Below are 128,255 nucleotides of genomic sequence, written 5' to 3' on the forward strand. Positions count from 1 at the left end.
TTGAAGTCCCTGACTCCAGTAATGCTCTGTAACTTTGAGATTTTGTGAATTGGTTCCTACGGGAAGTTAGTGGCGGATGAAGCTGCATTTCCTCTCATTTGGTGGAGGCTTATGCACCACTGAGCATCTTTCATTATGATGATTGAGGTGCCAGCTTGTAATGTGGGATACACCTCTCCTCAGTACATCTGTGGTACAGTGCAACTTATTTTTTAACTGAATTGAGTCAGAGAAGACAGTATGGTCCATCCTCAGCAGATCATGAATGTCTCTATAAACATGTCATGGCAATCTGTAAAGCCATGCTGGCAGCACTGCTAAGAATAAAGGACTACTACTTATAAACTTTCAAGGATTTTCAACTTTAATGCTCTTCAGTAATCATTGCAGTGCTATCATTTGAAAATAGTTGCACCCCGACAGCTCTGTCAGGGGACCCTTGAGGTCAAACCTCCTGGTTTATCAGGAGAGACATCTATGAGGACTTGTTCAACCTCTCCCAAGTTGTCGTTCTTTACCCTCAAACCAGTCCATCTTCATGTCTAACCCCAGTGGCCAAATGTACTGGCAAACACAACTCCACCACAGGCTGCAAAGACACGGTTTTATCTCTGAGGCAGCCTGGCAGGAGAGTGCACAGCCCACAGTTTGCCTTGAGGCATTCCTTGGGCTTGTCTTCCCAGTAAGATAAATGATGAAGGGGTTGTCTTCCTTCCCTACATGGTAAGTTTGATTTAAAGGGGAAACAGAGACAAGCCAAGATACCCTCCCCTGCTGCTTCTGTTATTGATTGAAGACAAGCAAAGGGAATGAATTGGCTAGCTATCCACTGGTGTGTCATCAAGGGCCAGACATAAAGCTTACGATTGGAATCTTCTCTTTCTCCCAACACCTGAGGCATCCGGCATACTAAAGACCTCTCATGTCCCAATGAAAACCATAACGTTATTCTGTGCAAGCTTGCATCCATTTTTCATTTACCTGAATCCAGGCAGAGTCGTTACCTCACAAAGACAGTTCAGACCAGAGCTCTCTAGTCCTTTATCCCTGACCTCAATGTCACCACACTAAATATCACTTTTCATGAGCCAGTTCCCCACAGAGCTCCTCATTTCTTTTTAAATCCACAGCTGAAAAACAAAGGCTGGTGGAATTGGATATTAATTGTGTTCCATCAGAGTTGATTACTAGAGCGGTGTGCACATAGTTGTTTGTGGGCTTGCTCATTGAGTGTGTGTTTGTGAGTGCATGTCTGTTGTGCATGTGTGGACACCGCGTGGGCTGGTGAATCACAAATCTATTTTGGTGTTAGAGAGAATCAGTACTGAGCATATAATTACAGTCATCTCTGTCAGACAGGAAGCCTGATGGAGACTGGGACATGATGGGTCCTGCGGGTTGATTGAAACACACTCATGAAAAAAAAATACAAGAGCACTGAGTAATAGCCTGCATTTATACACTGTATACAAACATATAAGGACCCTGGGAGTGCAAACTAATTTCAAGACTGTTTTCTGGAAACCCAGTGGTTTAGCTAAAGTGAAAATTAAACAAGATGCTTTGTTTGTCCTTTTAGCTATGTCCTCCAAGGAACTACATCACACCTCATCACATGATAAACTGCAAGATAAGTCTCTCCTACCTGTTAAAAGTGTGTTTTGCCCAATTGGATAAAAAATGTCATGCCCAATATTACTCATTACTCATCAGTACACTTCCTCATCGAAGAATATGGCTTTTTCAATACTCACCTTTTTGATCACCTTTTCTAGATTACTCACTTGATTTCTACCCCCGCCTATAGGCAAGGCAAGGCAAGGCAAGTTTATTTGTATACCACATTTCAACAACAAGGCAATTAAAAGTGCTTCACATAAAACCATTAAAAGTATCAAAACATAAGGCAAAAGAAAAGGACATTTTAAAACAATTAAGCACATTGATTGAAACATTAAAAACAGTCATTAAAACATTAAACAAGCTTAAAAAATAGAATAAAAGTTGCAGTGCAGTTTAAGAAATAAAATACAGTAATAAAATGCAGAAATGCAGGAAATTGATCAACATCCTTGAATCTGGTTCAATTAAAGGCAGCAGCAAACAGAAAAGTCTTCAATCTTGATTTGAAATGTATTTTGGCCCTAAACCATTCAGTGCTTTATAAACCAACAGCAGGATTTTAAAATCAATTCTTTGTTGGACAGGAACCCAGTGTAAAGACCTCAGAACTGGAGTGATGTGATCCACTTTCTTGGTCTTAGTGACGACTCGAGCTGCAGCGTTCTGAATCAGCTGCAGCTGTCTGATTGACTTTTTACAGAGACCTGTAAACACACCATTACAATAGTCGAGCCTACTGAAGATGAATGCATGGACAAGTTTTTCCAAATCCTGTTGAGACATAAATCCTTTAATCCTTGATATATTCTTCAGCTTATAGTTGGCTGATTTTGTAATTGTCTTAATATGGCTGTTCAGATTGAGGTCTGAATCCATGACCACACACAGATTTCTGGCTCAGTTTGTGGTTTTTAACATCAGTGATTGAAGCTGAGCGCTGACTTTCAATTGTTTTTCTTTGGCCCCAAAAACAATTACTTCTGTTTTGTCTTTGTTTAATTGAAGAAAATTTTGGCACATCCAGTTGTTGATTTGTTCAATGCATTTACCTAACCCTTGTATGGGATTATAGTCCCGTGGCGATATAGTTATATAGATTTGTGTGTCGTCTGCATAATTATGATAACACACTTTGTTTCTTTCCATAATCTGAGCCAGTGGAAGCATGTAGATATTCAACAGAAGAGGCCCCAGAATTGAACCTTGGGGAACACCACATGTCATTTTAGTCTGCTCTGATGTGTAATTAGCAACAGACACAAAGTATTCTCTGTCCTTCAAGTAGGATACAAACCAGTTTAGTGCTGTGCCAGAGAGTGCCACCCAGATTTGTTTGTCTGTCTAGTAGTATGTCTTGGTTCGACCGTGTCGAATGCAGCACTGAGATCCAGTAATACTAAGACTGAAATTCTGCCACTGTCTGTGTTTAAGCGGATGTCGTTGAAAACCTTAACAAGAGCAGTTTCAGTACTGTGGTGCTGTCGAAAGCCTGACTGGAAGACATTAAAACAGTTATTTACGGCCAAGAAGTTGTTCAGCTGTTGAAAAAACGCTTTTCAATTATTTTACTTAAAAATGGGAGGTTTGATATTGGCCTATAATTTTTCATTGTTGCGGAGTCTAAATTTGCCTTTTTTAGGAGTGGTTTCATAATCTTATAGGAGGTTATGTTTCTGGTGGGGTTTATCTGTTTGTCAACAGGATTAAAGGAAAGCCACTGACCCAATTTTAATGAAACTTGGTGGAAAGGTGCAGCATCGGTCAGGGAAGAACCCATTAAATGTTGGAGCAGATCCAAATTACAGTGCAGCTCCACGAGTTATCCTTTCACTTTTGTTAACATAGGGCATTTGACCACAACATCATACATCTTAAGATCCAGTAGACAGCAGGAAAGTTCAGTAGAGACAAAACATACACTATCCTAGAAATATGATGACATCATGTAACAGTGCATATTCATGGCCACAAGTAACGCTCTGTGATTTAAATATACTCACTCAAATTGAATACAGCAAGCAGTGGTCATGGAGTACACAGGCACAGTGGTTTCATAGAGGAGAACCAGAGTGAGTACATTTGTAATATGACTCGAATTGTACTTGTAAATACAGTGGGTACGGAAAGTATTCAGACCCCTTTAAATTTTTCACTCTTTGTTTCATTGCAGCCATTTGCTAAAATCAAAAAAGTTCATTTTATTTCTCATTAATGTACACTCAGCACCCCATCTTGACAGAAAAAAACAGAAATGTAGAAATTTGTGCAAATTTATTAAATAAGAAAAACTGAAATATCACATGGTCATAAGTATTCAGACCCTTTGCTCAGTATTGAGTAGAAGCACCCTTTTGAGCTAGTACAGCCATGAGTCTTCTTGGGAATGATGCAACAAGCTTTTCACACCTGGATTTGGGGATCCTCTGCCATTCTTCCTTGCAGATCCTCTCCAGTTCCGTCAGGTTGGATGGTGAACGTTGGTGGACAGCCATTTTCAGGTCTCTCCAGAGATGCTCAATTGGGTTTAGGTCAGGGCTCTGGCTGGGCCAGTCAAGAATGGTCACAGAGTTGTTCCGAAGCCACTCCTTTGTTATTTTAGCTGTGTGCTTAGGGTCATTGTCTTGTTGGAAGGTGAACCTTCGGCCCAGTCTGAGGTCCAGAGCACTCTGGAAGAGGTTTTCTTCCAGGATATCTCTGTACTTGGCCGCATTCATCTTTCCTTCAATTGCAACCGGTTGTCCTGTCCCTGCAGCTGAAAAACATCCCCATAGCATGATGCTGCCACCACGTTTCACTGTTGGGATTGTATTGGGCAGGTGATGAGCAGTGCCTGGTTTTCTCCACACATACCGCTTAGAATTAACGCCAAAAAGTTCAATCTTGGTCTCATCAGACCAGAGAATCTTATTTCTCATAGTCTGGGAGTCCTTCATGTGTTTTTTGGCAAACTCTATGCGGGCTTTCATATGTCTTGCACTGAGGAGAGGCTTCAGTTCCTTCGACCTCATGATTCTCATTTGCTCTGACATGCACTGTGAGCTGTAAGGTCTTATATAGACAGGTGTGTGCCTTTCCTAATCAAGTCCAATCAGTTTAATTAAACACAGCTGGACTCCAATGAAGGAGTAGAACCATCTCAAGGAGGATCAGAAGAAATGGACAGCATGTGAGTTAAATATGAGTGTCACAGCAAAGGGTCTGAATACTTATGACCATGTGATATTTCAGTTTTTCTTTTTTAATAAATTTGCACAAATTTCTACATTTCTGTTTTTTTCTGTCAAGATGGGGTGCTGAGTGTACATTAATGAGAAATAAAATGAACTTTTTTGATTTTAGCAAATGGCTGCAATGAAACAAAGAGTGAAAAATTTAAAGGGGTCTGAATACTTTCCGTACCCACTGTATATGATCATTATAAACAAGGCTTTTCTATCTTAAACTACAGTGTGGGTATGGAAACGTAACCAACTGTACTCTTGCTCAAATGGAGGCGTGAATTGTCAGCAATAAACTCCATCAGTTTTATTGAGTTAAAAAAAAAAAGAAGTAAAATTTGCACTTCACAAGAGCCATGTTTAATTCTGATCTTCTATCCCCTGCTTTTAAGTTAACTTGAGTGTCATATATCTTACACCAGCACAGACAATGCTAAAAAAAAATGAAATAGAAAAGTGTCCGGGGAGGGTCAAATAGTAACCCCGGTGTCTATGCCGTAATTAACTTAATTTGTTCCGCATTTGTGATCCCATCATAAAAATACAGTGAATGTTGTGCTGCAACTAAACATACAACAAAGCATAACAACCACCTTAAGCATCACTGTAGAAACAAAAGCAGCAGATATGTAAAAAATAAGCAGTGTCTAAATTATTTGTATTGTTTTTTCCAAGTCCGAAACAAGTCACGTTTTCAAAGCACTTTGTATTTTGTAAATAATGTAGATGATAATAAAATGTTTTCTCTTTTTCACTAATATATGTTAAGATTGAGAAATAGCTTCGAGATGTGAGGCTTCTGCTACGCTCATATATTTTGACATCTTTCAAATAGTTTTCAAAATATATACAGACATATACAGGGGTTGTGATGGCAGATCATAGAAGCGTGGACTATTAGCCCTGGCAGAGGCCTGTGCTCTCCAGTGCTCTTCGAGTTCACCTTGAAAACCTTACATCTAAATGTCAGTGCTCTTTAGAGGGGGAGAAGCCTCCTGTAAACCCAGGACCAGGCAGAGTGTGATACATAATGTATAGTTTCAGCTCTAAATCTGATTCTTTATTACTGGTTTCCCTGAACATCGGACACATAGAAGACTTGAGGCATTTATCTTTTTTTAAATTCTAGCTATAGTGGTAGAAATTTAGTGTTTTGTGTGGTGTTACATTATTTAAGTTCGTCATAAACAAGGAGTTGTTGTGTCTTGGGGTTTTGGTGGCTGACATTGCAATATTCCTGGTCCACATTGGATAGGGAGCATTTCTGCTCTCTTCCTATATTTTCTATCATCTCACTATTGTTGTGAAATTGCCCAAAATACAATTAACCTCAATATCTATAAAACTTCAAAAGTTCAAAATATTCTGTACATACACATCGATAATACTTTTTAAAGCGCATGAGAGCAGAGGTCATAGTGCCCACGTCTTACAGGGTATGAAATTGACTTAGACAGTCTTAATAGATTCTCCTCTTGATCTTCTTTTTACTGCTCAGACTTACATTCAGCTCAGCGCTGTGGGCATCAGGGATCCTCACTAGATGTTTTATTCAGTACAAATCTTGTTCATTTACCAATGTGCTTTGTGCCAAGTAGACAACGTTGTCTCCTGTCTTCAGCTGTGAAATTAAAACTGTGGAAAAAAATAACCCCGGAGAGTTTCGCAGACGTGCTGTGAGGGGAAACATGTGGGTGACCTTATGTCTACATGTACAGCTGTGTGCAGTGACGCATGAGCAAAAGGGCATGTTTGTGTCTGTGCGCGATTAAATGTTTCATGCATGATTCTTGCCTGTAATTATAGCGAGTATGGTGGCACTGTGCGTTCGCATGTTTTGAAGAAGCCTCTTGTTGCCGATATATTGCATGACTGTACATGTTTAAGTAGGCTGATTGAACACAGTGTGTGTGATTAGTTGTATATAGTCATACTGACCTTCATTACGGGGCCACACAGAGAAGGCAGGCAGGGGGTCAAACATACTCTACTGGGCGTTGGTGGGGGGGGAGGTAGACTTTATTAGCGCTTAGTGCAGAGCCCCAGGGGGAGCCAGCTTCAATTACTGCACACAGCTTGCCTCCCAAGCCATCAGCCTAAATGCACACCACTAAGCAGCCGAAACCACATCTGGAGGAGACATCTCTCTCTTACTGAGACAACCAGAAATCAAATAGACTTCAGCTGAGAGGAAGAAGATTCAGTCATGTGTGATTTCTTCCAAGGGTTGCAACCAGGGTAACCATACATTTTGTTTCTGGGGAAAAGTGGGATATGCACACCGAAATGTCAACATGAAAACTGTTGTCTCTCATCACTGTGTTTTCCTCTGTCTGTATCCTGTTCTCCGCTCTCTTCCTCCTCTCTCCTTGTCAGTTACGCTCTTCAGGATGTGAGTGTCAGCTTGCAGATTACCGTAGCCTGTGAACGGGCTAATTTCCCGTTTCCATGGTCACAGAAAAAGCTGTCATTCTCAGTACGTCAGATGTTATAAAAGCAAACCATCTATTGGAGCACTCAAACGTACACTATCCATGGCTTGATGTGTAAACATACACACAGAAAAACCCGACGCACACACCTTCAGCTCATCTCAGATCAAATGACGCTTATGTTAATAAAAATGAAATGTTAAAAGTATCTTTTTATAAGTTATTTTTTAATTGATTCCTGCTCCTGATGTGTGTATATGTTATTGTTATCTTCAAAGGCATGCATAAACATTTAAAGCACAAAAAAGAGACAACATTAGATCAGTGTTGAATGAATGTTGCCCATGTTTTTGTATTATCTATAGCCCATCTATAGTCCATAATCCCCAAAACTCTTAAAATATTAATCTGATTCTAATAAGGAGGATACAAATATCCACCCACCCATGTCTGAATCCTTTGGGCTTCTCAGTTTAAAAAAAAAATCAGGGCAAGAAACAAAAACATTGAGTAGAGCCGGCAGTGACTGCAAACATTTTTCCACGGCTCCAGCAGAGAAAGAAACAAAGAGATAAGGACAGAAGGACACAGAACAAAGGAGGGAGAAAATAACTTCTCCTTGCTTACTTTGTACCCCTGGGAAAGTAGTATTTCTTATCTGATTTAGTTCTCACTGGCTACCTAACTGCAGCTTAATGACAGTCACAGTTGAGGCACTAACAGCTTGAGTCTCCGCACGTAGAGACTAATGACATTACTCCTTGAGGGGAAACAGCTTTTGAAATCAGCAGATCATATTTCCTTTTGTCTTTTTGTTGAATTCAATGTTCCCTCACTGCACTGAGGGCAGACTGATGTTTATGTGTTGAGGGCCAAGTCCGGCAGTCTCTGTGCCAATAATGTGTTCTCTGTTCAGAAGCGGCTCACACAGGCTGACCTTTCAGTAATCCATAAACATCTCAGACACAAACACACACACACAGGCACACACAAGCACACGCTCACATGCACAAAGTTATCCCAATCCCCTTTTGCTCACATGGCACTAAAGACAATCGGATTAACGTTTGGACTGGAAGGACTTTTTCCTTTACAGCTTACAGCACCTGAGAGTCCTGTAACAGTGTCATCCTCAATAACAGCACAGTGACAAATAGATGAACCCATGTCCAGAGAGGAAGAAAAATATCTCCCTTCTCCTCCAGAAAGCATTTTCCACCTGATTAAGTCGGAATATCTACCTCAATGTGAGCAGAACGGTAAAAATCTGCTCCTCAAAGAGCTGCAGGAGAGCAGTAACCGAACAGCACAAGATGTTCTGTCTCGACACATACGGAGGCCACCGTCCCACCAAATCTCTCTCTCTCAATGGCCGAAATACATGATGTTGTAATGAAGCAGAAGCAGGACTTCGGACAGGAGCGGTGTCTGTTTGCAGCATTTGGTTCCGGTTCAGTACCAAGCAGTCTCTTTCCCAAGTGACCTTTTGCTTGATTGCCTGAATTGACAAGTTTGTGAAAAGGTTTCGCTCTCTTGCTGACAGATCCTGGAGATATAGCTGACACTGATGCACACCAGAAAGCAGAACGAAGGCATCAAGAGGATGAGTGTGAAAATAGAGGAATGTGGTTTGTTTATACTTAACAGTGTTTGGTTTCACGCTGTCTCGTCATTTTAGTGTTATGACAACTCAGACAGCATAAAGCAAGTTATAGCAGGTAATTAGGAAGGGCAAAAGGCTCTCTGTGTGGTCTGTCCCATCAAATCCAAAGAACCACAAAGCTCAGACTCAGCACATTGATTGCGTTTGATCTAAACACAGCATGTCCCATAACAATCTTTCCTTTTTTTTTCTTCCTTTCTTCTCACTTCATCACTCGTGGTGTGAGCGTGACTCTAACTAGTGTCAGAGTTTACTTTCTCTGGCACCTCCTGCAATCTGGCCTCTCCCGCAGTGGTGATATAGACATCAGCGAATGACAGCGTGTGAACAGCCTCTCATGGATTTTGAGGGATTGCACATCAACAATGGGCAGCCACGCAACACAGGACGTCTAATCAGCCCAGTTTCACTCGGTTTGTTTTCTCAGAAGCACTCCGAAGAGCAGTTTGAGCAGCAAGAATGCCGAGGAGGGCATTTGAGGACTTTCTCTTCCCAGGCTGTTAGTGCTGTGATTCACAGGCAGCAGTTTCCAACCTCCGAGCTGCAAACCAACATAATTAATACTTGAGTAGACCTGGTTGTCTGTTCTTTTCTTCTCTCTGTTCACTCCTCTCTTTACACTCTCATAATAGTTCAGCGCCTACAGGCTTTCATTTGGGCTGGTTCCGCTCAATCTCCAGAGTTGTGAGGAACGTTGATGAAAAAATTTCAACTGCGTGTTTAATGAAATAGTTCAACATATTTGGAAAACATGCCTTTTCACTCTCTTGCTGACAGTTACATGAGAATATCAATAGCAATTTCATGTCTGTGTGCTAAACATGAAGCTATAGCCAGCAGCTAAGCATAAATGCTGAAAACACGGGGAAACAGCTTTGCCCGACTCTTCCCAAAGGTCACAAAATCCACCTGCTATTACCTCTTAAGTTCATTAATTAGCATTTTACATCCTGTTTGTTTAAACTGAACAAAAATGTAAGAGTAAATATGACAAGTCGTTGTTTAACAGTTGGACTAATGCTGTGTTGAAATGGAACTCGTGAGCTTGTGGTTACAACATAGGAAGATGTGCTCACCATAAGCTACGGCGATTAAGTGGTTAAAGTCATGAGAACACCAATATAAAGCAACGGTTACATGGATGGTGTCTAGAAGCCAGTGGCAAAAAAATAAACAATCTAGCAGGCGGGTAACTTTTACAAGAAATGCAACGACAAAATTACAGAGGGAGATGAGGCCATTGGAACATCAACATTTTCCTCGAATGCATTTTTAAGGTATGAAGCAAAAGTCTACATGTCTAAAATCATATTAGCTTAACATTCAACAAAAATTTGACTTCTGTAGCTTCCGCCATTTCTGTAAACGTCAGCAAACATGTCACAACTAAAGATTTTGACTTCCAACGTCGTGAATACCACAAGAGGGGGGGGTCGTACATATGGAACTACTAAGGACTTCTTAAGGACTACTCTCCTGACACGGTAAACGCAACCCCATCTGAAGACCACTTAGCATATTTCTTGGCTGGACACAGTGACTCACTGTACTTATTTCCTTGCTGTTGCCAAGAAGTCAATAAAAAGTCTGAGCTATACAATGTTAGTCAGAATCAGATGTGTAGATTGTATTACCTCTGGACAGAGCCAAGTTGGCTATTTCCCTCTATTGTTCATGTGCACCTAAGCTAACCAACTGCTGGCTGTAGTCTTAACAGACAGACATGAAAGTGGTATCAATCTTCTCTTTGCAGGAACGGTAATAAGTGCATTTCCAAAATATTCTATTGTAAACCGCAACTGATTAGTCCATGTGACCTCAGCAGGTTAACAAGGTCCATGTCACATGGCTCCTTTATTTCTCCATCAATCTTTCCTCCTACAGCCTACCCTCTGTTTTGATTTACATTCGAAACAGCTTGACCCCATTCTCAATCATTATTTATGCCCATTTGCTGCTATTCCGAGACTGTCACAGCATCACACTCTTTCTCCTCTGCTCCGAGTCCTGTTTTGTTGCAAACACAGCCATCGGCCTTTGCTCCCCTCCGTTTTCCTTCGCAATCTCATTTTCCCTCTCCTTCTGCTGGAACAGTTTGATTTGAATGCAGAAGTGCAGCTTTCTCAGTCTCACTCTAGCTGCAGGCTGTCTGCTAGATCAAGGCCTTTTGCTTTTTCATCTTTAGACAGTGAGAAGAAGAGGAATCTCCCGAGTTCCTTGACTGAATAGCAGTGCCCGGCCTTTTTGGCTTTACCCAGAACATCATCAAACGGACAGCGAGAGGGAGGAAAGGAACAAGGGAGATTGAAGAGCAGTAGACACAGCTGAGATCAAGGCCCCGACGGAGGCCATCACTCCCACTCACTCCATGCTGATGATTCACAGAAAGGGTATCTGTTGGTCGGCTTACCCTCAGCTGCACATTTCTATCAAACAGGCAGAGACGGTACACAGAGAGAATCTCACCTCCTGCTCCTGCATTCAAATGTGAGGTTTGCTGTGTGACTACGCACTGCAGCATGGAAAAAAAAAAAAAAAAAAAACATCTCCACTTACATAATTTACAGCAGACTGTAAACTGGACTCTCACTCTGTTTGTAGTCATCAAAACAGACGCATGCAAATATGGAGTACTGGGCCCTCTCTGTTCATCTTGGCTGGGGGTATAATGACCAGTGCAGGCAACATGTGCAGAAAGTTAAAACCCTTAGAAAGCTAAAAAAAAAAAAAACTCCTAGACTGCACTGGGGCAACAGACTCATGGTCTATTTTTTTCTGCAGTGTTAATGCTGTTGTTGCACTTTACTATGTGCCCCGTAATGTTTCCAAACCTCCATTACTGTTCCACAAAATATACACACAATAGATAGAATATATTAGTAGTAAATGTTGGACCAACAGTAATGTTTGTGAACGTTAGCTATATTTTAGTAGATCCCTGAGGAGGCCATATGAGAAATGTACTTGTGGTTTACAAATGTGTAAACTACAATAGTTTCTAATAGTCTTCATAAAATGTGGTCTTCAAATGTCAAATACCAGCCATAGTGTCCTGACTAAATGCCATGTTTTCTGTTCTATTGGCTAGTCTGTGGATTTAGTCTTTTTGCTCAGAGCATCCCAAATTACACTTGTTTTATTGTGCAATGTATTATAAATATGCAGTTTGGGTTTGCAAAAAAATAAACTGGAGGATTTTCTTCTTTGTTTTATGAGTTTGGGGTCCAAAATAGTCAGCCTTGCTTTTTACAAAATGAAATATGAGATTCAATTCCTTCCTTAAGAATATTTGAATACAGTATGTTAATTATACCCAAGTTTGGTGGTTCAACTTAGAAAGTTTTGGCCAGGAACCAGGTAACTGTTCATAAGCCTCCACCTTTACAGCTTTGGTTTTAAGGTCCTGTTGCTATGACAACAGTTTCAGAAATTGTCAGAGCCAGCTTTAAAGAATTCACTTGTCCAGTGAAATTATCATGTCATCTCACTCCTTCACATACAAAAAAAAAGGCCCATGTTTTACATTTTAATTTGCAGCTTTTTTCTGACTTAAATATGTACAGAAGGCCTAAACACACAAACTATTTGCAGTCTACTCACCTAAAAATGGATCACCTTACCCGACCCACGTCTCCTTAATCCGCCTGCCTTAGTTAAGTGTATTGCAGAAGGAAAACGGCTCATCCTTTCTCATCTTATTTATTCATTACAACACTCAGTTATGACTTTAAGCTATGTTTTCAAATTCATATTTGCTCATATTTGAGTTCACTGAAACAATCCACCCCGCACGGACGCAGGCAGAAACACAACTCGTACAAGCTGTAAACATACATTCAGCATTGTCTTCGCTGCAGAGCATTTAGAGAGGGAAGAACGTTGCTGCGGTGATGTTGTACTGAGCCTTCGGTGGAGTTCAACACATCTTTCATTTGTCAAGAGTCACCACCCATAGAGGTCAAAGGAATTTTTCAGAGTAAGCAGCACGCTGAGTTTTTTGAGCCCCAGAAACTGATTGAACTTGTTGGCGTCTGCTAAGCTGAACGATGGCCCTGAAAAACAGAAGGGTATAGACCATTAACTCCAAATGTACAGAAGAGAGAGGGACGGCTTTGAAGAACAGTACCCATTCTGGATAATACCGATCTGAGCTAGAGGGCTGTGTCCATCTAGTGTTCGGACATGGTAATTGAAACAGCATCAACATGAGAGAGCATGAACTATATTAACAGGGTGTATGCGACAGGAACAGAGTGTGGTTTCCTGAGCTGAAAGTATGTATTGCTGCGAGTACATGTGTGACTCAGTTCTGCACCTCAGTATGACTATATTCTTACATTATTTCCTTACAGATGTGCAGCAATGTGCCGATTATGTGCGACACCGAGACCTTTTGTCAAGTCAAAACAGAAAAGAAACAAATCAAAAGGGAAATAACAAATAATGGATGTAAAAAAAAAAAAAGAAAATCTTTCTGGTTTTAACCATTTTATTTGGCATAATTTAAAATCATCTCACTGTTAGTTCATTTATACAAATATGCTTTTGTTATTTATAAAACAATTACAAACAGATTTCTACAAATCAAGTTCCCAGTGTAAAAGCGTAGTACCACGCACACGGTAGCATACAGCTCCAGGACACAGACACAGAGAGCCTACAGGTGTGTGTTCCACTTGAACAGCATTATCTGAGTGAAATCGGGACATGGCAAAAAAAAAAAAAAAAAATGAAATGAAATGAAATGAAAAAAAAAACAAGCTCACCACAGATGACAGTTTTACACATTGTGCACTTACATTCAACCTTCCACACACCGATCTGAGACATTTTCACACATCTTTTGGTAGATCTCAAACCGCTCCACTGTTGTCACACGTCTCGCTCGTACTGTGCTTTAGTTATTCTAGACTTTACACAGGCCACGATCGAGGTTGACTTATGTACCCCGCTCGAGAGCGTAAATGAAAATAACTGTTGTAGAAAGGGCTGCTATTATTGCTGGCAGCTGTAGGCACAAATGAGCAACCAGTCATTACAAAAAGTATTCCTTAAAATGTATAAAAACCTTCAAATGTGATGAGGCACGTTCCTGCAACGCAGCTCTCGCTAACCGCATGTGCACGTTGTGCTTGTGCTTTGCCCTCGTTGCACCATGCAATGCAGGGATGTAAACCACAGTCGGTTAAGAGCTGTGGGCCGCGAGTGCTTCGCTTTACGAACGCACGCAGACTCGCCGCGCAAGATGTCAGTCTAGCACCTGTGTCTAACAAAAACAAAGAAATGGTGCAGGAAGAGTGTATTTACTGGCAGGAACTGAGGCAGAAAGCTTCTGAAAGATCACAAAAATAAAAACTTTTGTTTTGTGAGTTGGTTGGACCTGTGCTTTAAATGTCTTGTGGCACTTGCAGCACTATAATGAGAACCTTTGGGTTTGACAAAGGAGCTCTGCGTTGGTCTTTGGTTTAGATAAGGCACCTGACCAAATGAAAGGCTCCGTCCATATTGAAGATAAATTGCTGTTCCAAGTTAACAAGGCAGCTGTGACACCGCTTACTCCAAGATGAAATGATATTCACCTAACCAAGACAGTATAAGATAAGAAGTATATAGCCTAGCGTAAGCCAGTTAAAACATATTCTGGTATTACATGCTATACTGAATCAATTATGCAGTGGTCATTGTCTGCTGACCTTAAATGTAAGACAATAATGTAATTAACAAGGGAGGCATTATGGAGTTGTGGTTTATCAAATCTGAGTATTAACTACAGCACATGTACATCTTACTGATCAAATAAACATAAGCTATTACAAAAAAATATATTCCAACTTTGGCCATAACCGCACTTGTAGGTTAAAAACATTAGGAAAAAAAAAAAAAAAAAAGTCATTTACAGAGTAAATTCACCATGATTAGACAAAATAGTCTCTTTGACCCCAACCTGTCAAAAAGGAATTCTTAGGCATGTTTTTAATGGCACTCGGTGTGAGCCTCAAGAGTTAAGACACGGACAGAGGAGAGCTGTGCTACAATCTGACTTCCTGGCTGAGTCGGCTCCAGAAATCCTGTATCACTGGGGGTCCATTTGGCAAATGCCTGATGACACCTGCTCCTCTATTGCTGAAGAGGGGAAATGGTAGGCTACTTTTAATAGGTCAGTCTTATCTTCGAAGGCCTATTGGCTCTTCCATGCGGGGAAGTGAGAGAGCAGTGTAGGAGGCTGGAAGGGAAGCCTGCCAGACAGCTCTAACATGCCAGCCTGAGCACAAGGGGAATTGCAACTAGAGAATTTAACCTTTAATCTGTGCATTTGGTTAAGAGGTACTGGCATTTGTCCAGGAGTCATCACACCTCGTGTGGACCTAAGCTGCTTGAAATTAAAACGTGTTCACCTTCTACTCGGCTGTTCATTACATCTATATAGGCAAGTCGAAGCATCTCGATGGTAACGTTGCTTGACACTCATGAGATGCAACCTAGGTGAGAATATGAGGTAGTCATTCGTTCTCCACCTGAACAAAGGCAGATCTCTTCTCTCCAGTCAAACAGGGTAGCTTGGTTGGTTGGTTTGGATGTTATTATGGCTTGTGGCAACCATGATCAGCATTTTATAAGGCAAAGCAGAGAAGCTATAAATCTAGAACAGACGTAAAATTGAAAATGTGTAAATATCAAAAGTTAAAATGTAAGAAAAATAGAGGAGATAAGGTCTGTTGCCCTCATTCAGGCATAGTCACTTTGGTGATGATGGCAAAACAGTGAGATCCTCCAGGAGATGAATAAGGAAGAGAGGAGTAACAGAGCAGCTGAAAACTGCCAGCGGTGGTACGAGGACAGTCAGACGGCAACCTTTGTTCCCCAAGCCTTCCTTTGCATCTGTGGCTCTCCATCATCCCTCTCCACAGTCCAAATCTGGGAACAATTTATTACAACAGCACACACTTCTTGGGACTCTTTTTCATAACTGGATACAACACCGCCCTCACGGCTTCAGCGAAAACCTCCCTGACGCCGTCCTGCAGCAGCGCAGAACACTCCATGTATTTAACAGCCCCGATCTGCTTGGCCAGGGCGTTGCCCTGCTGCTGGGTGGTTGGAGCCAGGCCCTGCTCCTTTAGCTTCTTCACCGTTTCCGCGTCACCCCTCAGGTCTCTCTTGGTGCCCACCAGCAGGATGGGCACGTTGGGGCAGTGGTGGGACACCTCGGGGTGCCACTTGTGCCTGACGTTGGCGTGGGATGAGGGGCTGCCGATGGAAAAACATATGATGAAGACGTTGGTCTGGGGGTAGGAGAGGGTGCGCAGGCGGTCGTACTCCTCCTGGCCCGCCGTGTCCCACAAGTTGAGGCTGACGGTGCGGCCGTCCACGCTCATCTGAGCGCTGTAGTTGTCGAACACCGTGGGGATGTACTCTTCGGGGAAGGCGTTGGTGGTGTAGGAGATGAGTAGGCAGGTTTTGCCGACTGCCCCGTCACCCACCACCACACACTTAATGGTCTGCATCCTGCCAACGACCACTGGGGCTGCAGCACCTGACAACAAGACGACGACAGACAAACAAACAAACAAACAAACAAAAAAAGAAAACAAACAAAACAAAACAAACAAACAAACAAAAAACACCTGGGTAACTACCGATTCCAAACATTTCCTGTAATGTAAAAGCATTTCCTCGCCGGTGATGTAAGAAACACGGTGATTAAAGTGTAAATGACCGGTGGCCCCGCCGGCCCGGGACACCACGACCGCAGCTTTAAACCGCAACACAGCTTTTCACCCATTTTAGCCGACGAGCTAACCGCCGCCGACATTTAGCTCGTCATTAACCGTGACATACCAGGTGTGCTACGCGTCCCGCCGCTCGCTGGAAAAAGTCGTCCTTTGAACGAGGGACAACGCCCGAATCAAAAGCGAGACGCCGCCGCAGCTCGTTTTTTTGTGTTTTGTTTTTCTTTTGGGGGGGGGGGGTCGCGTTAATGTTTCTCGTTGTTCCCCGATGACACAAGGCGTTCCCCGCCGCTGACTAGCATCGAGCTAAGGAACTAGCGGACTTGGGTAGCTAATGAGCTAGCTCGTTAGCAAACAAGCTGAAAATGTATTTTTGCAAAACACTTGTTTAAAAAAAAAAAAGAAGAAGAAGAAAAAAAAAAAAAAAAAAAAAAAGTGCGTTTTCTGGTCGGATAACAACCAAGTTACTCGCGGGAAAAAAAAACAAAAAAAAAACAACAACTCTCCCAAGTCCGACACCTGCCTGAGACGTGATAACTCGCTCGAGCAGTGAACTTCTCAGGATCGTGTGACTTACCGCCACTTGGCTCTCGAGCTCCTTCTGCCTGGTATCGTCAATCACAGCCGCATCCGGGGAGCCGCTGATGACGTCACACTCGACGTTACGGAAAAGCAATGCAACCTGGGAGTTGTAGTTTCGTTTTGTTTTTGTTTTTTGGTTGTTGTTTTTTTTTTTTTTTTTTTTTTTTTTTTTTACAGTCGTCACAGTGCGGCGCGCGCGACGGTAGATGGCGTTGTTGGTCTTTTCTGTTTTTCTCAGACTTTCCGTGATGAGCTGTGTTGAAAACCATCGACAGCCTGTGATTATAAACGATCTAACGTCAAGCACGAACAACTTAAAGCGAATAGCGTTTTTATTAGAACCTCAATTTCCAAGGGATTTTATTATTATTATTATTATTTATTTTTACTGCACTACTAAAGGCCTCGCTATTTGACAGCTACAATAACTTGATGCTTTCCAGATCGATATTTTATGAAATATGCAATGTAACAGATTAGACTACCCAACAATATTTTGAGTTCAACCACATTTAACTGCTGCTTACGTATACATGTCAATTAATCAGTGCTAATATTTTAATATTGCATCATGAATGGGACCATTTTGCATTATTTTGATTCAATTTCCTCCACCAAAATCTGAAGTAGCCTATAGCTGGAAAATCTACTGACAAAATAAAGTAGTCGCACAGAAGGATATTGTTTTGTGTTATTTTGGAAGTATTGATACATTAATGTAAACAGTGTTTTGATGTTGGTCGCAGCAAAGCTGTTAACATTAATTGTGTGACAATAGGGAACTTCTTGGAACACTGTTGGTTAGTTGTAACAATGCTTCATATTTCCTGAGATATTCACATGTTTTCAATTGATCATTTAAATGTGTAATTCACAACTGTTCAACAAATATTCAGTAAAAAGTATAATACATGATATTGAAATCAGTACTTTAATATTAGTGTAAAATGTCAGATTTATTAATGGAGTTTGGCATGATATTTCCCCTGCAACCGACAGCATTTATTTCAAATTTCATTTTTCCATGAATTTTAGCCCCTGAACATGTAACCTGTCAGTCAGAAGTGGTCGATGGTGAGAAACCCTTTGATATGAAATATAAATGATTGACTTCCAATGTAACACTTTATATCCAATCACTCAATTCAAATCCAGTAGGCTGGTCCTGCATTTAAAGTTGACAAACTCTCTACTTTGACTTGCTCCATCCTGCCATTAAATATCTGTGTGTTATAGTGTGTGCATAGTACATACTGCCACACAAAAAGGCCATAAACACTCCTGCCCCCCGTCTCTTGGGCCGCATCCTGTCTTTAGTCTTAAAACTCATATATCACTTATTCATCTTCAAACAAGTAATTATTCTCACTCGCTCAGTGGTTTCAGATCAATGGAGAATACACGAAGCAAGCTTAAAGAGGGTTTGCTTTAGACTACTCCGTCCAGCACCCCTGGAGACCTGTTGATGATGTCACCTCTATGCACTGAGGCAGGTTAAAAGGCCAGCGCTGACCAACAACCGGACACTCAACAACACAAAGAGGCACCAGTTTAATGCGTTTCCCAAGAGGTTCTGGCGTCACTGCAGCCTATAAAAGGGAGAATTCCCACTGGGACCCTACACCCACAGTCACCCTCTACCCCAACCCTTGCACCCCACTATTCTGCCAGGAGATTCCCTGGGACGTCTGTAGCATTTCCATGACAACAGCCACTGATGGGATAGGGGGTGACTGTGTCAAGAGATGCAGAAAGACGGAGTTCAGACGACAAGGAGGGAAAAATGAGGGTGACTGGTGTGGAAAAATGGAGAACCTGAAAGTGAAAGCTCTCCAAGCGAGCGCTCGCCTGAATGCAGACCTGAAGGAACTCATATCGGTAACTTTTAACCTGACCGATGAGCAAGTTTCTCAGAGACTGATGACACCACTATTCACGTCACGGTCTTTATTCATCTTCTCTTATTTACAAATCCACACAATACAGTGAATAACAACCAATGCTATTCAATAAAGTTATAGAATCTTTTGATATAAAATAAAAAATGACAAAAATTACAGTAACCATCTCCTCACAGCCTCTTTGTCAGTTTGTAAAGTGCATCAGAATGATGAAGCCTCTTAACAAGAGGATGAACAGATCAATATTGTACCAAGTTCAGTTGGGACTGTGAAACTGCCAAGTTTGAGGACACAATAATCACTTCGCAGAGGGGTCACAGTATTCACTGTATTTGGACAAGTTCCTAAACTGAAATTAGAAAAGGAAAAACTGCTATTCTAGAGAGACTGAAACAGTTTTCCAAATTACAATTCTTTCAAAGCAATGAGTAGGCACAGAGTAGTGTTCAAATTGGTAGCATTTTACTAACGTGAATTAAGTGTTAAGCTGCTCTACATATGAATAGTTACTGGAGGATGCGTCTTCTTTTGCTGTCCTACTGCCTGCAAAGGACACACATGGGTGTAAAAAGAGGTAGATTGTAGAGGATACACTATTCTGCTAATGGGTCAAACACAGGAGATAAAGTATTCCTGATGGTCCCAGTGCAGCTTCCTCTTACACATGTAGAACCTAAACACTCAGACCTACATATACATTTTATAAAGTTTGATTTGAGATGAAGTACAGTTGAGCTGAAGATGCTTCATGCTCTTCACATATACCCATACGGTATTACACTGAAATCAATAAAGACATGAGAAGTTTCAGAAAACTACTCAGTTCAGGCACTTATTGACTTCAATCACTTCCACAGAGGCTGAGCTGCAGCAGCTCGAGGCATTTTGGGTCCAGGTATCCGTGAAGCTGTTGGGATTTTAGAGCTAGCAGTCGAGGTGCTTGTGCTTGTTGTCTTGGCAGTTTTGTTTCGGGCAGCTGATATGACAGCCGTGCGGATGGTCTTGGCTGCGGCAGAGGATGGGCTGCGGGCGGTGCTGGGCTGGGAGGGAACCCGAGTCTCGGAGTTCGGGGCGAATCGTTTGGACACACGGAGAGGAGCTCCTCTGATGAAGGCGGGCTGGGTGCTGCCAGAGACCTTCTCTGGTACGGATCTGTCTGAAGTCCTGCGGGTCAGCATGGGCTTTCCTGGAGCCTGTGCCTGACTGCCAGCTCCCTCCCGTGTGCTGTTACTCCGTTTAACCTCTGCCTGCACAACAGTTGGCCGAGTTACAGGAGACAAGCGCATTGATGTGCTGCGAGGAGTAGACAGCCGGGTAGGGGTGGGTGGGTTTGTTTGGGTTGGGGCTCCATTTGAAGGCTCAGTTTTAGAGCGCACCCTGGGAATGCCTGTGTTATTGGAAGGACCTGCACGTGACCCAAGTCCCCTCTTGGCCCCTATCCCACTGCGCACAGGGATCTTCATGGCTCGAGTCTCCTCCTTTAATGTTGGAGACCCCGGAGTGGTCCTCTCTTGAAGGTCGACCCCCCTCTCTTTCCTCCACTTGGAGCAGAGGCTCGGTGCGGGCCGTGGGAGTGGGGAGGTTGGGGGTGACAAGGCATCATAGGATCGGAGGCCCTTCACCAGAGTGTGGCACTCCAGTGTTTCACCCACATGGGAGTAGGACCTCCCGATCTCCCTCTCAGCACTTGGCAGGTCAGACACCTCCTCTGGCTGTGGCTGGCTGAACTCTGGTAGACTGGAGGGCATCCAGTTCTCCCCCACAGGTGCGGACACCAACTCCGTGTCTGTCTGTTCTCGTGAATCTGCATCAGGCAAAGGCATCGCAGCACTCGTTTTAATACAAGGCACATCTCTCATCTGTAATTGCGACTGGACGTCATCTGAAACATTTACAGACGATCGTGATTTGGTGTCAGATCTCGGGTACTTCAACAGCCCAGCCTTCGTGTCTCTATGAGAAAGTACCCCACTTGTATGAACAGACTGCTGTACGGCCTCATTGACACAAGAGCCATCGAATTTACTCTGAAGAGGAGAATTACTGTCTGTGACTGGTAAGCCAAACCTATGTCCATAAGAAGAAGCCTGGCTTTTAACACACTGAGCCGGTGTGCTTGTATTCATAGCAGCAGAGTTTGTACTGGAACTGTTCATCAAAGCCATGTGTACATGAGTAAAATCTGCTTCTTTTTCAAGTCCTGTTGCCTTCGGTCGGCCTTGCAGCATGTAGGAAATGCTCCCAGGCCTGTGTTGCTTCACCGTGAAGCCACTTCCATGTCGAGGGGGACTAAATGTTGCAATGTGTGAGCTTTGAACTGCTTCCATGCTCAGGTTTGCTGCTGGGCTGTGTTGAGCTCTGCTCCCTCTGCCCAGAACAGGTTCTTGGTCAGTGGGCGAACATGTGCCATCAGTCTCTGGGGAGCTGCAAAGTGCAGCAGTGGTTTCATGGTCAGAGGAGCTGTTTGAGTGATAACTGGTTGACGTTGGGCTGCTCCCCAGCTCGGGGAAGGTTTTGAGCACGGATGTGTTGTGGAGATGCATGTCACCGTGGAGGTGGTGGGTGTATCTGCGGAATTCAGAGCTTCTCAGACTACGACGACTCCAGGTGCAGCTCAAATTCTTCTCCAGAAGTTTCTCTAGTTCATCTTGGTTTTCCTGGCTTTGAGGCTCTCTGGCCAGGCTCAGGCTAAGGTCCAGCCCCGTGCACACAGCCAGAGAGCGGCGTTTTTCTCCAATCTCACGTTGACGTTCCAGACGCTTCTGCTCCTTCAGTTCCCGGTCAGAATTTTCCTATAAAAAAAGATAAGAGATAGGGTAACTGGTCGCTTTTAGCAATCTTTAGTGCAGAGTTCAATTTATGTGTCTAATTTCTGTAACGATACAATTTTTGGTCGTCAGTGTTGTACCTGGACAGCTTTTTGGAAACGGTGGCAAAACATATTGAAGACCTTGCAAGCCTCCTCTAGTTTAAAAGTGCTGTCATCTTCACAGAAGAACTCCACCAGAGCCTGACTCGACATCCTCATACCCTCAACCTCATCATCTGCCTCCTTCAGACGCTCCTCAGCCACCTGCACACAGATGGAAAAAAAATATCTTTTAAAACTATTTCTCTGCATCTATTCTTGAACATGTTTATTACCTTTCATTAGAACATGCTATGTTGTGAATTTGAGATTAAATTGTAGGTTGAAGACTGAGTACATTTAAAACAATATGTTGTATACCTCCAGAAAAAGCTGTGTATGCTGCTGAATCTCCGCCTCAGTCTGTATATTTGCCTTCAGGTTCACCACTCTACTTTTTAACTTGGATAAGTCATCCAGCACAGACTCCTCACACAACCTGCAGAGGAGGAAAGGACATATAAAATCACTTTTATAATAAGAACTTTACAGAACCAGTTGTGTAATCTGAATAATTCACATAATCAAAAATAGCGAATAAATGAATGCACATGATCCAGAGTGTCAGGGAATTGTTTTTGTAAGTTGGGTTCCTGGAAGGTTTCAGTGATGTGGGTGCAGTTTGGGAATTCTCATGAGGTTAGCACTTTGCTTTGATAGAGAATCAAAGAAAATAACTTTCCACTCACTAACTGCTGCAAAACTCTGCTCAAATACTGGCTTGGAGTATCAATATTGTCATAACCCACTTTCATTTAGACTATTGCTGACTGCTGGGTGCGTTGGTCTGATACAGAAATGCAACAGATTTATGTTTGTTTTAGTAGACTGTTGATATTATTAAGCAGGGTTTGTGTATTCCTCCAAGACTCAATCAATGAAGGACCTGATAGGATCCGAATTTTGGGAAGAGACTGACCTGGAGGCGGAGCCAATGTGGCCTAGTTGGCTGGGAAATGACAGTAAACTCTGGTCCTTTTTCACAGCTTCCTGTGGAGACAAACACAAATGATTATCCAGCTATTGTTTCCCAAGAAGCATCACATCGTTTGCTAATGGTGACAAAATCATACGCTCTGTGGAGCCGTCTGGTTCGAGGGTCTTCTTCGGCCACTGTTCTTTTCTTTGTGGTCTGAAACTATGTTATTCTTGCAAAAATTGTGCTGATAGTAATTTCCCCAAATGTTTTTAGTCAGCAATATGAGCCCCTTTTGACTTTGGAGGTCCAGCTTTTCCAAAAATACTTTCACATATAACACACAAACTTTTTCATAAAGAGCATTGTTCTGATTTAAAAAAAAAAAAAAAAAAAAAAAAAGGAACTGGCCTTATCAGACCTTACTTCTCTTAATGAGGTTTGTCTATGTAAAAAAAACCAACATATAATTTCTTTCTCATCTTACCATAGCAACGAAATGCAGCAAATTCATGGCCGGCTTGTTGGCTTTGGTGTCAGCCAGCTTGAGTAGGGATGAAATACGAAAACCAGCAGCGTTCCCCGCATATCCTCCCTGAGAAGCCACGCCCAAGGTCAGAATAACATGTACATATATACACACACACACACACACACACACACACACACCCACACACACACACACACACACACACCATGTGACAACTTCAAACAAACAGTGATTCAAAACCCAGGTGCACATCCAGTGAACACACACCCAGACCACTAGAGCGACCGGTGCATTGTACACGGATAAAAAGAACCGATTCTTCTTTCTCAGGCTGAAGAAAAGAGGAAAATAAATAAATAAAGAAGCACTCACAGCATTCATATAGTTCCCAGCTTTCAGCACCAAGCGGAGGATGGAGTGTAATTCTGGACAGCTCAGCAGTTCTGGGAGAGTAAAAGACAGAGATTCAGTATTGTGCCTCAAGGTTGAAATAATGAGTATGAATGTGTATGCAGCTAACATCAAGGCCATGAAATGAATCAGCAACTTTGTTCTGAAGAAGTGATACTCAAACTAAAAAACCTCTTAAACAAAAAATATGACTGATAGCAGCTAAATCAGTAAGTTATTTGAATGCTAAATACTTTATCTCATTGGCATTCTGACTCTAAACATCCCCACATTAGATTGAATACAAGCATTTAAAGAGGTGCATCACAGTTCACAATCTTTATAGCAGTGGAATACACAACTCCCCGCTGTTACTTTACCTCTGGCCGCCTCCCTCAGGCATCTGGCTGCCACACACAGAGAGGTCACAGCAGGGTCAAACTCTTGTTGCAGGATCATGGCATCCAGACGCAGCCGAAAACTAGTGAAGGAGGAAAGAGGGGGACATAATGATCAATGGACATGTTTGAGTGATGACGGAGACAATAAAAGACACTCCAGATCAGTCATCAGTTAAACAAACAGGCCATCTCAAAGTGAGGTATGGAAGAGAGGAGTTTTAAAGCTAAACACAAAAAAAATCTGTTGGGATATTTGGTCATTGGTAATTTTGGCTATGTACCTGGGGACTTCCACCAACAGCAGCATGAAAAGATCGGGCTCCCCAAGCCAGCTACGCTCCCCACTAAACCTCCTCAGGCGAGACTCCTGAGAGAGAAGAGATTTGGAGTGAAATCTGAAAAGCAGCTTTTTACAATAAAATAAAAAAGTCAGGAATACTAAAACCAACATGGTGTTAGGAGTCAATTCCAATATCTTTCAGCGTAGTCCTTCTCTGGAAACAGACCACATCAGATGACATGGTGTAATGGCAAACTTTTGATCATTCTAACCAGAGCCAGATGACGAGTAAGAGAAGCAAGAGGGGGAGGAGAGGAAGGAGCTTGTCACTGTTGTGTTTGTTTGCCAGAAAAGGCCCTTTACCTCCTCATTGTCAGGCAGCAATTTGCAGAGCTCTGCGAGCTTCTCTGCTCCGTAACGGTCTCCTGCACCCTGCCTGATATCCTCCACTATCTCCTTTGCAGGCCTGCGGAAAAACAACAACAAACACATGTTGAGTATGACATCATTTCATAAGCAATGGTTGTTTCAGCCTTAGAAAGAGTAGGACACCCTCAGACAACCCATGTTGTGCCCATTAACATCCCGTGTTTTCACTCAATTATGAGGCAAATCCTGTTCTTATCCGTCTCGGGGAGGGAGAGGGGATCAACGCCACACTGGCGATATAAAGTGGCAAATCCACCGAGCACATAAAAGACAGACATGCACAGAAGACGTCTTGGAGGGGGGCTTCTCAAACAAATTCTCCTCATTCACCGCTTAGCATTTACATTCATATCTTATCATTTGACACCAACGGTTAAAAGGTCACCTATGAGGACATTTTAAAGTAGCCTGAGAATATAAACTATTCTGAAGAACTCCCTTTCAAAACGGAAACACTTTTTGTTAATTGCTTCAACAAAATCTATTGAAAACAGCATGCAGACTGAAACAGCCTATGAATAACACAACATGAAATGATATTGAAGAGACTACTCAGACACAAATAATGCAAATCTGGATTTTGTTTAAACTACACCCACATTTGAATAAAAGCTGTGTCTCCCTCCAGAACAGAGGGCCAATAATCTCCCAACCAGACAAATGTTTGTGTACAGAGGAGACTCTTTTCACATAAAGGCTTCCCTTACAAGTCTTGACAAATCTAGTTTAGAAAAGAAACGCTCAGCTCAGAGGCTCATTGAGGCATGACAATATCCCAACTCAGCACTTTTCTCCAACCTCAGTAGTTCTACAAACAAATGCTGTGTGATTTTCAACATAAGACATTTAACTCGAATGTTTCGGTATGTAAATGTGGTTAAATGATTATAAAACAGGCCTATTCATTACAAAAAAATGCAGCTGTGTTTGAGCCACCCAAAAGAGGCTTTTCGGGATGCATGAATATGACAAGCCACCGGTGGGGTCTCTCTCTGCAGGGGGTAGCTTTAAGATTAGACACTCTTTAAGGGCATCAGCAGGTGTCAACTCTGACTCCTCAGGCCATACCAGGCCATACCAGGCCACTCACCACCCTCCTCCTCCAAGACCCTGCCCAGCTGCTCAGGGTGCACCCTCCCCTGCAGTACACCCTCTCCCCTCCCAGACACCAGCCGTCCCCTCTGCTGTTGAGAGTTCACACTTCTGACAGGGACACCCGTCCACCTCTGACATATGGCTGCACTCTTCAAGTGAAGTACTGTTCCCCTGGGCACAGTTGGGACACATTTGAGTTTCCTGCTCATAAAACTACTTTCAGTTTTGACTGATAATGTAAATGCAGACAAAAAGGGCTGACGCTCCTAAAGTGTGCCAGATCGTTAGGAATACGGCTGCAACTTTTGATTATTTTCTCCCAATTACTTTTTAAATTAATCATTTGGACTATGAAATGTAAACAAATTGTGAAATCATGCTCAGAAGTCAATGTAATGTCTTTGTCCCATCAACAGCCCAAAACCAAAAGACAATCAATTTACATTGATTTAAAAAAATAAACTATCAAATCTTCACCTTTGATGAGCTGTAAACTGTGAATGTTTGGCGTAATCACAAATGAAACAAATCATTAATAATCAGAACAGTTTACATTGAACTTTCTGTTCTTTAACTCACTGATTAATCATTTCACTGGTCTTTAACCTCCCTAAATTCACTCACACTGCTCCGCTCCTCCGCTCCTTTCACTGGTTACCAGTAGCTGCCCGCATCTGTTTTAAAACATTGGTACTTGCGTACCGTGCTGCGAACAGATCGGGTCCAGTGTACATCCAGGACATGGTCCAACCTTACACCCCAGCCCGTTCACTCCGCTCTGCATCCAGCAATCGGCTTGTTGCTCCCTCGCTGCGAGCTAAACACTCTACAAAATCACGACTGTTTGCTGTCCTGGCTCCTAAATGGTGGAATGAGCTCCCCAACGACATCAGGACAGCGGAAACTCTGTACATCTTCCACCGCAAACTAAAAACACACCTCTTTCGACTTTACCTTGAATAGGTAGCACTTTAGTAGCGCTTAAAATGGCACTTACTTACAGCACTTTGTAGTTTGGCTTTGTTGAAGAAAATTTTACTTTCTTGATTCTTGTTGTTCTGAATTTGTACCCTCATGGTTGAAATGCACTTATTGTAAGTCGCTTTGGATAAAAGCATCAGCTAAATGAAATGTAATGTAATTTCAACTAAATGAGGTAATAAAAGTCTTACATTTTGAATTGGCGTAGAAATATTCCTATGTTCATACTGCGTTTGGAGTCGAATAGGGAGATCTGCAAAGAAGCAAAGAACACATGTAAGGGCAAGAAAAGAGAAAGAAAAGCTTCTCTGCCATGACCTGTAATGAGCTGACCTCTTCCGAGCTATCCTGGGGGGATTTGGAGGGCAGCAGCGCAGACCGCCGTCTCAGGGTGCTGCTCCTGTCCCGTGGCTTATTGTCCTTCTGACTGAACAGTTCATCCAGAGAATGGAGGTCTATGGGGAACTCGTCCTCGCCCGGGGCCGCCCCGCTCCACACACTCTTCCTCCCCTCTACCTTCTCTTTGGGGATACGTTCCCAGTTCAGCTTCCTCAGCCGGCTGCGGCAAGCGCTGTCTGCCCGGGAGAAAGGCGAAGAGGAAGAGGAGAAGGATGCAGGTGGAGGTGGTGGGGGAGGAGGAGGGGGCGGTGGTGGAGGTGCCATGGATTGCGGTGGAGGGGCGGCCAGCACCAGACGTGACTCCATGGCTGTCACTTCCACAGCGTCAGGGGGAGCGGCGGGACGGGCAGGCTGTGTTCCATGAAAGGCACGAGATTCCTTGATGGCCACAGTCAGGTTGATGTGCATAGAGGCTGCCTGGTCATCGGAGGGAGAAGCGACAGCGGGGGAACTGGCTCTGCTCCGTCAGCCAGTGATGTCTTCTCCAGATTCCAGTGAGCTCTAATTCAAAGGTCAATGGATAATTCCAGTCTAGGAAACAAAACAACAACAAAATTCTCATTTCAGACATGATTGAGCACAGACAGAGACAGGATATTTGGAGCAGCAATCTGTCAGCTTCAACTGAGGCTGATGACCTCAGTGGGCTGCTCTGACACCTGGCCCCACTTCTCCTTTCATTAGCATGACTTCAGCACATTGACTGATCTAACAAGCAGTTGGAGCTAAACATCTAACCTCTCGTTCAACTTTCAGTGGAAGTTCAAGGCGTTTTTGGGAAGGTACTAGTTGGACAAGATGAGCTCGCTCCTTCTTTGGGCTGTTTGAACAGCTTGTCCCATCCTGTTCAGTTTCACCTCACTGCATGCAGGCACACCTCCACCATGCCTTTTCCCTTCTAATTACAAAATATGGAGACACCACAGGGGAGGGAAGACGCACATCTAACTGCAAAGCCGAGAAATAAAGGGTCTGCAGCTTCACAGATCACGACTTTAAATATTCCTATGAGAGGTTAACATCTGAAAGCGGGTTGGACACACTTGCACCAGCAAGTATGAAGCAGGTTTAGTAATTCGTTTGGAAATGACTCAGAGGTTTGTGTCGTCTGGTTCAAGGAAAGCTCTTTAATCACAACACGGCTTCGCAATGGGCCAAAACACACCCTCTCGCCCTGTCTCGCCTTCTCTACATGAATCATGACATTAAGGGGAGCTTTGCAGGGATGCGCTTGATTGCCAACCTGTTCCACGGAGTGCCGCATGAGCGCGCTGCAAAAACCGCAGCCGGTGATCTTGGCCTCCATCATTTAATGATATCTGTATCTTAACAAGCGAAAGTATAATTTCACAAATCTGGTTGCTTAAGAGTTTTTGCAGTGAGGGGAAATTTACAGGAAAACCGAGTCATTAACAAATAAAACGCAGAATAACTTCAAATGAGATTTTTTTAAGTTTATGTTGACATTTGGTTTTAAAAGTTAAACAGGTTCTCATTGTTCATCCCTGTAAATTTGAGCTAAAACTATAGTTAAAAAAAAAAAAAAAGATACCTTAATTTAAGGTTGACAAAACATTGTTTTCGTGTCTGATTCAAGTTATTTTACTTACCTGCCGCTGCGGCCACACGCCTCCAGTGAGGTAAACACCAACAAGAGCGACAGGTTTATTCTCACAGAAAACTTCCATAAATGTACGTCGCCGCTTTGTGTTTGCTTCCCTTCTTTATCCCGGTGACTGCTGCCGCTCCACTCGCTGCAATCTCTCGTCTTCCTCAACTTGCAGGGAAACTTCCACACAGATCAACGCGAGCGCGCAGGCGCGCGCCCCCACGCTGATATGCCTTTATTGTATCCTCCCAGTTTTCCCATGGGCGGATTTAGGGTTTTCAGGTGGGAGGACACTCGATGTTTTCGCTCAACTTTAATCCACTTCAAGATTTTAAAGATGTTATGATGGGGCTGAAGTCTTGGAATATTTACCGTGTTGAAAAAGATTCAATCAAACTGTTAAAATCCTCAATAAAATCAAAAGCCCAAAACTTGAAACTCCTACATCTAGTGGTTTTCCAACAATGTTTGCAAAGTCCAGATAAGATTGTACATGAAAGCCTGTATACTGTCAGGAGCTGTGCAGACAACTAAGTCTCTATTTCAGGCTAATCATCATAGTGGGCAGGACTCTGATCTGTGATTGGTGAAGAAGGCCTTGATCATGCTTAGAGGAGTATGCTATTGAGAACCTGAGAGAGGCAGCAGATGGCTATCAGACATGGGAAATGATGTCTGCATCTCCTCCCTGAACCAAGACCTAAGCAGAGGTGAAAGCGAAGAGGCCAGAAGTCCCACTAGGGTGCTGAAATGGCCCAGGTGCCGCGATGTAGACCTATAACACCGACCTTTCATCTCAGGTGCTGGAGCACTCCTGGCCCATGTCACCTGGTGCTCCCGGGTCCGGCTCAGGTAGCCCCTCTCACAGGCCACGCTGACAGGCAGTCATCATCACTTCTGTGGTTGCAGTAATTAGGAGGTTATGACCCCAGAGATCTAGCTATTGTTGTGCCTGAGCCGCAGGGCATGTTATAGTGTGCCTTGCCAGAATAAACCTCTCTCAGGAAACTTCACTTTCTATTCAGTCACTCACTTCTCAGAGTACAGTGCCCTTCTCAGAATACAAGGAAATGCCACTGTTGAGAGACGGCAGCTTTATAGTCCAAAAAGGGCCCGAACTACCCTGCACAATCCCACATATTATGCCAGCATTCATGCAACACAGACATTGTGACAGTGATTAATGAATAGTAAGGAGTTAACTTGGCATCCCTCACATGTTTCACCAAGATAGTTAAATTGCAAGGAGACAAAACAGTGTGTGATGTGCACAGGCCCACTCCCAGTTGGTCTCCTTTGCATAACAGTGAGCTTCAGAGCCTGTGCTTCACTTGACCCATTCTTTAGTGAATGAATGTGCATGAGGGTGCTCATGTGTAACAGTTGTGTGTGTGAGCCATGCAGTGCGAGGGGGAATTTATGCATTCAAGTTAAACTGCATTGCATGAGAAATAAGTGTTTTCCTTGATCAGAATAATGTCCCAAACTTGTTTGATCATAAGTGTGACATTTCTCTGATGTCTTACCAAAACCTGCCACTTTTTTTTCTTTCTAAACAATGTAAAGCTCAACACATGAGATCCAGTGCCAACTACCCTGCAGCTCAGCCCTTAGTTTAGCAGGGTAGTTAAAGCCATGCAGCAAGTGTTAGCCCTTCACCATCTCTCCTTCTTAATCTCTCTTTGAAGTCCCTGAAATGTTACGCAAAGGTGAAGGCCAGTCGCTGCCTCCTCCCCTTACGTATAAACATAATGTATTGTACGTAACCCTAAATCACAATGGGTGCCTCCACAAAAAAATGTGTTTTAAACAGTACTTTTGTTATGGTGATCAAATTCTATAGTGACCTCTGGTGCAATTGTTTTTTCACACTGCAGAAATGAATCCGGATGTAAGGAAATCAATACAATAGATTTTTTGCCCAGATGCCCCATTTTTATAGCGCGTAAAAGTGGCTGTAAAACTATTCCATGTGAAACTATTGATATCACTGTATGGGGCCTTCGTGTTATTCTGCATCTGAGTCTGCTCTGCCTCCTGGGTCTTGGCCATTTTCATGATGGAGTAAATAGGTCACTGTGACTGCGGCTCTGCGGGAGTATTAAACACATGCATAAACGGAGTGTGTGTATGTGTGTGTGAGAAAAGTGCGCAGGCATACACACATGCACCTGGGTCTGATTCCTGACTGGGACAGTAGGTCTGGTGGAGGTACTCTTAATGAAACCCAGCTTCCTCAGATCTGTCTTGGTTTCCAAGCTGCACTCAAATCACGCGCAGCTATCCACAACGGCCTGACAAGGATCTCTGGCTTTGATCAGGCCGCCTGATAAGAAGAGACAGCAAGACACGGTCAACACAGACACATTCTCTCATACAAACACACATATGCACTGAAATTAACTCATGCATGACTGCCTCATACATGAGAACTGAGTATCCCACATAGGGCTGCTGCACATGGTAACTATAAGGGTTCACAGACAGGCCATTAGACGATGATACAAACATTATGGAGACAGAAAGAAGAGAGGCCTGGGAGTCAAACTAGAGGAGAAAAGAAAACACTAAAGAGCAATCTGTGGAAGCTTTCACTTTTGGAAATTTTCATATTTAACCATCTTTTTGTTTTTTATCTCTTCATTTTGTATTTTTTTTAAGCTTCCTGTACGTTGAATGTTAAAGAATTTCCAATGTGTGCTTTTGCGACTAACTCTGCATTTAGTCGACTGAGAGAGTAGAAAAACGCTGCGCCTCACTTTGTTTTCATAGACCGGGCACAGCTGATGCTTTGCTCTGTTTACCAAGCTGTCTGGGGGGTGTGGTCGACTCTGTTTTTTATCTCTTCATTTTGTATTTTTTTTAAGCTTCCTGTACGTTGAATGTTAAAGAATTTCCAATGTGTGCTTTTGCGACTAACTCTCCTCATTTAGTCGACTGAGAGAGTAGAAAAACGCTGCGCCTCACTTTGTTTTCATAGACCGGGCACAGCTGATGCTTTGCTCTGTTTACCAAGCTGTCTGCTGTCACAGCATTTTTAGAATTAGGTGCATGTGTACTCGTGTGTATCTGTTGTGTTGTGATAGAGTTAAATTCCTCAGGATGGACAGAGAGAAGGCTTGTGGATGTGCTTGTGGTCAGTTGGCCTTGCATATTTTGTACGTGTGTGTTTAAATTAAACTCAGCAGGGTGGAAGGGAGACTGAGGTGCTTGTGGTCAGTTGTCCTTGGGGGTGTGGTCGACTCTGTTAGTCTTTGCACATCTGGCCACTAGAGCCACTTCCGACTCCAATTAGGATTTCCTGAGACTCAATAAAGGGGATTATTGGCCTGCAAAAACACTGGGGCAGACTCTCCCGTCCTCTGTTGCCTTCCTGCTCCAGCTGCTACGGTCATTACACTAGTAAGAACTACAGTCGCACTCCACTAGAAGTTTACAATGGCACAGTGACAGCGACATAGACAAATCAGTCCTTTTCTTCCCCTTCTTTTTTTCCCTATCTCTGTCTCTTTTTTTGTGAGATGTAAGACACTTATAATTGATCCCTGGTTTAGAGTCTCCTCATATGTAAAATGAATCAAATGAAGGAATGTCAGCGAAGGAATGGAAACTAAATTTTCCCTAACTGGTTGATGAGAGACCACAAAAGTCTATACAACAAGCTGTGGTTGGGCAAAAAGCCCTGGAGCAGAGCGCAGGGGAGCTGGGCTGCAGTGATAGGGGTCCCGAGCGGCTGCTTGTGTGGCAAGAGTGATCACACAGTTAATATTCAAAGGGCTGAGTCTGTCGTAAAGAAGCTACTAAATAGAGGTTGACAAAGCACGTCGTTCAAACAAAGGCTTCTCCCTAAGTAGGCTGTGTATATAGCACGGAGAGTGGAGGACGGATGGGCTTTGCTGGGGTGGTCATGTATGGAGTCCATAGTGAGTTATTAAAGCAGGGCCTCCTGCTCCTCATCCCCCACCATTACCGTTAACTCCAAACCCAACCACACATGACGCTCTGGCTTTAATTAATATTTTAATTTTGGCACAACACTCAAGATTTTGTTAAATGAAAGGACCAAATTAATTTAATTTTGTTGTTTGAACTCACATCATTAAGTGTGAACTGCATAATGCAATTTTATTATTTTCTGTTTTGCATAAAAACATTCAGATAAACTGCATTGTTTCCATTTGAGTATTTATTGTAACTTCTACGTGCTTCATGTTGAGTAAAGCCTTGCAAATTCCTTCCTACATCACCACACACACACACACACTGACCATGCACGTAAACACACACACACAGACAGCTACTTCAACCATCTAAACTGAATTATTCCCCCCTGCTTCTCTGTGCCAACCAGTGATGTCACCCACAGAGAGACAGTGGGGCTGTTGGCTCAGTGCCTGAGGGCAGCCATGCTGGAGGAGAGGAGAGGAGAGGAGAGGAGAGGAGAGGAGAGGAGAGGAGAGGAGAGGAGGGGAGGGGAGGGGAGGGGAGGTGAGAGAGGAGAGGAGAGGAGAGGAGAGGAGAGGAGAGGAGAGGAGAGGAGAGAGGAGAGGAGAGGAGAGGAGAGGAGAGGAGAGGAGAGGAGAGGAGAGGAGAGGAGAGGAGAGGAGGAAGTTAAGAGAAGATTAGCAGTTGAGAGGTTAGCAAAGTCGGTAAATGCGGGGGACCCCCAGAGTTTTGGCTGGCCCTTGTGTTGGGGCTGCAGGGATTAACCAGCCTGCTCTGCTGCTGAACCTACAGAACTCAGCCTCCTACTTTCTGCTCCTACGCCATCTCCGATAGACATTCAACCAACACAGTTAAGGCTGAAAAGAAAACATGGAGAAGCTACGAGGGCCAGGTTCCGAGGGGACTCCCTCAGGGATTAACCTAGCTGCTACTTTCTTCCCATCATTTCCACTGGCATTTTCCAGGCCTGTGCTGAAGCCTATTCATCCTCACTAAATTGTTGCATAACAATGAATTCTGCCTTCTCCTGCAGCACTGGGGCTGTTGGTAAAACAAGGCACCCTTGGGCCCCAGGACCCCTGAGCCAAGACCCAGTTTCTTGTGTTGTGGGGGAACCTTTGGAGGCTGGAGCTGTTGTGTGTGACTGGACATTTGGGGCACACGTCATAATGGACGGAGGAATTGATGAGTGGCATGTAAATTGTGTTTTCGGAAATTCACGTGTTTTCTTATCAGTTGAGAAGACTGATATCACTCTGATATTTTCCTGGCTGCTTGTACTTTGCAGAAATGGGTTTGTTTAGGGTGGCTGGCCTCCCTAAGAGACATGTTGAGGAGTTCAGACATTCAGAGGAAGCTTATAGGGCCACTGCTCCTTTGTGTTGAAAAGAGCTAGTTGAGGTCATCCAGGCATCCTGATCAGGGTGATTCTGGGTGCCTTCTTCTGGAGATGTTCCTGACACGTCCAACTGGTAGGAGACACCAGTGGAAGAAAGTGGATGAATAGACAATATCTTTGCATTCAATTTGAGAATATAACAGTTGGTTCATTGAGTTTAGCATGAAGATGGGAAACAGACTAGGAAATAGCGCAGGCGTATTTACTGCACAAAATGAACAAATGAGATGTACCGTATTAGTGAGATTTAAAGGTGATTGGGCGCAGACTTTGTTACCTTTGGAAGGAGGTTTGCTGTTTCCCCTGTTTCCAGACTTCCAAACATTTATCCACTGTTGGAAGACAGTAAGGTAGCTATTCAGAATACACACATTAGTGGTGTCAACCTTTCCATTAAATTCTCAGCAAAAATTTGTTCAATGTATACTTGTCAAGATGTCTAATTATTCCTTCAAGTACAACTGTATATCTGAGAGTATAAAGTTGTCTCAGAAGGCCTCGTCTCATGGTTATTTTAAGCATGACAAAAAACTGCCTTCGTTACTTTCAATAGGAAGTTAATGTCACTTTCAAAATAACAAGATGATCTCAAAGTCACAAATGTGGAGGAACAGAAGAAAAGAGAAATGACTTAATGTGGGTCAGATGAATGGGAAGACAGCATGGGGTTCATTCGACTCTGTGGAAATCACGTGCAAAGGCTCTCTCCCTTCCTTCCTCTCTCCCCGACACATGGAGATCTGGCATGTTTGGCAGGGGGAGAAAAGAGAGGGAACAAAGGGATGAGTGACCAATGCAGGGTTGCGATGGCCAGCTGAGTTATTTGGTCAAAACCCAGTAAAATGGAAGGACAGACTGTTGCTAGGCTGTGCTGTGAGAAAGAGAGAGCACTCTGGCTGAGCTCATTGAAAAGAACCAGGCCTCTGTTTACTCACCACAGATATAGCACTTTAGAAGCACCGTGATTACCACCAATTAGTATTATTACCTCCTATCATTCTCTTTGAGCCTACATTAACCACTCAACCTGTAGAAGGGGATCTAAAGGACTTACCAAGAGGGTGGGAGGAAGCCTAAATAATAGTGAGTGAAGGATGGAGAAACCTACTATTCCGTGAATAAAATACATGACATCTTCACTGAGAATTTGCTTAGTTATATAACTCACATTGTTATGGCTCACTCATATCCACATGTTTGTGCACACTGTACTTGACTTTCCTGCTTTAGAAAATGGGAAAGTAGTTCAGATAGACATGTTCAATCAAAGGTCTAATCAGGGTGTCACCATAATGGTGTCTATCCTTGACAACCAAAGCATTACACACCAAAACACACAAAACCTAGAACAAAACACACCCCTATTTATCACTCACACACTTCTGACTGCAGTAGATTATAAATGTAAATGGTCACAACCTGAAGATGCAGATGGCTCAAGGGTGAGGACGACATAAATAATTGTGTTTGTATTTATAGTTAAGTGGTTTTTTTTGTTGTTTTTTTTTACAGTTATTCTGAATACCAAAACTAGACCATTCCCCCCCCCTTTTGTCCAATAGTGGAATATAGAGGCCTATGTTATCACACTATAGCTTATTCCTCTGATATAGTCACCAAAAAATAGACTAAAAACTTGTGTTTCTTTTCTCTAAACTATGTGTCCAGCTGAAGTAATTAGTGTTACATTTGCAACTTATTTTTTAAAGATTTACATCCTCAGACAGAGCAAATGGGCTGAGAACCACAGAAAAGCAGGCAAAATTGTAAGTGTTTGAAGAGATAGCTTACAAAAAGTTTAATCTTCCTATGCAACTGATTGAAAAAAGGAACAATAAAGAACATCAGCAGTCCTTTGAATGTTTATACCCAAGGTTTTATTGGGGGAAAAGGAGAAAAGTATTGCAGTCAATTGATGTGGTGCCTTGCCCCCCCCCCCAAAAAAACAAAAAAAACAAAAAACAAAACAGGTATGAGAGAAAAATCTGTTTCTAGCTGTAAACTACTACTGTGTAGACACAATAGAAGGGATTGCCCAACCCACGGAAAGTTATAAAAACAGATCTATGTATTCCTGTTTAATCCTCATGTGTACACCACAGCAGCCTCTGGCTCTGTGTTGTGAAAATCCAGGATGGGCTCTGAAGAAAACATACTCATAGGATTATCTTGGGTTGGCCCTAAACAGAAACCAGAGAGAGAGAGAGAGAGAGAACAACATATAAGAGAGGAGAGAGACACACAGAGGCGGATAAAGCAAAACAGAGAGAAAAAACAAACCCATCAAAACATGTGTGTTGAATCCCTAGAGGCCAATGTCTTGTTTGAAGAGCCCTGAGGTTAAGGTCAAAGGTCACAGGTTAGGCTTAAAGGTTATCAGCAACTGTTTGGGGTTAACTACAATTGTTTGAGTAGATGAGCACTTCCATGGTTAAACTGATTAACCCAGCGAAGGTATTCACGGGCCCGGTGAAGCCAGTAGACTAAAACACACAGCACACACACAGTTTTGAGCACTATACTGTAATTTGGCAGACTAACTGGGGATTGTAGCCCTGCTCGTTGTGGGTGTGGTTGAGTTTGGAGCCGGGGTGTGAGAGGAAGTCAGTGGGGAGCAGAGGTGTTGAACCCTGTCATCCTGTTGTTACTGGTCACACCTGTCTGTTGCTCTAAGAGAGCGTAAAGTATTAACAGGAGGTGCTGTGTTTGTATATTGTGAAATTTAACAGAAAGGAGCCAGTTAATTATACATTAACCAAAATAGAACATGGATATAACTCATTTCTGACTGGCTCAAGGGCTCTACAGAGTGCACACAGCACACAGATGCAATAATCCCCTCTTTAATAACGTACACAAACACACTCTTAGGTGAATAATAATGGCAGGACTCTTGTTTGTCGCCACCCTCATTCTGCTGGGGGATGCACTGGAGGGCATTCTTAATGGTCTTCCAACTGTGACCTGAGCAAAAGGTATGGAGGAGGAGGGTGTGTGTCTGTGTGTGTGTGTGTGTGTGTGTGTGTCTGTGTGTGTGTGTGTGTGTGTGTCTGTCTGTGTGTGTGTGTGTGTGGAGGGGGGGGGGGGCAAAATGTTAGAAACAGCTAGATTCTTCTCACTGGCATGTCAGACACAGAATGTTTTATTCATTCATTAGTTTATGGTCAATGCTGAAAACTGTTTTTTTTTTTTTCATGTATTTAATGAATTTGACTATGTTCGTTCACCGTACTTTTACCCTCACTAACACTTGTTGGTAAATAGCATTTATCAGAACTGCAGTCACAACACGTCACAGACCCTTACAGCAAATCTGTCCATGTAAAACATCCCTCTCAGCTTCGCCTTGGCATCCTCATTGTTTTAGTTCTTGTTGCACAGGAGACCCCACAGTGAATTCTGTGTATTTCAGGCTGACCTCAGTCATCTCCAGTGACCCACAGAGGAGTCGCATACGAGACATGGCAGTCGTAATGCTCGACTCTCACTGGTGCTGTGATCAAGCACAAACAGAGCATGCCTGATTACTTCCATAGGACACAGTGACAATGTGGGCATCAAAATAGAGAAGGGTGCCACTATGTGGCACATCAGAGCTCTTAGGGTCCAGGGGTACAGATCTGGGCATAGAGCGGCTCTTTCATATGTAGGCCCTTTGAACAATGACTGACATGGAAATTCCTTTGAAGTGCTGTTTGGTGAGCCCTAAAATCTAAAGCTGGTTTAACATGTTGAAATGAATCCTTTGTATTCCTATTCAGTGATCACATACTGTTTGCTCACAGATCTCAAATATAGACAAACATGGAGGGCATCCCCCCAGCCTTGTCTGAATTTTACTGACCAAAGTAAGCTGTATAGAGGAGAGGCTTACGCGAGGAACTGAGATGATATGTTTGAGTTTCAACGTTAATTCTTAGCCAATTTCCCACCAGGTGCTTGATATGGGTGTAAAATCATAGAAGGGTACAGATTGTGCAGCCACTATACTCCAGAGGATGTAATAACATAGTGCTCCCTTAAAAATAGCAAATAAGCTGAGGGTGCTTATTACAGCTGACAGCAGCGATCAAATCTACTGTGCAGAGCAGTGTGTTGCTCTGTCAGAGTAGATTTTGAATAAATCAACATGACCAATGTTGGTGTGACCATCTGTTAGACATTTTTAATCTCAGCATATAAAAGACTACTCACGTATTGCTTTGTTTGTTTTGTGAGAGGGTAGAAATCAGACAAATAGCAATGTCCGACCTACACATCTATCACTTATACATAACCATTCATCCTGTAGTCCGTGTTCCTCTCCCATATCCCCAGGTGCACCGGGCTTGTCTTCGCCAAGAAATGCAAATTATCAGCTCGTTGGTTTCGGCATTGTTTAGCGCAAAAAGGGGTTTTCTCCAAACTAAGGCCATGTCAAAAAACGGGCCTGCACACACTGCACATACGTAAAGCCTGCATGTCTGAAATTCTGGTTACGTCACTACATAATTTTTTTCTCCCTACTTTAACAAAATTAATGAGGCCCATAAAAATTTCTTTTACAACTGACCAAACTGATCAATGATCAATAGTCAAACAAGTGAATAATAACAGTCAGACATAGCTATGAAAATATTTGAAATTACAAGCTTTACTTTTTTCTTAATGGCTGCTCAGAAAGGCCACCATTACAACCGGTCTGTCCCCTTCAATCTTTACTCCAGCACCTTATCTCTTCATCTATATGCCCCATGTGCCCATCTCACACTGTTAGGGTTCTGAATTAGTAAATAGTTCTCAGCTCCCCAGTCCCAGTGGCCTGATCACTCTGTTAATTTTTACATCCAGAGTCAGTCAACCAGACAGTAGCAAACGTGACAGCAGCCACGGCCTCCATTGTCCTTAAGCTCAGTGTTTCTCTGTTTTGTTTTGGCCTGAAAATTGCCACACTTCAAAGTGACTAAGCATTTTGGGTTGAAATTTATTACCAGCCCTTTCCATGATGTTGTTGATATGTTCTCATTTTGAGTTTCTGGAATAGCCAACATCCTTCAGACTTAATATGGTTGTGTTTTTCTCTAATTTTCAGTAGAAAAATAATGGTCCTTATCTGGAACAAACATGCTCACTTGTGGTTGAGTAAGTGCTTAAATCTGAGCCAATAACTATTACTTAATGTACATGCACTTCCCCCCTTGGGGCTTTTCCGCTCTCTTTTAAATCTGGGCCTTCAGCCTCTCCCAACACCCCGTAGGATCCAACAACAACATGAGGGCAGACCCATGTATATTAGCCTGTGCACTGCTGCCTGCATCTCACATTTTGGATTCAAATAGGTAAATAGGATGTGAGCCTGTGGCATTAGCCAAAATCTTAGCTCCCATTAAAATTCTCCTCCTGTGCCAACACCCTGATGGGCTCTAATATTATTATTAAAGATTTTGAGGTTATTATATATTTTTACCTTGAAGAAAATACAAATTAAAAAAGGAAAAGCTGCTGAGTTATCGAGCTTGCTTGTAAACTTATTGATTGCATACTTGTCTTGATCTAATTAAACACTCATACACACATCTTTGTTCTTTTGTAAAGTGTCCATTGCTTCATTCAGATTGTCCACTCGTCCACTATGCACTGTACAATTGGTTAATCCGAACACAGCCCATGTTTGTTTAATAATGAAATGTCTCTGACGCAAGAAAACATCAGGGTACAAAGTCATTTTAACTTGAATGGTGGTTAAAAACTTGGCGTCTGCAACTTGGTGGCTGTGGTGTCAAAGGTCACCACCCTATCCATTCCCTTAAAGACTCTTGTTTCTCCATCAGCAACCCCTGACCTTTAACTCCCCCGTTTTCCCCTGGTTGGACCCTCCTTCCAGGGGCTGTCTCCTGGGATGGACTCAAAGTTATAGGGAAAGGTTAAAAATCACTGAATACTACAGAGGGAGGAGACATTTTAGTACAACACCTGTAATGTTACGGGGGGAATTTTACCATACAGTGCAAAATAAGAGAGTCCATGACCTCAGAGCCACTTCCTCAGTGTTTTCACTTTTCATTCATACAGTCAGCAAGACACAAGTTCCCGTGATTCCTGCAATTGTTTTGTGTGAGATAACACAGGAAAAGGACAGGATGTAATCCTCTGAATCTGAACAGCTTGCTGATAAATCAAAAATAAATATCTTTGACTTTGTGCTAAACTACCTCCATTCAGTGGATATTACGGTGATAAAAGCTTGACAATTAACTTTGTTGACCTTAAACATACAGTGCTATTTGATACATACAGTACCCTCTCTCTTGGTGGTCTTTAAGCTTAACAGCGAGAGCTGTCTCCCTGCTGAGTAACATTACTCTTTAAATCTAGGACTAGTACAGGAATATTACAGATTTTTTTTTAAGTTTACTCACATGCTGTTAATAAGAAAATATAAGCAAATAACTTGCTGTTGTGAATGACTACTACATGCTTTCAAAGGACTTTGGTTTGTTGTGTAATATATGATTTGATTTATTTAATAATAACTGGCTGCAGAACAGGGTGTGATCAGTGCAAATTTTCCATGCCAAAATTGAGTGTTTATTTGTTTGAACCACAGAAGCCCAGTCCCACACAGATGTCTAGTTTTACTTTAATTATCCCGTCCGCTTAGTTTCTTATCTACAGTTAAAAACCCGGCCATCACTCTGTAGATTCAGTTTAAAACTCTACTTGTCATTTTTGCTGTGACATGACATTTCACAAGAGGTCAGTGCGTCTACCACAATGGTCAGCTCTGTACTTTGTCATTATGGTCTCCCTGTTTATGTGCGAGCATGTGTGTGTGTGGTGTGCACAAGTGTGAGATTGTCTGCTACATATGTTTTATTACACCCTGTTCCAAGGGTAGTGGAAGCAGCGGTCGACAGGCTGCAGTTACGCCTTTTCCTCCAGGCTCCTTCCCTGTTCCTTCCACAGCCGCTGTGGTCCAACCCTTTTCCGACCTCAGATACAGACACACTGGGAAATGTACACATGATTGCACATCTACTCTGGCACATGCATAAAGTAGAACAATTACCTTTACTACAGCTAAAAAAAAAAAACACCTGTGATCTCTTTAAGATCCAAGATGGCCTTTGGAAAGACCCAACCCTGAGCAATGTTAGGTTACAGTGACAATATTTACAAAACCCTGTCAAAAATGGATCCTTCCAACACATTCAAATCAAGTGTGTATTGTATCTTGAAATGAGTCCTGGCTTCTGCAATGTTTCTACAACTGTGTGTGTCATATAAACAGGATATCTTGAGACGAAAAGCACACGGTGGGAAAAAAATACAGCCTGGCAAGAATTGGAGGTCCTGCAACAACTGCGCGGACAAATAATTGTACAATCACTGTATGAGAGGAACTCCTGAATCAGAGAAAATATACAGATCCAAACATGAAGACGCCTCCAGACTAAACTGCTTTACCTACAACTATGACTGGAAGCTGTGACTGGTGATGATGAAGGTGATATGAAACACCTCACAGAAAACCGACTCTGAGCTACTACTGCTTATTATTATTATGAAGCTTATCTTCTCAAAGTTGGTCCAATCCTTTATTGTGGCATAGTGTGCAGTTACATAACCTGGAACAGCATCAATAAGACAGAGAGGGAAAAGTTCTCACACACAGAGGAAGACCATAATAAGTTGGGCATGACGTGTAAACTGTCAACGTATAATGCAAACAGGTGCAATAAGCACAGTTCAAACACATGGGCTTCCTCATAAGCCGCTTATGTAAAGTCAGTGATTGGAGACCTTTGGTTTTAGGGTGAACAGTGGTGTATTGTGCCCTGCGAGGCTGATTTCTACTCTCTGGTGGTGACCCTCTTTCCGGACAAAGTGTTCCCCCCACCATGGCTGACTCACAAGGTACGGCCTATTACACAACCGGTGGGAGGAGAGGGGAGTGGGGTCAGTGATGGATGATCCATTTTTCTGGATAAAAGGTTTCACAAAGTGAATGACTTCTGCGTGAGAATGGGACACAACACAAGTCCTATTTGCTCAAGGCTGGCCACAAGTCAATTATGCTGTAACTGTCACGGGCGAGGAAAGCCATTTGAACGATGTTGAGGAACCGAGAAAGAAACAAAAGAGGCAGTAACTGCCAGGTGAATGTCTAGCACCGTTAATCTAAAGAAAGAGGACCCACCATATAGACAGATTGTTGTTTTATTTGGTGGATTAATTTCGGTTTGTCCTCCAACTTGTATCACTATGTTTATCATGCATGTGCAGTGGGTAATTATAAGGTTAACATCCATCATTTTTAGGATCTAGGTTTCCACCTTTATTTGATCTTATACAAACAAAGGGATAGGCCACAACAAGTGCTCTGTTTTCAGTGGAAAAGAGGAGAGAAGTCAAGAAGTAGAAGAGAGTATGTTCGCAGCTTTATGTGGTGGAGATGCCTGATTGGTCGTTTGCCAACCTGATTTTAAATTAAAAGAAACAATAAAACATTTAAAGGGTATAAAATAAACAGTGGATCTAAAAGAGGAGTCAGTAACGCTGCAAAACAAACTAAAGAAATGTAGATAAGTGGCTCACAAATTATATTTATGAGTGAAAGTGTATAAAACAGTAAAAGTAATAAAAGACAAGTGATCTAAAGATGCTGGTGATTGTCTCCAACTGTCTGATCTAACGCTGCACACTGGATCATAAATGGTAGAAGCAATAACAACATCAGACAACCAACTGTACAACACAACAGCATATACACACACACACACACACACACACACACACACACACACACACACACACACACACACACACACACACGGGAGAGCCTCTTTGGATAGTCCAGCAACCCAGCTAGCCAGGGGGAGTCACCTCTAATCCTTCCCCACCCCAGACATCCCGTCTCTGGGATTGCACGCCACTCAGTGCCCCCTCAGGTCGATCTAAATTAGATCTGGCAAAGCCGGGATCAGTGGAGTATTCCAACTGAAGAGACATTTTCATGGGAGCTTTAGTCTAAACCCTGGGAGAAGTCACATCTTCTCCATTAAAACATGCTGCAGCATGAAGTATATCCAGTGACATTCGTAGAAAATTGTTAGAGAACAAGTTTTGTGTTCGACTAACATTCACTCTCTCTCCTCACACAGGGGGAGAGAAATGAGGATCTATACAAGCATGTTAGGCCAGAGGTGGGTGCTGTTGTTAGGGGTAGAGATTCCCAGAGGGCGAATAAAAGCAAGGATCAGAGTTGAGGAGGGTGTCAGTCGGCCGGTGTTATTGATAGGAGACACTGACAGCTGCTGTCATGAGAAGAGTCACCGGGTCCTTCACACTGTCACTCTCCTCCTCACAGACAGAGCAGGAAGAAGAAAAGCAGGGGAAGAGGAGCAGGCGGGGGGAAATGAGAGGGGTCAGGGAGTCAGAGGGACAACAGGTGATGAATGCAGAGATTTAAAGGAGGCACCAGGCAGGTCCTGACACCTTCACTGCAAACACTAGCCCCAACCTGTCCTGTTCCTGCTCTCCGACAAGGAGATGGACACAGAAACAGATTGAGTTAAAGTTACCATCTAAATAAAAGTACATCTTAGTGTTGTTTTCTATGAAGATGATCAGCGATTTGATTTTTCTTTTCTTTTTGCACTTAACCAACTTCAAATCCACTAAACTGGGAGAGATTAGAGTGAAAGTAATCTCAAACAAAGTCTATTTGTAGTTTTCCACTTGTGTTGACCTAAAACCACACAAGAGTTGAGAATTAAACATGACTTGAAACAATAAAAAATAGAAAAAAATTGACAGCAGTGCATTTTTGTGCATACTTGTTTTGTTCAGACAACTTCCAACCACAAAATGTGTGGCTATAAAACATCAGAGTGCACCTGAAAATGTCTTAAATAAAGGCCAGAAGCATGAATCAAACTGCCAGTACCTGATGATTAACCTGGCTGGCATCTAGAAGTCCAATATCTGCCTTCTCGTCTTTTTTAAGTGTTATCCACAAAGTGCACTTATTGTCAGCACATTTCAATCATTTGAAAACTCAACTCTGACAAAACAGGCACTGTAAAACCTTGAAACACAATGAGCCGCTTTAAAGTAAAGTGATTGAACTTTATCGCACTGTGTTACTGTGTCAGTCACAGCCGGTATACCGTCTTGTGCAACAACAGCAAAGTTGCTCTTGAAGAAATGCCTTTGTTCTCTTTCTTTTTTCTTTCTGTCTTACAGAGGAAGCTAATAGTGATAAATATGTCTGTTGCCGCAGGCCATCTGGCAAAGCGATAAAGTATTAGACTCATGCTGAAATCATGGTCTACTTTGCTGTTGATTTAATCTGGACTTTATTCTCCTTTGCTGTTTTGAAGCAGTGGTAAAAGTGTAGCCATTACTGCATTATGTGTGAAGACAGCTTACAAATTCAGGAGTGTCGTCTTCTGGCTTTTTCTTCACCTGCAAGTTGTGATCACAGGCAAATCTAGCAGCTGGACGATTGGTTATAAATTATTGCAGGACATTTATTGCATGGATGCAATTCTATGAGGTGCAGTTGGTTCAGTTATCATCATCAATCTGTTCCTGTCATGTCAGCATCATAAGTGAAATTCAACGTATTCATGAACGTCCACTACTTGGCAATTTAAACAGATGCTTGGGTCTAATGCTATCCAGAAAAAAAAATGAATACTCCTATTTTAGCATCCCTGCTAGGCTAGAGCATCAAAGCTGAAGACCTCTGGAAAACAACAATAACACTGCCATAAAATCAAGAGGACTCATCAATCAGACAGCCTGAAACTGTAGCTGGGTTCTGAGAGTAGGAGAACATTCGCCTATTACAGTAAAATATGTTTGTCTGCGCCCATGCACTGCAAAGACATGAACAGCATTTTAGCTATGTGTCCCTGAATGCAGCCAACATGTTAAAGTTAGGAACAAACAACTCCCTCTGTATCCCAACGCAACCCCATTGAAGTATCTAAGAAATCATTCCTAAGCTTTGCAAATAATGTGGGTCATCAGCTTGCAGCGGATCTTATCCTGAAATAAATGGGCTGAAATAATGTATGCCACTCATAGCAGAATATCCTGACCCAGAAATTACACTGCACAACAAATACCAAATAACTCCAGGCTTTGCTGAGATTTTAATAGCGGCTACTCTAAAGTGACCTGTGAATGAATAAACCTTTTGCTCTCAAGTGCTTCCTAAAATAGCTTGTGTGAAAGCAGGGTTTGTTGAACAAAACTGTCACTGACCCTTCGGGCAGGAGAAGATGGGTTCACCCGAATTGCACAAACATAAAGCATGTTAGATGCAATTGCCATAGACACACGGTGCCCATGACATCATCCTGTGCACAAGTGACTGTTAAGCAGTGTGAAGAGTGAGAGCAAAGGAGGGGAACGTGTGCAAGAGTACACAAACCCAGCACCCTATGCATGCTTTGAGCACACAGAGCAAAACCAACACGGGCAATGATGTCAGCTGCTTTCCCATAGCGGGGCGCTGGGAAAAACTGGGGTGCAGCACGCAGCAGCCCCCTTTTCAACATCTTCGAGGCAGAATGGCACGTTAATTAATCTCACTGAATGGGCCACATCCTCGAAAGTGAAGTTCAATGAGAGATACTATGCATAAGAATTTTGATTTCAAATTATTTTTATTCTAAGGCTTGCTATCAAGCTTTGATATTGATTGCTTAAAGTTTGTAGTAGCAAAAAAAAAGAAGAAAAAAAAAAGCCATAGGATCCCATTGTAAACCACAGATCTACAGATAGGAAAATAAGGTTTGCAGAGTTTGCAGAAATAACTACATCTGACTCAAATTTATGTTCAAAGCCACTTTGCAAGGCTCCAGAAATATTTCTTTAAATTGGGTTTACAAGATTGCCCTCTGTTGGTGATCATGAATCCTGCATTTGCACCAAAACCGTTACAGCACTTGCAGAGCTGAATTGTCTGACTATCTATCATAAGCTATTCTACAGATCTCATACAAACATTTTGATAACAGATGAACAAAATTGTTGTTCAAAGGTAGGGTTCAAAGGTTAGATATGTACTTTTGTCAGTATTGACTTATTGAATCAGCCTAAATTAAAGAACATTTGGAAAAAATAAAAAAATAAAGATTAAAATCCTCTGTCACCACCACAGGAATAGTATTTGTTACACCAAAAAACAACCAAACTGCATTGCGTAACGTGGTCTCCAAAGCAATGCCCTTGTTCTATTTATTAAAACGTTTGACTTAATATTGCTCGTCTTGCAATGTGTGTTGTCTTTTTAGTTCCCGGATTTTTACTATAAAGTCAGGCTGCATTTCTGCATCCTGCGTGGCCCTGCTCCTGTCAAAAATGTAAGGTCAAATAAGGTGTAAATGTGTGCTTTCATGTGTGCAGTTACGTGTGTTCCTGTGTTTAGAGATGACATATGCCATGACAAGTTCGTGAGCTACATATAGCCTTACCTTCCCCCAACATATTATTTTTCATCTGTTGCCTTACAGACTGCAGACTTTTGCATGGCAGGCACATGTATGTGAACCAATGCTGCAGTCAGCAAAAAAAAAAAAAAATCATTTCGTGAATTTTTGAAGCGCTTCTGCTGTTTTTTTTTTTTTCCCACTTTGTGTCCCTGCGCCATGTGTTCTTCCGCGCAGTATCGCTCGTAATCGGTTTATTATTAATTTATTAAATTAGTAACGCATGGCCAGGGGGGGGAGGAGGGGAAAGGTGCCTCAAGGCACACATTCAATGAATTATTTTTTTTTCCCCACCAAATGTGACATTTATTCCGGGCTGACACAGATTTCCTCGTAATGGCGATACCGGATCTACTTTCTGTCAAAAAAAAAAAAAAAAAAAAACGAGTTCCACCCATTTCGCCATTTTATGTTCCAGAGCTGCTTTTGTTGTGAAGAGAAAGACAAGCCGGCTCTTAAACCAGCAGCATCGTGAGTTAGTGGGGGAAACAGGCGTTATAACGGGGGTTAGTTGATTAAATACAAGCCTGCTCGATACTATTAGTAGTTTTTTGTTTAATTTATCGCTGTACGACGTAGCGGGGGTCGTAGATTAGGTTAGCGGACGTTAGCTCGCCAGGCAACGTGTTTGCTGGCCGCCGACGACAAAGACGACTCGCACGCTGCACGTTTTCTTTTTCTTTTTTTTTCTCCTCTGAAACGGTGACCTGCCAAGGAGACACATTGACGACCACCGCGCCAGACACGAAGACCGAGGAGATGGCGAGCTCAGTGGGAAACGTGGCTGACAGCACAGGTTAGCTGCTTTTGTTCACGTTCAGCGGGCACACCTAGCACGACCGAGCTAGCATCTAGCGAGTGACTCTTTATTAATATCAGGAAGAAAAAAACAACAACAACACCGCATGCTTTTTTTTTTTTAAATAGTCTGCAATGTGATGAACAAGTGTGTTAACGTGACTATAATCTGCGGAACAGTTGTGTGTAAACAAGTCATCTTTGGACACATTTGTCTGAAGCCGTTGTGACGCTAGCTGAGTTAGCAAAACATGTTGCTACGAGCAGCCCTCAAGATGTCGATTTAATTTGTTCCGCGATTCCAGAAAAAAAAGGTTCCCTCGATCAAAAAAATATCATAAACCCCCCCCCCCCCTTTTTTTTTTTTTAATTTTTAATAATAATAATAATTCTGATTTGAAGTACCCACGCGTCGTGGGCACAGACACAGCGAGGCCTCCTGCAGCATCTCACTGGTGAAAGTGGCCCTGCAGACATCACAATGTGGCGCAGATGGTTAATGTCTGCTTTTTGGTACCCTGACAAATTCACCCCGAAGGTCATCTGTGAATTGCGGGTTTTCACTTGACTTGTTAAATCCGTGCATTATATTATATTATATTATATTATATTATATTATAATGGCGGTTCGAGTAATTCAATCTGTCCGTCGCTCGCTCGCTCGCAAGCACGATGACGTAATCGTCACGGATGGATGAACCTGATCTCCTGCAATCTTTGTGGAGGATCATTTGGCGTCTCCCAAAACCATCGCGCCTCCTCCCAACCTGCCGTGCAGGTGTAACCCCATGTACGATGTGCTTGTGGCTTCACGTTGTCTGTGCCACACCCAGAGACTCACCTCAACATTTACATTTTTTTTTTTTTTTAATGACGGGAATTTGAATGGTGGCGATACTACAGCTCTTTATTTATAACTCCCGATTTTGGCTACATTAACAGTGTGTGGTTTTGAAATGTGGCTTGACAGTTGACCGTCAAGCTCTTGCTTCCCATTTTAAAATGTCAAATCCAGAGTTTTGCCAGAACTTGTGCATTTCTGCCACCTCCCGTTTTTTTGTTTTTTTTTCATCATTTCTCCAAATGTTGCATTGGTGTTTTGCTACTTTATGGTTGGTAAGTAGGGGTGACAATAGTCAGAGGCCCCACCATACAATATCGTCACAATACGCAAGTCATGGCACAGTGTTATTGCAATTATGCAAATTGTATCCCCAAAGAAAACCCTAAATTTGATTTATAAAATAATAATTTTATATAATGATATAGCCATACAAAATTGTGTCAATATATTACGCTGTTTAAGTTTTTTCCATCTTTATTGGAATCCCTTTTTTGACTTAAGTAAAATAGAATCTCAGTAAATCTTGTTGACAAAAAACATTATGAACTATATTCAAGAATTCACTGCAACTCTGTAATTTCTAAACATTTCTCCACTTGATCCCAGTGATCCCTTGATTTTTGCCCATTGTCTTGTTTTTTGTTGAGTTCAAATTGTCATTATTTGCATCATCTCTTTATTTTCTGTTTTCATTTGTCAGATTTAATTTCTTCCATCACCTCTAACATGTTGTTTCCCCCTCCTTGGGTTGTGTTGGTGCTCCAGAACCAACAAAACGTATGCTTTCCTTCCAAGGGTTGGCTGAGTTGGCGCACCGGGAATATCAGTCAGGGGATTTTGAAGCAGCTGAGCGCCACTGCATGCAACTGTGGAGGCAGGAGCCTGATAACACAGGCGTGCTATTGCTCCTGTCCTCAATCCACTTCCAGTGCCGAAGACTTGACAGGTGAGGTGTGGGGTGGGGGGGCTCGATGCACATGGAGCATGTGATGTGGAAGTAGCAGAGAATAATGGGTCTTCTGGCTTTGAGTGCACACATCTGGTCAGAGCTGTGTTCTGGATTTCCTGTTGCTTGGTTTAATGTGGTTTCCTGCTGGTGATTCTAACACTGTTCTGGTGGTGGTGTAGTCTTGCTTTGCAGGTGCCATGGGAAAGGTTTTGGGTCTTGCAAGTGACAGGTTTAAGCCGCATGGTCTTGTTTACAGTTTTTAATTTCTGAAATGGGCCCAATTGTATTATTTACCAACTAATCTACAATTGACATGTAAAAAAACTTGTGTGAAAATCAAATCCAGACATGGAGCATATTCTGTGTAGCTTTAACAGGTTCAGTTGGAGTCTTCTGCCAACGTGATATTTAGTTTGCATTACAGACATTTAACCAATGGACTTACTTGGTTTGGAAGTCTTTGGGGTGTGTGATGTATGTGTGTGATGGGTGTGTGTGTGTGTGTGTGTGTGTGTGTGTGTGTGTGTGTGTGTGTGTGTGTGTGTGTTCAACATTTTTAGAATCTTTATCTTTGTGTGCTGTTTCTATATTTAACCATACACCTTAAAATAAGTTTCTTCCTTGCACCCTGCTGTTGTCTCTACACAACACATCAGTCCATCTGAGCCATCCCCTCCCTTCCAGAGTCTAACTATATTGTTCCCATTTTGGCCTTACAGGTCTGCTCACTTCAGTACATTGGCCATCAAACAGAACCCGATGCTGGCTGAGGCCTACTCCAACCTGGGGAATGTTTACAAGGAGCGTGGGCAGCTGCAGGAGGCCATCGAGCATTATCGGCATGCTCTACGACTGAAGCCAGATTTTATCGATGGGTACATCAACCTGGCAGCAGCACTGGTGGCAGCAGGAGACATGGAAGGAGCGGTTCAGGCTTACGTGTCTGCTTTACAGTATAACCCTGTAAGTAAAATGGCATATGTTAAAACTCTGCTTATATGGTCAAATATACACTGATCAGCAGCTAATTGCAGTTGTAAAATATCTATATATTTTCTCTCTCTCCCTCTCTCTAAACAGGATCTTTATTGTGTGCGTAGTGACTTGGGCAATTTGCTTAAAGCCCTTGGGCGTTTGGAAGAGGCTAAGGTATGTTACAGCAGGCTGGCGTTTACATAGAGGTGTTGTTTATGTTTTGTTTTTTTTCCTTGTCCATAAATTTTTGTTTTTAAGTGTCATTCACTAAGGCGATAGATGCTTTTCCTTTTCCCCCCTTTGACATTTTTAAAATACATTGAGTCCCTTGCATTCAAACCTTTCGGCCAAGTGGAGGACAGAAAATCTCCTCCTTTCTCAGTTACAGTAAGCTTATCACAACTTGGCAAAACCCTTTTGCAAGAATTGGACTAGAATGAGTCAACACTCGTATAAGCCAATCAGGTTTCCTGTATTTTGTTTTTTAAATTCTTCAGAAAATACATACTTTTTGTTCATTACTTTTTAGACAGCTCTATGCATTTAGTTTTTTTTGTATATACACATTACATTTGCCACTACCCTGTATCACTTTATGTCCTTTGCTTTACACCGACCTTTTATCAGAGGTCAGCCCCTCCCCTTTCAGGAAGAAAGGCTGGAGTTTTTAAATTCACACCGCGGATCAAACCTCGGCCCATGCATGTTCATATAGTTGACTTTGGAGGGAAAATGCTGGCTCGGTCTTTGAAGAAAACATGAACTGATGAGAAGCTAGTCAACCTTTGAAGTGCAAAAGATAAGATGGTTTCTAACCTAACCGCTATACTCCTTTATTGTTTACCAATTGCCCAAAGACAAGCTTTTCATTACATTTTGCTGTCAGTTGCAGTGGCTGCCAGTGTGGGATTTTCCCCACATGTTACACTTGAATTTATCAGTTAAAACTTGTGTCCATGTTACAGGGGGCTGCCTGGGTTGGGTCAAATCTGGAGATCTGGAGATATGGAGTTGTTCCGCTGGTTACAGGCCATCTTATTTCGTGCTAGAGGGGGGTAAAGGAGTGGGGAGGAGCATCAGGGAGTCACAAGCTCCCCTGCTCTGTCGCTCCACCCTCCGCGCGCTTGCTGAGGATTGGTGGAGTGTGCGCGCTCAGAGCTGTCTTCCTGACCCTTCAGATTCATCCAGTCAGTGCTAAAGCACTCTTCGAGAGTGCTTCTCATGCACACACGCATCAGTTTATGTGACTATGGGTAATAATGGATAATTCAGATTCTATCCAGCTGGTTATCTGTCTTGATAGCCACTGCTTTTGAATAGTCTGTTTAACTGTGGGTTTAGGAAAGCTCAAGCTTAAGTGCCTCAAAATGGTCCAAGTGGCGTCAGGCAGACAGCTCATTATCTGTACTCCACCACCTGCGTCAGATGCTGGGTTAGAAAGACAGAAGCGCGCAGCAAAAGCGATGACCTCTTTATTTCAGATCTGTGGAGGCCTGTAGATACAAATGATAAACCACAGACTTCTCTCCCTACCCATTGGCCAGGATTCACGAAAGCAGGCAAGGATAAAGAAATCAAAGTTTGAGAAACTTTGCTAAAAGAATTTTGAAAAAGAAATGATTCTTACTTCCCTTTTCCTTCAAATATGTTATATTTTTCCCAAAGTCATGGGATCAGTTCATTTGGGCAAGATCAAGCCAGTAACTGCCCTCCTGTAGTTTAATATGAAAACTGAATTGAAGGACAACTGGAAGCCTGACTATATTTCACTGATAAACTGAACATATCAAAGCCTTTCTTCCCTCCCAGTTACCCTGAAAACATTCCTTTTTGTTTTCTTTGAAATGAAACATTCATTGCATGAGTGAAAACTATCAGTAGTATTATAGTTTTTATTTTAATTGTGATTTGGAAGAACGTGTTTTATTTCCATATAAAAAAAAAAAAAAAAAAAAAAAAAAAAAAAAGAAACAAATGTATTGTTTGAAAACTTTTACTAACGATCTTGTTTTCTGATTTTGTCTCTTTTGGTTTTTCCACAACTGAAATTGTTATTTAGAAGGTTTCAGGTGGGTGACACTATTCCTGCGTAGGTGCCTGGCGGAAAGGAACACTAGGGCAGCCTCAGTCCTCTCCTCTTCTTCCAGCCAGCTGCGACCACCACTCTGACAAAGTCCAAAAATATGGTAACGGGTTTGTAAATGCCAACAAAAGAAAAACCACCTCACTTCATGCTTGAGCTCCTCTGTCTTGTGGCTCCCTTTGAGGAGCAAAAGAGAATAAGTTTTAACAAAACAGATTACCGTAAGAATGTCTGAAAATATGCTATACTAATTACCCAACTTTATATTAAGTAAAAAGAAACTTGGATTTGGAAGCAATAATCGTGAAAAACAAGTAAGAACCCTCTAACTCTTACATGTTGGTTATTTTTCCTGCTTTGTTTTGTTTTTCCCTTCTTTATTTGGACTTGCAGCGATCTGATGATGATGCAGATAATGCGCTGTGAGTCTGCAGTAGCGCAGGGGCTGCGCAGCGATACCCTCCACACAACCAAAAAGGCGGAACGCGCAAGCGTGCGACTCCCCAACCCCTCATTCCCTTTGGCCGGTTGGTTGCGGACCTCTCCCCATTCATGACCAGCCTTGCTCCCAAGTGCCCCCAAATCTCAGACACAATTGGCTTTTGTCATTTACAAGAAATTCTTTTCAGCTAGTTCAATAACATTCAACGACAAATGGCAGTTTAATTTTGATTGGTTGTTTCCAAATTGCCCAATTACATTCTGCCACTGGTTGATCCGTCAATCCTAACAGCCCCCTCCCCCCCTCTTAATTCTGAGATGAGTTGTTGGTGCCGAGTGTGTGCCAGTCTGGTGTTGCAGGTGTTCTGCCAGGGGTTGTTGGTCTGCAGCTGTTTCACTCAGCCATTCAGCAAGCGCAGCAGCGAAGCAATAACCTTTGCCAGGAGCAAGGTTACGCAAGCAGCATTATATGGGCCGTTGTGGTGGTGGCAGTTGACCCACACAGCGCGCTGGCGTTTGTGGCGCCTGCATTACAGGGACCATCACCTGCACGAAGCGTCCAGCATCCCAGGTTGTGAGAGACCATCCAACATTTAAATAGACAGCGTTCATGCAGCTGTTAGTGACTCTTTTTTTGAAAGATCTTCATATTATATAATTTGGGTTTTAACTGATTAATATAGATATTACCAGGAAACCACTACATTTGGTGAGAACATGGTCATAACTGCAGGATGAGGGCCTACGTGTGGGTGCCGGTTGGATCCGCGCAGCGTAGGAAAAAGCCAGGCAGCTTTGCGCGGCAGACTCGTGCGCACGCGAGCCCATGCTGTAGACTCACTTTTTGCCATCATGGAGAATAGTCACTAATTTTGCTTTCTCTGCTCTTTTTGTTTTTTCTTACTTTTATTCTCAATCTTCTTTGTTTTTATTTTACACCCCCCCCCCTCCTCAACCCTTCTACATACTATACTTCTCCCATTCTACCTCTCCTCCTTTCCTCTTGTTTTTTTCACTGTAAACCCACTGAAGGCTTGCTACCTGAAAGCCATTGAGACTCAGCCCAACTTTGCAGTGGCTTGGAGCAACTTGGGCTGTGTGTTCAATGCCCAAGGAGAGATCTGGCTTGCCATACACCATTTTGAAAAGGTCAGTCCTTTTTTTGTATTTTGTATTTTTTTATTCTACTACTTAGTTTGGTTAATTTTGTTTGTGTTCTTCCATGTTAAAAGCTTGGTTTAAATTTTCAGGCAGTGACTCTGGACCCTAATTTCCTTGACGCATACATCAATTTAGGCAATGTTTTGAAGGAAGCCCGCATCTTTGACAGGTGAGTCAAAATCATGTCTGTGTAGACTTGATTCTTTTATACATTCATGTTCAAACTTTTCTCTTTATATTCACCACCCTATCACACCCCCATCTGGTATTAAGAATGAGTCAAGTACATTGTCAGTTACGGTACCGCCTTGTCTGTGTTGATCTTGTTGCTGTGTTTTCACATGCCATTGTTTAGGCAGGGCAGGTTTGTTCTACAGAACTATGGTCAGGGTTGTACTGCAACTGCTGAAACAGTGACGTAGCAAATTTGTAACCGTATTAAAGGTGTTTACAAATTTTGCTGTTACACTTTGAATGCCCATAATGACTTCCAAGGAGTTAAGTTTTGGAAATCAGCATAAGACTGATCTTGAGCCTAACCTGTGTCTATACCTTCTCTTATGCTTCCAGAGCTGTGGCTGGATACCTGAGAGCTCTGAGTCTTAGCCCCAACCATGCAGTTGTCCATGGAAACCTGGCCTGTGTCTACTACGAACAAGGCCTCATTGACCTGGCTATTGACACCTACCGCCGTGCTATTGAATTGCAGCCCCACTTTCCTGATGCCTACTGTAATTTGGCAAATGCCCTCAAGGAGAAAGGCAATGTAAGGTGTTTTTTTGTGTCTCAATGTTTATTATTTCTTTCTGGTTTATTTCAGTCAGTAAACACTTACTGAATTTCACTTTGAATTGCTGTTGTCTTTTTCAGGTGTCTGAAGCAGAAGAATGCTACAACACAGCTTTGCGTTTGTGTCCAACTCATGCTGACTCCCTCAACAACTTGGCCAATATCAAGCGTGAGCAGGGCAACATCGAGGAGGCTGTTCAGCTCTATAGAAAAGCCTTAGAGGTGAGTTAAGAGTCAGCCATTTCTGTTCAGGATATTTTCTGCTATGAATTGGTGTGTTTAATAACAAAACCATCATTATTGCTTTAAATGTGAGAAAGGTAACCTCTGGCTGTTTTGCTTAGTAACACTTTTTTTTTCATTAGGTGTTCCCTGAGTTTGCAGCAGCTCATTCTAACCTGGCCAGTGTCCTGCAGCAGCAGGGGAAACTCCAGGAAGCCCTCATGCACTACAAGGAGGCCATCAGGTTTGTAATTAGATGCTAAAGGCTTCTGCTAACTTTGGTTCATTTCAGACATGTACTTCTTTCCATTAATCTGACAGCAGTTTAATGTGTTTTTTTTTTTTTTAAGTAAGTAAAAAGTTGGGCCCATGTCACGTACTGTACTGTTCAGTTCACTTTGAAATTTTTAAAGGCACGATATAATCGATAAATTTACACACTCTGAGTTTGTACACTTAAACAAAATAGTGGACAGTAAATATAGTCCACTATATAGTACATGGGGAGTAATTACGGACACAATGTGTGATATGGCTCTGCTCAGAAATGATACCAATTGGTAAACTGCTGGTTTATTTATTTTGTTTCCATTTTCCATCTTTTTTGAAGTAAATGATCATAAAGGAACTGAAACTACTTTTTTTTTTTTAAATTTGTATTTAAAAAAAAAAGATGTAACCTTGTCGGGTCACTTAAACAGTTTGTCTGTTTAATTTTTAGAATCAGCCCCACATTTGCTGATGCCTACTCGAACATGGGCAATACACTGAAGGAAATGCAAGATGTACAGGGAGCGCTGCAATGCTACACCCGTGCCATCCAGATCAACCCTGCATTTGCTGACGCTCACAGCAATTTGGCCTCTATCCACAAGGTGGGGATCATTTTTGTTTTTTTGTTTACATTAGTATTCCACTATTGTGTCACATCACTGTAGGGCTTTACCATCCTCCGGGTTGCTGAACGATCTTATACATGTGACACATAGATACAAAAATTTTGTATCTATAAAGAGTTGGAATTAGCTAATGACTATAATAACAAAAGCTTTCATGGTAGTTCAAATTATATATGTGAGTGAGCTTAATAATGCATGCAAATAGTTTGACGTTACCACCTTTATGGTTTTTGCAACTTTTAATCTTGTATTTTAATGTTTTTATTAGGACTCTGGAAACATCCCAGAGGCCATTGCATCTTATCGCACAGCCTTGAAACTCAAGCCGGACTTCCCTGATGCTTACTGCAACTTGGCTCATTGCCTACAGGTTTTATTTGCTCATATTTTTTTTTAGATAGTTATCAGTATATTTAGCACAGAAATTAGAACTATATTTTCTGACCTATCTCATTCTCTTCACTTTTCCAGATTGTGTGTGACTGGACAGATTATGATGAGCGGATGAAAAAGCTTGTGAGCATTGTAGCCGACCAGCTGGATAAGAACCGCTTGCCCTCAGTGCACCCACACCACAGCATGCTGTATCCACTCTCTCACAACTTCCGCAAGGCCATTGCTGAACGCCACGGAAACCTTTGCCTGGACAAGGTACACGCACTGATCAAAGCAAGTAACCTTTAATTTATATTTTGGGGGGATGGAAGGTGGCTGGTGATGGCAATGCCTGTCTGCAGGGATATGGGGAAGGTAAGGGATGGGCCAGACACGGGATTAATTAAACTGTAGAAAAGAGGCAGAAGCGATGGTGGTGACAGGTTTGCTTGCAGGGTGTGAGCGTAAAGCTATAAAGTTATGATGATTTGAGGTTAGCCTGGGGGAATGTTTTTAATGATTTAGTGTTTGTCCATTTTTAGCTCGAGTTACCTTTGCTTGCCTGGTGTAGTTGTATTCTTACGCCCCTACTAACTCCACAGATTAATGCACTGCACAAACCCGCTTATGAGCATCCAAAGGATCTGAAGTCCAGCGGTGGACGTCTGCGTGTTGGCTATGTCAGCTCAGACTTTGGCAACCACCCGACTTCCCACCTGATGCAATCCATTCCTGGAATGCACAATCCTGAGAAGTTTGAGGTAAGGGATCCTTACTGTGACTTGAAGTCTCAGAATTACACACGTGACTGCCAAGTAAATGGTATAGTGTATTATTACAGTGTTGACTTAAATCTTTTCTTATACTTTTTTCCCCAAAGGTGTTCTGCTACGCTCTGAGCCCTGATGATAGTACCAACTTCCGTGTGAAAGTGGTAGCAGAAGCTCATCATTTCACAGACCTCTCACAGGTAACTGTTAAGACCCTTCTTTGTCAGTATTTGTATACTTAGGTTGTCTATAAAATTGTTAATTTTTACCTGACTGGTTATTTCAACAAATATGAAGCCAACACTAAAAACTAGCCATTTGACAAAATCATTTTGTTAAATTGTTATATTTCGCCTCCAGATTCCCTGCAATGGCAAGGCAGCTGATCGTATTCACCAGGATGGAATCCACATTCTGGTCAACATGAACGGATACACCAAGGGAGCCCGAAATGAGCTGTTTGCCCTCCGCCCTGCCCCCATTCAGGTTAGCTCTAATGGGATTTCTGACAGATAGTTGTATCCTCCGGATACATATCGACTGTGCAAACTGCATCATTAGGGTCCTTGCCGTCTTTATAGAACGCACGTCTAAATATTTCTACGTGTTCGACAGGCTATGTGGCTGGGTTACCCGGGAACCAGTGGAGCTCCTTTCATGGACTACATCATCTCTGACAAGGAGACCTCACCGATAGAAGTAGCTGAGCAGTACTCTGAGAAACTCGCCTACATGCCCCATACTTTCTTCATTGGAGACCATGCCAACATGTTCCCTCACCTCAAGGTTTGTCCGTCCTCACACTGCTGCCAAGTGTTTCGATGAGCTTAGTGTCTCCTTTTAAAAAAAAAAAAAAGAGAGAGAAAACATAACATTAAACATGACCAAAGTGTGGTAACATTTATTTTTGTTTTGACCCACAGAAAAAGGCAGTGATTGATTTCAAGTCGAATGGACACATCTTTGACAACCGCATTGTTCTTAATGGAATTGATCTGAAGGCTTTTCTGGACAGTCTGCCGGATGTCAAAGTTATAAAAGTGAGTAAAGAATATTTCCTGAACCTTGATTATCTCAGTGAGTTCAGTCTGTGAGTTGAGCTCTACAGTAGGTATTTAAAGATACAGCAGGTATTGTATGACTGTTTATGTTAATTTGTTGACTTTTAAGTTACCCTGACATTGAAGAGGGAGACAATGAATCCCTTTGTCATAGCTGGTCTCAGGTTATGTTAATGAGTACATCTTACAAAATATCTGCTGATTCAGTTATGGTCAAATTGCCAATGTGTGCATACAGCCCCTTCTGTTAATAATGTCACAGTGGTGAATGATTTGATGTTGAGCTGTATTTAAGCTGAAACTGTTTTCTGAGCAGATGAAGTGTGACAACAACCTGGAATCTGCCGGAGACACAAATGGAGCTCTGTCCATGCCTGTAATTCCCATGAACACTGCAGCAGAGGCAATCATCAACATGATCAACCAAGGCCAGATCCAGGTCACAATCAATGGCTTCACTGTCAGCAATGGCCTGGCCACCACACAGGTATGTCTAATTTGGGCACAGTTGTTAGTATACATGCAAACATTAGGAGAGATGTCGTTTCAAAGAGTCTACGAAGGCAGAAACAAAGAATTTAGCTTGCTGCTTTTCCTAGATCTTTACTGCAGATTAGGTTGTAGTCTCTGACACTGTGTCCTAAAGGTGAGGAAGCTTAGAAAGTTATCACTGTAAATGGAGGCATCTGCCTTGGCTTTCACAGTAGCATTTTATTACCAGTTGGATCAAACAGTCAAAACCTGTCACACTTGGAGACAACGGCAGCATTGCTCTGTTCCCCATTTTAGATCAATAACAAAGCGGCTACTGGGGAGGAGATGCCACGCACGATCGTTGTGACAACCCGCTCCCAGTATGGTCTCCCAGAGGACTCCATCGTCTATTGCAACTTTAACCAGCTCTACAAGATTGACCCGCCTACTCTTCAGATGTGGGCCAATGTAAGTCAGACAAACGTACAACGGCTTTGCTTGTTGCTCTGCACTTAAAATAATTACTTGAACACCTGAATTTGCATTAAAAAATCAATTCCAAATCTCTTGTTCTGCAGATCCTGAAGCGAGTGCCCAACAGTGTGTTGTGGCTCCTTCGCTTCCCCGCTGTTGGCGAGCCCAACATCCAGCAGTACGCTCAGAACATGGGTCTGCCTGGCTCGCGCATCATTTTCTCTCCTGTGGCCCCCAAGGAGGAGCATGTGAGAAGGGGCCAGCTGGCTGATGTGTGCCTAGACACTCCCCTGTGCAATGGTCACACCACAGGCATGGATGTCCTCTGGGCTGGAACACCCATGGTCACCATGCCAGGTGAGGATGAAACCTTCAGTTACTAATTGCTGCTGTACCGCAGAGAAAATACAACAATTTTACGTAGTCAAGTGGCAAAATTGAAAGTGAGGCTTCTTAAACTCTCTATGTAGGTGAGACCCTTGCCTCGCGTGTGGCTGCCTCTCAACTCAACTGTCTGGGCTGCCCGGAGCTAATAGCCCAAAGTCGCCAGGATTACGAGGACATAGCAGTCAAAATGGGCTCTGACATGGAATAGTAAGTCCAAATGTATTTGACCAACTTGAAAACAATGAATGTTTTCCTTTGTGTGTCAACTTGAAAGTTGGATTACTTTTTTCCCCCTGCAGCCTGAAGATGGTCAGAGCGCGTGTTTGGAAGCAGCGAATCTGCAGCCCTCTTTTCAACACCAAACAGTACACAATCGACTTGGAGAGGCTCTATCTGCAGATGTGGGAGCACCACAGCAATGGCAAAAAGCCAGAACCACTGGTCAAAATCCAGACGGTAGAGACCAGTGAGAACGCCTGAACTGGAAGCACGTTGATTTCTTCTCTCCTAAATCCCAACTGTTTTTGACCATTATCGACACCTTAGTTTGAATGGTCCGTCTCCACTCCAGTTCCCTCTCCTTGAGTGATTCTTGCCATCTCTCTCATTTACTATTAATGAGACTCTTACTTGCAAGGAGCCTACACATGTTCACATTTGTCCCCAATTGCATTTGCCATTGCATCGCACATCTGCATCTCCTGAGCCAGATTGAGCCTGAGACTTTCAGGCCCCTCGTCTGAGACTCTTGTCCTTAAACACAGTATACGTATTTGGTGAGCATGAGAGGATTGTGAATGCCCTGCTACCCTCCAGTACTTTGATCAGTGGTTGATCAGTGGATCTTTTTTTTTTTTTTTTTTTTTTTTTTTTTTCTCTCTCTCTCTCTCTCTCTCTCTCTCTCTCTCTCTCTCTCTCTCTCTCTCTTTCTCTCCTGTCAGTGTGCATACAGGACTAACTGCAGCTTGTGGAACGAATGCCCAGCCGTCATTACTTGTTGATCTATTTCTAAATGGATTAAGAGTGTTGTGTGTTTTAAAATGACAATGTTGCACCAATGGAAATTGTTACTCTGACTTACGTTTCATCAGCTTTAAAATGTAATTGTAAAACATAAATTGCAACTGCTCTTTAGTTCCTCTTAAGCTGTTCTTAAATGACTGCAATAAGTAGATGTGGAAGTTCTTAGACTATGGTCTAAATGAAGACTTCTTCCCCACCACTAGATGCCAACGTTTATTGATTTTGTTAATCAAGGCATATTGTTCATTATCTATCGTCCATTTTGATGTCACACTAAGCTTGTACAAATGATTGGACAAAGCTGGACAAAGGATCGTTGTGTAAGTCATTGGAAAGAGCCTAAATTTAGTTTAGATGTCAGAGCTGTCATAAATTGATATTGTTTTTTAATCACACAAACCAGGAACGGGCTAGGTAAGTATTTTCTAAAAAGTTTTTGTTTTGTATTGTCCGTTAACTGTATGCTGTCAATGATGCCACAATACTATGTGATAAAAGAATAAAGAGATGGCAAAAACTCTTGTGTTTTTGTACTCTGTTATTAATAGAAACAGTGAAATGTTAAAAGTCTTTAGCTTTTGTTTCTTTATTTGGATAACTAGAATGTCTATTAACATGTGGCAGCAGTTGTAAATGTTGTAAATCACAAACTGATTGTTATACCAGTAGATGTTGCCTTTCTGGGTGCATTCGAGTTCACCGGACCAATGAAACAAGTTGCATTTCCTTTATGTATATCTCAATCATAGTAAGGTGCTAGGTCAATTTACTCGCCTTGGAGAGCAAGGCACAAGGGTTGTATGCACATTTGTATTTAATAAAAAAAAATATTGCAATCCCAAAATTTACAAGAGACCTGCATTTAAAGTTCGCTAAGCACAGAAATTCAATGTAAAAGTTCACATGCCAAACGCCTAACAGAACAGTGCATTGCATTATTTTATTTCACCTTGCTGTAGTTTGTTTAGCAATTTCCTAACCTTATGCCGTTAGTTTGATAAACAATATATCTATAGAAGTGTAGGGTGGCATTAAATGGAAATATTCAGGTCAATATCTGTATCAAGTATTCTCTTTAATACATCCACGGTCCCATGTGTTTGGTCGGGGGCGTGGACACAGCGACCATGTGGCATTTGAGACTCACTCCAATTGGTCTAAACATCTCCGTGACAACTTCCGGTGAGAAGTAGCACGAGATTTGAATTTCTCGTCACTAAATCCTGTCCGCCGCTCTTCCCCCTTTTTTTTGTTTTTTTTACGAACAGAAGCGCATTTGGTAAACGTTTGTTTATTAAAATATATTTTAGCACTGCAATTTGTTTTAAACGGGGATTTATGTCGTATCTACCGATAGAAAACACACCGTTTAGTTTTCATTGGTGTTGCTAACGGTAACGCTAACGTCTTCCGGCTACAGTGGCTGTAGAGCTTTACGCCTCGAGAGATTTATTTTGTATTTGCTATAAATATGATTTTTTTTTTAAAACGAAAGTGAATGGTTTTTTTTTTTTAAACTATTAGCTAGCCTTAATTTATAGTATTTTTTTGGCCGTTAGTTACCGTTACCTCACAGGCTGGACTAGATGTTAAATATCTCGTGCTGATGTGTGCGTGTTGCCAGAATGGAGGACAGTGAGGACAGTGAGGACAATGACGCCTGCAAATTATTTGAAAAAGTGGCTAAAAAGATGGGGTGGATGGATGAGGGAGGACTGGACGGAGCAGAAAAAAAGGTACAATTCATTAACCATAACACAGAACCGAGGACATTTCTCCATAACTGGCAAAACTGCGCTAACCGAGATATATAACGTCTGACTGGGGACACACGTGGAAAAAAAAAAAGAAGTTATAACCAAATGCTGTTCTCGTTGTTTCTAGTTGATGAGTATAATTGGGAAGACTCGTCATACTGGCACAAGTGGTCATCCGTCGGCCAGTGAGTGGAGAAATAAGGCAATGAGCGAGTCCAGTGATGACGACTTTGACCTGTGTGAGTGGTTTTAACTCGGTTAAGTTAGTTATATCTTAAGGATATGACTGTGGTTACATATATGGGGTGTTTTGTTTTTCATTTTACCCTTTGATTCATCAGTTCTTCTGGAAAAGTCTACACCCCAAGCAAAAGCTACTTCACAGAAGCAATGCAGTGCAAAGAAAGACAGGTCTGGAAGAACAAAACGTGTTTTTTGTGAAGCATAATCTGTGCCCTGGTGGTGGTGGTGTTAGTTGTAAAGCACTTTTATCCTTTTCAGTTCAAATGTTCTTGTGACCTCCGATGATGACGACGATGATGTCATTTTTGAGACATGTGAGTGTTGGGCATTTTCTTCTGGGGGGTAAATTTTGTCTGTACCAGATGATAAAAAATGTTTGTCTTTCTGCTTATTGCAGTTCTACAACAAGTGAAAACTCCTAAAACCAAACCAAAGAAAATATCAGAAAGTAGGAGTGACAATAGGTGAGTGTTCTGCATTTGTTTTTCTTTCAGTCATTGACACTGTTGGTAGTTTATCTTTCATAAATAATCCGTTTTCACCTGTGTTTTTTTTTTCCCACAGCCTCCAGAAGTTCATCGTGGATGACAGCTCATCAGATGATGACTTTATTAAGAAAAAATCTACTTTTCGAGGTAAGTCGGTAAGTGTTTGCGCGGGCTCTGTGCTTCAGTGCTTTTAATTTGAAATGGATGCTACATGTAGGTAGGTCGTAGGTACGAGCTGTGTTTGAGATTCAGCTGGTTTAACACAGAGACAAAAGTTTAAGGGTTAAAAAAATAACTTGACAGAAACACTTAGAGTCAAACAAAATCATCATATTCACTATCTTGGAGATATTTAGGAAACCATTTATGGTCAATGACAGACCCACTTACCAAAATCAACATACAATGTATCTTCCCTGGTGTTTCTCACCCAGGCCTTCTCTGCAACGAGCTTTAGCTCTTGCTCATTTGTGGGATCTCTCTACCCGTTAGTATGGTTTTCATAAGGTAGACTGCAACTTAGTCAGACTCATCTCAGGTGGTTGACTTGTCCAGTGAAGGATATTACACCTCCTCACCTTGAAAGGTTTTTGGTTGCGTATGTTTAGATTTTTGTCTTTCAGAATGTTAAAATATTATCCAATTTACCTTTGATGCATTTGTCTGAAGGTCGGCACACAGAATGTCTTCGTATACCTCTACACTTATCCTGTTGTTGCTGTCAGCAGGATAATCATCACAGAGATATGTCACCCTGTTCCTTTGGCAGTCATATCCAAGGCATTAAAAGCACCATGCCTGACAGGAAAGAGTGCTTTGGGACCTGAAGTCTTCCTTTGTTTGCCATACTCTGTCCCTGGTTTGGATACAAGCTGATTTTTGTTTTACAGCTGCAACAATTAGTTGATTAATCAATTAGTTGATCAACAGAAAATTAATCACTATTTTGGTAGTAAAATAATAATTTCAAGTAACTTTGTAATAAAGAAATATAAAAATTCTTTGATTCCAGATTGTTAAATGTGAATTATTTATTGGTTCTCCATGATAGTAACCTGAATATCTTTTGCTTGTGGATTGTTAGTCAGAACAAAATAAGACATTTTAAGCTTCACCTGCAATTTTTACCAATTTCTGAAATTTTAATGTTGAAACACCACACAGCTGCCCAAAACTTTTTTTTAGTAGCGAAGTGTCCAATTACTTTTGAACCTTTGTAGTTGGGCTACAATGTGTTAAAATGGTTATGTCCCTCACAATTCTTTCAATATTGACACAAGCCGACTCACAGCTGAGACTTGGGCTGAATAACAGAAAATGTGCAACTGTACAAACACTGATAGTTTTGACTGCATATTTGTATTGCAGTGATTTTGTTCATCTGTTTTGCAGTTCCTCAGAAGAGCAATACTCCAGCAGCCCAGCACCCACCGAGGAGACCACTCGCTCAGTTTAACTCACCGGTGTTTGTTAGTGACAGTGAGGATGATGAAGATGATATTTTGGTCAAGAGCACTTGGAGGACTCGTCACTCAAAGCCCAAGCCCCCGCTGAAGGCTACCAAGAATAACTCTCCTCTGAGTGACAAAGAGGACCGTTCACCATCATTTCCCGTTCCTCCCGTTCCTGCTCCGTTTCCTTTTCTCCACCGGAAAACGGCAGCATCGATGGCGTCTCCCAAACGCACTCTTTCAGCCCCTTCGAGGCTGAAGGAGTCGGAGAGTTCTGAGGAGGAGTTTATATCACTGCTGGAGAGACTGAAGAAGAAAAGCATTTTTAAAGACACTTCATTACCACCTCAGAGCACCAAAGGTACACTAGCCTCCTTGATTATGACTGTCGTTATCCAACAGTTTATAGCTTTTATTTTCATTCCAGTTGTGAGGCTGATATCTCTCTCTCTCTTTTTTGTTTTATTTCAATTTTAATTTGTCCTCTGATGTAGAATGCATTAAAGAGCCTACAGTGTCAGTTCCTCCTGTGAAGGGATTCACAACGCCACGCTCCAAACCATCAATGGCATCAATGGAAACACCATTACACGTGAAGATACCAGGGAAATCCTCCATCTTGAAGCCTGTAGTCAGTCAGACAGAACCCAGACGTGGTCCCATCAGCAGGTACATGCGCTGACCACTTTTCATGTAGAGACATGAATGTACTGTATAATATACCCTGAGCAGCTGTCCGTCTGTCCCTCGCTCATACACAGATATTTGACTTTATTTGTCCCTGTTCATGTTCTTCCAGGGTAGCATTGTGTAAGACCCCAGGCTGCTTCTTGCAGTCGCTCACAAACCCTGGCTCCACCTATCAGGACAAATTCAAACGGAACAAGGAAGACCTTACAAGCAAACTTTACCAACTGTACAATACCACTGTATTCGACAGCAAGGTAATTCCTCATTTCATTTACTGTTTTTTTTTCCCTCACACATCTAAAATATATTCAAATACTTAGAAAGCTCAGTCAAACATGTTCTGTTCTTCATGACCTGTGTTTCAGCACATTCAGTTTGAAATACAATAATGGATATTACATTAGTGTCAAGATTTCATTTAAGTGGGTTTACATCAGTATAGAAAGAGACATAACCCCTTTAAGAGCTTGTTTATAGTGACAGAAATAATTGGACAGATAAACATGAAGACATGATATTTCAAATTTTGTGGAATATCCTTTGCACTCATTGACTGCCTGAAATGTAATGGCAGCTATATATGCCTTAGCCATTGTAGAACCACCACCAGGTTTGACAGATTTAGTGGGACTGTACCTCAGATTGAGATCAGGTGGTTGTCCAGGACATTCTCCCTCTTCACCCTGGTAAATCCTCTGGTGGTTTTGGCCACGTGTAGAAATATGACAGATGACGTGCAGGTATATGACGGATGACGTGTAGAAATATGACTGATGATGCGCCGTCCAACTAGCTTTGATGTATTTGGCTGAATCTGACCTGTAATGTCTTCCAACACTGTGTTAAAAAGCTGTATCTCCAACACAGTTCTTTCAGTACTGATGTAAACTTACACAAATTTAAGCAGGTGTGTACACTTTATTTTACATTGAATTGGTTGAGGCTCAGAAATACATTAAAATAGTTGTAAATGCGACTGTATAAACACTCCACACTGTTGATTTGCTTCGTTAACATATACTGTGTTTCCTTTTCTGATATTACTTTTGTAGCTCCCCATTAATATGTCAGTAACCTGGAATAAGAAGATGCGTAAAACAGCTGGCCACTGTATTACAGGACAGGAAAGAGGTGGAGGGAACCGATACGCTCGCATCGAACTGTCAGAGAAAGTCTGTGACTGTGCAGGTAATGCTTGAGTAAACCAAATAGCCTAAAGTCATAATCTGCTTCTGCTGTGTTGTCCATGAGTATGTAATGTCACATGTCATGCATGGTAAAATTGTCCACGTATGGTCCATCTCTCCCAGATCGTCTCAGGGATACACTGATCCATGAGATGTGTCACGCTGCAACATGGCTGATCAACGGTGTCAGGGACGGGCACGGGAATTTCTGGAAGCTGTACGCTCGCAAATCCACGCTGGTGCATCCCGAGCTGCCCATGGTCACACGCTGCCACAGCTATGACATCAAGTACAAGTTCCAATACAAGTGCACCCGCTGCCAGAACATGTACGTCCCACTGATTTCATATTTGTTCTTTACATTTGCATATTCATGACATCATCTCTGCTGAGAAATCTTTCTTTTATCTTTATTGTTCACAGGATCGGGCGTCATTCCAAGTCCCTGGACACGCAGAGGTTTGTGTGTGCCCTCTGCACAGGTCAGTTTGTCTTAGTGACGCCCTCAAAGCCGCGTGCTCCCACACCTTTTGCCAACTTTGTCAAAGAAAATTACGGGAATGTGCGGCAGGAGCTGGCGGGACAAAATCATGCGGAAGTGATGCGTAAACTCAGTGCAGACTTTGCTGCAAAGACGAAACTCGGTCAAAGCTGAGCCGCTAACTTTACGTACAAACGGAAACATTCTCAAATTGTGAATCAACTAGTCTTACATTACTGAGCAGCTGTGACTTTTAATATTGAATCCATTTTGTTAAGTTTTTAATGTATTTCTGTGTTTATATGTCATTAAAGTTAGTGTAGATGATAAAACTGAGCCTAAACAGCAAATTCATGTTGCTGACCTTGACTGTGTAATGTTTGATGTGTGTGTGTGGGTAAATTCACACCAAATCTTATTCAGAGCATTTGATTCTCACTGGAAATCAGCTTCTTCAGGAAGAAAAATGTTTGATTTATCAAATTTTGCTATAATTTTCTCATTCGAATAGCAACAAATAAAGTTAAAATTACTTTTTTACCGAAACAGACCTTTGACATCTTTATGTGTGGATATCTGTATGTGAACAAATATGTAACCTAAAACTATTTTTCCTAATATATATGCCTTTTAATTTTAGTTATTTGTTATTATGATTGCCAGAGAAAACACTGTAGATGTTGGAGTTTCTTTTTACCGTAAACAATTTTTGAGATATTAATACATTTTTAGTCAATAATTCATGGTATGTAGTTTTCATTGGCAACTTGTCAACAAAACCAAAAAATACTTACCTTAAATCATATAAATTTAGTGCTTCATGTTTTCACTTTTCATACCAAGGAACTGTTTACGTTTCAAAATTTTAATTTGTTCCAGGATGGAAGCATTTTTAGAAATACGGTGAGGTGAGTGTGGGTGAAAGACGTTGGCGATGTGTTTTCCGTGACTGAGGAATGAGGAAAATATTGACAAGCAGAATATAGTTCTGCACAGATGCATTAATAGTGTCTCAGACTTTAATATGAATAAGCAAATGCAATCCCAATTACAAACAACTAGCTTTTGACACATCACTGTCAGACAGGATGGGTTGCTTGAGGACTGACCTGCAGGCCTCATGAGGCTGAGCAAATGCTGTAATGTTGGCACACACAAGGAGGAGCCAGTTGAAGTCAGCCATCAGAATGAAACACGTCTGTGAATGTGTCTGCTGTATCGTATCGAGCTGCAAAGGAAGAGAAAAAGACAACTTTGAAGCAGATCAGAAGTTAAGTATGAAACAACTTTTTTTTTTCCATTTTAAGATTAGTTCAAACTTACCTTATAGCTGTGACCCTTGCTGTGTTCCAAATGGCGTACTTGTGCCCTAACACTCACTATTTTGAGTGCATAAGTGCGTTCACACTGTCAAGTACCAGGATGATGCACTCACAACACCCCAAAAAGAAGTGTGAAACGGGACACTTTCCACCCTAAATGGTCGCCATCTTGGCTCCATACAGGAAGGGGCGGGGCCAACGGCATGACAAATTTTCCAATTAAGGCTCTGAGAAAGCTGCAGCTGTTCCTGAACACCCCCCCCCCCCCCCACACACACACACACACACACACGTTTCTTTTTCACTATTGCTGCTGGACAGAAGAATCCGTTTTGTTTATCAGTGTGATAAACAAAGGACATGAAAATACGTTGATTTCTGGGTCTGTTGAAAGTGCTGTGATTGACACAAGTCCGTCCTAGTCTCTGCTTCATAATAGGTCCCGACTCGCCTATTATGAAAACTGCACCAACAAAGTCTTTATAAGAACAGTAAGAGACAAAACTAAGCATTTTATTTTATGTCTTCACATTTTACACAGTTGGACCTTTTCTTCAGTCCTGCTCTGGCTGTAGAGGGTTTTGTCCCTATGAAGTGGCCCTTACACTGAGTTACTGATGTGTCCCAAAACGACAACCTCTAATCTGGACCCTCTACCCGTCAAGAGACTTTGGCTCTGGTACTTTATTGCACTGTGGACATTACTGTGGTGGTGTCTCTGCTACTTGACCATCCTGACTTCTGTCGGGAAGTGCGTGAAGAACTGCTCTGCTCCAAGAGTGCCGTATGACTCAGTCTTCATTCTCCTTCCCATTCTTTTGGTAATTTAAAACTACCTGATCCCTAGCTGCCTGCACTGTGACACTCTTAATATAGAAACCACCTGAAGGTTGTAGGTGATGGTGTGGACCTGCAGCAAAAGATAAGACAGGCTGCACACAGGAATAGAATCAACAACCAAAGTTTGTCATGACTAATTATTTTGAGATGATTTTTGAAAGCTTATCATTTTTTTCCTGTGCTGCTGGCTGTAAATCTTCCTGTTGAACACAGCAGGACTTTGCACATTTAATACACCACACTTTAATATGTACTTGCTTGAAAAAGTAAGGTTGGACAGCCGAGTCCATAAACCATGATAAGGTAGGACCATCTTCCTGCAAATTGTTTGCATTTCAAAGGCAAACATTGTGTTTTATTAGTGGCAGCGTAATAAATCCAAGCTTGATATGAGTTCCAGAAAACTGAAATAAAAACAGTCAAGCTGTTCAAACACAGGTGACGAGAAACGCTTATAAAAATGAAGAATAAAAGACAGGACAAGCTGCTTTGATATATTTAATTTGTACCTCAAACACTAATATGCTGTTCATCTACTTATTAATTCACCATATATTATACAAAACATTCAAGAATACAGAGGAGAAAATATGCACAACAGAAGGATAAATACTTGATGCTACAAGAAAAATACATCAACAATCATAGTTTAAAGACGGAAGGAGCTGTGGGGAAGGTGTGCAGGTCAGAGAGGTCGGGCAGCTTCCCTGATCGTGATGATCGCCCCTTCAAAAGAGGCACAGGCACCGATCCACAGGCAGCAGCGTGGAGATGAGACGGCACTCCCCGGTCCTCAGCAGTCAACCAACTTCTCACGTTACAAATTTCTCAGGAAAAGCGGTATAAAAAGAAACACTGGCATTACCAGCATAACACAAAAACAATCCACAGACGTATCTGACATAATGCACAAACTGGAACAAAGCATTGGAATGTACTGGGTTTGTCACTGTGTTGAGGCAGGCACTGAGATTTCTTAACGGTTAACCTACACGGTATCATTAATATCAATATATACTCTTCATTAAAGTATGCAGCATTCCAAACAAGAGAGCACTCTCTTATTGTTTTGACAAGATGCGATGTAAATTATCATGAGAATTTGGCATTTCACCTTGACTTCTTGTTTAAGTCAGGTTCCTTTCGATGGATGTGGCTGTTAAAAGTTTTGATTGACTCGTTATAAGTACAAATGTATGGCACCACACAGTAACAAGGGTTTTTCGAGAAAAATGTATGTGCAGCCTTACATGAACAACCCTCACTGTTCCCCTCGACACTGCATCACCTGACCTTAACATCATGCAATCGCTTTAGTACAGGCAGGTTTTCTTCATGATGCGCAGGAACTCCTGCTGGTTCACTTCTCCGTCTCCATCTCTGTCCGCTTCATCTATCATTTCCTTTAAAACAAAACACACGATGTAACAGGAGAAAAGAAGAACCGCGGGATGGAGAAAGCACGAGAAAACGATGTGCTGACATTATTTTAAGATAGCAGTAATGCTGTAAGTAAGTTGCAGTAACCGGCTTTTATTTTTTTTCATTATTAGCAGGTGGAGGTGTTATTTATCTGAATACTGTTTGATTACATAATGTTGTGCCTCACCTGCAGCTCTTCATCTGTCAGGTTCTCTCCGAGCTCTTTGGCTACTCTCTTCAGATTCTTGAACGAGATCTTGCCCGTCTCGTCGTCGTCAAACAGGCGGAAAGCTTTCAGGATCTCCTCTTTGGAGTCCTTCTCAGCCTAAAATCATAAAAGATGAGGAGTAGTTTTACAACTGAAAAAGAAACAGACAACCAGTATACTCATTGAGAAGGTACAGGGGTTAAGATGTGACCCATTGCGTAATAAATCAACTAGCTTTAGGTCTGGATTCTTCCATCAGAATGGCAAAACTAGTGACGCCCTTTAAAAACTAAACACAAATTTAACACTGCTTGATTTACAAGTATTGGGACACAATATTAAATCATACACATCTACCATTTTCTGTGTCATGATGGAGAGGAAGTCAGCGAAGGAGATCCTTCCTGTGCCATCTTTATCCACTTCACCAATCATTTTCTTGATCTCCTCTTTCTTCGGTTCAAATCCCAGAGCTCTCATTGCAACCTGGCACAGGGTTAAAAAGGTAGACGGTGAAACACAACATATCAAGGGACAATTTCAATGAGATAGTCAGTGTTTGAGCCGTTTTACCTTGAGCTCCTTTACATCGATGTACCCAGAGCCATCGGTGTCGAACAGCTCGAAGGCCTCCCTGATCTCCTGCTTCTGCTCCTCAGTCAGCTCTGGCTTTGGGGTTGTCTTCTTGCGAGGAGGGGGCACTGGACCCTGCAGGGATGGCCTCTTGGCACTGGTTGCCTGGTGGGGGGGGGACAGAGGAGGAAAAAAACCCCCACAATCTCTATTACAGGATTATGGGTATTTCCCCAGACCTATAATAAACAATGCAGCTGTTTACAAGAATAATAATCTGCAGCTCAAATGCAGCACATTAACATGGATGGTTATGATAAGACTATAAGGCATATTCACTCACCATCAGTTGCTGTGTATTTGACTGACAAAAAGAAAGCAGATCTACGAGGCAATCACTGTTCTCGTCTGAGCAATGAAGCCTCCCTATCACTTAGGGAGGAGGAGATCAGAAAACGGTTTCTGCTTCACATCAATCGCTCGCATTCACTGTTCAGTTACACTGAATGTCGGATCAGTATGTTGTGAATCAAAGCTTCTTGTTTATTTCGCAGAAATACCTGACAAAATGTTGCCGAAAATCACCGTTTCTAGCTGAGAGCATGCACACCAGCTGCTGTCACGGAGGTGGATGCTTGATTTGGTTACCTTCGTCGCCAGCAGACAAAAAAAAAAAAAAAAAGTTGTAGAAGGTTGCAGGCAGGCACAAGTGGGGCATAAAATCAAACGCACCAGTCGGGCAAAGAGCTGATTGGTTGCTGGGAATCATGGGGTCGTTACAAGATCAGAAATACCGAGCTATAGATTGAAGTAAAACCTCGGATATAACCTGGAATATATTGTGGAGAAATGGGGAAGTCTGATGTCATATTTATATGGATAATATATTGTATAATATAAATTGTGCATTTGCTCGTGGTACTCTGACATTGTCTCAATAGACCCTCTAGTGTCAGGTTTTTATAACCCATGATACATGTATTAAGAGAACCTCTTCTGATCATAATATAGCGCATAATAAAGAAATGGATGGTGATAATAAGATGATAGAAATACAATAGAGAACAACATGGCTTGGAGAATTAAAGCTATTTATTTAAGGTGCGCACCACAGAAGAACATGGTACAAATAGATGTTGAAATCTCAAATATGCTCTCAAATGCCTAAACTCTAGTATATAACTGGTTGTTTCTGATTTACAACTGCTGTTTTTTTTCCCACTGTGATGCTATTAATGCTATTATCCCTTTTCTCATTGTAGTTTAATTTTCTTACACGTTTCTACTTAGTGCGGTCTTGTTTTTACCTTTAATCTGAAACGAGCTGGTTAAGTATGTTTCTTTGTTTATTTTAGAACAAGAACAAAACACCAGGGAAAGAGAAAAACGTCCACAAAAGTGGAGATAAGAGATAAAGTTTCATCCTGGTTTTATGCTGTTGGTAAGATACATAGCAGGGGGCGTGGTCTTTGAGCAAGGAGGCGGATCAAATCAGCTTGAGAGTCTCCGATTGGTCCAAATTGTGGCGTTCTTTGACGTATGGTGAACACTATTGGCTCTTCAGAAACGTCACCTTCGCGCTGAGTGCTGACTTGACCAATCACAGAGCAGTTCTCTCTCAGCTGATTCAGAAATAGTTCACGGTTCGTACGTGATGAAGTTAGATACGCTGCTGGCAGGTAAATGAGACCTAAAGTTGTGTAGTTTGCTATTTAATGCTAAAAGCCTTCACATGAATGTCCTTTTCGGAATACAATTAGGAAGACGTCACGCACTATTCTTCCTTTAAAGAAAAGTTTTTACCTCACTGCCTGTGACAAGTCCTGATTGGTTGACCTGTTGGACACTTTTCATTTATTATGGCTACACGTGTTCGACCGGTGAGTAAAACATTGTTAATAGCGAAAATCTACTTCAACCTTTTATGACGTCAAATGCATCAATAATCGTGTTCTGTTTGTTATGCAGAGTAATAAACGGTGTGCAGTCATCGGGGGGTCTGGTTTCCTGGGCAGACACTTGGTGGAGAAGCTGCTGGATCGGGGCTACTCTGTTTCTGTGTTTGACATCCGTCAGAGCTACGAGCTGCCAGGTGTCACCTTCCACCAGGGAGACCTCTGCGACAAGCAAGTGAGTCCTATCACACCTTTTTTAAATTCTGCAAATAACCTTATTATTATAATTATCATCAGTTTGTCGATTAGGCCAAGTTGATTAATCGATAAGCTTGTTTGGTCTTTTAAATTGTCAGAAAATGGTGAAGAATGTCAACTGGTGTTTCTCAAAGCCAGAGGTGCAGCCTAAAATATCTTGGTTTATTCTAACCAACAGTCCACAACCAAAATATATTCAGTTTATTGTCATTGAGGACTAAAGCAGCGTAACTAGAAAATATCCACATTTGAGAAGCTGACATTTGAGGGCTTATTTAAAATGTCTCCATACGATTAATTGATTACCAGTTATTGGCCATTCATTTTCTTTCAATCAACTAATCAATGAATCCACTAGTGTTGCAGATCTAGATCATACTTCTGACCTTTAATTCATGTAAAACTTGCATCAACAAAATGGAACTTGACATTACAAAACATCACAAGAAAGTCTCCACCTGGTAGATTACGGGGCAACATAAAGTAAATAAGTCAGTAACATACAGATCTTGCATTGCAAAACATCTTAAATGTTTAATTATCAGACCTTTTTTTTTTTTTAAAAAGGTTTAGACTGGCATACTTGCAGTTAGATTGCAGTTTGCCAGTTAGCACAAAGACTTGAGAAAAATAAACCTACGCCCTAGACCAAAGTGATTCTTCTGAAGCAAACGTCAAGAGCTGTGGGGTGTCTGTTTTTGTTCTGCTCCAGGCTCTGCTGGCAGCTCTGAACGATGTGTCCCTGGTTTTCCACTGTGCCTCCCCGGCCCCCGCCAGCGATGACCGTGCACTGTTTGAGCGGGTTAACGTTCAGGGCACACAGACTGTTATCCGGGCCTGCATGGAGGCTGGAGTACAGGTGAGGCAGTGTATTTAAAGCTTTACTGATGAAGAACGGAAGAAGACATCAAGCGATACATATTTTCCAGAAACTGGTGGTGACGAGCAGTGCCAGCGTGGTGTTTGAGGGGACAGACATTAAGAATGGGAGAGAGGATCTACCGTACGCCAAGAAGCCCATCGACTACTACACGGAGACCAAAATTGAGCAGGAGAAGGTAGGAGAGTTTTGGTTTTTTTTAAGGTAATGTTCATGTTGTACATGGAGTTTCCATCTTTTATCCACTATGACATGCATGTCCTTCCTCAGACCAAAGTCAATGTGAAATGGAGGTCTAAATCGTTATTATTTTGGGTGGGCGTTTGTCTGTGTTTGACTCAATATGTATCAGTATCAGCTGCAGCTAGCACAAGTTTCAGCTCCTCATCATCTGAATAAGGGACTGAATAATTAACTCAATCAGCGGTTGATTAATTTCCAGAATTCACTTCATACATGATGTGATTAGTGTCAGTACCCTTTTGATACAGTTGTCTTTATTTTCAGTAGATACAACAACATTTTCAGCAGGGTACATCCTTTCTGGACTTCTTATATTTCCCCATGCCTTTCTTAATCAGACGCAAGTTCGAAAGAGAAGATGGCAAATGGCAGCCCTCTTTTGCAACATTCACTAGTAAGCTGTGTGCACATTTTACAATATTGTGTGTTTGTGTTTTAGTTGGTCCTCCAGGCGTGTGACAAACAGAAGGGTTTCCTCACAGTAGCTATTCGGCCTCACGGCATCTTCGGTCCTCGGGACCCACAGCTGGTTCCCATCCTGGTGGACATGGCTCGCAGGGCCAAGATGAAGTTCATCATCGGGTGAGTTGCAGTGGTAGCCTTTTCATTGACTGCATCAGTTATACCAAACCAAATGCTTTCATGTGAGACAACAAAATGATAGGAAGACCGCACGACAATCACTTTAGCAACTATCTCTGTGATATATTACTACTGTATTTAGTGATTGTTGAAGAGACAGAATTTAACATTAATCAGTGCTTTTTGAAGGGACAGTCCACAGATTTTTCAACATACAGTTTAAGACTTATCATAGGGAGTACTGTTGTGGGTTGGATGCTGCGTTCTTCATCTTTGGAGGAGCTCGGAGTCTGGAAAATAATCCGCTTGGGCTCAAGGCGCATATTTTTGACACTAAGTATGTGTTACAACTAAGCCTCTCACAATTGCCTGACCGGGATCATTCGAATCATTTTCATTCATCTGTACAAAAACAGCTGGATGAAACTAACAGAAATTGATCACTATTTCCACATCGTTTTTCACAGTTTAAGGTTTGGCTTTTAATGACATCATCTTGTTGTGTGTGTTTCTTCTTGAGTGGAAAATTAGTGGCACCAACTGTTTATCTTGAGGCACTTAACTTCTGTGGGCATCTATTAACATAAACATCATGGATTTAGTTCAAAGCCAAACATCATGGGCAATAAATGTCTCTTTTAAATAAATACATAAATAAATAAAAAATTACAAGATAAAGAAGATATAACACTAATAGGTTGAATCAAGGAAAGTAAAGAATTTATTTTTGGTAAACAAGACAACAAGTGGCCAGGAAAATTTTCTTCATTCATCTTTTTTTTTTTTTTTTTTTTTTTTTTTTTTTTATAGATTGTTTGTGTTGCTTATTGGTAGATTTCTTCATTTCAATTTTGTCGTTGTTTTCTTCAGTGATGGGGAAAATCTGGTAGATTTCACCTTTGTGGAGAATGTAGTTCATGGACACATCCTGGCTGCTGAGCGCCTGAGATTGGACTCGCCCATATGTGGAAAAGTAAGTGAGAATAATATCCAAATAGAGTCCTTTTGAGTCTTCTTTTTAAGGGTCAAACTTTTTTTTAGGTGCTTGATTTGCACTACTGAATTTCACTTCTCTCACAGCCATATCACATCACCAATGATGAGCCTGTTCGGTTTTGGGACTTCATGTCCGAAGTGTTGGTGGGTCTGGGATACGCTGCTCCTCGCTACCACCTCCCTTACACTCTAGTGTACGTACTGGCCCTGCTCCTCTGGCTGCTCTCCTTGATCCTGCGTCCTCTAGTGTCTTTTAAACCAACCTTTACACCCATGAGAGTGGCTCTGGCTGGAACCCACCACTACTACAGCTGTGAGCGAGCCAAAGAGGACCTGGGCTACAAACCGGTAGTCAGTCTGAAGGAGGGGATTGCACGCACGGTGCAGAGCTACTCTCATCTCAGACACGGGGCTTGATGGTAGAATGGAGATAGAGACTAGCTGAGACATGTAAGGCTATGGGTGTCACACTCTTGATGTGAGTAAGATGATCAGGTTACACTGACTGGATAATTCAAAGTTACGGAAGTGATTCTTTATTCAAACCTCACCATGTGGAGCATTTGTGTGCCTTTTCAGTTTTTATGTACTATTTCCACCAGCAGATGGCAGCAAACGGTCTTGGTATTGGTCCACCCATTGTAGTCTGATTTTACACTCACTGAACAGCAAATGTACCATTTATTACAACATGAATTGACATTTCATTCAATACAAAACATTTTCTTTTTTGTGTTTCCCCCAAGTGCTGTGTTCATGTTGAAATGCTGCTGTCAAGATGTCTACATGCCTTAATACATTCAACTAAATGAAACGTGTGAAAATGCCTCTTAAAATAAACCATGGTCAAATATATGTAACCAGTGATGTGTACTTTTGGTTTTGTTGCTTTTTTGCCCCTGAGTTCTAATTAAGTGAAATCTCTAGCGATACTTGAGACAATAGTGTTTCCACATTTGTTCCAATAGTTGGCAGTGGACGACCCTTTACCGACATAACATGACGATGCCCTCGTGCACAAAGCGAGGTTAATTAAGAAATGGTTTCTAGAATTTGGTTAAAAAAGAACTTAAAACGGCCTTCAGAGCTCTGACCTCAACCCCATCAAACACCGTCGGGACAGATTAAAATGCTGATTGTGAACCAGGTCTTATCACCAAACATCTGTGGTTGACCTCGCTAATGCTCTTCTGGCTGAATGAGGGGAAATCCCTGCAGCCAGGTTTTAAAAATGATGTGGAAAACCTACTCAGAAGAACAGAGGCTGCTGCATAGAGCAGCATATTACTGCCTGTAGTCCATGCATCTTCAAGTCTGTCCTGAAACAATCCTCGCATACCAATATGTGCAGTAAAACTTGTTTTGAGTGCTATAATTGTTCAGACTGTCCAAATTGCCCATGAAAAGGTCCCTTACTTGTGATTTTTTTTTTCTCCCCCAAGCAAATATATGACTTCGTCTATCTGTGATGGACAAATCAAATGAGTATCTTTCAAACTTAATGTGTTTTCTTCGTCCAGTACAGTGGTTTTTGTAACTATTGTCCATCACAGCTAAGCCAGGGAACTCTGTCTTGAGCTCTTCATGGCTATTCTGACAGCAGAAATAATTAAAAGCCACCAAGAACTGTTTCAGTGTACATATGGGCGTGTGAGCAGTGGCATACTTCTCATGTATGAGCTAATGTTTAATGTCCCTAAACATTTGACCATAGATTTACATATATGGGACATTTTTAAAGTTCCCAAACAACCATTTTGTATCACGAGTCTGATACTGCAGTATCGCTCCACTGTGGTATTAGATACTGTAAGTCATTAGGATGGCATGTGAGTTAGGGAAGTTGTGAGAATGCTATTCAAAGACTGCCATTGAAAACAATGATGGGATGGGCAATGGAAACACAAAATCTTTATAGTGCCACATTCTGTCTGCCATTTTGATGATAATGAAGATATAAAAAGTTGTGACTGATAAAAATGGTAGATACTGGAGTGCCTCATTTCCACAGTATTCATGTTAAATGTATCGGTTAATTACATTCAGTGGTTTTTCCTTTTCTCAGTGTAGCATTGTTGTCATTCAGTGTCTTGGTGTGGTAATAACAAGGTGGGGGTTAAGTTCAGACACTTTGCATTCTCATTTTAATTCTGCGCAAGTAGCACCCTAATGATTCACTGTGAGAGTCAGAGCCAGAGGGCAAGGCCGTTAGACTGGTTTCTCGTTGAAGGGATAGAGGGAGAGGGATTCAGGTAGATAATAGACTTAAGCGTTCACACTCCCCTGCGTACTCGCCTGCGTGCTCACCAGACTGAAACTTTGGTTCTCAGATTTGACCAATTGCGAAATCCATTCACACCATTTCTCTGATTTGAAAAGGCTCTAAAAATGTGCAGTGCTCAGCATGTGTCAGATTATTTTTTTTTACAGACAGTGGTAAGTTTATCTCTGTGTAATATTTTTAAAGAGTGTTAACTGTGGCCAATAGCTCAGAAAGTCTTGTTACATTCATTGAAAAGAATTACCTGACAATTGTAGGTATGTTATACAAACATCGACAGTCACTCAAATTGAACAAACCTTTTGTTTACAAGAGGCTTTCATCTGTTTTCCTAACATGAATAAAGTACAAAGTTAGTCATAATTGACCTTTCCCAGACTGTTTATGGAAGAAATTGGATCTTCAAGGCAATGCTTTGCGTAAATGCAATTTTCTGGAGTAAGAAAACACATGAAAGTACTCCAAATCTTCATGTCAGACATAAAATTATAATTCTAAATGTTGTCAAAAGGTTAAGATACAGGAGGCTTTTATGTTTTATTCAAGTGTGCACCACTGTTTCTGTTTAGTATCTGGGTTCAGTTCTGCGTGGTCTTGATCTTATGATGATGTGTGTGCTTGCTGGGTTTTCCTACCCAGTGAGCGTGAGATGAGCGTTCCCACAGGAGATGTTGCTGCGAGTCTCTTCATTTATGTATGCCATGCTGGGCACCTTGTCATCGCTCTCTCCCACTTTGCCTCGCTCGTTCTCAGAATTGATTGCCAGCCACCTGTGCGACAGGTATGTACTTGCTGACTCCCCTGAACAAAGCACAAATGTAGTAACAAAAAAAAAAAAAAGGAGTTCTTAGCAACCTCTGCTACGCACACACGTACACACACACACAAATGGATAAACAAACACGTACTGCTCCACCCCTAATCTGCCTTCCTTGACTAGCCGGGTTTGTTAGTGCTCACGCCCGTACCTGTTCACCAAAGCACATGCGCTGAGACACCTGCCAGACAGAAAAGGACTTTCTCTCTGTTCACACCAGTCGCTCTCGGTGGGACACTTTCACAGATTCTCTACTTACCGCCTGGACGTTGCTCTGCTGGATATAAAGTGATAGCAGGTAGGTGCTCTGTCCATTCAGGTGTTTTAGTTATTCCCTACGTAACTAGTCATCTTGAAAGTTCCAGTATTTCGAATGTAAACGTGATTAGTCATGTTGTATAAACTGTCAACAGATGATTATCTGCGTTTTCCCTCTCATATTTCTGGGCGATTGCTTGTCAGTAAAGTTGACTGTCAAGCTCAGTGCTTGCCTTAAATGTTATTTCCCTTCATTAATCATTATCTTGCGTGAACTTGTATACTAACTCCAGGATAAATATTCTTTCTGTGCCCTCAGTGTGTTTTTATTGTCACCAGTATTCACAACAATATCCTCAAGAGACATTGTGCCGACTTGCTCTGGAAGCAGAGAATTAACAACCCCAGGAGTTTTAGAGGTTATATTTGCATTCTGAATTTGGCAGCACGCTGCAATTTTGCATAAGCTGTAGTCTGTGCCTACTTTCAGATAAGCGAACACTCCTCAGTTTCATCAGTATGTTCCTTTTCTTCTTTACTTCGATGTGGAAGTGGGTTTGCGTCTGAGCAATCCATCTCTTTACTGTAAATACCTCAGGGGTCAACTAATTTGGGAATGAGTTGTTGTTTTTTTTTATCAACGTAAATCATCATCTGCCAATATATGTATCTAAACACAAAGTGTGAGATAAGTGTGGGTCTTTTCATTCATATTTAAGCAATAGCAGTGTTTTTTGGAAAGTGGTAGAACAGGATGATCTGCGTGTTTAAAGGATGAGACTGAGGAATGCTTGACACATCACACGTTCCTCATTGGGAGGGGGCGTAGCGTGGGAAGAACCATTTTGAGACTGAGTTCAAATATGTTTTTGTTATAAATATTTCTTTAACAAGATTTCTGTCACCAATATATCTTTCAGGTGGCCTGTAAAGAAAGCACAACAAATAAGAGAGAACCGTCAAAAACAACCATGTCGAAAGGTAAGCAGACTGACTCATCTGATCTGAATGTGAGATGACGTGTTTCCTCTGATGCAAACTGAGATTATCATTGTCTCTCTGCCAGGCTCATGACTCGCTTATCTCCTTGCCCTGCTTTAATGAAAAATACAAGTGGTTGATTATTTGGTGTGTTTCGGCCCAAAGGTGTATCTTGCATGTTATCAACCACGCAATGATTAAGATGTCATTATGATGCAGCCCACAGTGTAATGCAGATGCTGTGTGGTTATGTGACGTGCACATGTTTGTGTCTCAGAGGGAGACAGAGCATCTGTGTTGCGGACCACCAAAGTCCGGACCAAGCTGAAGGGAGACGCCAGCTGGCTGCAGCAACGGACTGAACATGAGGCTGAAACCCAGGAGGAGAAACCATGGTAAACCACTGTGTTTGAATAGATTTCTGTCCATGTTGTGCTTTAACTCAGTCACGTGAACAGACAAAAACCAAGTCCCTGTGCATCTTTTGCAGGCTGGCAGAAGTTCGAGCCAGACGTTTGAATGGAGCCCCTGATGAGATCAGTCCAGTTTCTTCACCAACAAAATCCACTCCGCCACCCATAAATACTGACGCTGAAAGGTAAAGACATGTTTCTAATGTCACAGGCTTGTCTACCAAGCACTTTGAAAAATAATTGTGCTGATAATGAGTCTCTCTTTTGAACTCAGAGCGCCAACATCAGGATTCTTGATCAGGTAAGAACATTTTGAAAACCTCCGTCTGGGCTCGAGCTGTACAATAAACATCTAAAAAGCAACGATTTAGTCGATTTGAGAGCAGAAACCTTTTTCAAAAGCAGACATATAGATGTGAAAGCACTCAAAATGTCACTACATGGAACCATAAATTACAGAAAGAAAAAAACTAAAAACATTTGTTTTTTCTTTTTCTTTCAGAGGCGTTTTTACTAAACTAGACAATCCTGCTTCATCCTCAACATCTAATGGCTTTAGGTCAGAGTTTGTTTTACTTGGATAATCAGACATAACAGAATAACAATAAATGCACTTCCACATGAATACGATCTGTTTTTTGTTTTTATTCCAGCAAAACAACACAATTCACCAAAAAACCTTCAGAGAGCTACAAGAAAATGTGAGCACGCACAAATCAGATTCACAATTAACTGCGAGCAGCCGAGTGAGGATGTATTTTCATGAGGTGTATATGTGTGCTTCTGTTCCTTAGAGCCCCCCACACTGTGAGGCCCACTTCAGAGAACCAGGAGGGCCATCTTAGCCTGGAGGAGCAGGAGAAACGGTAAGACTTTCCTCACAATCTGAAGTCACACGCCCAGCAAAGAGATTACATTAACATCATAATGATTTATTTTGCAGGACTGAAGCAGCCAGCAATGTTCTGAAGAGATCTGCAGTCAGGCAGCGGTCTTATGTGCTTTCTGCTGCCAAGATATATGAGTACGTATGTCTTACGTCAGTCTACTACTGCGTATTGTAGGATTAAACTTGTTTCTGTTATTCTTAAAAAAAAAAAAAAAAAAGAGTTGGATATTTTTAAAACTTCCCAGACTTTGAGAAATTGGTTTCATCATCATATGCTTTTGAATATTGAGCATTTATGGAGGTATTTAGGAAAATGATGTGTTGGAAAACCACAGGTCTAAAGACAATGAGCCTGACGCATCACTGGTCAACAGCAGTCCATCATTTGTGGCTAAAAGGTAAACGCTTCTTCGACTATCTCTGGCCCTGGAGCCGAAAGAAACAGACAACATCTGTGAACTATTTTACATGTCCCTACAACCAACTCCACACAGCCATTTATATGCGTGTGCATATGTGCTTGACTGTGAACACACAGGGTGGAGATTACTGATGATGGTGAGAGCGCTGTGACTCCAGCACCTGCCAGCGCTGCGCCACCATCCCCCGTTGTTCCCGTCACATCTGTTGCCTCCGCGCCTGAGCCCAAGCCATGGAAAACGTAAGTCCTGGGCCCTGTTTCTATATCCTGTGCAACAGGCGACTTCTGTTCCTTCAGTTTCATTCATTATCTGTGTGGTCTACAGAATCAACACCAGTGTTCAGGCTGTTAATGAGCCGGTGGCTCCAAAGGTGGAGGAGACCACCCCAGATCCTGTGAAAGAAGACCCCCTTCCAGAGTCTGTTATGGAAAAAGATCCATTTGAAGGCATGAAACCAGGCTGCACCAAGGTGGCCACTCCTCTGCCTGAACTAATCACTGAGTGCATTCAAGCTGTCTCTACAGAGCCAGAGCTTGAGGATTCAAACTTTTCTGGGCAGGCTAACACCTCTCTGGTTGAACTTTCTTCACCAACACAAGGCCCAATATCACCTACTCCAGCATCCCCTTCCCCAGCTGTCCCAGTATCACCTGCTCCTGCGTCTCTTGACCTGACTTCAACCGTCCCAGAATCACCTGCCCCCATGTCTCCTGATGTGACTTCAACCGTCCCAGAAACCCCTGCCCCCATGTCTCCTGATGTGACTTCAACCGTCCCACAATCACCAGTTCAAGTACCTCATTCCACAGTGTCTCCCCCTCCAGCATCTCCTGCCCCTGTGACACCTGCTCCAATATCACCTGCCCCAGTGTCTGCTGTAACAGAGCTCACAGTGAAGATTGAACCTGAACCTGCAGCAGAGCCTCAATCTGACCCAGAACCAGAGCCAGAGCCAAAACCGTCTCCAAATCCAAGGTCAGATTTCCACTCACCAGAATGCTTCAAAAAGCTGTCACATTTTAACATATTTATATTTTATATACAAAGATAAACTTTATAACATCTTATATTGTGTATTATTACAGATGAAACTACCAAACATTAAAAAAATATATAACTTAAATAAGCTGCACTTTTACCAATGACAGTAGTAGAATGCTACTTACACATTAATGCATCAGTCCTAAATTTGTAATTCTCTCAAATCAATTTTTTTTTAATGCCATTTAATGGAAGATGTTTATATTGAGTTAATACGATTATTATATTATATCTTATTATATTGAGTTAATACGATTGAATTAATACGATTTTTACTTTTAGTATAAGATCTGAAGACTACTTTCACGACCGCAGCAGTATAACGTATAACTATATCATCTCTGCGATGATGAACTCAAACATCAACATTATTTTTAAGGAGCACTCTAAATGTGCTTTGAGGTGAAGTTCTTTGTGTATGAATGCGGTATGTTCGCTTTCATTCTTTCACATGCGTGATTGAAAGCTGACCTGGAATGCCAAATGTTTGTTGTCCGTCTATTTTCACAGCTCCGGTGTTGAAACGCTCACCGCCTTGGCCGACACTCTTATTTCTTTCGGCGCAAGTTCACCCAGGTATTTCCAGAAAAAGATGAAAGTAGCAGAAATCAATGTGCCATTTTTTAGTTTTTAGTTTTTTTTATCCCTGGCAGTAACATGTTAGTGCCCACAGCCTCGACAATATGCCATCTGATAATAAGAGTTTACTTTCTGTCCAGCTTCAAGGATGACGAGCTAGCTCTGGCCAAGGAAAAAGGAACCTCAGTGGACAGTCGCACCACAGAGAACAGGTATAAAACCCAACAACTTCCTCATTCATGTCATTGCAGGGTTGGCAAGGAAACAGATAAGGGCTAGCTGCCATTGCGTTCGTGATATATAATTATATTTTAATGCACTCTTTATTTTGCAGTGCTGAACCAGCTCCAGCCCTCAGCAACGGTGAACCAATGACAGATGATCTCCTGGGTTTCAGTGATGGGTTTGTTAAAAATACATTCTTACTGATTGTGCAATTAAACAGTTCTCACATTGGAAATTCTTTGAATGTTATCCACAAGGTGGCAGTGTTGCTCTTCTTATGATTCCCCTCAACTCTACCTCATCTGGCCTGTTCTTGCTTTGAAATCTCCTCTGAATCCCGAATCCCCCTTTTGTTCATCAACTTCTCTTCCTCCTTTTCCTCCGTCCACCCCTGCAGTCCAGAGCAGCCGGCAGAGCCTGTTCCCCCCAGCCCAGGACGCTGGAGTCAGGATCTGCTTGGCGGACTAGACAGGTATAGGAGCCCCGTATACAGAGCTACGTGAAAATCAATAGTTTCCTTTTCAGGAGCAAGCCAAACTATCACCCGAAGTTACCTTGCTAGGGTTGGATATAGAGTTTCAAAAGGGGCTTGCGCACAAACTCTGCACTGCAGGTGACTTATGTGTTTGATGTCTTTAGTGAGGCAAACCCAGCCAAGACCAGCAGCACCCTGGATCTCCTGGCCAATGATGTCATTGTAATCAACACCGAGGCACGCAGATGAGAATGAGACAGACATGTGACGGCCTCTGCTCCCCATCTTGCCCTCCTTTTGTACCGTTCATTTTGTATTACAACAAGGGGACGAGCATCCCAGCTCCACGAGTTGTAGGATTTTTAATAAACCCCATCCACCTCAAGTGTGATGCATAAATCAGGGCTCCTCTACCTCCTGCTATCTACTTTAACCCCTGCTCCGTGTCCGATAGTAGCAAAGTCTCAGATTCCTGAAGCGACCGAACGATACTTTGAAACAGAAAGCCACGTTTTATGTGCAGCACGACTGGGAATACAGGAGAATGTTCTATACTGATTAGTATTGCAACTTTGTTTTGTCTCCACCAGCCTCAGCATGCAGCGAGAGGAGGAGAAGCAGACAGATGAGACAACCAAAGAAACACAAAGGTAGGGGGAGGTGACAGGCTGCTCTTAAACAATTATCTATCTATGCAAAGCTATTCCTTCGAAGAAATGCATGCTGTTCAGATATGCCTTGTAATGATTTATACTAACTGTGCCCGCAACTGTGCTGCCTGCCGTCCCCAGAGACAGTCGCCGTAACGACCAAAACTGTGATCATTACTGGCAAAAAGTGTGTCAACGCACACGCGTATACAAAGAAAAGCTCTGCACTGTATTCAGATGGTTTTCATGCTCGTTATATAGTTCAGTGGATTTTGAGCTTTTCTAATGGACTGCCATTATAAATAGTGTATGAGAACAACCACACTAACCTTTACTTGCCCTCTTTTTTCTTCCCATCATGCCGTTCGTCTGTCCCACCTTTCTTACTTTTCTGTCTTGCCCTCGTGTAGCAAAGAGGACAATGCTGATCCCTGGAGCTCACGTGCGACAACCACAGTCACTGAATCAAGGTAGTTTATTTGCTGCCATGTTGCATATAAGCTTGTAGTGTAAGTGTTTGAAAAATAGTTTGCCACTCTGACACTGAGAGAAAAATAATCTCCCTCCACTGAAGTAGGTAATTTAAGTTTAATGTGTTTGGTATAATTCTCTTTAGAAAATATGTTCTTGTTGTTAAAGGATCTGACTTGATGATGATAATAATGGTTGGATTAGTGTAATTGGTATAGATTGGATTTAGAGTTTATTTTAGGTGAAGTAAAACCAAAGTCCACTGATTTTGCTATTCAGCAGTAGAATCGTCTTTCCATTTGTCAAAAGACATCCAGATTCTGATTTTGATTGAGTTCGGTCCCAGGTTCCTTTGTGTCTCTGTTTACCATTCAAACTGCATTAAATCTTTCCATTATGAGTCAATGTGATCTGAATTCTACCGACACAAGATGGGCCATGCTGACAATTGAGAGTGAAATCAGTGTGAAATTGTTTTTCAGCTCGGCTGATCCGTTTGATCCATATCCGATAGGGACCACATCCCCTAACAGGTAATCATATTGGTTTGGAGCTGTGACTGTTTTCCAGCCAGCCAGATAGCATCTCAGCATGCATAATGTAGTAGTTTCTGATTATGAGACACTTTTCTCTATTGCAGCTCCTCTGTCCTGCTCCAGCCCCTCTCCCATACTTCCATCAACAGGTACATGAATAATAATGCAAATTCTCCCTTCCATATATTGTAACATCTCTTTTGTAGTACTGATGGTATCCTGTTACTACATACTGTCCTCATTGGTGCTTCACTTTGTTAGTTAATGCAATAATTATTATTCATAATCAGCTGCTATTATGCTTGCCTCCTGCGGTGTGTCTACAGTTAATCTTTTTGATATGCTCATGTTGATTCATTTTTTTGTTTTTCCAGTGAATTACCAACTTCTCCGGAGAATAAAGACACAAGTCCAGAAATAAAGTAAGTTACTTATTGCATATCCAACACTTTATCCATGATTGAGTGTCTGTGATATTTTCAGTATTGATTAATCTGTTGATTGTTTTTCAAGTGTAGATCAGAGCTGAAAATAATCTATTAGTCAATAAGCCGAAAAATACAAACTAGCTGAGTAATTTTTCAAGCAAAGATGGATCCAACTTATATTATCTTTGTATATTGAAAATCTTTGGAGTTTTTGAGAAATTGAACAAATAAAGACATGTGAAGACATCAACTTGGGCTTTGGGATAATAGTATGGTCATTTTGTCTGTCTTTCCTGACATTTCACACATAAACTAACTAATGGAGAATATCAACTGCTGATTGATTCAATTCTTCTCATTGAAAACAATTAACTTCAGCTTTAAATTAAATGAACCGGCAGTTTTTATTTCTATCTCATGTTTCTTTTGTTTTATTTTTGTGTTTGACAGCATGAGCAGTAACGCACTGGAGTCCCTTGCAGACGACGTAATCCCGATCAACACGGACACCACAAGGTATTAACCCGAGTGTAGTGCATAACTGTGTAATCTGTACATGGGAGATAGAAAAATGTGAACCAGCAGCAATCGATCCCTCCAACAGACCGTTGTCTGATATGTTTGATCTGTCACAACTTTCTGCTCTCTCTCCAATTTCAATCTCAGCACTCGGCGGCCATGGGCACGCAGATGGGAAACCACCACACCTCAGCAGACTAACAAAGAGGACAGGTGATGACACACTTTGATTTACTCTTACACTTCCACACTGAACACTGCCATGCTTCATTCATCCACAGCCATCCATGTCCATTACATGCTAAAAGCCTTTCAATGTATGTCCCCGCTCAGCCGAGAAGCTGAACCAGAAGCGGGAGGCCGAGCTGAAGACCCACAGACGCTGGTCATGTTTGAGAGAAAGTAAGTCATCTTTTTATTAAAAGCTCTGGGTGCATATTGGCTCCTTTTATACCCATACCCTCCTTCCCTTTCACTGTTATGAAGTAACAAGGCTCTTGCAGTATCTACTCACTGAGCCAGAAGACATTGTGCACTGGTGCTAAGGAAAATAGGTCAGATATATATTTGTTACAACTTCCCCTCACAATTGTGGTAAACAGATCCCCTTCCAGCCTTTTCTTTTCTTCTTTTTTTTTTTTTTTTTTTTTTACAATGTATAGCATATGAATTTGTCATCCTCTCATGCTACTATGTCATGTCTTTGTTTGTGCTCAAGGTCCACTGAGAATGACTCCCCGTGGGACAGATGGACATCACCCACTGTCTATAATATCACCAATACTACAGAAGAAGAAGAGGAGGAGGAGGAGGAAGAGGAGGAGGAGCAGGAGGAGGAGCAGGAGGAGGAGCAGGAGGAGGATGACAGGTAGCTCAACTATGGCTGAGCTCATGAAATGCACATTAAAGCATTTATTTTTTACTATTTTACGAGGATGTGACTAGAGCTCCTTAAAATTCAGCGGCTGTCAACCATTTAATTGAAAGCCGGTGAAACACACACTGAAACTTCCTCACGGCTCAGTCTGAGAATAATCAACTTTCCGTACTTGTTATTTTTTACTGTCACTTCTCTACGTCTGCTGCCAGACTTATTATAATGCAGGAATGTCCTCTGTTTTGCAGCCCCGAGGATACACGCACAGTAACAACCATCACCACAATCAGGTTGGGAACAACTTTTGAAATTCCTAAAATTCCCCCCATTGTCTGATCAAAAGCTGGGTAGATTAGAAAGATTTACAGTAAGAGCTTGAGAGGTGTGTCGGCGATCTTTACAATTTCAATACATGGGAAGAGGGCTCTTGATGAGGCAATGCAGTGGTGCTACAATAGAAAACAGTCCTAACCTGGTCAGTAAAATCTTGACCCCAGTGGAGCTGTGAGTCAGAAAGATCTCCTTCATACACTTATAAAAAACTGCAGAACTCTTTTTTTGCCAGCGCCTATCTGACTTGTTGACTGCAGCAGCCTACAATTAAAGTCTAATACAGTTTTCTATACTTTCCAGGGACATACAGGGCGAGCCAGAGCCGGCCATGGATCGGTAAGTTTATGATCTTGTTAACATCACACAGCATAATACTTTCTCTGCTGTGTATTTTTTTTCTACTCTCTGGTCTGTTGATTTTCTTACTTTTGTGAAGAAACTCCTCTTGACTGGACCGTTTTGTCTTTTATGACTGTTTTAAGCAAGGATGTGCTACTGCATGGAAAATAATTGCACCCGTTACTTAATGAGAGGAATAAATGCATAAATTAAGCATCTAATATTTAGCTCGTGGTTTTTTTTTTTTCACACTATCACCTAAGTAGCAGATCTGCGTTTGTCTCTCTGTAACACAGCCGTCTTAGTTTGCCGATGAGAGCTTTAGGCCAAACCCCGTGGGAACGTAGCTATATCCACTTAATACTCAACTGTGGCTCTAAATACCTGCATGATGCATCGGTCCTGATTCAACTCTGTTAGTGGAGTCAAATGACAACACCCGCTCCCCTATTGTCTTTCAATTTGGCCTCATTTCCTTCCCTCTAATTATCATTCTCCAGATGTCAGATTAATGATGTGTATTAGAGATGTCCTTTTGTCAAATCACAGTGTGTTAAACGGCCTTCCATTAACAAGCAACGGCAGATAGTAATTATCTCCCGAGTTACATTTGACAGATGCAGAGTCCTTCTGTATAACCCATCACACTACCAGCATCAGTCAGTGGGTAAAAGATGAGACTAAGGCTGCTGCACTCTGTCCCCAGATCTGAAACCTATTCCAGGACGGTGATGGAAGAAGAGCAGCGTGTCCAGACACCAGAACCGGAGACCAAAAAGTGAGCGATTTCACAAGCTACCAATTTCAATTAAAGTGACAGCTAATATTTATTTTTAACTGTGCATATTGACTTACCGACTGACTTGCTTCATCTGCCTCTGCTTCAGGGGGTTTGTGTATGTGAAGGAGTACGTCAATGCCACTGAGCTGTCCATGCATAACGCCAGAGACTCAGTCGATGGGTAGGATCGATAAATTATTTCCACAATTAAATAATAATATTGATATAAACTTTTCAATGATGCTGTCATGGTGATTTTACATATTGCTCTTGTTTCCATAGTGGGTCCGATTATTTGACCTCCAGCTCCATCAATTACTCTTACAGCAGCCCCTCCACTTACTCCAGGTAACAACACCATCTCCAAACCAACTCGGTTTGAACCGGAGATCCTTTTTTTTTTTCTCTCTCAACACTTCAACAGCTTTCATGCCTAGCTCTTGAAATGAATCAACTGACATTTTCATATCACAAATATCATACCAACTGACATTTCAACTACATTCATCTTTCTTTCCACTCCTTTTAATGCTTTCGCTGACGTTTTAGCTTTCACTGACGTTTTAAATGTTTAACAACGTCCACTGTTCCTGCAGATGTTACTGTCGCTGCTTTCAGATTTTACAACTGCAGATAAACACTTTGACCAGTATCTTCTCCTTTCTGAATATTTTTCATGACTTTCACTTCAACTGACACTTAAAAACTTTTTCAAACTTAGAAGTTCACCAACTTCCACTGTTCCTGTAGATGTTACTGTAGCTGAAAAACATCTCAACTGGTCTTTCAGTTTATGAACCTGAATATTTTTCAGGACTTTTATTTTAGTTGACACTTCCACTTTACATTTGGAGTGACACTTCAACTCCTTTTAGCAGTTTCTGTGCAAGCAATGCTTGAACTTCACTTTCTAACATCATTCAGTACTTACCCTTCAGCTTTTTTTATCACTACCATTTTAACTCCCACCACGGCTACTTTCAGAATATGTATCCTGCCACTTCAACTTTGTTTTACTCTTTTAAATGCATATGTTCAGCTCAGAGCAAATGTATCCTTTCTTCGTAAAAGGATGCATTTTCTAGTTGCTCTTGTTCCCAACGGTTCGGATTATTTCAGCCTCTCAGTTACCCCTGCAGCAGCGACGCAATTGCCTAAACCTTGTTTTAAACCAGCTATAAGCCAGCGCCTTTTCTCCCCCTGCCTTGTTATTTCCAGCTTTTAACAAAACTAGATATGTGTGAGCAGCAGGGCAGAAATTCCACCAAGCCTGCTCATTAGGAGGCTAAGCGGGGACATCAAAGGATTATTTACACTTATTAAATTCCTCACGTATTTCACCAGACAGAGCAGCAGTTGCTTCAAGAGCTGTTCCTGAGTCAGTGGTCAGCCTAACTTGTCTCGTTGCCATGTCTCCCCAGAGGCCCGCTGTCATCCACCTGTATGTACTGTGGAGAGCAGGTGGGCAACGACGCCAAGATCACCATCGAGCACCTCAATATCAACTGCCACCCTGCCTGCTTCAAGGTAATTTATCTGTCTGTTCAAATACTGTCCTCCTGGAAATACAGTTGACGGATGACTAAAATATTCTGATTTGATTTATAGAAAATATCATTTGTTTTCACCTTAAAAAAAAAATAGTGACATTTTTTGAATATTTGTATTCAGTTATTCAAGAGTTGTATGAGCAGATTAATATCACGCTCACATCTTTATGGTAAATATGACATAAACCTAAGCTTAGCATAAAGACTGCAAATAGGGGGAAACGGATAGCCTTCATTATTCAACAGTACCAACAGTTCTATAGCTTCATTAAAAAGCTTCAAGCTTTGTTTCTTTGTGTGGACTATTTTTAAGTGAAATGCACTGACTTCCTGGTCTCTTAAGTGGTTGCCTGGTAACGTGTTAATTGGTGAGCTTTGTGGGTGCTACCTGTTTGTTGCCATTGGATGAAGGCAGATTTTACGCTGAACCGCACCACCTGTTTGTACCTGGTGTTGACTGTCTTATCGAACTCGCAGCAAGGCCGTCTTTTAAGCATGTCTCTCAAACTGTCAAATGATTCATTAAACATTTATTATAACTTAAAATACAATAAATGATGTTTGGCTTTTGCACATTTCCAGTCCACACATGAAAGTTTTAACCATTTTAACCAAAGCTATAGCAGTTTTTCTTTTAACATTGTTATTGATTTGAATTATTTTTTTTATTTTTTATTAGTATAACGGAATTTCAATAATAAAAGTACTGCCCTGCTCATTATTTTCTACATTATTACATTTTCGAATAACATTGCTGTCTTTTTTTTTTTTTTCAGTGTGGTGTGTGTAGTAAGCCCATGGGAGACCTTCTCTTCAGTATGTTTATACACGGTGGGAAAGTCCACTGCGAGAGCTGCTACGCCGCAGTCAACTGATTATCGAAGCTCTTCAGCAGCCTCTTATCCTCGTCGCCTTTCCTTCATGTTCATTTGCATATAAAGTGAGAACTGCGCCGTTCACAGACTTTAGACTGGTTGGTTTGAATTTAGGAATCATAAAGTTGAAGGTGATCAAAGAGACTGTTATAGTGAATATGATTACTTGTTGTTGATGCTTACATTAGGTTACATTTGTAGTGTCTCACACATGTTATACAAGCTTGTGTTTTTTTTGTTTTTTTTCTTGGTGGTGAAAGCTGTATCTGCCTCAGTTTACTATGAAGGATATGTTTGTCCAACATGATGTGCTGCGTGCATAAGTGCAAACAGACTACTCTTGGCAAGTGGGGTTAAATATTATAATTTAGCAACAAGAAAATGTTAACTTCTTTTGCTCTTCATACAAAATACTGTGTTCATGATGGTTTGTTAACAAAATAAAATGATTTATATAAACCTGGTATAAACATGTCATACAAAAGTAGTGTGCAAGTTAACACAAGATTGCCATGGTGTCTCAAGCAGTTAAATGTTTTAGAAAAGCATGATTTCAAAATGATTGCACAAAGAGGATTTTAGCATAATGTAACAGAAAATATTCAGGGCAATATTCTAACATATCTACCACAAAAATTCAGAGCTGAGCTGTTCCTGAGAACGACCACATTTGCCTCGCTCTACTCCTCGGTAAAACAATATTTTCTTCGCAGTCACTTTAAATAGCGGTGTACATAAATGTGACTTTAGCTAATAACCATCAGCTACCTGGTGAGTTAACTGAAAAGGAGTTAATGCAGTTCATCGGCTTCTGTCTTGATGGTCTTCACACACAGTTAGGCAGAGCTCCCTCGATACAGAGGACAAGTCTTTGGCTCTGCCCCAGTCCAATGAAAGTCTGCATCCCGTGAGAACAACGGCACCGTACTGTATTAATGCTAACAATGCAAGGTGGAGTAAAGGCAATAATGGCACCTCAGTTATGGTAATAAAACAAGTTGAGAATATTAGCATATATCACTCTAAAATGTTATTTTCCCATTACTGAACATAAATGTATCATTTCAGCTGAATGGATTATCAAATTGGGTAGTAAAACTAAACTACTCACAGGGGTAAAGGGACTTTGGCTCAGGTGCAAAAATATGCAAAGTGTCTGCTTCGTTCCCTCATTTAAACAAAGGGGATGCATATTATGGGACACCCCTGTAATCCTGGATGTGCTCCATCCTCTGCCTGTTTCAGGGCCTGTGTCAGTGTTTTCCTCTGGCTCTGCTCACTGCCATGTTTTGAATGTGCTTCCACAGAAGCGAAGGGTCTGACTCGTTATGTCTTATCAGCGACTCCAGCCCCTCCGCTTGGTCGAGGCTCTGCCAGTAATCCTGGGGCCATATTTGCAACCATCTGTGGACAGATATACAAACGGATTAGGCTCATCGCAAAGGATATTTTAATTAGACTATTAAAACAGGCTGATTTCTGTTGTTATTATCTTTAAAATGCAGAAAATAGGACTGCTTTCACACCCGGCACAATGAATGATTTCAAATAAACTCACCCGTCGTCTGCAGGTAGATCTCGGACATCTCCGTACCCCGGGCTCGGCAGTGGGCATCCCATGTGAGATTTGGTGGCCATTTTAGGATGAGGAGGTTGAAACTTCTTTGGGGTTTTCCTATATGCTCGCTCTGCTGCTATTCGTGCATTCTCCTGGTCACACACATAACATTCAAACCCATTTAAGTAGTTGGGTTTACTCATGTCATTAACCCCCCACTCGCGGATCTCCAGTGCTTCCAGTAAATCAGCGTTCGTAATGTGCCTGTGGTTCTTGTACTCTAGATATTTTGCGTATTCTTCGTCGTTCTCATCCAGACGTTTGAGAAAGTCAGCAAGAGCTTTTGGTGAGGGGAAGTTATCTATGATGATTACTGAGCGGTCATTGGGCATCCAGTCCGCCACCACAGACGAGCCACGGTAGACGGGCACGCAGCCCTGATGGAGCGGCCGCCACAGCTTCTCCGTCATGTAATCTGGACACAGGCCGTTCTCTAGTGCCAGGTGGAACTTGTAGCGTGCAACAAAATTCATGAATTTGGGTTCCTCGCCTGTGGCAGTGGCCGTGTCCTCGAGATGTTCGGGCAGAGGTTTGTTGTTCAAGCATTTCCCATAAGAGTCCACCTGCAGAGAGACGAACAATGTGAGCGAGAGGAGAAAGACAGGGACACAGTTAGGACACATCTGGGAAGTGATTATTCACGAGAGCCACATTTAACGGTCGACGTAAAACTCGGACAAGACTTTGCCCGGATGGAAACTCACAAATATCACACTGAGGGCTTCATTTACAAATTATTTGCAGTTGCATTCATAAAGATCAAAGATTTTGACCTACTTATTAATGTTTAAGTAGAAATGGGGAAAACTCTGATTTTGAGATTTTCAGTGCAGCGAATATTTATTGTAAAGAGTGGCACAAAGAACAACCACAAACAAGACCATTAAATGTGATCTATTTCAAAACAAAACAACAAAAAATTAACAATACACTACCAAATTACAGATTATTACCACTCCTATTAAAAATATAACAAATAAAAACCCTGAAATCCCACACCAAGAATATAATTGATATATGTAATATTATTAGATTAATATTAAAATCTACAAAACAATTGCTGCTATTCCAGACCTTCTTGTAATTGGAAAATCTCCTTTACTAGCGTGATAGTGTAGTTGATATACAGCAGAACCTTTCTGCACTATACCTCAATGTACTTCATGAGTTCCCGGACATATCTGTCTCTGTCTGAGGGGACATCACAGTGAGACTGCATGTACAGGACAGGAGCCAGGCCCTCTCTCCTCAGGCGATTCTTCTCCTCCAGGGACACGGCTACGGGCTCCAGCAGGTACTCCAGAGAGGGCAGCCACTGAAGGGTCAGAGGGTAGTCGGACTCTCTGCGAAACGTGGCGGAATAATTAAACAGCTGGATCCCCGGTCCGTGAGAGAGGAGGTAGTTATTCATGGGTGACTCCTCATGGAACAGCGCCCAGGTCTGGTGGCGGAGCCGTGGAAGCGGTGCCTCGTACGCCCTGAAGTCTGTCCCGTAAAAGATGATGGATGCTGTCCGTTTGTACAGCTGGACCTTTCAAGATCAAACTCAAAAGATTAGCAAGAGGACAACTTGAGATGATAATTATTATTAACGTGCGGCATGCATCTTCCTTTTGCCTACGCCAAGAGCATCTCTGGTACCTTGCGGTTGCTGGTGACCAGGCAGGAGGACGTGGCGCAGTCAATGCGTTCAGTGTCCCCGGGAAAATGTGGGAACAAGCCCCCGCTCCACCACAGGATGATGGGCAGCTCCTTGTTATTGCGGCGGTCACTGTTCCCTGGTCCTTTGTATGAGGCGATGGAGGCAAACTCCATGTCTGACAGAGCACTCTGGGGCTGAAAGACTCCTCGGTCCACTGCGTCCAAGGCTTCCAGGTGAAGCTGGTCATCAGGGAAGGAGGCGAAGGAGACCCAGACCCAGCACAGGACAACAAAGAGCCCCAGACACACGCAGGGCAGCAGCCTGCTCCTACCTACCATCTACGGGGTTAAAAAAAAAAAGAGCACAGAAATGCGTTGCTAACTTTCTTATGTGTCTGCAGTACTTTTGAATACAGTCGTTTCTCTCAGCAGTTAAACAGCGTTTATTACTCAGCAAACAATCACACGACAATCATTACAAACATGTCATCATACGTGTCAGTATGTTCAGAGAATGCAGCGATATAGAAAACGTTAACACTGTTTCCTACCATTGTTTCTGCAGCATGAAGGCGCCGTTTTCTTTACTCTATAAACAAATATTTATGTGTAGCAACTCGCCGCAAAAGTAGGCTTTCATGAGCGGTGGTAACGGGACGCTGTCTGGGCAGCCAGCGGGTACAGCTGAGTTCTTCTTCTACGTTTCTGCACTTCTTCTTCTTCTACATCGGGTTGCAAACTAACCTGAGCTTTGCGCCACCTGCAGCTGAGGAGTGGGAATGTCTCATCTAAATATCAACAGTAACAACAGCGGCATAGTGTGCTGATAAATGTTCGGTTTGGGCAAATTCAACAATGATATTTATTTTTGCCACAATTTATTTAAAAAAAAAAATAATCATTTAATTAGATGACAATATGGTGAATGTAATTTAAGCAAAAGATGCTGACATGCTTACTAAAGTAATATGCAATTAACAACAGACTAATAAAAGGTTTTCTTTCATTCATCCCTTCATTTGATTTTCTGACCTGGTTTTGATTAAATAATGCAAGTAATAATCGTATCCAGATAAATTAAAGTTGTTCTAATAGGCTATGCACAATGATAGTTTTATACTCTCCCTTCAGAAGATACGATTTTAGCCTCGCTGTGTTTAGTTTCTTACTCTTGAGTTGTATTGTTCGCCTGTGCTTTCTAACTGTCCTGTTACTGTTAACTGTCAAGGAGCAAGATAGAGTTACTTCACTGATTTTGACTTGTTTTAAACGTTGGTGTAATTCTTACTGAAAGTCCTAATCCACTCAAAAAAATGTGTTTTGCTTATTGTTACTTATTTTGGATGTTTGAGGTTGACTGCAGATTCAGAGTTTGACACAAGGCTGTTTTCAATTTCTTCCCCTGAAGAGAGAAACATATTGTGTCTGGGTCTCATGTTTAAAACATGCGCAGACAATATGAATTTGTGACTTTGCAACTCGTTTAAAAGCCGGTCATGGTCCAACTTAGAACTTTTTCAAAAGTGTGAGATGAAAATGAACGTTTGCGTATTCATGAATTCTGGATTTCTTTACATGGGGTAGACATCTCCTTGATTTGTGCAAAAATCATATTCAGATTGATTTGATCTACTTATCAAAGACTTGTTCATGTCAATTTGCAGCCATTGTTCACCTTTTATAAATATGCATGTATCGCAGGTTACCAGCAGAACATTGCTTGCTAAATAGCATTGTGATAGTGGGAAACATGACATCAGAACTAAGTGAAAGTGGCAGATTATGATTTTAAGGAAAAAGTGGCTTTCTCAGGGTCAAATCTAATTAGACTGAAGGTTTTTGTTTGCTACTCTGGAGTTGGACACCTGCACTGAATCGACTCCACCCTTACTAAAGAGAAGTAGCATTCGAGTCTTCAGTCATGCATGCTCCACTCTGGTTTTCAGCACTGAATAAGTCATACTTCAGCTACAAAATGAGTTCAAACACACCTCAAAACTTTGCAAACACTGTTTGAAGACCAAAGAAGACCATGGAGTGCTGAATGTCATGGACCTTCCTCCACAATCACCTGAAGTCAACCCCACTGAGCACTTATAAGGGCACCTGAAGACTGAGAAGGCCAAGCTTTCATGACATCACTAAAGGCTCTTTGGAGCATTGTCAGATCACATTGGGACAAATGTCACAAGGACAGATACGGGAGATCATTCCTGCCGACCGCAATAAGACTGTACAATAACTCACCTCTGGCAAAATCCATCACACAACAATAACACTGTTGTCTGTGTTCTTGGTTGTTTGTATATAATATATATAGATATATACTGTACTGTATATACTGTATATACTGTGAATTTTATATTTTATATTTTTACTGCTATTTTACTGCTATTTTATTGCTTCCTATTATTCTATTATTATCTATTGCTTCCTGTATGCTGCTGTAGCGATAAAATTTCCCCTCGGGGATTAATAAAGTAACTATCTAACCTAACCTAACCTACGCTCAAATGTTTCTGTAGAAGCATAAGGGGAACAGGCCAAATACTACGCTATATAATGTTAAAATCCATGTACACTTTTCAGAGAGCCAACTTTTCCCTGATTTGTAATGAAACACGGCCTATTAAATTCAAAACGAATGCAAAATTGATGAATTTTCACTCTTGGTCTTAAGCAGGGGTGTCAAACTCATTTTAGCTAAGGGGCCACATACTGCCCACTTTGATCTCAAGTGGGTCAGACCAGTAAAATCATAGCATAATAACGCAGACAATATTTCTCTTTGTTTAAATCATTGGTGAAGGTTTTTGGATGATAAACCCTATTTTAAGGTCTTTCTACAATAAACTAGAAACATAAAGACCAAAAACTCAGACATCAGCCCATTTACGCTGTTTTTGAAGCAATTACTGGATCGATTAACAAAAACCAAAAAAAAACCACGTTTGTACTCATAAACCTCCATTTTCTCATAGAAATACAATTTATGTCTTTCTGTAATTTTCACACTTAGCAAAGTCATCCGGCGGGCCGGATCTGGCCCGCGGGCCGTATGTTCGACACCCCTTAAGCTTGCTCTATATTTCAACACCTCACGGTTGTGTCGTCATTTTTTTTTTTGGGGGGGGGGGGGAGCAGTTAAATCGACGGGCTTTAGGACCCCCGCTCCGTCCGGGCCGGCGCGCACGTGCGCCCCTTTTCGGTGGGGCGGGCGCGTCACGACACCGACGCTCGGTCAGATGTCGGGGAGCGGGGCAGACCACGCGACGCTCAACACCGGGAACAGGGTGAGCGAAAAACACACATTTATATCTATATATCTATCACACGCATTCAGCCGAAGACACGTCACGTCGCTGGGACATTTCGTCCTCGTTCATTCCGACGACAGACTGAAGCTAACGGTTAGCCTGACCGGGCCGGGATGTCAACAAGCCGTCAGACGAGCCGGGCTAGCTTGTTTAAACCGCGACGCGGTGCAGCCGCTTTATCATCTGCAGCGCGGACGGCTGTCTGCTGCCCGCTCCGGTTCCCAGTCAACTTCTGCTTTGAAGACACTTTTTTTGGGGGGGCGGGGGGATAGTTTGACAACGAAAGAGTTTACTTAAGAGTTTGTTTTTGTTTCTCCCCCCCATCAGCCACACTTGACAACAAGCTGATCCATGTTTGCGCAATGGTCGTTTCCAGACTCTGCTTTTGATCTATCCTCCCCCCCTGATGACCTCTTTATACACATGCCGTGAAACAAATCTTGTTTAAAAAAAAATAAATAAATAAATATTTGAGGCATTGTTTCCTCATACCATTATAAGTATTTGGTGCAGCACCCAAGCCGATTGTAAAATCATCGTGGAGAGCATCAAAACAAACGAAATGACTTTTCCCAGATCTAACATGGTAGATGTTGCCCAGTGCACTTCTTTAGCAAGTTTTGTCTTTAAGCTTTTTGGGATTATTTTAATCATCCCTAGTTTTTCTGAATTTTTTTTTTTGGAAAGTTTTACGCTATTGTTAAAATAATGCCACAAAAAAACAACAACCTGAAACACATAAAATGTTCTTGGGAAAGAGACCCCCCCCCACACCCCCCCTCCCCCCTCAAATCTTCCACCAAACGTGTGCACCTAATTTAAGGAAAATGCTGTTTTAGGACCGATGTTTATGCCTTTAATAACTGGCACCTGTTGGCTTTAACGAGGCACAGTGCACATTATGTTGACAGTCATGGGTCAGTATCACTGTGCCATGTGGTAAACAGACCTTTCGTAGTCATCTCGGTCCTTCACCCCGGTCATTCTGTCCCTGAAAATAGTCAACCATTGCACATCTCTTATACGGTATGGTTTGCAATCCTCAGAAAAAGGTTTATTTCAGGTTGAATACTGATGTTGCTGCAGTATTTTCCTGCAGTTGTCTAGACCGAATCGCGATTTACATCACAGCCTGGTTTGGGTGTTGAACATTTTTTTTGGAGAAGTCTGTAGCTTTCGTTTCCTTTTTCCTGATCATGATTTACGTTTCTCTCTTCGTTGTCTGTCGAGTATTTATTTACCGTGGTTCTTCCTCTTTCTAGGTTAAAGTGACCCTGGTCTGCCACCTGCTGCGGAGGCCTGGAACCCTGTGAGCAGGCCTTGCTGGGTGGGAGGAAGCAGGATGAGTGGGAAGAGCCTGCTGCTGAAGGTGATCCTGCTGGGAGACGGCGGAGTGGGCAAGTCCTCCTTGATGAACCGCTATGTCACGGACCGTTTCGACTCCCAGTCCTTTCACACCATCGGCGTGGAATTCCTTAACCGGGACCTGGAGGTGGACGGGCGTCTGGTCACTCTTCAGATCTGGGACACGGCAGGTCAGGAACGCTTCAAGTCTCTACGCACACCCTTCTACCGGGGAGCAGACTGCTGCCTGCTCACTTTCGCTGTGAACGACCTGCAGAGCTTCCAAAACCTCGGCTGCTGGAAGAAGGAGTTCATGTACTACTCCGATGTTAAAGACCCCGAGCGGTTCCCCTTCGTGGTGCTCGGTAATAAGGTAGACATGGAGCAGAGGGAGGTGGGGGAGGACGAAGCACGGGCTTGGTGTGAAGAGAATGGCTGCTGTCCTTACTTTGAGACCAGTGCTAAAGATGACACAAATGTCACAGCTGCATTCGAGGCAGCTGTCAGGGAAGTCCTGGCTGCCGAGGACCAGATTGACCACGCACTCTTGAGCAATACCATTGATCTCCATGGCAACCGCAAAACCTCTCGTGCGTCTTGCTGCTGATTCTGCAGGTGTGAATCCACCTCGTCTTAATCTCTCTGGCTGAAACTCGCCTGTGGTCGTTTTAAAAGCCAGTCGGATATCGTTTATGGTATGTGTACTGTAGGTACAAGGTACTGAGTGCAGTATCTCCTAAAGATAGTGTGGATAAGATCCAGCTGCTCTGAGGAAGGTGGTGTCAAGGATTCAGCTGGTGTCTAGATTGTTGAATTATTGCTCCTTCCGAGGTACAGGCACACTCATCTCCTGTGCTCGACCTGCTTTCAGTGGTATCGCACAAAATGGTTTTTTTTTTCCCAGCTTCAACTTTGTGTCTGCCAATGCAGGGGTTGTATCAAACACTGCGTTTATAGCATTTACATTAATCAAAAATAATAAAATGTCAAATGAATACAGCGGAGGGAGAGAATATGCCAGTCCCGTCTTGAAGAGCACACGCTAACGTTCGCACAGTAACATACAGTTGCAACTGTAACTTTCTATCCGAGTCGATTGATGAGTGAATACAACATTACATTCGCTTTTTTTTTTTTTATCTGACATGTTAGCAGTTATTGGAGAACTAATGTTTTTTTTGTTTGTTTTTTTTTTTCTTGGCACAGACTGTGTCTGTGAATGACTGTTCCCAAACCAGGCAAATACTGATCTTAAGAACTTGACATCACTAAGATAATCTGACTGCAGGTACTGGGAATTTAAATGACTGCTGCTCTCAAAAGAAAGACAACCTTGTTTGTCTTCGACTGGAAGGGAATGGTGAGCTTTAATCTTGCAGCTCTGACTGTGAGCGTTGGGTACGAGCTATTTTGGCACTCTTACCTATTTTATTATATGTTTTTACCACGGCACTGCCTTGTAGCTGCACGTGTCAGGGAATCGGCCATTATCATTTTTATTTCCTGTATAATTTATGCATGGTACTGTTATACCAGACACGGTACGGTCAGTTTTCCTCAAAATTCAGAAGTAGTACTGCTTTTACCTCTCTTTTAAAGCGTTTATTTCTCTACGAAGCACTTTTTTTTTTTAACGTTTTTTTTTTTTTTTTTGTCTGATATTGGGCTTCAGTGTTCGATCAGGGACAGATTAAAGTCTCTTTTCCTGAAGAGTGGAGGCGGTTCTAATCATCAATGGCATCGTGGTAATCCTGTGTCTGCCTTGTTGATTGCGTATATGTAGGCGTTAACATTCCAGTCCTTCAGCTTTGCCTTGTCGTGAGGCTCCCCTGTACTTCACTGCTTTATGACACACACTTTATCCTGTCAATCTGGTCATTATAGGTCTCGTCTGAATGTGAAATAGCCTGAGCACAAGGATAATGCTATTACGTCCAATGTGTGGAGTGTGCACCACTTCCCCCTATCCATTCATATGGTATTGAGTGAAACGTACGACGTGAGTATTCTGACAACTTCATAACGTTTCCTTGTTTTCAGCTGGTCGGTATGCTACTTTTATGTAATGGGTTTTACATCCTGCTTTACTTGCTACAGGTACATTTGACGTTTGCCCCTGTGGTTTTACCGCTGCTGGCCACAGGCCTCTGTTGTCCGTGTGTGTTTAGACATGGCGGATTCTTCAAACTGATGTCTAATTTCATTGTCGTCACTATTTCGATTTCCAGAAGAGCATTCCCTGTCACGTCTTCTCAACCAAGCGGTCCTTGATCGCACGATGTCACTACGGTTGTCATCACGGCCCCGTGTTCTCATCCCTTTGTCTGTGGTGTTGCTGGTTTTGTGTCGTATGTCAGCCTGAGATCACAGCGTTTTGCCTTCCGAGTCAGAAATGCGATCCTTTTTCAGCGTGCATGCACATTGATGGTGAACTTTACAAGAGCGTCACTGTGAAAGTGAACCAAATCCAATCAGGTACTGTCACATTCACTTGTTACATGGTTCTCTGTAGGCTCAGCTTGTTCACACACGATTGCTGTTCAGAGTGTATAAAGTGTGTTTGACTGCCGGTCCTCACAAACTACGAGAGGAACTTTACAAACTGTGAACTGAATCGGGCATTTTAGGAAAATCAAACTGGTAGCCGACATAAACTCAAAAGCAAAAAATGAGGGCTGTTAGTTTTTCGGTGTTAATGTCTTGATGATCTTTACAATAACCATTTCAGTTGTTTTCCTGCTCAGAATATGTAGCCTACCACAGTGTTTACCTAAACTCTGATATTTATAAACTGGTAGCATAACCTGCACTATGTTGCACTCATGATACTGTCTCTTCTATCACTGCAACCCTGCCTAATGTCAGTATTTTTTAATTGTTGCTGTAATATTTATGAATGTAATAACTAATTTCTGTGGGCTGTCCATAGTAATGGCTTATGTAAATTGCAAAGGGCATTCATTTTCTAATAATGTACGAAATGACACTGAACGTCTGTTTCACTGTCAGTGCTCAACCCATTGAGTGTGATTAAAGCTGTGTGGAAATGAGACCGTTCATCTTGGCTGTGTTGGTATAATGGATGACTTCCCTTGCTCCTCTTTTTGCACTACCAAGGATAAGACTGTGGTTCATGCGCTCCACTGCTTGGCTACAAATAAAACATGCAGTGTACCAAATGGAGACACCATCTTGTCTGTGGTTTTTGTGCCGATACTTTGAAAATCCACCAATGTGTGCGTCTTTAAACTTTGAAAACAAAAGCTCATATTTCACTGAAATGCATTGGTGTGCTGCTAGCTAGCTTTCCGCCTCATCTCTCGTTACTTCACTTCGGGGGGGGGGGGGGACCCCTGTATTTGCAGGAATAAGCAGCGGTGTTAAAAGGAAGTGTTTATATCTCTCACCAAGATCATGAGGAAAATACCGATGTCGAAATTTCACTCCAACATGTGTTTTGCTTCAGTTTCATTGCACAAGACCTTGAGAATCATTGAATGACCAAGTACGTAGGAGAGGCATCGAACGCTGCTCTTCTTCATGAAAAAAAAAATATCAGACATGTGCTGCATTTTCATTCTCCCTTCATTAAAAGAGGATATCAAGCATGCACTACATATTCTGAAAACAGACCTGGTCAGAAAAAAAATCACATCCTTTCAAAGTACATATTTGGGTAATATCTGACTTAAGGAAAAAAAAAAAAATCCATGAAGTACATAATCTGTAGACACTGGTCACATGCAGCACGCTGTATTAAAATATACAATATTGAGCCGTTACTCGGTTTAGAAAAGCAAACATTTCCAACTGCATTTGTACAGTTTTCCAACCTAGGAGTAAACGTACAATAGCCTATCTTTTAATGAAACCATTAAAATACAAAGGGATTCAATTAAACAAAATTCTACCAAGTAATAATCACTGAACTGGAACACTTTACAAAGGGGGATCATTTTGATGCTAAACTCAAATATAATAGTCGTCATCAAAAGCTCCTGCGGCATTACTGGAATTGCTGTCAGGAGATATCAAATGCGTTCGCAGGGTATGGAGAACACGGTGTCCCTCCTCTGTCCCTCTGCAGCCTCCTGTACAGGTCATAGCCTCTCCTCTCCTCTCTCGCCCTGCGCCTCAGCATCCTCAGGTACACCTGGTACACGGCCAAGTGAAGGGAACAGTGCACCTGTGGACACGAGAGGAGAGAATACAAAACACCTTACACAACACCTTGGCCCCTAGATGTGGCGGAGAGCCAGGCGTGGAGCACCAGTTTAACACCGACGCGACGCCAGACCCTGCACTTTCACACACAAAATGTTTTCAAAAGGCACTCGGCACAAACACTTCAAAGCGTTCTTTTTATTATCAAATATCACCAAACACACACACACGCACACAAAAAAAAGATAATCAGCCAGCTGCTACCTGACAAATCCACCGCTCAAGCTTCCCCCACGTGCAATAATCTACTTCTTATGTTGTTAGTATTACCCACAGTAAAAAGTATTAGTAGATTCAGCTACGATAAGTAAATGTGTTATACAATAACTACAACAAAATTCCTAAAGAATTAGAGACAAAACAAATCTGTCCTTTTCGATAAAGGTACTTTAGTCAAGCATTAATAGCAAGGCGGGCTATCGCACCTCAACAATTTGATTTTGGTCTAATATTATGAGGTTACTTAATAAGCAAGCACCTAGTGCTTTTGCCATCTCACAAGTTATGAGAAACAATTTCAGACCTCGCTAGACCTAAACAAGAATGTCCCTTTGTCTGTAAAAAAAACCCAATTCAAAAATAATCTAGAGTTCCTTCAGTCACCTCACTCTGAATCTATCACTTCCATTATTCGGGGGGAGGCAGGGGTCACGCAGCAGCGTGCGGATGGGTTGTGTGTGTGTGTGTGTGTGTGTGTGTGTGTGTGTGTCTGCTGTCCCAGAAGAGCGTCATTGAGGCTTTAGAAAGGTCTAACCCTCTCTTTGTCCAGAGGGCCCTCTCCCTTGACATGTAATATAACCCTTGGGAGAGACTCATGGCGCAGGTGGCCCCTAGAACTGGCTCCTTATTGGCTGGGCATGACTCCATTGTTGAGGCTTTTTCTCCAGCCCGTGAGAAAAGTCCTGAGGTCAGCGTGAGACAGCAACTGCAACTGCATGTTTGTCTGCAACTATGGCAACCAGATGTGATGTGAGGCATGATAGCCGTGGTAACTTCAAATCCCTATCCCCCCCCCCCAACAGCTGCATTCTACCTGCATCTGTTGCAAATTGGTGGTCATTTCTTACGCATGTTAATTTATTAGTGGTGCATTATTTGTGTCTTGAGGACAGTGGGAGAGAGAAAGGACACTAACTTTAGCATGTGACATGAGCAATAATTTACAAACATGTTGTAATATTGAATATGTAGCAGTGAAAATACTGAAATACGACTTCCTGTAGGTCAAAGGAGCCATTACAACCATAAAAAAACAAAAACAAAGGCAAAAAGGAAAAACAAAACAATAACATTCTTATAACAAGTAAAAAATATAAACAAGATTTTTTTTTTTCTAAAGTCCATGACCACAGGTGGATCAGTGCAGATGACGTGGAAGGAGAGAACAGTCGCCATCCCTTCAGATCCCCTTGTTGGTGGTAAAGTAGTAGAAAGAGTAGACGGGAAGCCGGTTGCCTAACACCGTGCACCTATGCCCTTTCTTCCCAGATACCGCAGAACTGCAAAGTTATAGGTGGTTGACACAGTATAGGTCAGCTATGAAAAGAGAAGCAGAAACAGGAAGAATCAGAAGAGAGTGAAAACAAAATCCACAACATCCTGGAACTCTACAAACAAGAACAAAACATGATTGTGCTAATGACTTTAATTTGATATCCATATAACAGCTTCTGTAATGGAGCATGCAAGTATAATGGGTGCACCATTTGCCTGCATGCCTGGAATACTACCAGACATTACAGCATTATTATGATGTTTGTGTCAGCTGAGAAAGAGGAACAGAGAGCAATAGTACAAGAGTCATAAGTCATGGAGGTCTGGGATGCCTCGCCACCCACACTTTGAGCGTCACCGAGTCACATGAACACTATTGTTGTGGACTGTAGACATGAAGTCAAACTGGCTCCAGTCTAAGCACAATCAACTCACCAGAGCCAAGAGAGTGATGCCCGCTCCGGCAAAGGCAGCAATGTAGAGGTCATAGGTCATCTGGTACTGATAGAAGGAAATTTGCATTAGTGATGATGACATGTTGTATTTCCAGCAAGTAAGAGAACACGACAGCGGAGCTTACATCGTTTCATGGTTCTTACCTCTCTGGTCTTGCAAACGGTGGACAGGGTCATACCACAAGCTTTCCCTGGTACGGCATTCCATGGCAAGAGCCCTGTTAAGAACCAAATTCATATACTTAATTCGAACCTTAATTACAGAGATAAAGATGGCTTTAGTATTTATTGTTGTACCGTCTCTATATCTCATGAGAAGGCCAAAATCAATAGTGCGTCAGTTCATTTTTTGAGTGCTTTCTGACTTCCCTACGTTGTCTCCGGCTACTCAGCTCAAAGCCCATTGGTTCCCACTTAAGACATAAACCCTTAAAATCTCTTATATCGCATCTTATTTTAATTTTTGTATTCAAAGACTTCTTTTCTTATCAAGGTTTTTATCAAACTTCACCCAAACAGGAGTGCATGTGTTGGAGGCTGTTTTCAGCTGCAGATTAACGCACATTTGATGTGCTAAGGAGTGTTTACACCCTCAAGACAGTGTGTGATGGACTCAGAAAATGCACTGCCCATGTTCATGGAGGAACAAGTCACCCAGCGGGACAGTGTGGCTCATTGTGTGGGAAATGTGTTTTTATCCACACGAAGGCTCCAGGGATGGCAGAGTTCGTCTGCTAGTACTTTTAGTCTAAAGTGATATATCTCAATTGCTATTGGCTGGTTTGCTACAAATTCTGGTGCAGAGATCCATAGTGCACAGGGCAAGAAGGAAAGTTCATATTTGGAGATTTTAGCGCAATGTCTGGAAATGCCATGAAACTTGATGCAAACATTAATAATTTATTCAAGATGTAATTTGGTCTTCTGACTTTTCCTTGAGTGCCGATCAGGTAAAATCTTTAAATCTATCAATTATTATTATAATTCATTTATTATTTACTTAATATGTGCAAAATAGCCTCAGCTGTACTTTGTGTTTAGTGCCAATCATTAGCATCCCAATACACTAAAGAAAGATGGAAATATGGTGAACGTTTGCCTGCCAATCATCAGCAAGTCGCCTGCCATTGGGAGCACAGCATGCCGAGGTTAGCATTTAGCACCTGTACCTAGGTGCAGCTTACTGCAGACCCCTAGTCTACTTAATAACTTTTTGACCCTAATGGATGTCGATGGCATGGATGAATAAGCCATATCACGCTCTAGTTACACATGCCTTTAGTAAGTAACAATTCATCAGTAATATTGGTCTGCTCAAGGGATTTATTGGCATTAAGATACATTAAAAATATCACCAGACTCATCAGCAAGTCAGTAACATTGATTGTCACAAACGGAGTTCTTTGTTACCGTATTGTCTTGCATCAACACAGAGCTGGTTGATACTTGCTGGCGTCTCAGTCAGAACATCAATGGTGTGGCAGGTGGCATCCATGTTGTAGAAGAAGTAGACGGGCAAGGCCGAGAAGGCGAACACCAACAGCCACAGTACAGCGAGTACATATGTCATCACTATAAACTACACACAGGAAGCAGAATAAACATTAGGGTGCATCATTATAATAAACATTAAGTGATCTAAAAAAAAGCACTGAGTCACTTTATGGCCACATTAAAACATTTTCTGATTAGCTTTACTTCTTATCTCACTCTTCTTTTCTGCTCCTCTTCTTCCAACCACTCAGTCTTTCCCCAACCACTCAACCACACACTGTATGCTTATCTTTGCATGTTCCCAAAGGATTTTAGGAGCTTTGAGATTTTCAGCTCAGCACCCACCAGGGAGTGATATGTGCATTAATCCCATGCAATCTCTCAAATCCCCTTTACTTGTCCCACTCTGGGCCCTCTCACCGAGGAGCTGAGGCAGCGGCCGCACATGGTGCTCCTGAACTCTCCAAAGGTTTGCTTGGCAGCGCTTGTGGTGTAGAAGCCCTCAGCCAACAGCACGATGCAGTAGAGGAAGAAAAAGGAGGCCAAACCATAGATGACATACTGGAAATACTGAATGCTGACAGGGAGAGGACAAGGAAAAAGGAAACGGTCAAGAGCAGGGTAATGCAGAACATAAACCTTCAAAATAGAGACTACATCCCGAGAAATCCCGCTCTAACGATGGAAACAGAGTTTTACGACTTACATGTAGGCGAGGGTGATGTAGTCCTGAAGGTTACGGGCAAAGTACGTCTCGATGAGTCTCTCTGTCTCTGTGAGTGCCTGGTGCCCACAACCGCAGAAGAGGGCAATGCCCGAGAAGCACAGCAGCGTGGCGACGAGGGAGCAATATGGGACCCCACCCAAACAGCGCATACAGCAGTCATAGCAACCTATTAGTGAAGACGCAGCATCATCAGAGTCAGGGCACATTATCAACAGTTGCAGTGCACAGCAGAAAGAAAAACTATTCTATTCAAATGTACAAATTATGTAGAGTAATAGGTGGTTTCTTGTAAGGAAGAAATTTCTGTTTATGCTCGATCCACTTAGTTAATACGGACTTAAGTGACAACTTGTAAAAGGATTAGTTCAACAAAATGTATTGTCACATAACTCCAATCAAGGCCAAGCAGAGGTTGTCTTGGTTTTGGTTGTCTGGCTTCAGATGTGCCACGATGAGATTTTTCCCTCCACCCAAATACAGAGTGGAAATTAATTGCAATTCAAGAATAAATTAATTATTGATTTTTTTTTTTTTTTTTTTTTTTTTTTTTTTAATGTAAAAATGTCCAACCAAGAAGTAACCAAAAGTTGTGTTTTACTCAAGATATTCAACAGCAACTTCTCCCTCAAGACTGTTTTAATCCGATGCTCGATAATTTCCTAGTTTCATGGTCATATTTTTCTCTGGTAGAAAGCAGATCCCAAAGAAATGTGCCAGAGTAACATGGATTGACTCATGTTTTTATGGTGTAAACACCAATCAAATTTCTACTGAAGTGGGTTGGAGGCAGAAATCTCCAGAGATAGTTATCTCAGAACCTAAGCACATACAATTGAAAATATCTTCATGACTAGATAACACGAAGGGTAAATACGATTAAAAAAAAAAGGACAGCCAACTGAACTGACCTTTTAAAGAAAAACTGCTTATACTGCTTCGTCACTTTAGATCGAGCTGCAGTTGTAAACACTTAAAGTTCACTTGGTAAAAGCTGTGCATACTCCCTAATGGTCATGTGCTGTTTGAATGGATGCCAAGAGCCAAAGGCATTGGGATGGTTCTGCTCTGACCCCATCTCACACCCTGACTCCATTCACCAGCCAGCATGGAGAGTGTGAGAAAAGAGGGAGGACGAAGAGGAGAGACAAAGTGAAACAGAAAGAGAGGCTGCTTTTGTGACTGGAGAGACAACAGTCTTTGTCCCACAGCATCATGGGGGTACAAGGGCCACCAATGTCAAGCAAACAAAAGGCCAGAGGCACCTCTTGGCTTGACACACACATGCACACACTCTTAGACTTCCTTCTGAGTAGACACAGGAACAAGAAAGTGATAGTGGCGAACTGCCAGTGCTGGAAGAGGATGGAGAGGCAAATCTATAAAAAAAAACAACACACAATGCAACTGTGTGCATGGGTGCCATTACACGCTTGCATGCATGCAGGCATCCACACAGACACGCACAATGGCAGCGGACAGACTGGTTGGTACCATTACAGTAAACACAGATGGCAGGAGGGGCAAATAGATAGCTCTTTAATTGGACATGTCTACATGGCTTTGTTGGCCTTCTGTGCGGCTGAGACATGCAAACTGGGATCACTGTTGTAACTTTTCTAAAGTAAGGAAGAGGAAGTTTTAAAAGGATGACTTAAGAGAACACAAGCCAAGATTATGGTATTGTGACATTACTAAATAAATTAAATTAGGACAATATTCTAAATGTGTGTACAAAGAAGTGTGGTAACCACAAATAGGCTACAAAATAGACAAGCAGCTATGAGATTATGCACATAACCCGTGTGTTTAAACCCTATCTAACCATGACTATCCCTTTCAGGTGCACCGTGTAACAATTAACTAATTAAGACATCAGCAGCATGAACAACCAGCTGACGCACTGCGAGCCTCTGCGGCCCACTGTCTCCTGATTGTGACCCAAAGGAAAACACGAACCCGGTAAAACTCGTCCATGGTCAAAAAAATAAATAAAAAGGCCAAGTTCGCCTCGAAAAAATTGAGAAAGATTGCAACCGAAACTAAATGCGACAAGGCTCCTCTGAAAGTAGCCCTGCCACCTCAAGCATGAAATAAATCTCATAATATATCAGTGGAGAATAAGCCGGTGAGTAGCCGACCTCTAAACTGGCACACAAAAAAAAAAACTTTCTGATGCGCTCTCACAGTCCCACTTATATCAGCGGCAAATCACATACAATAAAAAGGACATTTGAAACTAAAAAATATGCTAAAAGCCAATAAAAGTATGGCAGCTGGAGTTTCTTACCCATGTCTGGAAGGATGCGTTCAGGACTTGTTGGTTAAAGCCGCCTGCACCGCAGCTGGTCCGCTGATGATATGCGGAACTTGTACTCGGCCCCCGTATATCAATCTCAACTCGCGTTCTGTTCCCCCAACAATGGACAGACCCGCTGATGACTGCAAGTGCAATCTTAAAGAAACAATGTCGCTTTTCAATGAACCTCAAGGCGGAGAATAATGAGGGGGTCGGGGTTCTTAAACTTGCAGACATTTACTAAGTTCATTGTTGACGCTTATTGGCATACAGAGAGGCAACTTCTTATGCAAATACCACAACAGGGACATTTTTCACATGAAAAACTGAACTTTACTTCTTGTGCTGTGAGTTAGTCATCCAAAATTTAGGCCTTAATAATCAGAGGATCCCCAAGGCCTTTGGTTTTAAAAGCCCAAGTGGCAACATTTCCCTTGCCACCCAAATGAGAAATGAATGATGCAGAAAGAATGCTGATGAGATGCAGTGAACAGTGTTTGTCTGAGATTACAATATCTCATCAGTTTAGGCCTGTGGACAGCAGTCAGGTCTTCAGACGTAGGATATTGTGAGATACTATCTGATAGACTACAGTGTTTGAGATATAGCTCTGAACATGAAAGATCTGACATCGACAACTGTCAAAACTGATATGTGCTTTATCATTTCTCTCAATGGCTCTAATGTTCCCTTAAAAGCAAACTTGTGGCATCAACATTTGTGTTGAACTTATGATGAAGTGCAGCTGGATAATTGAGAGACAACAAAAGGCATATCTCTGCATCTCTACAGCTCTTTTTTGATGAGAGAAACATCAGTGGTATTTAAATTGCTCTCCATTGTTAAGTAATGTGTTATCATGAAAGCCCTGATGTGTATCTTATAAATATTCCACTGGGTATTTGGGTGGATGCCAGCTCCCTTTGTATGTCAATGCGAACTCATGCAACCCCTTTAACCCACAATCAAATGTTCAGGGTGAGAAGTAAAGAAAAGTGAATTTGATTCAAATGAAATGTGCCGTGAGTGAAGCAGAGCAGCATGCAGCAGGGAGACATCACTGATCTCAGGCGACCTGATTGTGACAGAGTGAGAGACTGTCCTCTGATTCATCTCCTCCCTCTGGCCAAATACCAGAAGTAAAGAGGCAGATCAGGCCTCGTCTGTTCCCAGTAGATGGCAGACTTTCTCCTGCCACAGATTTGTATACAGTATAGAGCTGCAGGTTTAGGTTTTGTTTCCCACAATGCAATTTTTTTTTTTGAAGAAAAGTCAGTTTTGTGAAGACACCTGTATAAAAGTGATGCTAGAAAATCCCAATTTGTTTGCGTGCAATTTCTCCATCAAGTCACAGATCTTTTTTTTTTTTTTTTTTTTTTTAAAGTCTGCTTTTATATTAATTTGCATGTTTTAATCCAATGAAATCTGTAATTCTTCATCTAAAGATGCGACTTCAACTTGTAATTATGTTATGGGGCTCTTTACCTCTTTTCAGTTAATGTAGCTCGTCTCACAGTACAGCTCTATTCGATTATTTATTTTTGAACTGCCAGCTCAGAAATCCTGAGAGACGCCGCTCATGTTATACAAGTCTTGTCCTCCACTAACCAGGTTGTTGTACATTGTGTTTTACAAGCTGCTTCTTTCCTCTTCCTCAGGTGCCTCCTAAAAGGAATGTTTAATAGTTGATGATACTGTAAAGATTAAAAAAAAGTTTTCACTTGTAAAAGATTTAAGCCTGCCCTCTTTGAGTTCATAGATTTGTAGACGCATTTTACCATGACACATTCATTCTTAATGCATCACTTAACCTGTTTTGTTAACTCAATTGCCCCCTAGCATACAAATGTATCAGTGAAATATGAGAGCAGCTGCCTTTTGTAAAGATTTATTTGAAGGCAGTGTGATTTCGCTCCAAAAATCTGCGATCAAAACAAGCCTGTTGAATTGTTGCGTGATGTACAGTGGGGTGTTCTGCCTTTTGGGTGCGATCCAGCGCCGTGGGTGAGAAGCAGTGCTATCAGGTGACACGTTTGAGGCGGTGACTTGAGATGCCGGTGTGCCTTCCCCTCTGCCGCCTCTCACCTGTCCACAGCCGCTCTCTGCCTCCTGAGCTCATCAGAGTTACTTCAGTAGAGACTTTCATCACGTCCCCACCGGAGGAACATTAAACCCTTTTTGTGTGTCTAAATACTTTAGACTCCCCATCAGTCAGAGTTAGAAATCTGAGAAAAGGCCAATCAACTTAGCAGACCATTACCTCAATCTTCCTACCTGCAGGGGTCATGGGCAATAATCCTTAAACATAATGACTGCAGTGCTGATATCTTACCACTGACTTGCTGTGATGTGCTCTATATTTTGCTGGCTGTACTGTGTACACCACTGGTGTCAAGTTATACATCTCTGGTGTTATATTATCTGAAGAATTCACAGGGAACGAGTCTCTGCCTGAAATACTTCACTTATCAGATCACCTTTTATATGCTCTCATGGAAGCGCAAAGGGATCTTTATCACATAATGGATCAACTTTATTTCCACAGATTTTTCCATTTTGCTGTTGACAAATTTTAAATGCTCTGTGTATCAGACTCAGTCACTGACTTATTAAAATGCAAGATGCCGTTGACAAATATTCGGAATACATTTGATTCGCAGGTCGTTTTCATCCTTGAAACTGTGAGTGAGATTAAACATTGCTTGCTTTATTCCGTTATTCATCGGAGTAATATTTGTCTTTGAGCCTGAGTGGAATCTCATTCTCCTCGCCGTATCGCCTCTTGTTCTGTTGTAGACTTATTCTCCTCTGCTTCAGGTATAAAACAGCTGTCACTGCCAGAAAACATGTGGAGGCCAGCATCATACCCAGGCCGATTAACAATGTCACTTGTGCAGATCTGGTAGTGTCGGCCTCACAGATGGGGGCCTTTGAAGGGGTTTGAACCAAGTCAGGTATTCCTGTCCAGGTGGGTGCCCTGTCCAAGTGGCATGGCTCCACGCTCTCGTTGACCAACAGATTAACCCAGACAGTGGTGTAAAGTGGAGCTGGTTTCCCTCCATCTCTGATCACAATGAACAGGTGATGCATTCCCAGGTCTTTGTGTAGAAGCTGCTGACTTAAGGTGATGTTCCCTGACCTTGAATCTACCTGGAAGGGGCTGCTGTTTTGCACTGGCTCTGGCGCTACAACAGAGTATGTAATCTCTGAATTAAGACCCGAGTCATCGTCGATGGCATAGATCTTTGTTACCATAGTGCCTGCTAGGGTGTCGGGAGAGACAGTGAGGCATGAGGAGTTGTTGCTGGGAAGGATCACTTTTGGCTGGTTGTCATTGATGTCCTCCACAAAGATAGTCACTCTGGCAGTGGAAGTCAAAGCGAGCGGGTGCCCATGATCGCTGGCCAACAGGTAGAGTTCATAGCGGTCCTGTGTCTCGCGGTCCAAGTTGGTGGTGGTGCGCAATGTCCCCTGGGTGTTACCCACAACAAAAGGTCCACTGCTTTTTACAACATGCAATTCTATGTTCCCGTTCTCCCCTTCATCTCTGTCTTTCACCTCTATCCTCCCTACTTGGGCGAATGTTGGTACATTCTCAGGGATGAAAAAGATGAAGTGAGGGGTTAGAAAAACAGGCGCATTGTCATTCAAGTCCAGAACACGAATGACCACTGTGGCCATGGACTCCAACGGAGGAGAGCCACTATCTCGTGCAAACACAGTGAGTTTGTGTACACCCTGCTGTTCCCTATCCAGAGGAGCTGACACAGACAGTTGTCCTGTCGCAGAGTCAATGTTAAAGATGTCAGACGGGTATTTACCCAGCCTGTAGGCCACCCTGCCGTTGTTTCCACTGTCTGCGTCTGAAGCTGAGACTTGTAGCAGGGACATTCCTGGCTGGTTGTTTTCCTCCACCTCCAGCTGGTAGTGAGCATGGAGGAAATGTGGCGAGTTATCATTGACATCTGCCACCAGCAGCCTTATCACATGCCTGGAAGGGACGATCACAGATCCTTTGGCTGATGTCCCTTGCACTACCACAGGAATATGATGTTCACTTTTCATCTCGTAGTCTAAGGGCTTTGATGTGGAAAGCAGATACTTGCCATTCTGCGGGCTCAAAGAGAAAGGCACTTCACCTTCAATGGCAAGACATAAGCCTTTAAAGCTGCTGTCACCCTCGAGCTCTAAAACAGCTAAGACGCTGGGGGGGTGGTTCTCTGGTAACACCAGAGTCTGGTTTTGATGCTCCGCTATGAACCCAATCTTGATCGTCAGCTCTTGGTTCATCTTGGGGAGCACGGATACAGTTACCTGAGTGTCTGCTGGGGGGCAATGATGGCCACTAGCTAACACTTTCAACACCAGCTCCTCGGAGTTGTCACTCTGGAGGTCTTGCGTTAGCCTGATGTACCCAGTGAGGCTGTCAAGGCTAAACAGCTTCTTGGCCCGCTCGGAGACTTTGGGACTGAGGGAGTAAATGATGGCAGCGTTCGGGCCTGTGTCTGGGTCTGTGGCTCTGACCTGAGTGACCACCGTGTTCTTCGGGGAGTCTCCCGGGATGGTGGCCCTGCGAGGGCTGTCAGAGCTGAAGCTCGGACAGTTGTCATTGACGTCTGTCACTGTGACTATCAAAGTTGCCGTTGCACTTAAAGGGTCTGCGCCACGATCAGTGGCCACCAGCTGCATCTGATACAGATCCTGAGTCTCCCTATCCAGAGCACTTTGTACAACCAGCGTGATTAACAGCCTGTCTTCTTTGACTTTTACACTGAAAACCCCTTTATAGCCTTTGAGGTGGTACTGCAGCTCTCCGTTATGACCAGTGTCCCTGTCCTCAGCGTGGTCATCCAACAAGAAACTGGTCCCCACAGTCACGTCCTCAGACAGTCTCAGGTGTATTTCACTACTTTCAAAATGTGGTGCATTGTCATTGATGTCCTCTATGATCACAGGAAACTGTATAAGGTCTCCTGAGGGCCCCACGACAGCATTGTGTAGAATAATGCATTCCTCGGCTTTTGTCTCCTTGGGGCAGAGGGCCTCGCGATCCATCTTTTGCTCACTGGTGTAGACATTCCCGGTGTTTTTATCCATCCACAGATACTCCTGGGTCAGGAGCTGGTACGGAGGTGGAAAGTGTTTACTAAGTGATCCAATCAGAGCACCAGGCTCCAGTTCCTCTGGGACAGAAAACCGGACAGATCCACATATGATCGGCCTGATATGGACCACAAGCAGCAGATTCTGACGGAGACAAGGAAAAAAGAAACCGTGAGGTGTAATCTTTTGTTTTTAAAATCCACCAGTATTTGTGATTTGTTTATTATTGCACTTAAACCTGACAGAGGTTCCAGAAAAGTTTTCCCAGGTGGTGATAAAGTTTAAACTTCATGCCTCAGTGAGCTCTTCTAAAAGCAGGCAACTGTGCGATGCCCCTCACTTATCTCCAACCAATTACTCTCATACAGAACGCACACGAAAAACAAAAAGCAAATAACAATGCAATGTATTCAGTTCTACAAAATCTGCATATATTCACAAATATTTTTGTAATCAATATAGTTAAATCAGTTACACCTTTAATCTCTAAGAGGTTGTGAAGGCGCATCATTTTTCATTAAAGCGAACAGCTCTTCAGTGTCCTTCCAAGTGCTCTAGCGCACCTTTAGCACATTTATTTTTGTTGAAATTGTACACTAAAGAATAATATTCCAGATTTACCCTTGCACGCAATCAGAAACACTGAGACAGTAATTAGACACCACCGCACTGGATGATCTCTTTTGACTCACTGACCTGCAGTAATCCAGCCCAGTTCATATTATCAGGAGTCCCATGGCCCATCGCCCTCACACATGTTGCCCACGTTCCCCCGGCAGCGAGTGAACGCTCAGGACAGAGGCAGCAATCTAAACCTGCACAGCTGAAGGCATAATTCATTACATGCCCCTCCTACAACACTTACCTTGTGTGTCAGAATGACATATGAGAAGTCACAGGAACAACAGGTTTGCCTGCATGAGTGGAATTCATGTTTTTGGAGGAAGTTGTGTTCCTAAAGCATAACACAATGTGTAAGCATGAGGCTTGTGAAAGTATGTCGCTTCAAACCATACAGGACAGGATTAATGTGCCAAATGTGCTTACACTTCTTTTTTTTCTAGCTCACCTGCCCTCTGTGTTTTTAACTACTTTATAATGTTTTAACAGTCTGAATCATTTTTTCTGAGTTCTGTCCATCAGGGCAAATTTCTGGAATTTTTAAGAAATAATCCTATGTCCAAATCTTTACAAATAACATGACTGATAACTTTTATAATGATTAATGTTGCTCCTGTTCATATAATGACATGTATAGATATAGACTGTCAATATCAGTGGAAAAGACTGACTGCTTAAGAAAAGTACATTTCAGGTATTTCAGTAATATTGTACTTTTTTTTTTTTTTACTGTACTACATTAATTGGCCAACTTTACTTTGCATGTTTATGTTTTATCATGTATAAATCTGATGCATTTTGTAGCTGAAACAACCCAAAAGTATATCAAGAAATAAAGATTAGTCCCTCACTGATTAGTAACATGAAAACAACCCAATGCACACAATGATGTATCATTTGTCTCTAATGTGAATAAATGGGGCATTCTGCATATTGAGTACTTTTGATACTTTAAATATATTTCCTGATTATATAACTGTACTTGTTCTTAAGTAAGCTTTTGAACTGAGGATAACTGGCCACGGAGGCCTATTACTTTCAAGGATTTTAGTTTTTCTACCACTGCATTTCATTTCAAGCTCCATAAACCAGCCCATTCGGACAGCTGCTCTGTTGGAGTTGGAGGGCCTCTGTAGACAGAGCAGAGTACTGCACCCCTTAAAGCGGAATAATAAAAGTACAAAGGAGACTTATTTCTAAAGTGTCGTTTATTCAAGTATGTGTTCTTGACGAAACTTAGGTTTAAATTCGCCTAATTAATTTTTTTTTGTTTAGCGTTGTGAAACTATCCAGGAAAAGTATTAATTTTAGGACGATACGACCTGAAATCTCTTTAACCACTCGAGTACATTGCCTGTTAAAGTCCACTTACATTTTCTGTTTAATGTGAAAGCATGCGGGGGAATTTACCGCCACTCGAGTTCCGTAAGAACTTATTTAAGTCTGTCAAATGCGTAAATATTTTCCTCTCTACTTTCCGCCCACTTTTTTGTTCCATTTACAGTAGACCTCTGAGGTTTTTCTGCGACATGATTGGCCGGTCGGGTCACCCCTGACTGAGCTGTCGTGGAGGGTTTTTAGAATAAAACTACTGTCCTACCCGTCAGCTGGAAACCACCTTGAACCCAGACGCACGACAGCCTTCTGGTGTTTTATTCCAGCGTTGCAGCATGGCCTCAGACGTTACTACGGGTGAGTCCAACTACTACTTGAGCCATTAATTTTAAATGATTACAGTGATGGTGATTCTAGGCGGCAGATAACACGTGTATAATTATTTCAGTGAGACTGTATTTCACCCTTCTCATACTCAAGCCTTGACTAATCATTCGATGACATTACACTGATATAAATTAACGCTTTCAAGTTTGAGTAAGCAGTTTTGTAAATCAAATAGCTTGTTATGTCTTAATTTTAAGTTTGCCCTAGGCTCTTATTTTGTAGACCATATTTTGCTTTTTTTATTTTTTATATCGCATATATGTATCTGTCAATATCTTACACATTTTTCACAGACTTGACTATATTTCTTAACATTTTACAGAAATAACTAAATCCTTTTAATATTAATGCCTTCTTTTTTCTTCTTCTTGCTGCCTGTCTAATTCTTCCCATAAGGGATTGTTAAAATGTGGTTATATTCATGTGAACCTTGTAAAATGGTGGATAAAGTGAGCTGCGATGTTACTGCAACTATTGTTTTGTAAAGGTGAATTTATTCAACAAATAGTCTAAAAGGTTGTCTTATAGCAGACCAAAGCCCAGAATGTTGATTTATAGTGTAATATTTTTCTTTCATAGTTTGCAGATCAGGTGTTTTACTGGCTGTCTGGTGTTTTATATGCCATACGGGCTGTTAACTTTACTTTTTTACACACCCAGTTATCTGATACAGCCCACTGACATAAACTGTAGCAGCCAGTTTTGGCTCTTAGTTCACATTTAATGTCAGTTTATCACCTGGAGTATATATTCAGATATATTCTTACATTCAGGATCTTTGAAGTGTAATATTTTAGATTTTGTTGCATTTAAAGAATATTCTCACTGCTTTGTTTTGTTTCTGAAATAAACTGACATGAACCTAAGATTTTTTTCAGTGGAGTTTGCGATTTCTCTCCAACTATACTGTCATATTTTCCACAGACGTGGAGTCGGAGCTGGGTGAGTTGCTGCAAGAGTTCCAGGATGTAGTAGAGGAGCTGAAGGCCCCTTCTCAAAGCAAACCTCACGTTTACCAGCACATCTTGCACGAAGCCAAAAGTCGCACAGGGCTGGGGGACGACAATGGAGTCGAGGACTCAGATTACAGTGAGTTAAAAATATAGAAATCTTCATTTTAGAACAATGTCACTGAGATTAACATAACGTTAGTTTAATGTGCAAAGGGTGGGGAAGGCAAGACATTATTTTGTGCATTATTTGCTGGTGAGTGACATTGTATGGACTCCCCATGGGCGCCAATTGAACCCCTTTATCAGCCCAAACAACTGCAGCTTGACACTTTTAATTTGCATGAAATTAGTGGTACAGGAGGACACATCCCTGCACACTTCCATTAAAGTGGCTGTTTTGCTCATGACTATAGCTGTGTACTGGAATGAACTGCAATTATGGATTGCCCATCTTTTGTCTTTTTTTTTTTTTTACTTGCTATTGTTGTGCATTTGTCGACGCTTATGAGATAAAAGAAGAAAGTGTGTTTTTTTTCTGCTTCCATGTGTCATTATTTTTGCCTCCATAACGTTTCAAGATGCTTTCAAATACTGACACATGGGAATCACTAGCAGTGAACAGGCATTTACTTTCATTGTATTGCATGCTATTATCATTATGTACAACTCCGGAATTGTGCTGAAACTGTTGTCGTTGTCACTGATCATTTGCACGGGCTGCCCTATCTCCTCTCCCTACCTCTGCGCCCCCCTCCTCCTCCAGGCAGTGGAGCCTCCATGGGAAACAGTTTGAATACCAGCGAGGAGGAGCTTCACACGGCGGGCATAATGCTGGCACCCAAAGGTACTTCTATCAGCCTATCTTCATCCAGATAGCCCTCGTTCTTACACTGATCACTATCACTTTTGCTCTGATCACTATCACAGCCACACACAAACCCTCTACATTAAGCTGGGAGCTCTTTTGTTTTTACACAACAAAGCTCCTTGCCGCTGTGGCTGCGGCTGTGACGTCTCAGCACCCCTCTTTCAAAGTCTCCTGCAGGGGCTATTTGTTCTGTTATGTAGTGCTAAGACCGGCTCAGATGCTGCTCTGAGTGCTGTTGTATTTTGCTGCATTCAGATGCACAGGTATCCATTACATTTTATTTATTTTATTTTAAAACTAAACAATGAATAGAAGGTGCCATTCACACTGTTTGTCTCTACAAATAATAACTTAAGTTATTTACAGCAGAGATCCTGGTGCGATCCAGCAAGGTTTCAAGCTTTCGCAGCTCTTAAGATCAGCTTTTATCTCAGTTTGTAGAAACGACTCTGAAAATGTTTTTGCCAGTCCAAAAGCAGTTTAATTCAAATCTAATTCTGGGACTTAGATTCGTTTTCAGCGTCTGGTCCAAAGGAAATACCACTCGACTGAGCTGCAATTCTCTACAAAAATGTTCCATTGCAGTTTTTTTTTCTGTCTTTAGTTTCTCAAATTCCTTTTCCCTCTGTCCTCCTTCTGCAGCCAAGCTGGGAGACACAAGGGAACTTGAGAGTTTTATCGACATGTTGGACCGGGAACTTGCTGGTGCGTATTTGCGAAAATTACACCCCCCTATCAGTCAATCTTTTCTTTATTCCTGTTGCACTTAAGCTGCCAAGCCAGCAGGCTGTTGTGGGTTATGGAGACAGAGGCGCTGACATGGTGCATGTTTCGTTATACATTGAAAACCAGAGTGCGTACTAGTATCCAAGTTGTTTCTACCCCCCCTGCCCTACTGTTTATCTCTGAGCACCTTTTATGTGTAAATGCCATGTCTGGGGACTCAGGTGGACTATCTACATGCCCTTTAGTGATAATAGCATACTTGACTACATGGGCATCACGATCCTGCTATCAGCACTAAAGCAGTGGTGTTTCAGAGGCCCGTGAACACATGCATCGCCCTGCACACGCACACAAGCCTCCAAGAACAAAACATACATCCACTGCTATCGGTGGTCTTGACACGGAGATAATTAATGTTACAAATTAATCGTAACTCCCCCTGTATCTTTTCAAGGCTCACTTATTAGTCAGTGCATGTTTGGATGTGTGTGTCTTTGCTTGTGTGCTTTTTATTATTCTGGCTCCTGAGCTTTTGTAGTTTTCGCTTCCTCTGTCTTTTGCAGAGATGTGAACAGAGAGAGAAACCGAGCCACGAAGTTGGGGGGAGGAGAAACAGGCCACGGGCGACGTGGCTGGCTACCACCAAGCAGAAAAGGGAGATCTACACCAGAGCAGATCTGATGGAGCAAACACTCCCTTTGCAGCTCCAGGGGAAAAGGTTAACATCAGAAATTAAAAGGGCAGTCCATTTCCGAAATGCTAGAACACCCTCAGACCCCTGGCGATGCTGCTGTGTCTAGCCAGCAACACGGCGACCCTGCAGCAACACATCCAAGATGTGTGACATATTCCTCAAACCAGACAAAGCTTCCATCTGCCCCATCGTATGAGAAAACATTGCCTAGAGTATAGAAAGCATGTTTATGCCACATTTAAAATTTCCATAGGTGCTATGCCAGTGAAGGGCCCTGAATTCTAATCACCATTAAAGAAGCCTGAACTCTATCGAGTTCAAAATTATAAATAGCACTTTAGGTTTAAATTAATTTCAAGTCCAAGGGTTTCAGATCTGATGTGTGATTTGCTGACATCTCCAGTGTACAGTTCCTGTTGATATTGTTTTTTTGTTTTTTTTATACGCATTCCTGTACAGATAAATACATTTATAATAAAGCTACATTTTGATTCAATTTCTAACAGTTTCCTTTTTTTCTTGATATATACAACAAAATTTAATTTAGTTTCCTCCTTCAGTGCAGAAACACTGCTGGCCTTGGTGGCCACATCTGATTCCACACACACACACACACACACACACACACACACACACACACACACACACACACACACACACAATGTTGAGAGGTTGTCACTTTTAAAAAAGATAGTCCTGACAGTACTGACAACAAATTATATTCAATGTGCCCACACCTTCACAATCCCCTAAATTGACTGTTGCACGTGTCACACCTCATGTCTCCAGAGCCCCTCACCCATTATTCTTTGTTTGTTCCCATGCTTCCTGTATGTCTGTTCTGATTATACTTTGAGTTTCACTTCTGCCAGAGACTCAGGAAAACCACAAATGTAGCCAAGACACCATGTGAAGGTGGCCTACAAAGGATGTGCGTCAGCAGTGCTGAGAAACAATGCTCATTTAGAGTTTGTGCTGTAATTCTTTGTCGGAGAGCTTTGACTCTGCTTTAACCTAACACAAACCCAAGCTTTGAACTGATTTAAAAGAAACTGCTCTGCTTTCAGTCACATGCAAGAGACTCCTCAGTCATGGTTGTGTTCACACTCTGCTGTCATTTCACTGGAGTATCGCTGCAGTGAGTGACATCCACGGACAGGTGTCTCCTCCCAGTTGTCAAAGCAACACAGTTTACAGAAACACACGCGGTAGAGGTGAATGTTGTGTTTGGAAGGTGTGATTTTTTTCACTTGTCAATAGTCATTTTTACATTGAGCGACATCAACGGTGTAATCCATCTGATGTATGTAAAATCATCTTTACACTGTAGAAGAAGTGATACATCTGAGGTTGGAATGAGGTTGAATGAGGAACTACAACCAAACAACAATTTAGGCCCAATCCCAGTTCCCCCCTTTGACCCTACCCCTCCGTTTTGTGCGTGCCGAAGTAAGGTGTCCCATTTCTTTTCGGGATTGAGGGCTAGTGGTCATCTAGCCCTCCAATTAGCCCTCTGAACAGAGTGTTTTAAGATGCAGACTCCAAATGGAAGAGTAGAAGACAAACTGAAGCAACATAACATGAAAAATGGTCTGTGAAGTAAATATATCAATTTCTTTCAAAAATATTTTTGTAATCTGCATGGGCAGTTTTGGGATAAGAAAGTTATTTCTGGGTCAAAAAGATTGAATGAAGTCTTGTTTGTGAGTGTTAATGGCGGATTTTTTGATATACACTATTTTGTCATCATACTGTATGTTTCAGTAAATGTAATGATCAAATTCCTGAGACTTACAAACTTAGTCATAAAACAATTTAGGTGAATTTGGGATATTGTTGAAGCAACGAGTGGTGTCCCATTTCTTTAGTCTGAGATTTTAATCCCTACACCTTCTAGCTCCATACTAAAGGGCCACTTTAAAGGGCCCCTCCTAAACAAGGGGTAGGGCCGTGGGATGGGGAATGGGATTGGGCTTTACTGTAACTACACAGGGACTCTGATTCCAGGGTGATAAAAGCCAGATAAAAGTTTTATCCTGTAGGAAACACAGATGCCAGGGTCCAGCAGATTATTGGATTGCCATTGCTTTCTCCTTAGAAATCCAGGACAGCTAGCTGATATGACCACCACCCCTGGTGATATATAATGGATTGACTGCATGGGGGGGACCTATTTTTTTTGACAGCGTGTCAGTGGCGGAGCCAAAAAGCAGGATGGCCAGACATTTAAGAAACTGTTCCCGTCTGTTTATGTCTCATTAAAATACACTTTGTTCAGAAAGTTCAGCTCAGCTCTGAACTCCGGCCAACTATTTAACCCTGCTGACCAGATAGGAGCTGACCCTGATCTGGGGACAGAGGCAGGGACGGGTACAATGCTGAGAGGAAACAAGCTTCAAATTTGTCATTACTGTAAAGCTAAGGTGAATAATGGGAACAGAAACAGACCGAATGAGAAAATGAAAGTGTTCAAACAATAGGGAAATACACAGGGGCCGTGTGAAGTAACCTGCTCCTACTGTGTTGTCTGTTCCATTTAGAGAAAGGCGAGAATGACTGATTGAGGCCACAGCTGTTCAGGATAGTAACAAACAAAGTTGGCTTCATCATGATGGAACTTCCCTCACAAACGCAGGGCACATCCTGTTTTCGGACTGAAGTTGAGGAACTGCAGCAATGCAGGAAACATAATGGGTAGTTCAGATGAAACTAAAAGGAATTCATAGAAACTTTGTGCTTGTCATGGCACAGTATGTTTCAGACCTGTGCTGCAGTATCTGGTCTGATACTTTCTGCTGTTACACTGCTGCCACACTAATCCACATTGCCATTTCACTGTACATACAAAGTCACCAGCAGCTAATTATATTGCTTGATTTTTATTAGATAGCTCTTATCGGATCAGATGTAATATATCATTTTGTCTCTTGGGAACACCTCCCCATTGTTTATCTGCTCATTACTACGAGATGGGTGTTTGATTGGCAGCATACAAAAGAGGTAAGAGGTCAATATGTCAGCCAGTCGCTGTTTAGATAACAGACAGACTAAATGATGAATGAACTGACTTCATTAGCTGGTAAATTAAAATGAATTGATGTTATGATGAGACAGTGAATGGTCCCTGAGAGATGAAGACATAATAAATATTACACTGAATCTCTGTTATGGCCCTCACCTATACACTTAGATATCTTGGTAATAAATGTCACATAGACTTAAAATCTCCACACACAATGCTGGCTTGTTTTAAACTAGTTAAGAAACTAATGAAGATGTAATTGAGTATAGCAGAAAGGAGACACTTGTTATTATCAGACAATGAGTAAATGAAGCAGAGATATGGCCTGTGCAATGAGGCTATCATGGCCGAGATGAGTGCAGCATGCAGAGCACGCAGTCCTCTGTCATCTGCCTGATGAGAGAGCGGAGCAACCCCTCTCCTCTGAGACTTCCCCAAATGGTCCAGGCGAACAACGCTCTCCCGAGGAATTAGCTTGCTCAACCGCCCAACACACGCACCCCGCCAACCCGCCAACCCGCCAACACAACCCAACCCAACCCAACACACACACACACACACACACACACACACACACACACACACACACACACACACACACACACACACACACACACACACACACACACACACACACACACACAAGTAATTGTCAGATTCTGACTGGGTCTTACATAACAGAGGCCCGTCCCTGAGCCCGGATCAAGGATTCAGATCACTGCTTTGTTATTCTTGCAGAGCTCACAAAAAACAGAAAGAGGAGCATTAGCCATAAAAGGACTTGGTGGTCTGCTGTCAAATAATACACGTGCAAAGGTTTGGGCACCGCTGGGCAAATGAGGTATTTTCTTGTACTTCTGAAGAGAAAAGATGTAAACCCTAAGCCTTTGCAAAAAAAAAAAAAAACAAGCCTGAGATATATATATATATATTTTTTTTTATCAACTGAAAAATGAAGCAGTAGCCTAATTGTGGCATTTGCCATTAAACAAGACGTGGCCTTGAGCACAAACAGGGTCATCATGGTTGAGTCATCACTGGGAATTAACAAATGTTAGCATGCTAACACTCGATAAGGTAAAGAGCACCTGCTACGTACAAAGGTTGTATATGAGGCCACATGTCAGCATGATAGGATTGTGATGCTTAGCCCTTCGCCCCCAACATTGCTGTTCTAAGCACAGCCGGACAGAGTCACTGGCATGTCTGCAGGCAACATCGTTTTCACAAATTGAAGAGTTTATGTCAAAGAATGAATATTTTGTGAACATATCATAACCGATCATAACTGACCACGCTGAAGAGATTTTCCTGCATCGTTTACAAAATTACTGATGTAAACAATATGTTTAAGTGCTGCTTGGCTTTTACGTTGAAATAGATCTACTCTACGATGCAATTACTTATTTAGGGGAGAAAAAAAAAATCACTGCTCTTTTATTCTAAGCTCATCGCTTAAATGGAAACATTTTAATGTCTTTGGATTTTTGTGATTGCTGTCAAGTAAATCCAAATCTCCACCTATAGCCATGTCTGTTCCTGTTTTGCTGTTTGGCTCCTGTCTCATTGTATTGGACAGGAAACCAGTGAAATTCCTTACAAAGGAGTTCATTTCCAAAGAATGTGACTCTTCCAGCCTTCTGGACTTCAAATGAACCATTAGTCACTGCAGACTGGGGATTTCTTGACGCCACTTTACCCTTCCTCTTTCAACTCAGACAGACATTTTACTTGTATTCCTCACGGAAACTCAAGCAAACAAAATAAGATCACAAACATTATCACGATTCCATTCTTAGATAATGGAAAGCATCTGTATTTTAAATAATATCCAATTTAAGCTCAATTTATGTACATTAAAACACTTCTGTGAGAAGATGCGGTGGCGTTTCATGGAATTGACAGTGAACATAGTTTTAACAATTGCCATGTGCTGCATGATGGTACAAAAACTGCACTTAATTGTAAAGTAGCAAGCATGTAAGCTATCAGTCGCAGGAGGAAGTCTAAAGGTATGTTTATATGGAGCCAAATCAGGGCCAAATGTTTTGTTTATTTGGAAAACAAAATTTAAGTTGAAAATTAAAATTAGAAACTGAAAATTATAGTTTTTATCTTGAAAACTGAAAAATACAACAACGTATTCAAACAAAAACAAAAGTATAGAACATGTTTTTTTCAGTTTCAATATAATTTTGATTAAATTCTGGAATTATTTTTCATTTGTCATTTTCTGATAAATTTTATGCAGATAGTTGCAGATTTTATGTTTTCAGATTCAGAGCTTATTTTTTTCTTCCAGTTTCAAATCTTATTGTTTCTATTTCAGATCTTTTTTTCACTTTCAGATCGTATTTCTTTAGTTTTAGCAGAACAAGGACAGCTGAGGACCTTACCTTACCTTACAGCTGTGATAATGTTTTCAATGCAGAAGAGATTTGTAGAAGAGACATTTCCTTCAAATCTATCAGCTCACATCTAACAGTAAAACAGAAATGTTGAATCTGCGTGAAAATGCATTGGTTTACAGTTTGTATTATGTATAAACACTGGAGGCAAATGGACCTACTTTTTGAGACATGATAGGATTAGATTCCCATCATCAAAATTACTGTGTCTATTCAAATACATTTTGCAAATGTTTCAAATGTTTGCAAAGGTGGGACATCGATTAAACTACATGATTAAGTATTAAGTATATCTGGGTCTATTTAGGTAAAGAACGAAGGAAATTACCATGCAAACATGAATTTGTCAGAAAAAACAGTTAGGCTTTCACTGGCAAATGAAGTTCTCTGCCTCTCGGGGCAAAAATAGGCTTAACTTCAAAGGATGTTTCCAGTATTTCACAGAAAAAAATGGAGCAGATTTTTTTGGAGAAAGCTCAGATATTGAAGTCAAACTCATAGTGTATTTGATCTGAAAGATGTGTGAAAAGCCTGGTAGCCTGGATTAACAGTTAATATCAAATTGGTGCCACTGAAAGCCATTGTAATGTGATCTAAGTGATAACATACTTTCGGAAAGTCCTCTGGGAGTCCTCTGTAGTCTGTACCGGAGCTGCACAGGCTGGCGAGTGCTGACACCAAAAGTCCACTGATGCAACTTTCCCCCATCACCAGTAACCCACATCTGAAAAAGGCATTAGTGGACTGCCATCTGATGGTGAACTCCTGCTGATGCAACTGGGAGATAGTGATGGGCCCGGTCTCAGCTGGCGAGCAACGAGTTCGTAAAACGGCTCCGAATCTGCAAGATAATGTTGTGAATGATGAGCGCGGTTAGAGCAGAAATGAAACACTCTTGAAGTTGTGAGTGAAACTTCTTCTCCCATCAGAATTGGACCAACTAGTGGGGAAAAATTGGCCGTCAAGCAGCCTCTCATGGTAACAGGGTTTTCTAGACATGATACAGGATAGATACTCTGTTGAGGCTTAAAATGTGCTTGTTGCCTGCTGTTGTTCCTTCCCTCACACACTGGGAGCGTGCCGGCTGTAGTCTCAGCAGCCTCAGTGGTATCTCCAGGCCATCTATCTTCCAGAGGGCAGATCATTATGTAGTCGACAGGCAGCTTTAGGCTCAGGGGCAGGTGGGAATGCTTGTGCAAAATGAACTATAGGCTACTACTGTTGTTTACTGGACCTCCATAAAAAACAAACCAGCCCTTTTTACTGGTGAGTGGAACATTACACTTGAGCTTGCTCTGTTCTTGCCTCCCTGCCACAGTTTATTGCACCCATAGCTGCATTTAAAAGAACACGCTGGTGTTATTTCATTATATTTTTTTTTTTTACCAACTAATCCCATTAAAAGACCAAAAACATCAATGCATTTATCCCACTAACAAGTGCTGTCTGCATAGCCACAGCTTGTAGCTTATGTATGTGAACTCCATCACTGTCTAAAAACTAAAAAAAAACAAACCCCGCAGAAAACAGCACTACAATTCGGCGATATTCCGGCTTATCTCGACAACTCTGCAGCAGCATTTTGTCTGAACGCTAGCACCATGTCGAGCAGGCGGCACTGAGCATGCTGGGGGATGTGGCTCCTTGCTTTGCTAGTTTGATGAGCTATGA

The 128,255-nt window shown here is 42.0% G+C and overlaps 12 protein-coding genes across 19 annotated transcripts; 6 read left to right on the forward strand and 6 right to left on the reverse strand.

Moving 5' to 3' along the window:
- Positions 1-14,666: 14,666 nt before the first annotated feature.
- rhogd (ras homolog gene family, member Gd) lies at positions 14,667-17,290 on the reverse strand. Of its 2 annotated transcripts, none has more exons than XM_069171199.1 (2): positions 17,244-17,290; positions 14,667-16,470 (listed from the first exon to the last, which is right to left on the reverse strand). In XM_069171199.1, the coding sequence occupies exon 2, from the start codon at positions 16,439-16,441 to the stop codon at positions 15,866-15,868; it is 576 nt and encodes a 191-aa protein (XP_069027300.1). In that variant the 5' UTR covers positions 16,442-16,470; positions 17,244-17,290; the 3' UTR covers positions 14,667-15,865. The 2 variants fall into 2 exon arrangements, with proteins under 2 accessions (XP_069027300.1, XP_069027299.1); XM_069171198.1 differs by lacking the exon at positions 17,244-17,290 and adding an exon at positions 16,776-17,220.
- A 1,896-nt stretch (positions 17,291-19,186) lies between these two features.
- On the reverse strand, positions 19,187-29,173 carry fhdc2 (FH2 domain containing 2). Its single transcript, XM_069171806.1, has 12 exons — positions 29,049-29,173; positions 27,373-27,969; positions 27,231-27,292; positions 24,898-25,000; positions 24,536-24,621; positions 24,234-24,334; positions 23,836-23,906; positions 23,461-23,568; positions 22,977-23,047; positions 22,379-22,496; positions 22,058-22,222; positions 19,187-21,941 (listed from the first exon to the last, which is right to left on the reverse strand). Exons 2-12 carry the CDS (start codon positions 27,844-27,846, stop codon positions 19,995-19,997), a joined length of 3,306 nt encoding a protein of 1,101 aa, XP_069027907.1. The 5' UTR covers positions 27,847-27,969; positions 29,049-29,173; the 3' UTR covers positions 19,187-19,994.
- An 18,105-nt stretch (positions 29,174-47,278) lies between these two features.
- On the forward strand, positions 47,279-61,119 carry LOC138211742 (UDP-N-acetylglucosamine--peptide N-acetylglucosaminyltransferase 110 kDa subunit). 4 transcript variants are annotated; one of them, XM_069171846.1, is made up of 22 exons: positions 47,279-47,672; positions 49,284-49,464; positions 50,187-50,430; positions 50,548-50,616; positions 53,999-54,115; positions 54,217-54,296; positions 54,698-54,893; positions 54,998-55,138; positions 55,282-55,382; positions 55,860-56,013; positions 56,306-56,407; positions 56,509-56,706; positions 57,015-57,173; positions 57,293-57,382; positions 57,543-57,668; positions 57,798-57,968; positions 58,106-58,222; positions 58,560-58,730; positions 59,033-59,185; positions 59,296-59,548; positions 59,662-59,785; positions 59,878-61,119. In XM_069171846.1, exons 1-22 carry the CDS (start codon positions 47,636-47,638, stop codon positions 60,056-60,058), a joined length of 3,165 nt encoding a protein of 1,054 aa, XP_069027947.1. In that variant the 5' UTR covers positions 47,279-47,635; the 3' UTR covers positions 60,059-61,119. The 4 variants fall into 4 exon arrangements, with proteins under 4 accessions (XP_069027947.1, XP_069027948.1, XP_069027949.1 ...); XM_069171847.1 differs by having other exon boundaries at positions 56,509-56,688; XM_069171848.1 differs by having other exon boundaries at positions 49,314-49,464.
- Positions 61,120-62,192: 1,073 nt separating this feature from the next.
- gcna (germ cell nuclear acidic peptidase) lies at positions 62,193-67,352 on the forward strand. Its single transcript, XM_069171255.1, has 12 exons — positions 62,193-62,337; positions 62,486-62,597; positions 62,700-62,769; positions 62,860-62,915; positions 62,999-63,065; positions 63,166-63,236; positions 64,482-64,901; positions 65,035-65,209; positions 65,340-65,484; positions 66,283-66,418; positions 66,541-66,745; positions 66,841-67,352. Exons 1-12 carry the CDS (start codon positions 62,227-62,229, stop codon positions 67,070-67,072), a joined length of 1,800 nt encoding a protein of 599 aa, XP_069027356.1. The 5' UTR covers positions 62,193-62,226; the 3' UTR covers positions 67,073-67,352.
- Positions 67,353-69,544: 2,192 nt separating this feature from the next.
- Positions 69,545-71,898, reverse strand: cetn2 (centrin, EF-hand protein, 2). The gene is made up of 5 exons (XM_069171439.1): positions 71,607-71,898; positions 71,264-71,428; positions 71,048-71,176; positions 70,670-70,807; positions 69,545-70,463 (listed from the first exon to the last, which is right to left on the reverse strand). Exons 1-5 carry the CDS (start codon positions 71,607-71,609, stop codon positions 70,374-70,376), a joined length of 525 nt encoding a protein of 174 aa, XP_069027540.1. The 5' UTR covers positions 71,610-71,898; the 3' UTR covers positions 69,545-70,373.
- Positions 71,899-72,917: 1,019 nt separating this feature from the next.
- On the forward strand, positions 72,918-76,966 carry nsdhl (NAD(P) dependent steroid dehydrogenase-like). The gene is made up of 7 exons (XM_069170948.1): positions 72,918-73,143; positions 73,232-73,393; positions 74,129-74,275; positions 74,346-74,474; positions 74,979-75,121; positions 75,992-76,094; positions 76,202-76,966. Exons 1-7 carry the CDS (start codon positions 73,123-73,125, stop codon positions 76,532-76,534), a joined length of 1,038 nt encoding a protein of 345 aa, XP_069027049.1. The 5' UTR covers positions 72,918-73,122; the 3' UTR covers positions 76,535-76,966.
- A 2,431-nt stretch (positions 76,967-79,397) lies between these two features.
- znf185 (zinc finger protein 185 with LIM domain) lies at positions 79,398-92,159 on the forward strand. 2 transcript variants are annotated; one of them, XM_069170496.1, is made up of 32 exons: positions 79,398-79,513; positions 80,394-80,454; positions 80,732-80,849; positions 80,945-81,052; positions 81,142-81,168; positions 81,370-81,426; positions 81,521-81,568; positions 81,662-81,733; positions 81,811-81,891; positions 82,092-82,154; positions 82,295-82,417; positions 82,503-83,153; positions 83,730-83,795; positions 83,939-84,010; positions 84,133-84,201; positions 84,421-84,495; positions 85,089-85,148; positions 85,559-85,618; positions 86,102-86,152; positions 86,260-86,304; positions 86,530-86,577; positions 87,034-87,099; positions 87,250-87,315; positions 87,436-87,504; positions 87,821-87,970; positions 88,228-88,269; positions 88,613-88,648; positions 89,358-89,429; positions 89,539-89,613; positions 89,715-89,780; positions 90,854-90,959; positions 91,759-92,159. In XM_069170496.1, exons 2-32 carry the CDS (start codon positions 80,445-80,447, stop codon positions 91,855-91,857), a joined length of 2,751 nt encoding a protein of 916 aa, XP_069026597.1. In that variant the 5' UTR covers positions 79,398-79,513; positions 80,394-80,444; the 3' UTR covers positions 91,858-92,159. The 2 variants fall into 2 exon arrangements, with proteins under 2 accessions (XP_069026597.1, XP_069026598.1); XM_069170497.1 differs by lacking the exon at positions 84,421-84,495.
- Positions 92,160-92,210: 51 nt separating this feature from the next.
- On the reverse strand, positions 92,211-99,598 carry fut11 (fucosyltransferase 11 (alpha (1,3) fucosyltransferase)). 2 transcript variants are annotated; one of them, XM_069170500.1, is made up of 5 exons: positions 99,383-99,598; positions 95,117-95,455; positions 94,626-95,006; positions 93,416-94,038; positions 92,211-93,261 (listed from the first exon to the last, which is right to left on the reverse strand). In XM_069170500.1, exons 2-5 carry the CDS (start codon positions 95,453-95,455, stop codon positions 93,111-93,113), a joined length of 1,494 nt encoding a protein of 497 aa, XP_069026601.1. In that variant the 5' UTR covers positions 99,383-99,598; the 3' UTR covers positions 92,211-93,110. The 2 variants fall into 2 exon arrangements, with proteins under 2 accessions (XP_069026601.1, XP_069026600.1); XM_069170499.1 differs by lacking the exon at positions 99,383-99,598 and adding an exon at positions 95,668-95,793.
- rab9b (RAB9B, member RAS oncogene family) lies at positions 98,342-102,962 on the forward strand. Its single transcript, XM_069170503.1, has 2 exons — positions 98,342-98,409; positions 99,696-102,962. Exon 2 carries the CDS (start codon positions 99,776-99,778, stop codon positions 100,382-100,384), a length of 609 nt encoding a protein of 202 aa, XP_069026604.1. The 5' UTR covers positions 98,342-98,409; positions 99,696-99,775; the 3' UTR covers positions 100,385-102,962.
- Positions 102,963-103,344: 382 nt separating this feature from the next.
- On the reverse strand, positions 103,345-110,559 carry plp1a (proteolipid protein 1a). 2 transcript variants are annotated; one of them, XM_069170502.1, is made up of 7 exons: positions 110,459-110,559; positions 108,151-108,337; positions 107,865-108,021; positions 107,361-107,529; positions 106,095-106,168; positions 105,931-105,996; positions 103,345-103,963 (listed from the first exon to the last, which is right to left on the reverse strand). In XM_069170502.1, exons 1-7 carry the CDS (start codon positions 110,460-110,462, stop codon positions 103,799-103,801), a joined length of 822 nt encoding a protein of 273 aa, XP_069026603.1. In that variant the 5' UTR covers positions 110,463-110,559; the 3' UTR covers positions 103,345-103,798. The 2 variants fall into 2 exon arrangements, with proteins under 2 accessions (XP_069026603.1, XP_069026602.1); XM_069170501.1 differs by lacking the exon at positions 103,345-103,963 and adding an exon at positions 104,120-105,537.
- A 1,443-nt stretch (positions 110,560-112,002) lies between these two features.
- On the reverse strand, positions 112,003-116,314 carry pcdh20l (protocadherin 20-like). Its single transcript, XM_069171590.1, has 2 exons — positions 116,267-116,314; positions 112,003-115,714 (listed from the first exon to the last, which is right to left on the reverse strand). The coding sequence occupies exons 1-2, from the start codon at positions 116,312-116,314 to the stop codon at positions 113,183-113,185; spliced, it is 2,580 nt and encodes an 859-aa protein (XP_069027691.1). The 3' UTR covers positions 112,003-113,182.
- A 1,389-nt stretch (positions 116,315-117,703) lies between these two features.
- On the forward strand, positions 117,704-121,650 carry LOC138211717 (regulator of cell cycle RGCC). The gene is made up of 5 exons (XM_069171804.1): positions 117,704-117,883; positions 118,838-119,002; positions 119,630-119,710; positions 120,377-120,439; positions 121,024-121,650. Exons 1-5 carry the CDS (start codon positions 117,862-117,864, stop codon positions 121,029-121,031), a joined length of 339 nt encoding a protein of 112 aa, XP_069027905.1. The 5' UTR covers positions 117,704-117,861; the 3' UTR covers positions 121,032-121,650.
- The last annotated feature ends 6,605 nt before the right edge of the window (positions 121,651-128,255 follow it).

This window comes from Embiotoca jacksoni, unplaced genomic scaffold, assembly GCF_022577435.1.
Source record: "Embiotoca jacksoni isolate LCO1_2020_lvr unplaced genomic scaffold, fEmbJac1.0.p SCAF_5, whole genome shotgun sequence".
Lineage (NCBI taxonomy): Eukaryota > Metazoa > Chordata > Actinopteri > Embiotocidae > Embiotoca > Embiotoca jacksoni.

Coding starts and splice junctions, on each gene's coding strand:
- rhogd (XM_069171199.1), bottom strand. CDS start 16,441: ATGCAGACCATTAAGTGTGTGGTGGTGGGTGACGGGGCAGTCGGCAAA.
- fhdc2 (XM_069171806.1), bottom strand. CDS start 27,846: ATGCACATCAACCTGACTGTGGCCATCAAGGAATCTCGTGCCTTTCAT. Junction 23,569..23,835: donor CTGGGAACTATATGAATGCT/GTGAGTGCTTCT, acceptor GTGGCTTCTCAG/GGAGGATATGCGGGGAACGC. Junction 22,497..22,976: donor CACATTGGCTCCGCCTCCAG/GTCAGTCTCTTC, acceptor CCTCCTCTGCAG/GTTGTGTGAGGAGTCTGTGC.
- LOC138211742 (XM_069171846.1), top strand. CDS start 47,636: ATGGCGAGCTCAGTGGGAAACGTGGCTGACAGCACAG. Junction 54,297..54,697: donor GAAGCCCGCATCTTTGACAG/GTGAGTCAAAAT, acceptor TTATGCTTCCAG/AGCTGTGGCTGGATACCTGA. Junction 56,014..56,305: donor ATTTGGCCTCTATCCACAAG/GTGGGGATCATT, acceptor TGTTTTTATTAG/GACTCTGGAAACATCCCAGA.
- gcna (XM_069171255.1), top strand. CDS start 62,227: ATGGAGGACAGTGAGGACAGTGAGGACAATGACGCCTGCAAATTATTT. Junction 62,338..62,485: donor TGGACGGAGCAGAAAAAAAG/GTACAATTCATT, acceptor CGTTGTTTCTAG/TTGATGAGTATAATTGGGAA. Junction 62,598..62,699: donor TGATGACGACTTTGACCTGT/GTGAGTGGTTTT, acceptor TTGATTCATCAG/TTCTTCTGGAAAAGTCTACA.
- cetn2 (XM_069171439.1), bottom strand. Junction 70,808..71,047: donor CCATCATGACACAGAAAATG/GTAGATGTGTAT, acceptor TTATGATTTTAG/GCTGAGAAGGACTCCAAAGA. Junction 70,464..70,669: donor TGACAGATGAAGAGCTGCAG/GTGAGGCACAAC, acceptor TTTGTTTTAAAG/GAAATGATAGATGAAGCGGA.
- nsdhl (XM_069170948.1), top strand. CDS start 73,123: ATGGCTACACGTGTTCGACCG. Junction 73,144..73,231: donor TGGCTACACGTGTTCGACCG/GTGAGTAAAACA, acceptor TTTGTTATGCAG/AGTAATAAACGGTGTGCAGT. Junction 73,394..74,128: donor GAGACCTCTGCGACAAGCAA/GTGAGTCCTATC, acceptor GTTCTGCTCCAG/GCTCTGCTGGCAGCTCTGAA.
- znf185 (XM_069170496.1), top strand. Junction 81,169..81,369: donor ACATCAGGATTCTTGATCAG/GTAAGAACATTT, acceptor TTTTTCTTTCAG/AGGCGTTTTTACTAAACTAG. Junction 89,781..90,853: donor AGCCCCTCCACTTACTCCAG/GTAACAACACCA, acceptor ATGTCTCCCCAG/AGGCCCGCTGTCATCCACCT.
- fut11 (XM_069170499.1), bottom strand. Junction 94,039..94,625: donor AACTCATGAAGTACATTGAG/GTATAGTGCAGA, acceptor GTCTCTCTGCAG/GTGGACTCTTATGGGAAATG. Junction 93,262..93,415: donor GATCTACCTGCAGACGACGG/GTGAGTTTATTT, acceptor ATCTGTCCACAG/ATGGTTGCAAATATGGCCCC.
- rab9b (XM_069170503.1), top strand. CDS start 99,776: ATGAGTGGGAAGAGCCTGCTGCTGAAGGTGATCCTGCTGGGAGACGGC.
- plp1a (XM_069170502.1), bottom strand. Junction 108,022..108,150: donor TACATCACCCTCGCCTACAT/GTAAGTCGTAAA, acceptor TCTCCCTGTCAG/CATTCAGTATTTCCAGTATG. Junction 106,169..107,360: donor TGTTGATGCAAGACAATACG/GTAACAAAGAAC, acceptor GGTTCTTAACAG/GGCTCTTGCCATGGAATGCC.
- pcdh20l (XM_069171590.1), bottom strand. CDS start 116,314: ATGGGCCATGGGACTCCTGATAATATGAACTGGGCTGGATTACTGCAG. Junction 115,715..116,266: donor ACTGGGCTGGATTACTGCAG/GTCAGTGAGTCA, acceptor TGTCTCCGTCAG/AATCTGCTGCTTGTGGTCCA.
- LOC138211717 (XM_069171804.1), top strand. CDS start 117,862: ATGGCCTCAGACGTTACTACGG. Junction 119,003..119,629: donor AGTCGAGGACTCAGATTACA/GTGAGTTAAAAA, acceptor CTCCTCCTCCAG/GCAGTGGAGCCTCCATGGGA. Junction 119,711..120,376: donor CATAATGCTGGCACCCAAAG/GTACTTCTATCA, acceptor CTCCTTCTGCAG/CCAAGCTGGGAGACACAAGG.